The sequence below is a fragment of the Solanum lycopersicum genome, chromosome 10, assembly GCF_036512215.1.
Source record: "Solanum lycopersicum chromosome 10, SLM_r2.1".
Lineage (NCBI taxonomy): Eukaryota > Viridiplantae > Streptophyta > Magnoliopsida > Solanales > Solanaceae > Solanum > Solanum lycopersicum.
This window is the reverse complement of record NC_090809.1, coordinates 5,739,897-5,884,075: the sequence shown is the minus strand read 5'-3', so window position 1 is coordinate 5,884,075 and position 144,179 is coordinate 5,739,897. Positions and strand designations below refer to the sequence as shown.

The following is a 144,179-nucleotide window of genomic DNA, read 5'->3' as shown; positions in this document are numbered from 1 at the left end:
CAAATATGGCAGAAGGTGTGAAGAAAGGTAAAATTTATGGACTTGGAGAACAACCTTTTTCAATTCATTCATTGCCATTGTTGTTTGGTGCTTCAACTTCTCACTCTTCGGAAGAAATTTATTTAGTATTTTTGAACATTTTCTATGAAATTTAGACTTGTTTTACACTATTTACTTCTGTTTTGAATAACAATTTAATACTTATTAGACTTTCTTCGGGTAATGCTTGAACTTTTAAATTTAGTTATATTGAATAAAAATTTGAATGATTAGGAATGTATTTGATGATTGATTTTATTGTTAAACTTTTATCAATGGATGGTAGTATAATTTAACAGGTGGTATATCAAGTAGAAAAACAATTCTATATAAAAATGCAATTATTTTTACCACAATAATCAGCAAAATGACCTGACTTCTTCAAAAAACATTAATATTGCCTACTACAGCAATCGGAGAGTACACAGTTATTTATTTAATAAATTACTTATTCTGACTACACTACTCAGAAAAATACTTAAATGATTATACTATAGTGGGAAAATATATTAATTAAATAATTAATTACTTAAATTCTATGGCAACTGTAGTTGGGATTTTTTTAATTAATAAACTATTATATTAATATTCTTTCGACTACTGTAGTCGTCCATTTAGATAGTTTAATGGTCAGGACTAGTTTATATTTTCCGACTACTGTAATCGTCAAAGTCTGACTACAGTATCCGCTAAATATTTTACGACGTTAAATATGTTGACTACAAAAAAATAGTCAGAAAGTCATCGAAAAAATCCATTTTCCTACTACATTCAAACTATTTTTGCGATCGGCAAACGACGAATTTCTAGTAGTTCGATAAAGCATCACTGTTATTCGAACATAATAGGTCTTTTGATACATTACTAATATCTTGTCTTTTTTCACTGTCATGAAAATTTTCATGCACACCCTATTCAGTTACATGGAGAATTACATTGACTAGTCAGGGAAATGCTTCAATTACTAGTTGAATTTTTGTGTGCAGTCTGCGTCCAATTTTTAGTTACATCTTGGTTTCAACTATCAAAACGTGTGTCACGACCCAAATCCGGGCCGCGACTGTCACCCACACTTACCCTCCTATGTGAGCGAACCAACCAATCTAAACCTTAACATTTCAATGTAATAACAACAGAAAGTAATGCGGAAGACTTAAACTCATTAATAAAAACCAATTCAATAACTATCAATATTCAACATCTATTATTCCCAAGACCTGGAAGTCATCATCACAAGAACATCTACTTTAAACTACTAATTCTAAGAGTTTCTAAAAGCTAAAAATACATAAGAAGCTAGTCCATGCCGGAGGTTCAAGGCATCAATACATGAAGAAGAAGATCCAGTCCAAGCTAGAAGCGTTAGCTCACCCTGAAGATCCGGTGTGACGAAGACTGGCTTGAGTTACTGTTGAGTCGAAGATGACGGCACGTTTGCTGCACTCCACAAATAACAAGAAGAAAAACATAAAAGTAGGGTTCAGTACAAAACACGGGTACTGAGTAGATATCATCGGCCAACTCAAAATAGGGAACAGTATATATCAATATTATCGTAAATCAACTAGAAAACTCAACATGTAGCAACAAAAAGTATTATATCATTAACAATTACCATCAAGTTCACACATGAGGACTTAAGCCTCAATACCATACTCTTTTGGGAATCATGTTCATTAGATTGAGTATATTAACATCTTTCAAGATTCATTATCTTTATTTCTCTTGTGTCGGTACGTGACACTCCGCTCCCTCAATATTCATTAATCCTCTTGTGTCGGTACGTGACACTCCGATCCCCTAAATCTATGTGTCGGTTCGTGACACCCGATCCCCTAAATCTATGTGTCGGTTCGTGACACCCGATCCCCTAAATCTACGTATCGGTTCGTGACACCCGATCCCCTAATACTACGTGTCGGTTCGTGACACCCGATCCCCTAATACTACGTGTCGGTTCGTGACACCCGATCCCCTAATTCTACGTGTCGGTTCGTGACACCCGATCCCCTAATACTACGTGTCGGTTCGTCACACCCGATCCCCTAATTCTACGTGTCGGTTCATGACACCCGATCCCCTAATACTACGTGTCGGTTCGTGACACCCGATCCCCTAATTCTACGTGTCGGTTCGTGACACCCGATCCCCTAATCTCTTTCTATCAGTTCATCAAGCCTTCTTTCTCACCAAGGCATCATCAATCTCCTTACTTTAGTTCATCAAGCCTTCTTTCTCACCAAGGCATCATCAATCTCATTACTTTAGTTCATCAAGCCTTCTTTCTATATCAAGGCATCATCATTAACAAGAGATTAGGTTTTTATCAAGATTTGGGATTCAATAGCTTCATCATGCTTAATATAATCACAATTATATAATCACGTTCATGCATGCATACAATTAAGCACATAGTAGGGTTTACAATACTACCAATACATATCATTCTCTATTAAGAGTTTACTATGAAAGCATGAAAACCATAACCTACCTCCACCGAAGAATTGAAATCAAGCAAGTTAATCCTCAAAGCTTGGTGTTTTCCTCTTCTTCTCGATCGCTTCTCTCTACTCGTTCTCTTTCTTTTTCTGTCTCTCTTCGTTCTTTCTATTTTTCTTATTCAAACCCTCTTTCTTTTACCCTAATTAGTATATAATTAAGAATAAAAGATGGCAATAATACCCCACTAATTAACTTAGGGTTACCTCTTCTAACCCCCAAGAATTTGAGTTATTAATATAAACCCACGAAATCTATAATTAAGGAAAGAATAGTCCAAAAACGTCCCTTAAAACTTCACCAGAAATCCGACTCTGCCTGGGATTTGCGCAACCTGTGACGGGCCGTCGTGCCTGCGACGGTCCGTCCTGCAGGTCGTCGCAAGGTTTAGAGACCCAATATTTCCACCAAGGGTCTGTGACGGTCCGTCCTGCCATTCCGTCATGAAGTTCAGAGAGTCGTTCCCTGTACCAAATTCTCAAGAGTTGAAGTGTTTTGAAACGGTGGATCACGACGGTCCGTCGTGCCTATGACGGTCCGTCCTGCGTGTCCGTCACAGAGTTCAGAGAGTCGTTCCCTGTACCAAATTCTCAAGAGTTGAAGTGTTTTGAAACGGTGGATCACGACGGTCCGTCGTGCCTATGATGGTCCGTCCTGCGTGTCTGTCACAGAGTTCAGAGAGTCGATTTCAGCACCCAAATTTTAGAATTTCTAAGTGTTTAGAAACGAGACCCTGCGACGGTCCGTCGTGCCATGACGTTCCGTCGTGGGGTCCGTCGCTTCTGCCTATTTTTCCAGAATTGAAGTCTGTTGCTCAAAACGACTAAACGGGTCGTTACAACGTGCTTCCCAGAATTTTCAGTATCTTCAATATCGTCAGGTATATCCAGTTTTTTGTGTCCTGACTTCATTAATTTTTGGCCTGAACTAACTCGCAGCGCAAATCAACCCCAACTCTTGACGTTTTCCCTATATATTCAGTTATTGTTTGGACAGCAATATTACTTCTAACAACATCAATTGAGTGTGTGTACGATTTTGTTCAAAATTGGCAACAACCAATTGTTGATCAACCATTCTTTTATCATTTAATATTTCTCTCGACTCACCTTGATACTTTTCACTATTGATAGTACCTTTCGAAGAAAAATTAATTGTATCATCAATTTGTTTGTTATTTTAATTTCTTTTCGAGATCAAACGATAATTACCCGATCTCGGTGCTTACAATCTTATACGATTTTGTATTTTTTCCATTAGATCAAGTATAACCTTAAACCTAGTTGTGCTTGGTCTTGTCTTATTTGAGTAGCTTTATCTATAACTATTGGCTTTCAAACTGTCGAGCTATAGACAACAAAGACTTCTTTGAAAACAAATCTGGAGAGATAAGTTCAATAAAAAGCATCAAAACCACAACTAACATCGTTGTCTCCTTAGGATTATATCCAATGGACTCTGGAAAAACCCTAATTGGTTCTCTTGTCCATGGAAAAATTCTCTACAATGCACACCTTCGATTTTAGTATTCACTATCAATCTCTCTCGATACATATAACACAAACCCAAACATATTGACTTTTCTTCTCAAATCTAGCTTACGAGATTATATTAGAAATACAATTATTCTTGGATTAACTAAGAATATAAATATGAAAAATCAAAGGAAAAGGTATGAAAATTTCAACCAGTAATTATTTTATAATATTATAACCTTTGCATTATTCTTCAAATGTGATGACATATTAGTAGTTTATATAGTTAATTCACAAATCACTGATTCGTAATTTTTATTTTTGAAATGGCACAAGTAATATCATTATATAACTATCCATTAAATGTTGATAAAGAAGAAGAGTGATCAGTCAAATGAATTAAATCTTAACGGTTTAATAAAATAACATAAAAATATACTCCACCTCATCTAACTCTCTACTCATAACTTAATTTTATTTTTATTCTTTTCTTATTTTGTTTTAAAAATTTAAATATCTTTTTAGAATTTTTTTCCTATTTATAGATCATAGAAAAGAAATAAAAATGTTATTTAAAAAAGTTTTGCCGCAAGCAAAAAATACTTTTCTAAAAACGCACAACATGTGTACACTATTTCTTGTTTTTTAGTAAATGACCTGCGCTCGACTAAATGACTTGTCCCCTTGACTACTTTTTTTTCATTGTACTCTCTTGTAGGTCTTTATGTATACACTATTTCTTGTTTTAAACAAATCACATGTTCTCGACTAAATTACTTGTCTTTGACTACTTTTTTTCTTTCTACTCTCTTCTAGGTCTTTCCATTTCTCCATTCTCATTCTTCCATGTACAAGTAATTTTCACTCTGTTGGAATTCTAACCCCGAAATTTGTCTAAGGAACAACTATATTCTTCTTGATACTTTGCATATTATAACATTTACGTTTTGTAAACAAATAAAATAATGACACAAAATATTATTGCGAAAACCCCAAATCATAGAGGGCAAAAACAATGACCTACACCTCTTTAGTATCTAACTCCACTTGATTAAACACTGAGCCTTAATGAAAGATTACAAACATATGTAACCTAAGTAATTATAAACTCTAATTCCTAGTTAAGAAATTAAAAACTGTAATTCCTAGTTACCAAAGATACAACTCCCTAGGTATAAGTCTTCTACCATCCGTAAAGTTTCTCAAACTTTTTAGAAGAATCCTATACACATACTTGATTGTAATCAAAATTAATAATTACAATCTTATAACTTTTTCCTCACAAACTCGCGACACTCCCCTATAAATCTATAAACTATCTCAAAATCTTGATCATGTTTTAATCTTCTCTCTATGTAAGAGAACAAAGTTCTTCAATGAACTATTGCGATATTTATAGACTTTCAAAATCTCCTAAGTCTTGTTAAACACAACTTAGTCAACTATTGTGATATTTATAGAAACCAAAGACTTCTTTACAAACAAATCTAGAGAGATAAGTTCGATAAAAAGAATCAAAACCACAACTAACGTCGTTTTGTCCTAAGGATTATATCCAATGGACCATGGAAAAACTCTACATGATATCCATGGAAAAACTCCGTACAATGGACACCTTCGAGTTTTTAGTATTCACCATCCAACTCTCTTGATACATAGAACACAAATCCAAACATATCGACTTTTCTTCTCAAATCTAGCTTACGAGATTATATTAGATATGCAATTTTTCTAGGACTAACTTAACATATAAATGTGAGAAATCAAAGGAAAGGTATGTCAATTTAAACCAATCATTATTTTATAATATGAGAATCTTCGCTTTATTCTTCAAACGTGATGATATATCAATACTTTATATAGTTTATACACAAATCACACGAGTCATAAATTGTTATTTTGAAATGGCATGAGTAACACTATTATATAATTATCTATTACATGTTGATAAAGAAGAAGAGTGATCCAAGCATTTGAGGGTGTAATCTAGTGATCCCTCATTCAACTTACCAGACTTTCAATCCTCAAACTGCAATCTTATATGATTTGGAAGCTTTTCCGCTAGATCAAGAATAACCTTGACCCTAGTTGTTACGGATCTTGGCTTCATTTGAGTAACTTTATCTATCGCTATTGTCATTCCATCTACCGATGCTATAGACAACAAATACTTCTTTGCAAACAAATCTGGAGCAATAGGTTTTCTTCAATAAAAAGAATCAAAACAACAACTATAGTCGTTTTCTCCTTAGGATTATATCCAATGGACCATGGAAAAACCCTACATTGGTTATCCTGTCCATGGAAAAACTCTCTAAAATGGACACCTTCGAGTTTTTACTGTTCAGCATCCACCTCTCTTGATACATATAACACAAACCCAAACATATCGACTTTTCTTCTCAAATCTAGCTTACGAGATTATATTAGATTTACAGTTATTGTTGGATTAACTTCACATACATCAAAGTTATTAACTCACGAAATTATATAGAGAAAAATAAAGAAAAGAGTGCTTAGAGATGCACTTATTCATCAATAAATACATAGAGATTTGATTCATTTGAATCATCATTTTGATGCTAAACAGTCTCAAAGGAACAAAAAAAATACCAAGATGTGAAAAGTGAAAAATAAGAGAACACTTTACTTGTATACGTTCATAGAAGAAGAAAAAAGAATGAAAAATCAAGCCATTATTAAATGAGCTAATAAGCGATAGATGAACAATTCGTGGAAAATTCATATGACTAACACTCATAGAGACAATCTTGTTCCAACAGATATTATGAACAAAAAATGACGACTATGTGATAAAAAAAAGTTTGTTTATTTTTTACATTTTGATTTACCTGTCTACTAATGGAATAAAAATACATCAATAAAGATATAGTTATAAATTACAATAGTTGATATTGAGAAAGGATACACAAATTTGTGTAAATATGAGATACATTAATGGAGATGCAATAAAAATTAATATCGCCATCATCTTGACTTCTCTTTCCAAGGAAATCACCAAAATCTCTCTTTTATAACCGAAGAAATGTGTTAAATTAAAAAGGAAGAAGACGACTAATTAAACTGAAGAATTGTATCTAAAGAGAAATTAAATGGATTCAGAAAAGAAAAATATGTCAATTATATTGAATGTGGCGAGAAGTCAAGGGTGCATTTTTTTCTAAGGAAATGAAATGGCGGGTAATACCACTTAAGGACGGATAGATCGTCCAATGCTGCAATCCATTTCTATTAAGACTGAGCTTAATAGGAGCAAGAGACCTGGAGGGAAAACAATCAAAATAAAATATTATTTAATCGTGAAAATGTCATGTCAGGCGGACCAAAATATAAAAAATAATGCTTTTTAGATTATTTTTAGGAAAAACTACAAAATATAGCAAACATTAATATACATTTAACAACAATGCATTCATTTTTTTAAATTATCGTCTTCGTGTGCTAAATGGTTATACTTTATCTTGTTTGATATATTAATATATTAAGTTTTTATAAATACTTATATCCTTGACTTATCAATACTTTATATTTTATAAATAAAGATATTATTTTGATACAATTAATACATTTTCCTTATTTAGTGCATTGTAATTAAAACTGTATAAATGTATAAATATAAAAAAAACATATACAATAATATAACTAGAAAAAGAGTTAAAATGTAGTCATTTTTTATAAATACCATACTTACATATATTGAACTTTAATAACCCTATAAATATAGTCATTTTTGTAAGTTGCTCGTTATATATATATATATATATATTACCTATTTACACACCTTTTTTTTCATAATTCCTATTTTCCATGTCAATTCTAAAAGAATTTAAAATCCTTTATTTTACTTCCAAACCCCGTTTAACTTCCAAAATCAACATTTATCTTTTCCTTATTTTACTCCACAAATCTCTCCCTTGTTAAAAAGAAAGCGAGGACTACCAATCCACACAAAAGAGATTAACAAAAAATGAAGCCCATTTTTTTTTAAATCAGACTATAATATTGCTAATAAAAATAATAAAAATCCTATTTTTAATCACACAATCTTAACAGTTAATTTCTCATTCACGTTTGAAATTCAAAATCATCATCTTATTCATTGATGACAATCTTTTTCGTACAAATTTCAAAGTCAAACAAAATCACTTTGAATCTCTTTTACTTGTTAGGTCCAAGCTAGGGTTTTTATTTTTATTTTAAATAGGGATAATGCATAAGTACCTCCCTAGTCTATGACCAACGTTCCAATGACACACCTAAACTTAATAAAGATCCTATTACCCCTAACTCATTTTATTCGTATTTTTGTGCGCCTTTTGTGCTGATGTGACACCTTCAACCATCAAAGTTGGTTGTGTTTGTACACACTCGCCGGCCATGTGTGTAAGTATATATTTTTTATTTTTTGAATTAAAAATAATTTTGTTAAAAAAATTAAAATATTTTGCAATTTTTAGAAAAATATTCTGATTTTTTTATTTTGCATTTAAATTAAGTTAATACATATTTTTTTTACCTTGTATCAAAACTATCTTTTTTTACTTGCATTTATTTTTTTCCTCTTTTATTTTTCTATTGAGTTTATTTTCTGTCTTTCATTTTGATTTGATTTCATATGTCTTGTAAAATAAGTTAAATTTGAATGGATATAAAAAAAATTGAAAAAGATCAAATAAAACATTAACATAGTAAAACATTAAAAGTAAAGGACACTTTCAAATTATTATTTTTAAATATACAAAATTTATTAAAAATAACTAAAAGTGAAAAGATAATAAATTAATTGGAAAAAAATTTAAAGTGAAAAGAAACTAAATGTCACGTCCCGAACCTACACCCTGGGCGAGACCGGCACTCGAAGACCATTGTTGGCCCTCAAGCGAATCCCTGGCCTGGTCTTAAATCATCGGCTGACAAAACCTCAACTTTGACACGAGTAACACATAGTTAAAGGGAAATACATCATGTCATAACTTTGGTCAAAATGCACTTGAGTCCTAATAACTGAAAACAACACCAAATTGAAATACTTTGTCTACGAAGCCTCTAAATTGTCTAGAGGCATGTAATATGTGAATGAAAATGATGTCCTTCAGAATGCAAGGAGGCTCACCACAAACTCTGAAGCTCAAGAATCAACGAAGTGTTGCGTGCTGATCCTGGGTACTTGCATCTGTATCATGAAACAATGCAGGCCAACTAACATCAGTACATAGAATGTACGAGTATGCAAGTTGGAGAGATAAATAACGATTTAACCTTGAGGGGATTAGATGAACTTACCTTGGCTCTACTCAACTCAAGAGTATACTTAGCTCAAGTGATATACATATAAAGCAGTTTCACATGCAAAACACTTACATGTGTGTGTGTGTGTGAGTGTGTGTGTATATATATATATATATATATCATAAAACAGTGAAAACAACTTAGTTCGTAAAATATGCAATAACAAACTCAACTTTACATATATAAGAAAGTAATATCGCCTCTGTGGGAGCTTCTCTAACCGACAACCATCACTATGAGCCTAAGTGATGGTACAACGACTTACCTCACTTTGCAAGAAGACCATCCTACACCTTGCCATCGATATAGAACCTTACTCAACTTAGTGGATCCACTAGCTCTTCTTCCCTGATCATCTAAAAATTATGACCCAATAATTCCAATGTTTGCTACATGGTTTACATGGAGACTTGAGTTAATATGAACTTGCATCCCCACATCGGTTCTCAATACTACTCCCAAAATATACTTTAGCTCATACTTTTAATAAAACTTCTTTCCTTTGGGTTGAGATAATTTACTGAACTCATTAGCTTTAAAAAGCTCCTTTTTGAATCAATGTTCCCCTTTTAGTTCAAAGCTCTTTTGAAACTTCTAGTTCCTCTCTTTACTTAAATGTGAAACATTTGTAAACTCTAGGGAATACTTAGTTCCCTTATATGTTTTTGAGAAATGAATTCAACCTTGCTTTTACTTAACTTGAAACTTTAAATCTTAAGGAATACTTATTTTTCTTATAGCCTTTGAGATATGAACTCAACTGTTATTATTTCTTGACTTGAACTTTAAGTCTTTTAAAAATAAATTGAAAATATTTGTGGAACACTTTAAAGAACTTATAACTTTATTTTGACTTGCTTCTTAACTTCTAGACTTGGCTCTTAACTTCTTGGAGTTTGATCTTAACTTTCCTTGAATTGAATTATTCATGATCTCATGTTTATGGATGATTTCATGATATTTATATGTACCTTAGGGTGTTGGAAAGAACTAAGAATGAGGTGTACAACACTTAGCAACTAGTATGAAAAGATAGGGAAAGAATGGGGTCTCCAGGGGGTCCTGGCACTCTGAGAGGCGCGAAGCGCCATAGCTTGCAACGGAGGTTGTCCTTGGGTGCTCTGAGAGGCACGACGTTCCAGAGATTGACGGACAGACTCTATCCTGAGGGGCTTTGGAGGTGCGGCGCCCCAGCATTCCCCCAATGGGTTTTTCGACTTTCTTCTTCGTTTTTCATCTCTAAAACTTCCCGAATTCCCATGGATCCCACCCCAAACACTTAGGATCCCTAATTAACTTATTTCCTAGTGATTTAGACCCGAAAATAGTCCTAAAATATGGAATACAACTAACAGTGATCAACAACAATCCAATCAACAAGAACGTCAAACTTTATTTCAAGATTCCAACCTCTAACATGAGTTAATTCACGACCTTGACTTATTTGAATGAAATTGGTGTTTGGACGAAGCAACCGAACACAAAAGGGCCCACATACCTTGTTAGGGATCACCCCGACGAAAATCCATGAAGCTAAACTTGGTGTTCTTGCGTCTTCTTCTTCCTTCTCCTCTTTTCTTCTTGCTTTCAAAACCCTAGTCTATTTTCATAGTGCATAAACTGAAAGGGATCAGTTTAGACCCCAACATATTATTCCAAACCGAAATAATTAATTGACTTAAGGAAAAGACCGACCCTTGCCATGACATGTCAGCATTTGTGGTGTATTTATTGCATTGTAAATTAGTTTGGGGGGTAATAGGACTCTAGTTAAATTTACGTGTGTCTCATGGATTTTGGTCATAATCTAAGAGGATACTTATTCATTTTCCCTTTTAAATACTATAAGACTGAGAATCCATACACAACTAAGAAGAGCCGATGTCATTTTTTTGTTTGTTTGTGAAAGACAAACTCTTCAATATTTTTAGATATGAAATAAAAAATAATGAACATAGTTTAGATGTGTTTATGATACTTCACCCTAAAGAACATTAAAGACTTTCACATATTAAAAATAGCTAATTAATAGGTTGACGTATTAATTTCACAAGTTCATTATTATAACGTTTGAAACAACTAATATTATAATTATCGAGTTAAATAATTAACTCAAGATAAAACCGCTGGATAATCATGTAATACGTTTAAATTTAATCTAAACTAATGTTTGATCATAAATTTTCATATGCTTTTGTGGAGTCTTTTTTGGGTAAGATTTTACCTTAAGTTGCTTTAGTTTAGCTTCAAGATTTGTTGTATGAGTTTTCTCCCATCTTATTATTATTTTTATTGGAAAATTGCACAAGTACCCCCCTAGATTATGACCGGAATTTCAGAGACACACCTTGACTAAACTAAGGTCCTATTACCCCCGCCACCCGAACTTATTTTTTGCAATAATATAAACCTTTTGTCTTACGTGGCACACTCCGTGATCTCACGCAATTAAGGTGCATGAGATATATTTGAATGTCACATAAGCCAAAAAAGTGCACAAAATTACCAAAAGGGATAATGCAGAAGTACCCCCTCAACCTATGCCTGCAATCCCAGAGACACACTTATACTATACAAAATAATTTTATAAATAATTTTTAACGCTTTTCGTCCTATGTGACACTATCTTGTGGGCCCAATGTGTGTTGACATTTTTTTTAAACTAGTGCCCGTAGGTCGAAAAGGGGTAGAAAATTATTTATAAAATAAGTTCAAGAGGGTAATAGGACCAATCTATAGTATAAGTGTGTCTTTGAGATTTCAGGCATAGGTTGAGGGGGTACATATGCATTTTCCCTTACCAAAAAAAAAGTTCAGCGGGGTAATAGGACCTTAGTTGTGTTGTTGTGTATTTTCCCTTTTTTATTTTAAAATAGTTTAATAATTGTTTGTATTTTTACAAGATTTAATAAAAATATGACTATTTATATTGATTGAGTTACATTCTAAGTGAAATATCAAAAGTTTTTAAGTGAAACACCGATAGTTGAATGACTTTTGAGTTATAAAATAAAGTTAAGTAACTTTTCAAGTGAACAACTGAAAGTTGAGTGACTTTCTATATGAACTATTTAAAGTTGACTGACTTTGGATAGTAACTCCTAAATTAACTCAGAGGAAGATATCTAACAAACTAAGGTTTGTAGTGATCACAAAAGAACTTGCAAGTTGATCAAAGATCAAAAGGAAAATAGAGAAGAGCGATTCCAGACTGTTATTACAAAATAACTAATTAAAAGAAAATAACACAACTCATAGCGTAACATGTTTAGGAGCGCCTCAAGCATATTAGTGGCCAAAAGCTAAAATCAAACGGGCCTTAAATTTGAATTGTCAATAACTTTTATATAATTTATTTCTTCTAGTTCTCAATTTAAATTATTGTGACTAGATTCATAAAAGGATACATGATATTATGTCATGATTCATGCAATAGAGAAACTATTTTCGATAAACTTTTAAAAATACCTTAGTTATTTGTTGAAGCAATTAAGCGCGGAAGAATAACAACCCAAAGGACCAAAGCTATAAATATTTCATCTTCTTCTTCCTCACTAAACCAATCCCAATTTTCTCCAACAAAAAATAAAGAATCCCACAAAGCCATTCCATCTTCCCAATGACGACGACTTTGCTTCAATGATTCTGAATCCAAGAATGAAAATCACTTCTTATTCTTCTTCTTCTTCTTCTTCTAGGATTGTGAATTCGAGAAGGCAAATTTCCTTTCTTCTCAAAAATGAAATTGGTTCTTCTTCTAATGGAGCTTTCCATGTCTACAAGGCTCTGTTTTCCAAATACTCAACAAAAAACAACGAGCTTCAACTTTGTATCAATGTATCCAAAGGTTATAGTACTACAATCAACATAATTTGAATCAAGAATAATTTCAATACTGAAGAATTCAAATGCGTTTCGTTGCCTTATATGTCACATGGATCACTCTGTTACATTCTCTCTACTCGTCTCGATAAAAAATTGCCAGAGGAATTCATTGCTATAGCTCTTAAAGAAGTACTTATTGGTTTACAAAACGAGCTTCACCTTAAAATTGATTCAAGGGTTCATAAAACTTTAAATGCTGGTGGTGTTTTTGTTGATATAACCGATGGTAATGGCAAAATGTCGAATCAAATTAGCATTTGAAGCATCGGTTTATGAATGTAGAGGAAAATTCAAATGAAGAATAGGATATTTCGCGTTCCCCTCCATTTTTGGATCCGAAGAGAATTGTTGTATGGGGAAATTGGACCAAAATCTGATATTTATGAATCGTGAAGATTTGATTTGTATAAATAAAAAGATAAGAAAGAAGAAGAGATTTCCAGTATCACTCGAAAAGTTTTTGATCGTCGAGAATCTAAAGGAATGGAGATTCAATAAACAAAAGGTGTTTTCCAAGAAGTTTGAGAAGATGGTTGTGAAATGTCTTTCGAAGAATCCAAAGAAGAGTCCAACTGCTAAACAGCTTCTGAAAAGTTCATTCTTTAAAAAACAAAGGAATGTCAAAAAGTTTAAGCAATTCATGTTGAATGCTATGGAGAAAACTTCAACAATTTCTCGATCATATCAACGTCTGAATTTGCAATTGTATAAGTATGAAGAGAAATTTAGCGAACTTTTGGATTGACATTGATGTTACTACATTGTAAATATTTCATAAACATATATTTCAAAGCATTTCCATTACTACTAATTAAACATTAGTCCTACGGTAAATATCATCGTCATCATTGATATGACTATTTTTTGTCAATATAAAAAGATCGCCACAATTTTCAGATATTGTTTGAAGTGTTTCTCCTTCTCCAACTATGTATATTTCATCACATTGATTCTTATCAGATTCTTCTTTATTGTAGTTCAGCTACTCATTAAGTCCATAAACCTCTCATTCCTCCCAAGAACCCACCCGGAATGACATTGTTCCTTTTGAGCAAAAAAAAGTGACTCCATGTAATTCTGGACATAAAAAGACCAAGTGTATCCTTCAATACCAAGACTCGTACTTCGTCCACTATTTGGATCATAAGAAATCAGATCATTCTCCCTAGTTGAAATTAAAACTTCACCGTTTTTCGTAAATCCAACAACTTTCTTGAAACATGCAAGCAGATTTATATGACATAACGTACTCCAAGATTTTAAAACTCCGTATTGCTTGATCACCCATACTTCACAGAAATAACCATACATCCCTATCCTCATCCCATACCTAACAATAGCAAGTGATTCCTCAAACAATGTAACCGATAAACATGTTGTAATTCAACAAATTATAGCATTCGGTAACGTAATCTCCCCAAACACCTCAGCCGCTATATTAAAAGTCGTGATTAAAATTCGATGTCTGCCACCATTCGCAACATAAAACATAAACAATCCATTGACAAAAACTGGAGACAACATAATCTTCACAATACAATGCTTAATCTCAAACCCCACCACTCTCCTCCAAACCCCACTATTGATCGAATAAATTTCAATCTCAAGAAAACCACTATACTTATAATACCCGACCACATCATTCTTATGATACACAAGTCTAACCAACTTACACTCATTAGTCTGGGGCAGATCAGCACCAAATCAAAAACAGACATATGAGGCGACTTTGGCTTAATCAAAGGGTAAGGTAAGGTTATAAACTTCTGAACAAGACTCCACAACTTACCAAACAATTTGCCAGACAAACACATGATGCCATTGCAACTGCCAAGAATTTCGTAATACTCTCATTGGCATTTGAAAGGGAAATTTAATTCGATATAGGATCCAAGGAAAATGGTTGATTCTTAGAGTCTTGAAACAACCAATGTTCTCTTTTTTGCAAGTATCGATGTAACGCCTTACAAGAAGGGTGTTGGAATGTGGGGTTTGGGGGAGGTGAGCAGATATAAGAGGAGAACTAGTGATAAGGGAAAGCCATAATTTGCAAACAACAATGAATCGGATTAAGGATTTATTAGGAAGTTTCAATAGGATTTCTCTCGAAAGTTTCAGGAGGAATGTAGGCGGAGTCAGAATAAGTCATTGCACAACTTTGAGAGACAGGGAGAGAGAGAGAGAGAGGGACAAGATAAACCCTAGTTGTTGAAGACAATTTTGGTAAAATTTACTTTACATATAGGGATTATAATGGGCCAGGGTGGGAGACGAGGCAGGATAAGTTTAGATAATTTTTAATAAAAATCGTGACAGTGTGGGTTGTGGATTTGGGATAAACCCAATGCCAAAATCACTAAGCTATTTCTTTCACTTATCTTCTGTTTAAGACCTTTAGGCACGAAAATTCAGCAATCATATACTTACTAGCTTTAACCTTTTATTTGCATTTAATCAGCCTTAATGCTACTTGCCAGAGCAAGGAGGTAGATAATAGGAAAAGAATTATCAACATAGATTTAGTGTATACTATTTAATAGGCTAGTATTGATTGGTACGAGGTAATAACTTAGTCAAATATCGAATACGATGCTTAATATGAGGTAAAGATAAGGGTTAGTATAGCAACACACGTAGCCGGACCAAGGTGCGGAGTGAAATTTTCTAGATGCCGGACCAAGGATTTAGAAATACATAACTTATCACTTCGCATGCAAGATACTAGGAAAGAATTGTTATAGTTAGAATTATCAAGTTATGAACCTGTGAGGAACACGTAAACCCTAGTTACTTTTATTAATTGATTAAACTCCAACATTTGAAGCTGTTAGTTGTCTCCTTCAATTTCGCTAGTTATTTTTATTTATTTAGAAATAGAAAACCCCCCTTTTTATCATTTTTGATTTCCAAGGAAGTAATTGACTTAACAATAGTAATAGTAGATTGAAGTTAAGTTTAAACTATTTTCATCGTGGGAACGATCCCAACCTCATTAGTTGGATTATTTACTTGACACGACCGCTTTACTTCTTATTTGAGAAGTAAGTTTGAGCGTATCAATTACCTCTCTAAACTAATCTACCACATTTGATAAAACGACATTGTTCCCTTTAAGCAAAATAAGTGCTTCCATGTAATTCCGAACATAAAACGAGTGATAGCTCCCTTGAATACAAAGACCCATATTGTGTCCGCTATTTGGATCATAAGAAATCAAATCATTCCTCCTAGTTGAAAACAAAACTTCCCCGTTGTTCCTAAATCCAACTACTCTCTCCATACCTGCAACCAATTATACGATACAACCTACTCCAAGATTTCAAGACTCCATATTGTTTCATCATCACATGAAGTATCATCTATCTATCTATCTCTGATACCTAACAATAGCAAGTGATTCTCAAACAACATAATCGATGAATTCGTTGGAATTACACCAACTAAAGCATCCGGCAACATGATCTCCCCAAATACCTCATCCGCTATACTAAAAGTCATAACTAACTCCGAAGGCCACAAACACATGATGCCATTGCAGCTGCCAACGGTTCTGAATTACTCACGTTTCAATGGAGATTTTATATTGTACGCCTTCAATTAAATATAACATAAATTTTAACCATAAACTTAATTAGGTGATATCTCTATCTAGTTTTTAATATCTTATAACTTATTCATGGATATCTCACCTTAATCCCTAAAATGTATTGCGTGAATTATTACATTCTCGTTTAATTTATGTGACTGATCTGTTTTACTAACACAATATCTAAAATATAAAGGAAGATTTTTTAAAATTTATCACAATCTAAAAATATCATACATTTATGTGAGTATAAATTACTTTATTAAAATCATTTTTTTTAGAAATCTAACTTTTGCAAGTTGCAACAATTCAATTGGTAAGTTATACACAAAAGGGAGGGAAATCAATAGACTGCACCCAACTCAAGTTGGATGAAAGAATCACTATTATTTTTTAGTAAGAAAGGCGCCACCAAATTTGATGACTAACCAATGAAAAGACGAAGTAAGAACATGTTCTTTTAGACGTGGGATAACATGTTAATGACTTCCAAGAGCTCTTATGGACAGTATAGGCACTTTGATGTTGAATCATCACACGAGTCAAATAAAATCCTAATCTCAATTATACAAACAATGAAAAGCTCATCTAAAACGTCTTAAGCAAAATATCATCATCACCTTGTGAGCATATATTAGTTCCCTAGATAGTCACTAATCTTTGGAAAATTACCTAGGAATATCACTTATGTTTGTTTTAGGACTACAATATCACCCAACTTTGCCTATTTTCCTCAAAATATACTTGACACAAAAAAAATACATTATTTCTCTCGTACTAAGGTGCCATGTCACATTTTTATTTTTTTATTATTAAAAGAAATATTCTTTAAACCTAGTTAAACTTTAGGTTGCAATATGTTTTTTTTTTAAATATTGTTTTCTATTTATGTTTTTTGAAATTTTTTTCTTTTTTAGATATACAAAGATAAATTTTAAAAATGACTGAAACAAAAATACCCCATTTACACAACTAACTAGTAATGGACTATTTTTTAAAAAAAATCTATCTATATATAATAGGAGAAGTAATTAGTGTCACATGTCAGCACCACTATTCAAGAAATTTAATTTTTCAAAAATAGTAAATACACTCTAAAAAATACAATTAAAAAAAAGGAATTTTAATATAGCTATTTTAAATAGAAAATAGAATTTCTTTTGTTAAAGAACTGTAATGACAAAAATGGATGATTTTCAAATGTCTCTAATTTAAATTTTTAAGAAAAAATGAAATTGAACTATTTTTTTTATGAAAAAGTAATGGGTCTTACGGGAAAAAAAATAAAAGATCTTTAAATGCTTCAAATTTCAATTTTTAAAGTTAAAAAATGAAACCTGGAAATTGAATTATTTTATAAAAAAAATTGTAATGTCTATTTATATTTATCACACTTTCAGTGATTTTAGGTAATGCTCCAACAAAATGGAGTGTAGAAATATATATCTACATAGGAGAAGAAAAAAATGCACCATAAAAAAAACTATAATTATTATTTTAAAAATTAATTTAAAAAACTTATAGTAAAAAATAATAATTATCATCAAAAAGTTAAAAAACTTATTTTAAAAAATAGTTAAAACAATCCATTACTAGTTACTTGTAGAAATAGGGTACTTTTTTTCATTCATTTTTAAAATTTATCTTTGTATATCTAAAAAAATAAAACATTTTCAAAAAAACATAAATAGAAAATAATATTTTTTTAAAAAAACATATTGCAACCTAATGTTTAAATAGGTTTAAAGCATATTTTTTTAATAATAAAAAAATAAAAATGTGCATGACACCTTAGTAGGAGAAAAATAATGTATTTCTTTGTGTCAAGTATATTTTGAGGAAAATAGGCAAAGTTAGGTGATATTGTAGTCCTAAAACAAACATAAATAATATTCTTAGATAATTTCCCAAACACGAGTGACTATCTAGGAAAATTACTCATAAAAGTATGAACATAACTAAAGTCTTGCATAATAGACATTTAATATTTCCCTATATAAGAAGTAATAATGTGGCAGCCAAGCGTATTTTAGATATTGTATAGTTATATGCACTTCTATATTGAATTACTGATGATAGTTTTTTTATTATTTTTCAATGTTTATATTTGTTTTACCCAAATATCAAAGGATAAAGAACATTTACATTAGCAATTTTTCAAATTTTTAGCATGCTCATTTATTTTTTTTCTATCCTTGCTAGTTTCAGGACACGTATTTTGTACATGTATCCTATATTAATTGATACAATACTCAATTTAAAATGAAATACATCAAAGAAGAAAAAATACGGAAACTTGTGCAAATATGAGAGACAGTGAGCGAGATGCAATGAAGATTAATATCGTCATCGTCTTGACTTCTCTTTCCAAGGAAAGATTTGTAACTGAAGAAATAATGTTAACTTAAAAGGGAAGAAGACAACTAATTAAATCGGAGAATTATATATAAAGGAAAATTAAATGGATTTATAAAAGAAAAAATATGAATTATGTTGAAGGTGGCAAGAAATCATGAGTGAATTTTTTTCGAGGAAATGAAATTTATGCTCTCCTACAAATTATATAGAAAAAAAGTTCTTTAGATTATTTTTTTTTGTATAAATATAATGATCTTTTATAAAAAGAATTGGGCAGGTATGTCACATCTTTCGTAATAAAATAGGTAGAAGCACCGAGTTATTAAAACAAAGAACTGTCTTTTTATCAAAATGAACACCGTAGAAATTAAATTTTGTAAGACTCTACAAGACGTATTCGATTCTGCTTAAGATTTTCGGAGGCTACTCTATTCTAAAGCTTAGTTTATATATATATAAATGGTAATATATTCCCCAAAAGGTATCTTGTGTTGCCAATCTGTGTTATAAAACCAGAAATTACTTATTCTAATAAATTGTTCAGAAACACAAAGTAACTAAAATTTATAGAACCAGTAAGAGAGATGAACAGAAATTTAATTCAGAAAAACTAAAATTTGTAAAAACGTACCAGAATGTGAAAACCTTTTAAATCGAAAAAAAGTCAAGTTCACTGAACTCACACCTTAAGGAAATTATTTCCCTCTAGTATACGATGTTTGATTTGGAATAAAACCTCCTAGGGTAAAATGATTTTAATCAGCAGAGTGTAGATACCAAAAACTCTATTGTCAGTGAACCAATCCACAACAAGAAAGTTCACAAAGAAAAATGTGGCAGAAGAAGAAGAAGAAGATCAGAAAATTCGTAAGAAAATACTCTGAAGAATGAATGATATTTATAGGCAAGAAGAACAAGTTCTGAAAGGTTGCAACCCTTTCAGAATTCACACGACCATTAATGAAAGCTTGCAACCTTTTAAATGGTACTGACTGTTTCTTAAAGTTGCAACCTTTCAAAACAGGCATGACGGGAAATTTAAATAAAACGAGAAAGTTCAAATAAAATGGGTCGCGTGTGGATCCGAGTCGGATCAGGTTAGTCAACTAAAAAGTTAAACATTTCGGTTAATTTTTAACTTCTGTTGTCAACTAATTAATTGAAAACATCTTTGGCCATTTAAATAATTAAATAAATAAATAAAACAAACTTTGTCCAAAAAATAATTTCTCGATCGATCATTTGCCAAAGCCAAAGCCAAAGCAGAAGCCGTAGCCGAAGCCGAGACGAGCGACGACAGCGCGAGGGGATCCCTCTTTCCAATCCTTTTAACAACTAATATGAGTATTTCTGTATTTAAATTATCCTATTTTTCTTTTCACCACCGATGAGGGACAAATGCCTTTTTATCAAAGCATAAAAGGACTTTTCAAGTTCCCAACTCTTCAAAATTCTAAACATTTCAAATTCCGCTCTTTCCCTCTATTTCCTATCAATTCTTGCTACATGTCCAACAATCCCCCATATTGATGGGGAATGATTATAAGATACAAATGCACGGACAATTGTGTACTTTACAGGCAAGGATGAATTTCATCCGGATAAGTGGGTTTCTCCTTGGACTTTTCATAGTGAACATATATCGGATATACTCGATCAATCGGTAGATGTGATATCTTTGAACCGTCGAGCTTTGGTGTATACCTAGACAACCATATGTCACACAATTAACCCTTTACCGTTTATGGTTCTTACGGTTATGTTCGTTTCAGTCATGAACACCTCCTGGTTTCATGAGTGTATAGAGAATAGGGTTTTGACATTAAATTCTTGTCACGACCCAAATTGGGTCGCGACTGGCACCCACACTTATCCTATTATGTGAGTGAACCAACCAATCTAAACCCCACCATTTCAACCATAACAAACAAAATAAAATGCGAAAGACTTAAAACTCATTAACGAAATCAACAATTAACTTTTAAAACTCAAACTTATTATGCCCAAAATCTGGAAGTCATCATCACAAGAACATCTATCCTCTAATTTCTAAAGCTAAGAGTATCTAGAAAGCTTAGAATAAATAAAAGCTAGTCCATGCCGGAAGTTCAAGGCATCAAGACATGAAGAGGAAGATCCAGTCCAAGCTAGAAGCATTAGCTCACCCTGAAATCCGGTGTAATGAAGACTGGCTAGAGTTGCGGTTGAGTTGAAGATGACGGTACGTTTGCTGCACTCCACAATGAACAGAAGAAAACATATACAAGTAGGGGTCAGTACAAACACAAGTACTGAGTAGGTATCATCGGCCAACTCAAAATAGAAAACAATATATATCAGATAACATCATAAAATCAACTAATATCCTTAGCATGCAGCATTTACAATTACCATAACCCTTGGTTACAACACCAAAAACATCAATGAGGACTCACGCCTCCTCATCATACTCATTTGGGAATTAGGTTCATTAGATTGAATATATTAACATCTTTTAAGATTCATTATCTTTATTCCTCCCATGTCGGTACGTGACACTCCGCTCCTCATGTACTATCCTGGTGTCGGAACGTGACACTCCGATCCTCATTCTATCCTGGTACCGGAACGTGGCACCCGATCCATATACTATCCTGGTGTCGGAACGTGACACTCCGATCCTCATATACTATCCTGGTACCGGAACGTGGCACCCGATCCATATACTATCCTGGTGTTGGAACGTGACACTCCGATCCTCATATACTATCCTGGTACCGAAACGTGGCACCCGATCCATATACTATCCTGGTGTCGGAATGTGACACTCTGATCCTCATATACTATCCTGGTACCGGAACGTGGCACTCGATACATATACTATCCTGGTGTCGGAACGTGACACTCCGATCCTCATATACTATCTTGGTACCGGAACGTGGCACCCGATCCATATACTATCCTGGTGTCGGAACGTGACACTCCGATCCTCATATACTATCCTGGTACCGGAACGTGGCACCCGATCCCCTAATCTCACTACTTTCGTTCATCAAGCCTTCTTTTATACCAAGGCATCATCATTAACAAAGTAGATTAGGGTTTCTTTTTCAAGATTTAGGATTCAATAGCTTCATCACGCTTATTTTATCACAATTATATAATCACATTCATGCAAACATACAATTAAGCATATAGAAGGGTTTACAACACTACCCAATACATATTATTCGCTATTAAGAGTTTACTACGAGTAGCATAAAAATCATAACCTACCTCCACCGAAGATTAGTGATCAAGCAAGCAAATTTCCCAAAGCTTTGTGTTTTCCTCTTCTCGTTCGATCCTCTCTCTCTCTCTTTGTTCTTTCTATTTTCTTTATTCAAACCCTCTTTCTTTTACCCTAATTAGCATATAATTAAGAATAAAAGATGGCAATAATAACCCACTAATTTACTCAAGGTTACCTCTTTTAACCCCCAAGTAATTAGACTTATTAACATTAACCCACTAATTTTATAATTAAAGCAGGAATAGTCAAAAACGTCCCTTAAAACATTAAAGAAATCCGACTCAGCCTGGGATTACGCAGCCTATGACGGCCCGTCGTGCCTGTGACGGTCCGTCCTGCTGCTCCGTCATAGAGTTCAGAGACTCAATTCCCTTAAAGAGTCTGTGACGGTCCATCCCGCCTGTGATGGTCCATCCTGCCATTCCGTTACAAAGTTCAGAGAGTCGATTTTAGTATCCATTTTTCAGAATTTCTAAGTGTTTTGAAACGAGACCCCCTCGACGGTCCGTCGTGCCATGACGGTCCATCGTGGGATCCGTCGTCTCAGCCAGTTTTCCAGAAATAACATCTGTTGCTCAAAACAACTAAACAGGTCGTTACAATAGAAACCAATTTACCCATCGTTCGTCCTCGAACGATCATAAGAAAACAAACAAGGGTGAAACGAAGTACCTGAATCTGTAAACAGATGTGGGTATCTTTCTTGCATATCAGCCTCTTTCTCCCAAGTGGCTTCTTCAACGGGTCAATTCTTCCATTGAACTTTGATGGATGCAATCTCCCTTGACCTCAGCTTGCGAACTTCCCTGTCTAAAATGGCAACAGTCTCCTCCTCATAAGAAAAATTTTCATCTAGCAGAACTGAATCCCAACGAATGATGTAGTTTTCATCCCCATGGTATCTTTTCAACATAGACACGTGAAATACCGGATGCACTCCGGACAGCCCTGGAGGCAAGGCTAACTCATAAACCACCTCCCCTACTCGCTTAAGTACTTCAAAGGGACCAATATACCTTGGGCTTAATTTACCCCTTTTACCAAAACGCATTACCCCTTTCATGGGTGAAACCTTCAGCAAGACTTGCTCACCCTCCATGAACTCCAAGTCTCTAACCTTTCAATCTGCATATTCCTTTTGCCTGCTTTGAGCCGCTAAAAGCTTTTCTTGAATAAATTTCACCTTCTCTAATGAATCCCTCAAAATATTAGTACCCCAAGGTCTAACCTCAAATGCATCAAACCAACCAATTGGAGACCTACATCTTCTCCCATACAATGCCTCGAATGGAGCCATATCAATACTTGAGTGATAGCTATTGTTGTATGAGAACTCTGCTAAGGGTAAGAAGTTGTCCCAATAACCTACAAATTCTATCACACATGCACGAAGCATATCCTCCAACACTTGAATTGTTCGCTCAGACTGACCATCGGTCTGAGGGTGAAATGCAGTACTAAGGTCCAACCTAGTACCTAATTCAGCATGCAATGTTCTCCAAAACTTAGAAGTAAATTGCGTACCTTTATCTCATATGATGGAGAGTGGAACTCCATGCAATCGAACGATTTCTGAGATATAGAGTTTGGCTAACTTCTCTGCATTGTAAGTCACCTTGACCGGAATGAAATGAGTAGACTTAGTTAACCTATCGACAATCACCCAAATGGAGTCATACTTACCCATTGTCTTTGGAAGACCAACCACGAAGTCCATTGCAATTCTCTCCCACTTCCATTCAGGAATGGGCATTCTTTGAAGTGTCCTTCTAGGCCTCTGGTGTTCATACTTTACTTGCTGACAATTTGGACATTTGGCAACAAAATCAACAATGTTGCACTTTATTCTACTCCACCAAAAGTGATGCTTTAGGTCACGATACATCTTGGTTGAACCAGGATGTATAGAATACCTTGAACTATGAGCCTCTGTCAGAATAGTGTTGATCAAATCATCGACGCGGGGTATACATACCCTTCCCTTGATTCTCAAAACACCTTCCTCATCGATTTGTGCTTCCTTAGCCTCTCCTCGCAATACTTTATCTTGGATTCTGCTTAGTTTCTCATCCTCAAACTGTTTTCCCTTAATCTTGTCAAGAAAAGAAGATCTTGCCTCTACACAAGCCAACAATCCTCCCTTCTCATTTACTTCTAACCTCATCAAGTCGTTAGCCAGAGTCTGAACCTCTCTAGCCAATGGACGTCTAGAAACTTGCAAGTGAGCTAGACTTCTCATGCTCCCTGCCTTTCTACTTAAGGCGTCTGCCACAATATTAGCCTTTCCCGAATGATACAAGATAGTGATGTCGTAGTCCTTCAGTAGTTCCATCCATCTCCTCTGTCTCAAGTTCAAATTTTTCTGAGTAAAGATGTACTGTAGGCTACGATGATCCGTGTAGACTTCACACTCGTCTGACCATACAAATGGAACATTCTGCTTAGTCAAGTTCGTCAATTGGGAAGCAATGGAAGAGAATCCCTTGACAAATCGACGGTAATATCTAGCTAAACCAACAAAGCTCCTTATTTCTGACACATTAGTAGGTCTTATCGAATTCTTCACCGTTTCAATCTTAGAAGGATCCACCATCACCCCATCCTTAGAAACCACATGCCCTAAGAAGGACACTGCATCTATCCAAAACTCACACTTGGAGAATTTGGCATAAAGCTTTTTCTCCCTCAACATTTTCAATACAATTCTCAAGTGCTCCTCATGTTCCTTCTTGCTCTTTGAGTATACCAATATATCATCAATAAATACGATCACAAAGAGATCCAGATATGGCTTAAAAATCCCGTTCATCAAGCTCATGAAAGCAGCAGGGGCATTCGTAAGACCAAAAGACATCACTACAAATTCGTAATGCCCATACCTGGTCCAAAAAGCAGTCTTTGGCACATCCGCTGCCCGTTTTTTCAATTGATGATAACCGGATCTCAAGTCAATCTTAGAGAAGACACAAGCACCTTGTAACTGATCGAACAAGTCATCAATACGAGGAATGGGATATTTGTTCTTAATAGTTACCTTGTTCAACTGCCGGTAGTCTATGCACATCCGAAAACTCCCATCCTTCTTCTTCACAAATAACACCGGAGCACCCCAAGGTGATGCACTTGGTCTAATGAAGCCTTTGCTCAACAACTCTTAAAGTTGGGCCTTTAACTCTCTTAACTCCACGGGAGCCATTCTATAAGGGGGTATAGAAATGAGGCGAGTACCCGGTTCAACATCAATGCAGAAGTCAATATCTCTATCCGGTGGCATACCAGGAAGGTCTGCAGGAAACACATCTAAAAATTTGCGGACTATCAAAACCGACTCAATTGAAGGTACTTGAGTAGTGTCATCCCTGAGATGTGCCAAGAAAGCTAGACAACCCTTACTAACCATTTTCTTAGCACGAAGAAAGGAGACAATACGAACTGGATTGGAAGTGTAGTCGGCCTCCCACACTAACGGATCTGTCCCAGGCTTGGCTAACGTCACTGTTTTAGCATTACAATCCAAGATCGCAAAATTCGGAGAAAGCCAAGTCATACCCAGAATTACATCAAAATCAACCATGTCTAAGATAACCAAGTCTACATAAGTATTGTTCCCCACAAAATTCACCAAACAAGACCTATATATCCTTTCAACTTCAAATACTCTAGTAGTACCCATATTTGAAATAGAGTGAAGAAGTTCAGATACCAATTTGTATCACCTAGATACCAATTGGATCCAAGTAATAGCACGAAAGAAAGAAAGAATGGAATTTTCCTAAAGTCTTGTAGCCTCTCAAAGAAAAGTAAAGGCGTCCCCCTACCGTTCCTCAAGACTCTACTAGACTCGTTCTTGTGTGACGAGACCAACGAACCTAATGCTCTGATACCAAGTTTGTCACGACCCAAATCGGGCCGCGACTGGCACCCACACTTATCCTATTATGTGAGCGAACCAACCAATCTAAACCCCACCATTTCAACCATAATAAACAAAATAAAATGCAGAAGACTTAAAACTCATTAACGAAATCAACAATTAACTTTTAAAACTCAAACTTATTATTCCCAAAATCTGGAAGTCATCATCACAAGAACATCTATCCTCTAATTTCTAAAGCTAAGAGTATCTAGACAGCTTAGAATAAATAAAAGCTAGTCCATGCCGGAATTTCAAGGCATCAAGACATGAAGAGGAAGATCCAGTCCAAGCTAGAAGCATTAGCTCACCCTGAAATCCGGTGTAATGAAGACTGGCTAGAGTTGCGGTTGAGTTGAAGATGACGGTACGTTTGCTGCACTCCACAATGAACAGAAGAAAACATATACAAGTAGGGGTCAGTACAAACACAAGTACTGAGTAGGTATCATCGACCAACTCAAAATAGAAAACAATATATATCAGATAACATCATAAAATCAACTAATATCCTTAGCATGCAGCATTTACAATTACCATAACCTTTGGTTACAACACCAAGCACATCAATGAGGACTCACGCCTTCTCATCATACTCATTTAGGAATTAGGTTCATTAGATTGAATATATTAACATCTTTCAAGATTCATTATCTTTATTCCTCTCGTGTCGGTACGTGACACTCCGCTCCTCATGTACTATCCTGGTGTCGGAACGTGACACTCTGATCCTCATTCTATCCTGGTACCAGAACGTGGCACCCGATCCATATACTATCCTGGTGTAGGAACGTGACACTCCGATCCTCATATACTATCCTGGTACCGGAACGTGGCACCCGATCCATATACTATCCTGGTGTCGGAACGTGACACTCCGATCCTCATATACTATCCTGGTACCGGAACGTGGCACCCGATCCACATACTATCCTGGTGTCGGAACGTGACACTCTGATCCTCATATACTATCCTTGTACTGGAACGTGGCACCCGATCCATATACTATCCTGGTGTCGGAACGTGACACTCTGATCCTCATATATTATCTTGGTACCGGAACGTGGCACCCGATCCATATACTATCCTGTTGTCGGAACGTGACACTCTGATTCTCATATACTATCCTGGTACCAGAACGTGGCACCCGATCCCCTAATTTCACTACTTTCGTTCATCAAGCCTTCTTTTATACCAAGGCACCATCATTAACAAAGTCGATTAGGGTTTCTTTTTCAAGATTTAGGATTCAATAGCTTTATCATGCTTATTTTTTCACAATTATATAATCACATTCATGCAAGCATACAATTAAGCATATAGAAGGGTTTACAACACTACCCAATACATATCATTCGCTATTAAGATTTTACTACGAGTAGCATAAAAACCATAACCTACCTCCACCGAAGATTAGTGATCAAGCAAGCAAATTTCCCAAAGCTTTGTGTTTTCCTCTTCTCGTTCGATCCTCTCTCTCTCTCTCTTTGTTCTTTCTATTTTCTTTATTCAATCCCTCTTTCTTTTACCCTAATTAGCATATAATTAAGAATAAAAGATGGCAATTTTAACCCACTAATTTACTCAAGGTTACCTCTTTTAACCCCCAAGTAATTAGACTTATTAACATTAACCCACTAACTTTATAATTAAAGCAGGAATAGTCAAAAACGTCCCTTAAGACATTAAAGAAATCCGACTCGGCCTGGGATTACGCAGCCTGTGACGGCCCGTCGTGCCTGTGACGGTCCGTCCTCCTGCTCCGTCACAGAGTTCAGAGACTCAATTCCCTTAAAGAGTCTGTGACGATCCGTAACGCCTGTGACGGTCCGTCCTGCCATTCCGTTATGAAGTTCAGAGAGTCGATTTCAGTACCCATTTTTCAGAATTTCTAAGTGTTTTGAAACGAGACCCCCTCGACGATCCGTCGTGCCCATGACGGTCCGTCGTGGGATCCGTCGTCTCAACCAGTTTTCCAGAAATAACATCTGTTGCTCAAAACGACTAAACAGGTCGTTACAATTCTCTTTGAAGCGGCTTCCACTTCACACTCACATAGGTGATTTCTAACTGTGTCATCTTGTAGATATACTATTTGGTCAAATCTACCAAACTTAGCAAATTATTAAAAACTTTAAGCTTTATTACCTCATTAACAAGCCTTAAAGTCTTAACGTTGTTCATGAACATTGTCTTCATCATGAGAATTGATTGAGTTAATTGACAATGTTAAACCGTCAGCGATAACTTTGTCTTTCTCCTTGAATCTAGATCTTGGGATCTCCTGTCTTCTAGATAGAGTTACCGTCATGCTTGCTTGTCTTAAGCCGTAAACCCATTCCCTTAGATGATCTTTCAACTTACTCTCTCACTAGGCCTTTCGATAGTGGATCTGACACATTATCGCTTGACTTTACATAGTCAATTGTGATAATTCCACTAGAGAGCAGTTGTCTTATGGTGTTATGTCTCCGTCGTATATGACGAGACTTCCCGTTGTACATAACACTCCCTGCCCTACCCATTGTTGCTTGACTATAGCAATCTATGCAAATAGGTCCAACAGGTTTGGGCCAGAATGGAATATCGTCTAGGAAATTTCGGAGCCATTCAGCTTCTTCACCAGCCTTATCCAAAGCAATGAATTCAGATTCCATTGTGGAGCGAACAATACATGTCTTTTGGACAATTTCCAAGAGACTGCTCCTCCACCAAGTATGAACACATAACCACTCGTGGATTTTACATTATTTGATCCAGTGATCTAATTTGCATCACTATATCCTTCAACCACAGCAGGATATTTATTATAATGCAAAGCATAATATTATGTATATTTTAGATAACCCAACACACGTTTCATTTCCGTCCAGTGAGTTTGATTCGGATTACAAGTGAACCGAGTCAGTTTACTAATAGCACATTCTATATCTGGTCGTGTACAATTCATAATATACATCAAACATCGCCAACACTCTGGCATATTCCAATTGAGAGTCACTTTGACCTTCATTCTTTTTAAATGTACAGTTTAAATCAATTAGAGTTTTGACAACATATAAATTCAAGTACTTGAACTTATCTAATACTTTTTCAATATAATGAGATTGAGATAATGCTAGTCCCTGGGGAGTTTTGATAATCCTGACTCCTAAGATCAAATCAGCAACTCCTAAGTCCTTCATATCAAACTTGCTGGACATCATGCGCTTAGTAACATTTATATCGTCAATGTTTTTACTCATTATTAACATGTCATCAACAAAAAAAACAATGACTTCATGATTTATAACATTTTTAATGTAAACACATTTATCACATTCGTTAATCTTGAATCCATTTGCCAACATTGTTTGGCCAAATTTAACATGTCATTGTTTGGGTGCTTGCTTGAGTCCATAAAGTGACTTCACAAGTTTGTATACTTTCTTTTCTTTACAAGGAAGTATAAACCCTTCAGGTTGTGCCATGTAAATTTTTTCCTCCAACTCTCCATTTAAGAAGGTTGTTTTTACATCAATTTGGTGGATTTTAAGATCATGCACTGCTGCTAGTGCTATTAATATCCTAATTGATGTTATCCTTGTTACTGGAGAGTATGTGTCAAAGTAGTCCAGACCTTCCTTTTGTCTGTACCCTTTGACTACCAGTCTAGCCTTATATTTTTCAATAGTCCCATCAGGTTTCATTTTCCTTTTAAAGATCCACTTTGATCCTAAAGGTTTATTTCCTAAAGGAAGATCAGTCAATTTCCAAGTGTGATTGCTTAAAATTGATTCAATCTCACTATTGACTGCTTCTTTCCAATAAGTTGATCAGACGAAGACATAACTGCTTTAAATATTTGAGGCTCATTTTCAAGCAATAGCGCTACAAAATCTGGTCCGAAAGAAGCAGATTTTCGTTGGTGAGTACTAGGCCTAGGTTCCTCACTAGTTAGAATATTTTCCACTGATTCTTCTTGTGGCCGTTTAGGTCTTTCACTTGTTGACTCACTTTCAGTTTTATATGGATAAATATTTTCAAAAAACTCTGCATTATCTGATTCAATTATCGTATTAACATGAATCTCAGGATTATCAGATTTGTAAATCAAAAACCGATAGGTTTTACTATTCACATCATACCCAATAAGGACACAATCTACTGTTTTAAGTCCAATTTTAATCATTTTCGGTAAAAAAAACCTCTACCTTGGCTAAATACCCCCACACTTTGAAATATTTCAAGTTGGGTTTCCTTCCTTTTCACAACTCATATGAAATTGATTGTGTTTTTCGATAGAGTACTCTATTTAGTATTTTATTAGCTGTAAGGATGGCTTCCCCCCAAAGGTTTCACGATGAACCAGAATTGATCATTAATGCATTCATCATTTCCTTTAATGTTTTGTTCTTCCGTTCTGCCAAACATTTGACTGTGGTGTATAAGGTGCAGTATGCAAAAGGAGATTCATATTCTCCACCCATATCACTCTGAATCATTTTTATCTTTAGATTCAATTTGTTCTCCACTTCATTTTTGTATTGCTTAAATGCATCAATTGCTTCATCCTTACTATTAAGCAAACGAGTGCAGTCATCAATAAAAGTTATAAAATACTTTTTCCCACCACGAGATGGTGTTGACTTCATATCGCATATATCTGTATGAATTAAGTCTAAAGTTCACAAATTTTGCATTTCGATTTATCGCATTTAAAATCAGGCAATACTTCTATATTAACCAATTTTTGCAAGGCTTTGTAATTTACATGTTATAAATGGACATGCCATAAATCATTTAACTCTACAAAGTAAACAGAACCAAAAATTTTATTAATATTGTCAACAACCATTACGTTCAGTTTGAAAAGACCCTTATTGAGGTAGCCCTTTCCTATGAACATTTCATTCTTACTTATTAAAACTTTACCACTAACTAGGATACACTTAAACCCGTTCTTAACGAGTAGTGCAGCACAAACTAAATTCTTTCTAATAGTTGGGACATGCAGAACATCATTGAAAGTCAACACCTTCTCGGATGTCATTTTAAACATCACTTTCCCAGTTCCTGCAATTCTTGATGTTGCTGTGTTTCCCATGAACAAATCTTCATCGTACTCAGCAGGAGTGTACATTGCAAAAGCTTCTTTGGCAGAGCAAATATGTCTAGTGGCACCTGAGTCGAGAAACCACTACATGGGATTTCCAACTAAATTACACTCCGAGATCATTGCACACAAGTCATCTGCATCTTCCATCTTCTCCATGATGTTTGCTTAATTTTTTCCTTTGCCTTTGTCTTTGTCCTTTCTTGGAGCACGACAATCAGAAGACCTATGACCAGTCTTGCCACAATTGTAACAGTTGCCTTTGAATTTCTTCTTGGCCTGTTCTGACTTCTGCCCATTGGACTTCTTTCTCTTTTTGTCTTTGGTAGGAGCTTTTTCAACAATATTAACTCCAATGATTGTTGAACTCTTACGTGACTTCTTTTCGGCGTTTTTGTTATCTTCCTCAATCTTGAACCGAATGACAAGATTTTCAAGCTTCATTTCTTTACGCTTGTGCTTTAGATAATTCTTGAAATCGTTACACGGAGGAGGCAACTTCTCGATCATTGCATCCACTTGAAAATCTTCATTTACTACCATATCTTCAGCAATCAGATTATGGGGAATAAGTTGAAGTTCCTGCACTTGTGATCCAACAGTTTTACTATCTACCATTATATACTCTAAAAACATTGCAACCACAAACTTTTTCAAACATGCATCTTCTATCTTATTTTTCTTCTCAAGTTCATCCCACAACTCTATTGAAGTTGTTATTGCACTATAGAAATTACATAAGTCATCCTTCAAAGCACTCAAAATGTAGCCTTTACATAGGAAGTCTGTCTGTTTCCATTCTTCAATAATTATGATTTTTTCTCTATCTGCATATCATCAGCAAGCACTGGAGTAACTTCACTTGTAAATTTTTGCATATCAAGAGTGATAAGCAAGAAAAATACTCGTTACTGCTATCCTTTGAAATTTACACCTATAAGTTTACCTGGTTTCTCTGTTTGTGGTACAAAAGTTCGGGTTGATGCAGCAACAGCCACTGTAACACCATTGTTTTCCATTTCTGATAAACGAAATTTGATACAGTCTTAGTAAGCAATAAATTATAATTGTAGACTTAAAAGAGTATAAAATCACAACGATTTTTGTCTCCACCAGAAACACAATTTTTTTTAAAAAAAATATTTTCCTTAAGATTGTTGTCAATCTGTGTTATAAAACAAGAAAAAACTAATTCTAATAAATTTTTCAAAAACACAAAGTAGACTGAAATTTATAGAACCAGTAATAGAGATGAATAGAAATTTAATTCACAAAAGCTAAAATTTGTAAAAACGTACAAGAATCTGAAAACCTTTTAAATAAAAAAATCAAGTCCACTGAACTCATAGTGTCCCCTTAAGGAAATCATTCCCTTCTAATATCCGAGATTTGATTTGGAATATAACCTCCCAGGGTAAAATGATCTTAATCAGCAGAGTGTAGATACCAAAAGCTCTACTGTCAGCGAACCAATCCACAACAGGAAAGTACACGAAGAAAAATGTGTGCAGAAGAAGAAGAAGAAGATCAGAAGATTCCTAAGAAAATATTCTGAACAATGAGCTGTAATTATAGGAAAGAAGAACAAGTTTCGAAAGGTTGCAACCCTTCAGAATTCACAGGACCATTAATGAAAGTTTGCAACCTTTCAAATGGTACTAACTATTCCTGAAAGTTGCAACCTTTCAGAACAATCATGGTGGGAAATTTAAATAAAATGGGAAAGTTCAAATAAAATGGGTCGCAACGCGGATCTGAGTCGGGTTGGGTTAGTCAACTAAAAAGTTGAAACATTTTGGTAAATTTTCAACTTCGGTTATCAACTAATTAATTGAAAATATTTTTGGCCATTTAATTAATTAAATAAATAAATAATTAAAACAAATTTTAACCAAAAAATAATCTCTCGATCGATCCAAAGACGAAGACGAAGCCGAGACGACGACGACGGCGCGAGGAGGGTCCCTCTTTCCAATCCTTTTTAACAATTAATAGGAGTGTTTCTGTATTTAAACACTCCTATTTTTCTTTCCACCGCCGATGAGGGACAAATGCCTTTTCATTAAAGCATAAGAGGACTTTTCAAGTTCTAAACTCTTCATGTTCTCAACTTTTCAAATTCCTTTCTTTCCCTCTATTTTCCATCAATTTTTTCTACATACCCAACATCTTGAAAATTCTATAAATATCTTGGATGTCCATAAGGAGATCAAGATGTGGGATCCTATGTTCAAGAGATATGCCTCTAACCCCCTCAAATCATGGAGAAATCCTAAGTGACAGAATCAAGGGAGGGAGAAATCTTGCAATGATCGAGAAGCTCATTTTTAATTTTTTTGGGTAAAATTACCCTTTTACCCATCTTGATCGTTGCCCTGAGTCATTTCTGATCGATTTTTGGGGTTGATTTTGAAAATCTTATGAATATCATATTTTTTGAAAGTTTTGAGTTTTGGAGGTTCAAAGTGGTTTTTGGTCTCAATCGGTGTTTCGGGTCTCGAAAATAAAACTTCATCTATTTGCGAAAAGTGTAAATTGATCTAGAAGAGTTGTCGGTTTAAGATTCTGAGTAGTTTAGTGGATTTGAGGTCCCATGTTGAAACTTTATGAAAATTTGGCTTTTGAGTTGACTTTAGTCGAAATTTGGAGTTCGAATACTTGAAAGTTCCATTGGATTTGGGGCATGATTTTAGGCGTAGGAAAGTCTTTGTTGAATTTTCAGAGGTTTCGAGCTCGATTTGGTCTTTTTAATTGTTATGTTAGTATATTCAACTTTCACGCATTTGGGTCAAGAAGAACTTGGATTCGTATTTCGATGATTCCATTGAGTTTGGAAAGTAGAGTAGCTTGGTAACATATTTGGTTTGTGTATACAGGTCCCGAATGGATCCCGAAGATCCATTTTGAGACTTAGGTGTTGGCGAATTTTGTGATATGTGTATCTAGTGTGAATCCTACGTGTTCACTAAGATTGGGACCGCGTTCATGGCGGTAGAATTTTGGGACCCCCGTGTTCGTGAAGGCTCGACCACATTCATGGGAGGTCAAAGTGTTGACCTCAATGTGCACGTGGAGTCTTGCCACGTTCTCGGAGAGTTGGAGCAGCTCCTCTTCGCAATGGAGGGAAGGGACATGTTTGCGGGCTTAAATGAGTTGTCGATCTGCGTTCATAGATGAGCCCCGACACTAAGACTTTCCATAATTGGGGTTTCAAACCCATTTTTCAATTCTTAAACTTTGAGAACTCGGCTTTGGCCATTTTAAAGGGGATTTTTGAGTTTTATCGATTGAGCATGGTTGTTTTAACCGCTAGACCTCTAAAGCCATTACTGTGTCCTCATAGTTTTGGGGGCCTCGAATTTTTATTTTATTTTTGAAAAAAAGTACCTATACGTATTGTTATTGACCTTGTACTTATCTTTTTAAGTTTATAATTTATTATTTTTATTTCAATTTGAACTCTCTCTCCTACAAAATCTTTTGATTTATTGTTGCTTACAAGTTAAAAAAGACCAAAATTTATGTTTGAGTGCATTCTTCAAAATCTCAAAAAGTACAACAAGCAATCATTATATTGAAGAAACGCAACACTATTTCAATAATGTTACATCAACTTATCGAATTCGTGAGCCAGATTTTATTATTCTAACTTTATTTTATATGTTTTTCTTGAAAAACTTATTATTGTGGATATTAATAGTTCATAAGTATATATATTCTTGTTTTGAACATTTTGAAGCATATGAAAATATTTTTAATTTCTTATTTAGTTGTAAAAATTTGAGATCACTAGATGATGACGATTTTAAAAAATATTGTCTTAATCTTGAGCATTCATTAACCATAATAATTATTCTGATATTAATGGTTTAGATTTATTTTTTGTGTTAAAATATTGAAAGAAATAATACAAGTAGAAGATAATGACCTAATGGAAATACTCAATCAAATAAAAATACTTGATTTTTTTCCTAATGGATATATTGCTTATTGAATGATGTCAACAATTTTTGTAACTGTTGTTTGTTGAATGATGTTTTTTTAATCTAAAAGTGATAAAATCTTATCTAAAATCAACAATGTCTCAAGAGAGAAGTAATGGATTAACTATATTATCAATTGAAAGAATTTACTGAAACATATTGATTATAAACAGTATTTAATGACTTCAATCTAAAAAAACTAGAAAAATATTTTTTTATATTAAAAGTGTTTTTGATGATTTTTCTTCTTTTTTAAAAAATAATCAAAAAATATTAGGGCCCTTTTAAAGTTTGTCTTTAGGCCTCTAATCTTGTTGAGTCGGCCATGCGATTGGCTAAGAAATTTCAACTCCCTCTTTATTGTTCTTTAATTATTGCAAGATTTTGTCACCAGAATTGTTGTTTTAGATTCAAACCTAAGGAGATTTTCATGAACTCAAGTTTTGACAAAATAGTGATTATGGATGGAATACAACTCCACTTTCAAAATGATTTTTACCGGTAGTTTTCATGTTTTGGTAACACATATTTATACTAAATTCCGTATTTGACCTTCATTTTTGGATCAAGTGTTTGGGCCAATAATATTCTACACGACCCAGTAATTTACTAATTTTATATTTTTGCCTAAGTGTGAAACAATTTGTCTAATGTGTTCCAACAAAGCAGTTAGGACAGTACGTAAAAACATAATATTTTTATGTGGAAACACCCTGCTCAAAAGGTGTAAAAACCACGACCTGTACCCTATAAGATTTAACTCCAACTTCATTAAATCAACTACGAGCATCCACAAAATATAGATTACAAACTTTGCAACCTACCTTAACTTCAAGTTATGGATTTGAACTACAACTCTTGTAATCCTAGGAACTAACTCTAATTCCTAACCTTCAACACAAACCTCCCAAGGTATGTGTTCCCAACTCTTCGAGTTATCACAACTTGAAGACAACACTCATAATTCAGTTTATAACTCACTGAACTAAGATTACATCAAGACTCATTCATAAAGAAAAACTCCTAACACATAAACTCTGTAAGGAATGAGTTCTTCGATGTGATCCTTCTATGTGTTCCTTCAGTTCGTCGGTAGCACTTGTGAAGTCAATTCTCAATTGCTCTTTTTGCTCTTTAAGTGCATAAGTATTCTAAAAGACTTCACTTCTATTTAAGCACAATTTTTCATAGAGTTATTGTTTACTTTATTGACTTGAACTCTTTTGACTTAAAGTTTTACTTCAAGTAAGGCTCCCTCTTCAATTCAAACTCCTAGCTTCTTTGGACTTCTTCTTCAAATTACATTCATTGATTTTTTCGTATTGTATTTGAACTCCAACACTTCAATTCAACAGTAACATGAAGAGTTTTTCTTTAAGTGAGACTCCTTCTTCAATTAAAACTACTTGCCTCTTTAGACTCCTTCTTCAAATCAAACTCATTGATTCTTTCTCTTCAATTCATCAGATGTTTATTTTCGTGGGGTTTCTCACGAAGTTAACATTATTCATTCCTTTATTTCTGCACTCTTGTCTTTATTCATTTTAGAAGCTTTTTAGAATTCAACAGCTCGTGACAGTGCACCTTTGGACCATGTTGACTGACGTGATTCTTCTTTCTTTGTCAATCATCAAAACTGCATAAATCCCAACAGCCAACTTGTCCCTGTTCTCCAAAATAATGATATGGGTGTCGATAGTTATGTTATCATACTGTGATTACTTGCTTGAATAGATAGTGTGATTTGAATATCATTCGAAAAGGGAGAGCTCAAGTGTCAGAGTGTTTGAGGCAAATGAACTTTTAGACCTTTGTTAAGACATGTAGAATCTTTTACTTTCTTATTGTAAGTGTTGGAAATTAATGAGAAATGGTAAAAGGGATTTATGTATGAACTCTGTATGGTAAATTGATGATGTGAACTTTCTAAACAAATTGGATTAAAATGAGAATTTTGTTGATTTGTCTGACTTGATTATGTTGTGGGCAATTGACTGAATGAGATAAATCACATGATGATATGTTTGAATTGACTGTTGTTCGATATTTGTGTTGAGTTGTTATCCTCATGTTTGATTATTGTACTTGTTGTGATGATATTGATGAGGATGGAAGGAAATAGGGATCACGTCACACGGATGTTGCGGAAACATCGAGGGGAATGAGGGATCAGGTCAATGTCTCTGGTGGATTCATTGGGATGAAATTGGGATCGGGTCACACGCTCATGACAAATGCATGGACAAGAAAGTCCCCCATGGGTTCCAGATTGAGATTTAACGGATGTATATTGTAGGACAGAAATGCATCATTTTACTTGACAAATCATTGCATTGTGAAGTTGTGTGATTGTGTTTATGAGACTTTTGATTGGTGTACTTGCTACTTGATTGTGATTGATCTGTACTAGTTGAGATGTTACTAAGTTGGGTTGACTTTGTGTAGGTTGTAGTTTGTGGAGGTTCAATTGGGATGAAAGGAGTGTTTGTATTCAGCTTTGCTTTACTTACTGATTAGTGATTTGCTTGTTGAGTATCGAGTTGTTTGGTACTCACTCCTTGCTTCTACATTTGTGTAGATTACGAGTCCTGATATGTATGATTATCCTTCTTCTCTACTTCGTTCGAGGCTTTTCTGTGGTGATTTGAGAGGTAACTGCTTGTCATGATCTCAACGGACCCTCTTGTTCCTTTTTACGTTCTTGTTCAACTCTAGAAACGAAGGCATTTGTGAATTGTAATTTCTTTCAGCTAAGTTGTAATACATTAGTGGATTGTACACGTGACAATCAAGTTTTGAGGTATTTATGAGTTTACTAAGTTGTCCGCATTTATGTTGTTGATATTTTTATTTCCACATTTCTATTGCTATGATTTTGGGTTTTAGGTTGTCTCATCTTGGTGAAATAAGACAAATGTTACCATACCTATTTTTGGGTCGTGAAAAATTTTAAGTGAGATAAGAATCAAGGCAAGAATAAAATTGTACACATATCATTTATCAATAATATTCTTGTTTCTTCACATTTTATTTATGATTAATTTATTTTCCACCTAATTAAAATTTGTTGCAAACAAACATTTTGGCATCCTCTCTCCACCTCTTTCTATATGTTAATCTTTAGCAATGAATAGAACACACATTTCTATTACTGAGACCTAATATAAAATTGTACAAGTAGTCTCTAAATAAAAGGGAGCATTGGCACAACGGCATCATTGTTGTCATGTGACTATGAAGTTACTAATTCAAGCCGTGAATATAGACTCTGCTCCACCAATGTGTCTTATTAGTAAACTCAAAAATACAAGTTGGGAAAGAAATGGGCAAAATTCAAATAGTAAGATTTTCTTGAATAGCTAAGAATGATCCAATTATATTTCCACCAACATCTGGAAATTCTTCAAATCCAGGAAGATTCTTCACCTTGCCTCTCCTATCAACTTCAACAGGGTACTTTAAGAGGTGACCTCTCATTTCAGTTACTTCATCAGCTGAAAACTGTCTCCAGTTTGCTTCACCCATTGATCTAACGCGTCTTACGCATTCTAGAGACTCAGGTCGGATGAAGTAGTCATCGACAACTCCGAGATGCTCAGCCCACAGAGACATTCTATACCTATATATCTACACAAAAGCAAAGGATTAGATAGTAGCATTGGTACTCATACCCTAACTTTTTACAAACTTAGGGGAATCAATCTTAACCACTTGTTACAGGTAGAGCGGAAGTACAAAAAACAACAGATAGTAACAGAACACATAACAATACTATGATCGAGGTACAAGGTATAATGATCACCTGTCCACTGGGACTAGACTGATTTCTTGCCCATGTATGATGAGGTTGATATGCTCCCATCGCTATCTCCGTGTCTCTGGTACCCTCAAGTGAGCGTTGATTGATGTTTGCAGATCCCAATATGACATATTCATCATCCACAATCATGCCTTTAGAATGAACATATATCATAAATCTTCTGTATTTTCGACACAATGCCTGCAACGTCATAAATGATAAATAATATGAACCTTGCTGGCTAGAGTCTAGGTAGAGAATTTTACAACAAATATAAAAACAAAGATTATAATAGTCGGTGCATTACGAAATCTTATCAGCATAAGCAAAAGTTTCATCTTACGATGACACGATATTAAGGCAACAAAAGATGAGCAAAGTAAAGAGAAAATTGTAAAAGTCCATTGGAATTAGTAATTCTTTTGGTTCTTTTGTTGGAGAATGGAGGCTGTAGGGAAGTACCTGAGGAGTGTTGGCAGCACCAGAATTCTCAGTTTCCTGTACATGGACCTCACGGTTACCAAGACAGAAAAAGTTCAAATAATCTTGTGGAGAGAAAGCATCCTCAAGGCCAACCTCTACTAAAGTCTTGTAAATAGTCTCATACATCATTTGTATCGTCTTATGCTGCCAACCAACATACAGTCTTAAGTTTCACTTGCACAAACCACTACAATTAGCAGAAAAGTTAATAATTTGCTAAGACGGAAACTTTATATCCACGATATTTTGATCACACTAATATAAGAAGATGTATCATGGCGATCACTACAGCTAGATTCTTCATTATCAACTCTGAAGTTTAGATTGTCCTCTACCTGCCAAAAAAGAATTCTTTGTGTAGCAGCTCCAGTTGGATTACCCTCTGGCCACATTGGGATGACAATATATGCTGCAAACCTTTGATGTGCTCTAATCTTTTCACAAATTTTAAGTGCAATTTCCATAGGAATCAGATTATTGGCTCCTGCATAAAACAGAATGCTCAGGTATTTGAGTCTAAGCCAACAATCAGGTAAGTGTCTGGCCTAGTTGCAGATATTGCTCGATTCATGAAATCTTAAAACTATAAGATTAACATGTATCTTAGGTTTACTTATTCATCCTAGAGTGACATAGAGAAGAATAATTTCTTACCTACGTCGTTATATTGACTCCAATTGTATGAGGAACCAATGAAGTACTGATTCTCAATGTAAACAAAATGTTGCGCAGCACGAATGGCTTTCACATATGCTGTGTGAATACTCATGTCGATAAGTACATTTTTTCCGCAAACCAAGTTCTGCAAGAAAAAAGAAATTAGATTGGAACACATTTCCCTCCATGACATCCCTTTTAAACATCTTTCTCACCTTCATTGTAGCTTCTTTCGGATCCTTTGGAAAGCCTTTGACTGAATTCGAGTCAATAGAGCGGAAAATCTGTATATGAATGGAAAGAAAATGTATCTGTAACACCAATGCTTATCCTCCAATACTAGTAGTATTAAGCTAATTACTTACCTGCACATGCCAATTATCAGGATCGGTGCTGCTCGTAGATGAAGTTTCAGCAATACTAAGAATTTCAGGCATTCTTTCTATACGGAGCAAAGAATCATCATATGTCTTCTTCAACTTTCTGATGCCTTGGGGCTTCGATGCCTTCAACCAGCGTTCCTCAAAGTTTTTCAGAATATCATATGCTGCTGGACCATCAATTTTACAGTGCAAGTCATGCCATGGTTCTCTTGGACAACCAGTAGTACTTCCCTGTTCAGTACATTAGATGGATTAATATACAAGAAACACTAAGAACCATGTTTATACAAATGCAAGCAAACTTGGATATTGATTTACTGCATAAGTTGGATTATGATAGTCATCCGCGTGCACGGTCTGCAGTGTTCTAAATATAGGATGCTCTGGAGTATCGTAACGCCCATCACACAAGTCAAGTCCTCCAACAAAAGATATGATCTTTCGTCGATTGTTTCCTGCATCAGCATCCACTATCACAGTTTTCTGATGATGTGTATAAATTACTCCAACTTCCTGAATAGCAGATTTAGGAATGACATGCAATTTTAAACTGACAATCAAGAGAAACAAAAGAAGTCATTTATAACTAATATACCCTTTGCTTGGCCCAGCTGTGACGCTTTCCAGCCACACGAGGACAAAGCAACACTTGCACAGAAGAATTCTTGAAAAAACGACGAGTCTCTTCATCGTGAGTTGCCATGAGGCCATCCTGCATGTTTTTTTTTCTTTCAAATTTGATCTTTAATAACTAAAATGACATCACTTTCTCTTGAAGAGCATTAACTAAATTCCGAAAAGCTAATATGAAAAGAACAGAAGGTTAAAGAGTCATAACATATAATATTACCATAGTTAAGGAAATCCTAAAATAGATGTACTTCAGACATTAATCTGATTAGAACTGATGATATGAACAAATGCATGGGGCAAATCTTATCAAATAGACATATAACTTTTACCATATAACTTTTACCGTCTAGTTGTATAAACTCACGCATGGTGTAGCTTGATGTTAATCGTCAAATTTGTTACAACTGAAGTATCAATAGTGTGTGTCCCTCAAGATTCTTAAGTAAGCAATTGTGCACATATAATTAAGGCATAATACATAAACAGACACTCAAACTTGGCATCAGCTTACAAGTAAATACTTCAACTTTGAGTATACACATCTAGTGTCTGTCGAACACTCCAACTCACGAAGTGATCAGCTAAACACCTTCAATATTTATGTGTCACGTCAGCGTCAAGTGTCCAGTAGACACAATGAGAATTAGTTGGGGCCAAGTTTTAGTGTTTGTTTTATGTATTATGCCTAAAATAAATAAGCAGTTTTTCATAAATGCATTGAACTTACCGTTTTATAGCCAAGGATGCTTCTTGAAGTGGGATCATCCCACACAAGAAGCAGCACTCGGACTCCTTCTTGTGATTTTGACTTCAAAAGATCCCCAAGACAGCTATCTTCTACAGAAGCATCATCTCGAACGAGTCTCACTTTATGCCACACTGACCATCCAGTAATGTATATCAACCGTCGGGCTTGACATATTGCATCAAAGATGTCGCGCCAGCATTTCCCATGCCCATGCTGCGTCATCCCATAGTCAAGCTTTAAATTTGGAAGACATCCATCAGGCACATGAGCATCTTGATAAAGAGTGACTGGTCCACCCATCCTCAGTGGAAAATAAGTCCCGGGAACACCATAATACTCAGGACCTGCTCCAACTCCATGGTGGTAAAAGCTTAATTGATCCATCGGGTAATACTGAACGGATATCCTTAAAACAGCTCCAGCTTTGCAAGGTTTTCCATTGTTCAAGATTGGAAAGAATCCTTCGACTTTTCCTCCTCCGTATATATGTTCCACGGGGACTGCTACTGTCCCTATAAGCTGAGAACCTACCATATCATTATCCTTCACAAGGAATTGCACATCAGAAGCATAATGTGCAACGGGTACATTAAAATGTTGCATCCACACAGGATTTTCATTATTGTTTATGACATAAGTACGCCCAATAACTGCGCCTGCTAGTATAATAGTCACATATGGATCACTTGTCATATTACCGAGTTGCCCATTGTTTCCCATTTTATTAAACATATCCCCTATGGTCTTGTGGAACACGTCCATGTTCGGTAGGTTTCTTGCTTCAAATGCCCAAATATCAAGATTTCCATGTAATAGCAGAACATTTTTAGAAGCGATAAATGGCATAACTTGCATACCCCAATTATTTTGTAATTCACCACTTGATGTTCTTGAATGAGTTGGTCTATGACACGGCTCGGATTGGACCACAGAAGATGCCTCCCCCTTAGAAAACGAGGCGTTGGGATGTCCGTATATTGTTCCTCGCGCATTATAATTATTCGCTACGTGAGGTCTCGGTCCTGAGTGACATGATGCAGGGGCAGTAGCAGGGGCAGGATTTTCATACAAATGCACATTTGCTAGGTGATCATCTATAGGTCCATTTTTACCATGATCAGAGCTTGCCAATGAACTACTTACACCTGATAAACTACTTGCAGCGGAACTAGTAACAGACGACAAACTATTTTGGTGTTGGAGACTAGGAGATTGATCATGACCTTTGGATGTTTGCCTCTCTAAAAGACCTTGAGATGAACCATATTGAAAACTCCCTTGTTGTTGAAGTACAGGTCTAGAAGACGATATTGTAGGCGGAGGAGGAGGAGGGTAATACGCGTGATATGAATAAGGAGAATGCACGATATGTGATGGTGGAGGATAATTACTATACTCTAAAGGGGGATTAGTCTGTTGAGGTCTAGTACGTGTTGTTTCTGATGGAGATGCTGGTGGAACTTGTGGATAATTATTGTAGTTAACGTGACCGGATTGTTGAACAGCATAAGGAGGCGGATGATAATGAAGGTATGGAGGATATGGATATGGAACAGAACCAGGAGGAGGATACGGACTAGAATTGTTAGAGGGATAATTATATGATGCTTGATTTGTAGGAGGAGGAGGAGCTGTGTTATATGGATATGTTGGCGATGATGACGACTTATTATTATTATTATTATCCATTATTCACGTCACTAGATAGAGACTTTCACCTTCCTATTTGAGCAAAGAATGAATATCGGACCTTACTACTAATGTCCAACCGATGACCAGGCCTAGTGGTGCTTGTCGCTTTTCCTATTTCAACTTTAAAACTATTCACAAAATCTCAATGAGGATCTAAACATATTAACATTTTTTCGTTTCAGAGTCAGACTACGCCTTACGACAAAAGGAGAGAAAGGATTATTGACATGCAAAACGATCAAAGAAATAACATATTGATCATGCAAAAAGAAGAAAAAATATATATATACAGATGATGTTAAAGGGGATCCTTCAATCCTGAATCATAAACGAAACCGGAAAATCATTATTACCAAGAGAAATGCTGGAAAAAATTCGGATCTGTATCTATATGCATCAAGATCCCAATTCATGGATCTCTTGGTTCAAGAAATCAAAATAAGAGACTCCAACCATTTCTTCTGACTCGTTAAAAAATTCGATACAAATCAGATAGTTGTGAAAATTGTATGTGGTATGTAAGGAAGATGTTAGATTGTCTTGAATTTTCTGAGAGGTTGGAGAGATTGGTAAGACAAAAGGAGAAGAAGAGTTACTAATATTCATAGTTATATTATTAAAAAATAATCAAATAATTAAGATTTAGACAATTTATGGAATGAAAAAAAAATAGTTTCTTCAAAGTTTGTACAAAATGTAAAGGCAAAATAGATTGGTAGACACTCAAATTTGGCTCTAACTGTCCGTTTGAAATTTCAACTTACCAAATGATCATTTAGGCACCATGAAATATTTGTAAATATTTAACCGATATTTTAATCCATATATAAGTTCGCATGAACTATGTAGTACTTTAGATCAGTCCCTATCGATCACTCAAATTATTTTAAGCAACATGTTAATCAATTTCTCCCTCAACCTATGAAAACCACTTCATTTCTTCAAATTTCAACAAGAAATCTCCTAAACAAATTAAAGGTATATACCTTGATAAATAGATACCCATCTAGAAAGACATATAAGCATAGGCGTATCTAGAGGGGGTTCCGTGGATTCACGGAAACTCATGCTTTCGTCTCTAGATCAAATATAGTAGTGTTATATTTTTCAAAAAATATTTAAATATAAATGTGTGAACCCATGTAAAAAATGACATAAATAACATGATGGTGATTGGGTGCACCTCTCTAAGCAAAGATAGAAATTTAAATCTAATATCTATCTTTTTAATAGTAACACTCCTCCAAGTGGTTATCGGTAACACTTTTGGCGTTTCAATCATTTTGTCTTTTGTTTTTTTGCTTTAATTTTTCAAAATTTTCAAGTGCGTTGATGTGGAAGTTCCTAAAAGAAAATAGCACAGTAAAATTTTGTATAATTAAATCAAATGTGTATATTAAAATTTAAAACTAGTAGTATTATATATGTTGGACTGTAATTTTTAAAATATGACGGTTCAGTGTTAAGAACGTAAAGGTTAAATAGTTCAAATTTATATCTTAGATGAATTTTTTCATAATAGTGCACCCATCCTTCTGAAATCCTGGATACACCTCTGCATATAAGTGAATTGAAACTACTTTTTTTTTTAGACGTGATATTCGATATTTCTATTTAAAATCGAATAATATAGGCTCCTTATAAAAGAATGTCTCCACATCTCAGAATAATTAGGCTTTCAAAATTAACAACACAAGCACATACATGAATTTCTCCCGATTTTGAATTAAGCTTGTGCCACACAAAAAAAGGAGAAAATAGTCAAATGCCCTCTTAACCTATATACGGATTCATCACTATACACTTGAACTTTACGGGGTCCTATTTTTGAATATAGTGTTTTAGACACGGCCAAAATCGACTTCTAACAACTTGAATTTTATTATATCAAAGTAAGAACCCGCTTCGTACTTACAATCTTGATCACACGTGTTGTTTGCTTCAACAACACTCTTTTCTTGAGCACACACTTGTTTGCTCTCTTGCTTTCTTACTTACTTACTAGGTTTGTTACTTACTTGGTACTTAGTTACATGAACTACTTCTATTTATAGGAGGTGATGGAAGAATCTAGAGAGATATATTATCTTCTTCTAAAATACACCATCTTTTTCTAGACCTACCTTTTCTATAATATTTTCTAGACTATTCTCTCTAGAATATTCATTATATATATCTTTCTTCAATTATCTACAACTCCAAATTATTCTAGATTTTTTCTTGACTTATCTTAAGTAACAATTAAGTTCGTGATGAATTCTTAACACTCCCCCTCAACACCAACTTAATTTTTTTCTTTGTGTCTATTGTGACAGATTCCTTAAACTTTGCAAGCATCATGACGTCCATACGCTTTGAGGATCTCAACCTTTGTCGGGTTGTTCCGATTTCTACTCATTGAAGCTTCTTCAAAGGTAGTAGACTCTTTGATATTAACCATCTCAGCTAATGTTGCATTTATATACTTGGTGTTTGGACGCTTTAGTCGTGTAGACCTCGATAGTTGTGATTGTGACGCTTCTTGGAATCCTTCTTGCAACTCATTTGGTATTACCTAAGCTCTAGATTGCCATAAGCTTTTCTTTTCTTTTTGTGGAGATACCTCCCAGTTAGATTTTATCTTGTTCCCTTGTTGTACTTCACTGAGCTTTTCTTGCAAATTTTCCTCAAAAACTATTGAATCTGGCAGGGAGACTTCCTTGGACCACCAAGATGATGCTTCGTCAAATACCACATTTCTTGACACATGCGTCTGATTTTTGGTAGAGTCACAACAATTTCGTCCTTTTCTTTGTTCGTCGTATCCAACAAATATGCAACAAACAACTTTCTTATCAAATATGATGCAGAGATGATCTGGAATAAACACATATCACACACAACAAAATCCTTGAAAGTGACTTACGATTGAAGTCATTTTTTAAATTTTCTCAAAATGGTGAGATAAATCTCAATCTTAATTGCGGCAGCCGCTGGTAATGTGGAACCAATCTGCATACATTCTACCCAATGGAGCATATTCATTCCGGGAATGAATGCTAGCTACTTTCCTGGAAAGTAAATGTTGAATGTCTTGAATCGGACCCGTTACAAACAGAAAGGACGGGGGTCTCGCTGCCCGGTCAGCGAGTCGGGGGATCCAGAGGGGCGACGCGCCCCCTGGCCTGGGGGTCCGGGGGGCGGAGACGCCTCCGGCCCGACGGTATACAATGTTGTTGTATTGGGCCCTTAATTTTCTGTCAATTCTGTATGTTGGGCCCAAGCCTGTTAGGGCGTAGCTTAGCACTATATATATATATATAGACGCTATGGCAAACCCTATTTTGTAATTCTGTTTTTGCCTCTCCATAATAAAACTGCTCCCTCTCTTCCCGTGGACGTAGCCAATTTATTGGTGAACCACGTAAATCTGTTGTCTTGTTTTTCGCATTTATATATTTTCTCGTATTATCTCAAATTCCGCACAACAGTAAAAGCGTAAAGCTCTTGATGTTACATATTCTTATCATTTGCGTGTTAAAATATTTTATGTTGTTATTGATTTGCCTCTTCAAGATCTTAATAATCATTTTGATGCTGTGATTACTGACTTACTTCTTGGTATGGCTAATTTGAATCCAGTTAATTCATTCGGTAGTTTTGATAAGGGCAAGATAATGAGATTGGCTGAATATTATATGGATGAGTTTGACAACAACAAGCTTGGGGATGTTAGCTTTATAGCTTTATAGTTTATGCTCGTGGTTCTGACAAGGAATTAAAAATTTATTAAGAATTAAGGTTAGTTCTCTAGATTTAGCACCAAGAGTTCTAAAAAGAATTAAATTGGAAATAGCAAAATCTAAAATTTTGAGAGTTAAGCTAAGTATGAGTTTTGGATCAACTTAAAACGACCAAAACTCCCATTACAGGATGATTTAGGTGTTACACAAAATACCATTGTAAAGATCTTTGAATTATCTTTCCATAGCCGCCGAGTTTGCTAAGTTTCGAGTTTGGAGGAGTGAGGTATGACCTTTTGAAGTTAGGTTGTCCAGATAAGGAAAGTTTGCCGAAAATAGTGAAGGATATTTTGGTCCTTTCCTTACTAAATCAGATTTAACTCATTTTTAGTCATATTTTAGGGGTCTAATCCTTTTAGGTTCAGTTTTATAATCCTATTAAACACCTATGATTTTAGTTGAGAGTTCAAGAAGAGGCAAGAAAAGAAAAGAGAAGTAAAGAGGAAAGGATAAACGCGTTCGTCGACATTCTTGGGTCTAGTTGCGGATTTTCGCCATGGGTCTAATACCTAAGAGGTATGTAAGCTTCCATAGTTTTAGGTTAGTTCACTCAAACACCAATCATGTATTTTTTTTTGTCAGCGAAATTTCATGCTTAAAGTTTAAAGATTGGAGTTCTTGATGAGTTTTGAAAGGTATTTTTGAAGTTCATTCTAAATCTTGTTGTGTTGGAGTTTTTAAGATCTCTTGAGATCAAATTGAGTAATTTTTGTGTTGTTTCCAGTAGATTAGAGTATAATTAAGTTAAGTAATCAAATCTAAATGATTGAGAAAGAAACCGTTCAAATTTAGGCAATTTAGGGTGAGAAAACGAGCAAAAGTGCTCGGTAGAAATTCTGGGTTAGGGCGTGGCGCGGAGCTCCTACCAGAGTGCCCCAAACCCATCTCTATCCGTCAAGGATTGTAGATCCGCGCCATCCATATCCCCAGGGTCGTCCGCCCAATCTAGTTTGCCTCCGGTAGCTCCGTTTGAGTTCATTTAAAGTGCACCTTCGCTCCTTTTTTATTCTAAGTGATCTAAGCTACTTCTAACCACCTAAAGTCAATCCTAACATGATCATAACCTTGAATTCATAATTCATAATTCAAATTCAAGGTATAGTTCAAAGTTAAGTTTTGATAATTCTTTCAAATGTTCTAAGAAAGTCCTTTTGAGAAGTCTTCCACGACTTCTAGTAATTTGTTTCAGAAGTCATGCAAGTGAGTATAGAGTTTGTATTCATGAGTCTACAATATCACATAGATCATTCTTATCATGAATCATAACTCTTGAATTCACAATTCACATTCAAGAGAGAGTTAAGAGTAGAGTTCAAGAAAAGCTTTAAGTTAAATCGTGAATCTGTTGAGGTCACCTATTATGATTGAGTTAATATTTGAGGAAGAAAGTGACAGAATAAGAAGAGTTGTACACATGAGTTTCATCTAGTTACGTAGACCTTTGAGTCATGTCGTTCATGCTCGTAACTTCTGCATGAGTTTAATAAATTGAGTATAATTAAGAGGAGTAGTATCTCTAAGTTCTAATTCGTGACTATAGAGTTCCTTATTCCTATCTTGAGTTAAAAAGTACCTTCTTGTTCTTGAGTTTAGTAGTTCATGCTCATAGTTTCGCATGAACTCTCCAAGTTAAAAATCATGAAATCATCCATAAACATGAGATCATGATCCTTGAATCCATACTTTAATTCAAGCAAAGTTAAGATCAAACTCTAAGAAAGCTAACAGTCAAGTCTAGAAGTTAAGAAGCAAGTCAAAGTAAAGTTATAAAGTTTTGTAGAATCTTTCACAAACGTTTTCACTTCGTTTTAAAAGAGTTAAAGTTCGAATCAAGCAAGAGTAAAGATTTGAGTTTATTTCTCAAAAGATATAGGGGAACTAAGTATTCCCTAAGAGTTATGTTTTCAAGTAAGCAAAGAGTATCAAGTTGAGTTCAATTTTCAAGAGTTATAAGGGAACTAAGTAATATCTAAGAGTTTAAACAAAATGTTTTCAAACTTTTGAGAAAGAAAGAAAGCTAGACTTCCACAGAACCTATGGCTAATTTCAGTAAAAGAAAGAGGAAACTATAATTTCCAAGAGGGATTTTTTAAAAGCTAAGTTTTGAGCACTAATCTCAAATCACAGAATCAATATGTTTTTAAACATAAGAGTCAGTATATTTTTGAAAGTAGTATTGAGCACCAATATGGGGAGAGTTCATATAACTCACAGCCCTCATAAACCATGTTAGCCACCATGGGTAGAAAGAGGTCATACTTTTTAGATGATTTTTTTCAGAGTTTACTAGTGGATCCATTAGGTAGTTCAGGTCTTATACCTTTGGCCGAGTATAAGATGCCTGGCAGTGTGCGGTAGACCGTTGTATCATCACTGTAGCTCTTAAGTAATGGTTGTCGGTTAAAGAAACTCCCACGGTATTAATTACATGGTTCTTCAAGGGGTTCTGTTTGGTATGAATGGGGGTATGTGACTTCATTCATGCATTGCATAAGTTGACTTTGAGAGGAAGTATGTGTTGGGAAAGACAAGGCACTAACAAAGAATGTCTGACAGGATAACAGCGGAAGAATACCCAAATCTATACTTTCCCTTCTTGATTTGAACCAAGATAAGACAAACAACCACAAGCAATATGATAGTAAGGCAGCAAGTAATTCAACCAAACAAATATAACAAGGCAATAATAAACCAAATCACACAAGACACCAAGATTTACGTGGAAAACCCTTCGATGTGAAGAGTAAAAAACCACGGGACCAAAAGTTCCACTATAATCACCAAGAGTTACAATATTATTCTCCAAAATTTGCCACAAAAAAAGTGCCAAACAACGAGCAACAACAAAATAAGATTGCACCAAATCTAGAGAATTAAAGGAGCAAAATCACCAATTTCGCAGCTACTGTTCACGACAGCAAAATTGAAGTTGTAGGCCACCAAATCCAACTCTTTCAGTTCCTAATCAAAGATTGAGATGAATATAATATGATGTCCAAAAATCAGCTCAATCGGACAAAAAATGAAGCGGGAATCGCAATTTGAATTTGGCTGTTACGGCTGAATTTTTGACTGCGAAAAACTGCTCTTTTTTTTTCTTTTTGGCTGCTGAAAAACTCTTTTTATATCTGAAAATAAGACCTAAATAGGCTTATATTTTCCTCATAAGAATGGGCTTATGGGAAAAAATGGGTTGGTCCAAATTGGACTTTTATTTATCCACATAGGAAGGGAAAAAGGTCCATAACCCAACAATTCTCCCCCTCACGACTATGTGGAGGAGACCGCCATCCGGGCGACCATGCAACAATCTTCAAAGTTCCCTCTTGGAAAAGTTTTAGTCATCATATCGGAACCATTGTCATTTGTATGAATCTTTTCAAGCTCAAGCAACTTAGAATCCAACACATCTCGAATCCAATGGTATCTCACATCAATGTGTTTAGACCGACCATGGAACATAGAATTCTTGCCAAGATGTATAGCACTTTGACTGTCACAATAAAGCACATACCTCTCTTGAGCACAACCAAGTTCCCCCAAGAATCTCTTCATCCAAAGCAATTCTTTACAAGCTTCAACGACAGCAATAAGCTCAGCTTCTGTAGTAGATAGAGCAACACATTTTTGCAACCTACATTGCCAAGACACAGCTCCCCCTGCAAAAGTAACCAAGTACCCTGAAGTAGACTTGCGAGTATCAACATCACCAGCCATGTCTGAATCAGTATAACCACAAAGAATAGGCTTCCCTGTACCAAAACACAAACTCAGACTAGAAGTGCCATAGAGATATCTCATAACCCACTTCACAGCATTCCAATGTTCTCTTCCCGGATTAGAAAGAAAAAGGCTAACAACTCCAACAGCGTGAGCAATATCCGGTCTTGTACAAACCATCGCATACATCAAACTGCCAATAGCTGAAGCATAAGGAACTTTCTTCATATTTTCCTTCTCATCATCACTAGAAGGGCACTGTTTTGTGCTTAATTTGAAGTGCATAGCTAAAGGTGTACTGACAACCTTAGCTTTGTCCATGCTGAATCTGCGAAGTACTTTCTGAATGTACTTCTCTTGTGATAATACCAATTTCTTGGCCTTTCTATCACGGACAATCTGCATGCCAAGAATCTGCCTTGCTGGTCCTAAGTCTTTCATAGCAAAAGACTTACTCAACTGTTGCTTCAACTTCTGAATCCTGCAAGTATTATGACCAACAACAAGCATGTCATCAACATAAAGCAACACAATAATAAAGTCACCATCAGAGAACTTTTCCACAAAAACACAATGGTCTGAAGAAGTCTTCTTGAAGCTCTGCTGACTCATAAAAGAACCAAACTTCCTGTACCACTGCCTGGGAGCTTGTATCAAACCATATAAGCTCTTCTTCAATTTGCAAACATAATTCTCTTTATCCTTGACTTCAAAACCTTCCGGTTGCTCCATATAAATTTCTTCATCTAAGTCACCATGGAGGAAAGCAGTTTTAACATCCATTTGCTCAATCTCTAAATCTAGACTTGCAGCCAAGCCTAGAACCACACGAATAGATGACATCTTCACAACTGGAGAGAATATCTCATCAAAATCAACTCCCCTTTTCTGATTAAATCCCTTGACAACTAATCTAGTTTTGTACCGTGGAACTGGATTACCATCTTCATGTTTCACCCGAAAAACCCACCTGTTTTTCAAAGCTTTTCTGTCTTTAGGTAACTTAACCAAATCAAAGGTATGATTATCATGCAAGGATTTAATCTCATCTTCCATAGCATCAAACCACCTTTCTTTTTCTTCACTTTCCATGGCCTCATCAAGACTCTCAGGTTCTCCCCCGTCAGTCAAGAGTACATACTCATTGGGAGAATAACGAGATGAAGGAATTTTCTCTCTACTAGATCGTCTGAGAGAACTCTCTGGATCATCTATAATTGGTTGTTGGACAACCATATCATCTTGCACTGGAGCATCAACAACATCATGCCGGTCATTCTGAACATGATCACCATCTTCATTATCAACTTGATTTTCATCATTATGAAGATTTTCTTCCGGTGCAATAGTCAAAGGAACTGGATCAACATCAACTAAGCTCTCACTACTCTGAAAATCAGCCTTGTCAGCTTTGTCAAAATCTTCAATTGTTTGGTCTTCAAAGAACACAACATCACGGCTTCTAACAAGTTTATTCTCAACAGGATCATAGAAACGATAGCCAAATTCATCTTGACCATAACCAATGAAGATACATTGCCTAGTTTTAACATCCAACTTTGACCTTTCATCCTTAGGAACATGTACAAAGGCTTTACACCCAAAAACTCTAAGATGATCATAAGAAGCATTCTTACCAGTCCAAACTCTGTCAGGGACATCACCATCTAAAGCAACAGCAGGAGATAAATTGATAGCATAAGCAGCAGTATTAAGTGCTTCTGCCCAAAAAAAATCTGATAGCTTAGCATCTGAAAGCATACATCTAACCCTCTCAACTAGAGTTCTGTTCATCCTCTCTGCTAAACCATTTAACCGAGGAGTCTTTGGAAGAGTTTTCTGATGCCTAATACCCTGCTCTCTGCAATATCTATCAATTGGACCAATATACTCACCACCATTATCTAAGCGGATGCATTTCAATGTCTTCCCTGTTTGTCTTTCAACCAAGGCCTGAAAACTCTTGAACACATCAAGTACTTGATCCTTGGACATCAAAGGAAATACCCAGAGTTTGCGAGAATGATCATCAATAAAAGTCACAAAGTAAAGTGCACCACCATGAGATCTTACCTTAAAAGGACCACACAAATCAGAATGTACCAACTCTAGCAGATCAAGCTTTCTTGAAGGCGGATGACTCTGAAAAGAAACTCTTTTCTGTTTACCGGCTAAGCAATGAACACATTTCTTCAACTTTGCTTGTTTCACTCCAGAAAGTAAATTTTTCTTAGCCAAACTATCAATCCCCTTCTCGCTCATATGACTCAGCCTTCTATGTCATAACTCTGATGAAGTATCATTCTCCACAAAATTTACCGAGTCTCTGGAGATGGAGCCCTGAAATACATACAAGTTAGACAACTTGTCACCACGGGCCACAACCATCAAACCTCTAGTAAGCTTCCACTGGCCAACACCAAGTGTATTAACATAACCCTCATCATCAAGATATCCCACAGAAATCAAATTCAAGCGAACATTTGGAGCATGCTTGACATTATTGAGAACTAGTTTGGAACCATTGTTACTTTCCAAACAAACTGTCCCAATGCCAATAACTTCAACTTCATGATTATTGCCCATTTTCAACGTTCCAAAATTACCTGGAGTATAAGAAGAAAATAATTCCTTCTTTGGTGTGACATGAGAAGTAGCACCAGAATCCACAAACCAGCTAGACTCATCACGAACAAGATTAATGGCATTTGCATCACAAGAAACAAGAAGATCATCATTAGCAATAATAGCAAAACGATTTTCATTATCGCCTTCTCTCTTTTGTTGTCTCATATCTCTCTTATGCTTGTAACAATATTTCATGATATGCCCATCTTGTGGCAATAGTCACAGGTAATATTCTTGTATTTAGACTTTGACTTGCTTCTACTTTTACCTCTATCATTCTGACCTCTGGACTTGTTTCTCCCCCTATCTTCAGTAACAAAAACATCGGAGTGTGAAGCTGAAGAAGATGAGGCTTGAGATCTTCTTCTCATTTCTTCATTCAAGACACCACTCTTAGTATATTTCATGGTTACAACACCACTGGGAGCAGAATTAGTCAAAGAAACTCGAAGAGTCTCCCAAGAGTCTGGCAGAGTATTAAGAAGTCAAAGTCTCTGTATCTCATCATCAAACTTTACACCCATTCCGGACAGCTGGTCAAGAACACCCTGAAAATCATTAATATGATCAGAAATAGGAGTGCCCTCTTTATACCTGATATTCATTAATTGTTTCAATAGGAACAACTTGTTGTTGCCAGTCTTCGAAGCATAAAGTGTCTCAAGCTTGTCCCACAAACTTTTGGCATGTGTCTCATTCACAATATGATTTCTAACATTATCTTCAATCCATTGTCTAATATAGCCACAAACCTGCAGATGCTCAAATTCCCATTCTTCATCATTCAAAGACTGAGGCTTATTAGAAGCAAACACAGGTAAATGCATCTTCTTGACAAATAGAAGATCTTTCATCTTGTCTTTCCAAATATGATAGTTACTACCGGTTAAATACACCATTTTACTCATATTTTCCTCCATCATTCAAAACGACAATCAACAATAACCAATGCTCTGATACCACTTTGTTGGGAAAGACAAGGCACTAACAAAGAATGTCTGACAGAATAACAGCGGAAGAATACCCAAGTCTATACTTTCCCTTCTCCATTTGAACCAAGAGAAGACAAAAAACCACAAGCAATATGATAGTAAGGCAGCAAGTAATTCAACCAAACAAATATAACAAGGCAATAATAAACCAATCACACAAGACACCAAGATTTACGTGGAAAACCCTTCGATGTGAAGAGTAAAAAACTACGGGACCAAAAGCTCCACTATAATCACCAAGAGTTACAATATTGTTCTCCAAAATTGTCCACAAAACAAGTGCCAAACAACGAGCAACAACAAAATAAGATTGCACCAAATCTAGAGAATTAAAGGAGCAAAATTACCGATTTTGCAGCTACTGTTCACGATAGTAAAACTGAAGCTGCAGGCCACCAAATCCAACTATGTTAGTTCCTAATCAAAGATTGAGATGAATATAATATGCTGTCCAAAAATCAGCTCAATCGGACAAGAAACGAAGCGGAAATCGCAATTTGAAGTTGGCTGTTAGGGCTGAAATTTTTACTGCAAAAAACTGCTCTCTTTTTTTTCTTTTTGGCTGCTGAAAAACTCTTTTTATATCTGAAAATAAGACCTAAATAGGCTTATATTTGCCTCATAAGAATGGGCTTATGGAAAAAAATGGGTTGGTCCAAATTGGACTTTTATTTATCCACATAGGAAGGGGAAAAGGTCCATAACCCAACAGTATGATATTCTTATGATATTATTATCTTGAGTTAACATCTTAATTTTAAAGAACTTTTCTTTATATTGCACTTGTTTTAAACTGCTTTATATTGATATGAGTTCAGTTGATTATCTTAAGTTAAGTATTTTGAGTTAGTTTGTATTTCATTGAGTCATGTATCATACCATTGAAGTTGAGTATCTAATCTTTGAGTTGAATGTCTAATCTCTGAATTCAGTATTTAATCTTTGAGTGGAGTTGAAAAGAGGTAAGTATGTTTCCATCTTTTTATTCAATATGAAGCTTATGTTATGCTTTAGAATTCTCCTTACATACTCCTAAATTTCACGTACTGAGCCATTTGGTCTGCATCTTTTGATGATGCAGACACAGGTATTCAGGATCATCAACAGGAGCTTCGTTGATACATCCCAGAGTTCGAGTTAGTCATGGTGAGCCTCCTTATTTTCAAAGGATTCCATTTACTTTTTAGTTTAGTCATAATGTCGTGGGTCTTGTCCCGACCTTCATCTTTATCAGTTAGAGGCTTCATAGATAGATAGTATATATAGTTGAGGAGTCTGTATTATCATTTATTTCATTAAATATTTGGACGACTAAAGTTGCCTATTTTATTGCTAGTTGAATATATTACTTTATTCGCATTTATTTATTTGAGTTAAAAGTTTCGAAAGTTGAGTTTAAAATTTTATTTCACTTTTCAAGCTTTGTATGCTTAAGTAAGTCTTCTACTTGTAGTCAGCCAGGATGATGGTTCGTTTGGAGACCAGCAATGGTCTTTGAGTCCCCCCACGTTCAGGGAGTAGGCTCGGGTCGTGACATCTAAAGCCGCTCTTTGTAAAAGCAGCATCAACCACATCTCCACGACTTTCACATTCAATTTTTAACAAGTAGCAACACAAACAAAATGCAGCATCTTTTGTTATGCTATACTTCAACCACTTACAATCATTAAACCAATTAGGAAAAAGCTGTCGCATTTCCTTTCCAAACTTAGATTTTGGAAATTTATGATCTTAGATTGGCAAGGCTTTTTAAAAATATAATATCTCCTAATATCATCACGTATATTAGGATTATATTATGCAATGGGCTTTCTTATTTTTGAATCAGCTTCAAGAGATTCTAAATCAACATCTTAAATAAATATTTTTCTTTGAATTTTCAGAGCTATGCTTGAAGTGGTAGATGGATGTGTAGAAAAAGAACTTGGATGCCCAATTTTTGATCTTGTGACATACTTATCCATCTCAATTTATAAAAATAAATTCCTGCAAAAAAAAACCAATTTTATCACAGAATCAATTCACATAATTCATTTAATTCTTATTGAAATCTATAACTTTCTATCACTAACCCAAAGAACATTCAACAATTAATATATCTATTTGATTTTTCAACACTACAAGCAATAATTAGCAATATATGAGTCAATGAGTACAAAATATTCAATATAAGTGCACAATTTGTATACATTCTAAAATTTAATTTTTGAATCAAGTAAGTTGGTTAGAAAAATATTTATTTCATACGTATTTAAAAAATATATTTTTAATCACAAAACACTAAATATATGAGATTCTAAAGTCTAAATCTATTTACCAAGTAAAAAAAATATCATGTGGAATCTATTTTAAGAATTAAGACTTAAGAGTACAATCTCAAAACCTAATTTCCCAAACCTTTTTTTTACATTATCTAACTTTAATCAAACATCAAATCTTATTACCTTACTTTTGTATTTTGATTTTGAAAAGAAAATAGGTTGAAGTTTGTTGTTGGGTTGTTGGGCTGACGGCTTTCTCTTTGAAACAAGAAGAAGAAGAATGAATGATTTCGTGTTTTGTTAAAAGAAATAATCTCATAAAAGTGGGCAGTGGAAAGATTTTAAAGCATAAGAAAAGTTAAAAATAAAAATAAAAGTTAGGCTACATAAACTAATCAAGAATAGAAAAGGTCAAAACAAGCGGAGTTAAAGAAGCCTTAATTAGAAAAAGGAAAAACTTTATTAAAAAAGAAGTAAAGAAGGATGCAAAATTCGCTGAAAAAAATTTAAAACAAAGGAATGCAGCTAGCGGGATTCGAACCCTCACCAGTGGCTTCATGCGCCTCTTGTTTCAAGGTATAAAGCAGCGCAACCGCAACTGCTTACATTCTATGGGTGCTCATTTGAATTCTAATAACGTATATATCATATTTTCTATATCTATATATATATATATATATATTTGGAGTAAATGGCTGCTCGAGTACCCGCGACTGACTTATTGGGTCCGCTCGTGCTCATTTATATCTTGACAACTAACATGTCTCACATTATTATTCTATATTTATTTTCCTACTTCCATTTCACTATTTTATCCTTTTATTATTGAATATTTTGAGGTCTTCCAGTTACACGTTGTACAAAATATATCATTGCCTCTTTACAAAAAGATAAAATTTACTTTTTGATATCATCTTCAAATTTCAAGCACGGCAACAAGTGTCGGTGTATATGCATTTATTATCAAAATGAAATATTAAGTGCATGTGTTAGTGGGTATAAATTGTTGCAGAATGTGACTGTTACTTTTTGTAACTTATATGACCATTAGTTCTTGTAACTCTCATGATCATTAGTTTCATATTACTTATGTAACATCTATCACATTCATTTACCCTCATTCTGCCCATTGATTACATGGAAGACTTCTTCACGTATAAATAATGATGCATTTTCCTTGTGTAGGAGATGAAATATGTTAAGTATGAAAAAATACTTCAGTAAGAAAAGAAAGAGTTGAAACAAAGAAAATATTATAAGTCTTCAACTACATTCGCTATATAAAAGAGGGTATATATATTGAAGGCAAATGTTCTTTTTGTGGATGTTTGAACTCTTCAACTAACCTGGAATTGTTTGAGTTGTACGACGTTGGGTTGTATCTTGGAGGGAACAAGTGATCAAGAGAGAGATATTGAATCGGTGTAAATTATACCACAATGATTTGAATCTCCTTAAATAGAGTGAGATATATGTGCCCCAGCCTGAATATATGTTTAATTCATTTTTGTCATTTTATTTTTAACTGTAATTTATTGTAATTATCGTATATTACACCAACAACAAGTGCATAGGATTTCAATATTAGGGATAATACCCAAATACCCCCTCAACATATGCCCGAAATCTCAGAGACACACTTATACTATACTAAGGTCCTATTACCACCCTGAACTTATTTTATTAATAATTTTTTACCCCTTTTTAGCTTACGTGGCACTATCTTGTGGGCCCAACGATGGTTGACTTTTTTTTTCGAACTAGTGCCACGTAGGCTAAAAAGGGGTAGAAAATTACATATAAAATAAGTTCAGGGGGTAATAGGACCTTAGTATAGTATAAGTGTGTCTCTGGGATTTCAGGCATAGGTTGAAGGGGTACTTGGATATTTTCCCTCAATATTATTATATCAACTTATTGAATTCAGCATTATATTGACATTAGTATATAAAGTTCTCAAATTCTTCTGAAAATATTTCAATTTATTTTTAACTGTAATTTATTGTAATTGTGGATATTACACCAACAACAAGTACATAGGATTTTAATATTATTATATCAACTTATTGTATTCAGCACTATATTGACATTAGTATATAAAGTTCTCAAATTCTTCTGAAAATATTTCAATTTTTATCGAAATTATATTTTAAGTTATATTTTTACATTGTTTATATTTTTACTTTATAAGATTTACATGCATCCTATCATTTTCAAATCTCACTTGTTAAATTACATTAAGTGCTTTATACATGCCACTAGAAAAAAAAAGTCAAATTTTTTCTAAAAAAATATAATTTTAAACCCTTAATCTTGTTGAAACGGACCCAATAGAAGACATAATTTTTCTTCTAAATATTAATACGAACCGTTGTTTCCACGACCAACACATATGGTTAAGCTTAAATAAAGGAAAAGATGTCAGAAATTTTAAATTGTTATAAACAATTTGTATTATAATGAATGTCTAATTATGTGGAGTTCTTGTAGGATATGGTTAGGAATCCTACTTGGGGACCAAGTAAAGTTTTTCCTATAAATAAAGGGTTTTCTTTCATTGTAAATAAGATTTATGAAAGATCTATGAATCCTGAACATTCATCAAGAGAAATAACAAGTATTTTCTTCTTTTCTCTCTAGTTTCTTCTTCTTATTCTATAGTTTTATAACACGTTATCAGCATAATTGTTCTATTCTTAAAGAATTGTGATAGAAGACGAGAAAAGTGCAAAAGAGATCTTGTATTATGCAAAAAGGTTGCAATAAGGTTCTTATATCTTTATGGTATGATTTATCTTTATGTTATAATTATGTATGTAACAGATCTGGAGGTACCATCTAAAATAAGTATTTAAAGAGACTTGTCGACTTTATATACATTTAATTTTAACCGACTGGGAAGAGAATTCCTTTATTTATTTTAATAATTAATAAGAACAATTTAGTGAAAGATATGTTTTCAATCTCTACATGAGGTACGTGATCTATTCAACTATATTTATTAACTGCTAGTGTTGATAATAAGAAATTATTAGTCTCAGTTTTGTGTGTAATTATAATATATAATCATATTAATGATCATCAAAAGTGATAAAATTGTGATTATTTTCAAAAGCTTACGGTTGAGCCTCATTGTGGGTAAGACAATGAATTTAAGTTTTATCGCACCAAAAGAATAAGACGATGGATTTATGTTCAATCACAAAAAGAGGGTAAGACATTGGGTTAAAGTCCTGATACACCATGATGATACGATATTGGGTTCAAGATCCATCAATTTATGACCTAAAACACTTTTATATGGATAAGACATTGAAAGTGAGTCTAAATGCACCATATTGATAATATAATAATGACTAAAGAAAAAATAATGTGTTTTTTATGACAAGTCATGAAATTTACTGAATTTGCTCCATTATATAAAGTAAATGTGGTTGTAGTGCATAATATGTCTGAAAGAAGACGAGTGATTGAATAATGCACATAAATATGGAATAAGGTACTAAAGCTATCATAATTTGATAAGCTCACATGTTTGTGTTCCATTCATGAAGAATGAGAACTTGTGATGAATGCTAAAATATGAATCCATTCTCTAAAGGGAATGAGGTGTAAGTCACCATGCTAGTCATGAAAAAGATTGCGACCTTGGTCAATGATGTGGTATCACCAAAAATGTCTTTAAGAAGACATGTATTATACAAAAGTTTCATGTTTTATCTTCGGGTTTGTATTGGACAAGAATTAATGCAATTAAGGCACATTCTATGGTAAATAAGAAATTTACTAATTCCTATACTTTCTTAGTTTGACACGATTGTCTGGGACATCGATAGTCTATAATGTTTAGACGAATTATGGAAAATTAAAATGGACTTTCATGGAAAAAACTAAAAATTCTTTTAAATGGTGAATTTTCTTGTACTACTTGTTAGCAAGGCAAGCTAATTGTGAGACCACCATAAGCGAAAGTTGAGATTGAATTTTCTGCGTTCTAGGAACGTATACTGATATTTGTGGACCTAGTCATCCACCAAGTGGATTGTTTAGATATTTAATGATCCTAACAAATGTTTCTTCTATATGGTCTAATGTGTGTCTATTATTATCTCGCAACTTGATGTTAGCAAAAATGTTGGCACAAATAATATGTTTACATGCACAATTTTCTTCAGATTAGTTCATTCAATGATGAAATCACGACTCACCTAAAGGGTAAAGTAATTGAGAAGAAATAAATATGAAAATTACTCTTTGATTAATAAAATTGAAATTTACTCATATAATAGTAAATCAGAAATTTACTAAAGCAAAAGGCACATGACGTAGTAAACTTGGAGTTTACGAGTACTAATAATTTTATTAGTTGACATGAATAATTTGATCATCTCAAAGATGTGCATATTGAGTAATGGATATACATTGAAAAACTAGAAGATTCTTCAAGAATTCTTTACGTTGCTTGTTCTCGTGATAAAGTTGATTGGATCAACTAAAGTTGGGACTAAATCATAAATTCTGAAAAGTATAAAATGTGAATATGGGTCCGTTCACCTATCTTGTGATATGGTAAAAAGATGCATCTATAATATAATCACATGTATTTTTGTTGTCAACATGTAGTTTGACATTCAAAAAAATTATTTGTGCAAAAATAATTGAGTTAAGAGCATAATTTATCTTGATAATATTGATAAATACTCAAGATGAGAATATGTAATCAAGACAATTTATCTTGATAATATTGATAAATACTCAAGATGATGTGACACTAAATGTCTCAAATAGTAAAATCATTGTTTATGAAAATAAATCTTCATATGCTGATATGAAATACGATATTGCATACAAAATTAATTGTACGCATCAGACCAATAAATTATGATCAAATTTTCTTTCAATTGATTTATGGTCGGGGACCAAATATTTTTCATCTGATTATTTTGACATGTGGTATATCATCAATGAATATACAATGACAATGATAGATTCTCTAAAAGATTGAGATATATGTTCGTTTGTCTAACATAAGGGGGAGATTAGAAACAACACAGAAATTGTAAATAATCCGATTGAATGTCCCTTAAGGATAAAGCCTATGACATACATGAAGAATGATAGACTAATCAATTCTAAATAAAATAATCCTTGAAAAAAGGGGAGGATCAAAGAAACAAAATGATCATAATAAGGAGACAATTTGCTCTTGGAGAGCCTACGACATAACACTTTATAAAACCTCATGAGAGGGGTAGCTACCTAAAAATAATGAAGTGATGAGATCTCAATAAGTTTTGTCGTATTGTGAATCGATACAAAATGGTATATCGTTGACGATATCTTTGATACAATAGCGAGCAATATTGTAAAAGATTATGAGAATATGAATTCTACATCTATTAAAGCATGCTTGTGTAGAAATAATTATCAAGTGAAAGTGGAATGATGCATCTTGGTAAGCGTAAAGCTTATTTAACTTGCAATCTATGCACTAGAAGATGTCATACATCTAATATTGAATGGTGTTACTTGACAAAATTGATATTAAAATATCCAATGGATTCAAAATATAAAGCATATACAAGTTTTTGAAAAACTTGTTTATCATCCTCATAAGGATTAAATCGATTCAAAATGCATGAAGCATATACAAATATTGTTATGCAAGTTGATAACTAGAATTGAAACTCTTGAAGAGTTTTCAAAAGGCAATAGATTATTTGCTTAAAGAAGTTGAAGTAAGGAACTTGCAGAAATATTTGATCTTGAAGGGAAGATTCATAAAAGCAGATAGAAGAAATCATATTTCGTCAAGGTTTTTCTACACTAATGAGCTCCCAAGAATGGTGATATCAACATGTAAGAGGTCTGTTCAAGTAATACTATAGTTGATTTATTCACCATGTCTCTACCAACTACAACTTTCAAGAAGATGGTGCACAAACTTGGAAAACGAAGATTCTAGTCTTTGAATTGATGATGTCATTAGGGGGAGTTAATACGCGATGTACTCTTTTTTCCTCACAAAGTTTTGTCCCACTGGGTTTTCCTTGTAAGGTTTTTAATGAGGCATCTATAATGCGTATTATTAGATATGGGTACTCTTTTTCCTTCACTAGATTTTTCCAACTGGGTTTTATCTAGTAAGGTTTTAACGAAGCACATAATCTACCGACATTCAAGGGGGAGTGTTATAAACAATTTGTATTATAGTGAATGTCTAATTATGTGGAGTCCTTGTAGGATATGGTTAGGAATCCTACAAGGGGACCAAGTAAAGTTTTTCCTATAAATAAAGAGTTTTCTTTCGTTGTAAATAAGATTTGTGAAAGATCTATGAATCATGAACATTCATCAAGAGAAATAACAAGTCTTCTCTTCTTTTCTCTCTAGTTTCTTCTTCTTATTCTATAGTTTTATAACATAAATCACAAAAACAACTAATTTAACCAAAAAGAAAAGATGGTCCCAAAAATGACCAAAATGGTACTGAATATATGAAGTAGGACCTATGTTTTATTCTGGTATTTAATAGATTTTATTTGATTGAAATTGCTTCAATGAATAGTAAATATATTCATTTTAATCCTAAATATATTTTGTATGATTGAAATGATCTTTAATATATATTAAAGGGAAAATAATTTGAAAAATATTCTAATTTTAGATGAAATTGTTATTACGATATCAAACTTTTTGAATGACCTTTTATCACCTGCACTATTTAATAGTTATTTTAAAAGTATACATGTGTCCACGTGGATATCATAAATATTGCATCATTATAAATAGTAATGTAGACACATATATATCTTTAAAATACATTATTAAATAGTGTAGGTGATAAAAGATCTTTCATAAAATTTAATATCATAACAATAATTTTCAAAGTTTGAAATATTTTTTAGATCTTGTTTCCCCATAGAAAAATATATATATTTGGGTTTTTTTTTATCCTTAACTTATCATTGGAAGAACTCATTGACGTGTTCCAAACATTTTACGGACATTTTATTATAATTATAATTATTAAGTAATTTTATTCTTGGTGGATTGATTATTAGCATTCCTCTTTCATTTATATTATTGGTTCTTCGTTTCAATTCATGTGATATAATCAGATGCAATAAAAAATTTAGAAAAACTTTATAAGATTCATATTTATTTTAAAATAAATAAATAAATAGAAAAACACTTTTTTATAAATTTTTTGCCAAATAAATTAAATTTATCATGTCAAAAAAATTGATAATCATGAAATATTTGTCAAATAAATAATTTTTTAAAATTAATTGAAAAGTTAAGTGTATCACATAAAGAGGAAACAAAAGAGTTGACCGATCATATCTCTTAAGAAAGCTTTGAATTAGAATTGTATTTTACTAAACTAATTTTATTAATAATGTCATGAAGCTCTAAAATTAACTATTACTACTAGTGTACTATATATAGTTATTTGCTATTGATTAAGGATGTTATTAAAAAAAAGTTCAATTGAACTCTTCCGATTTACCAAAATATAGTGGACAAGTAAATTCGAAATCAAAAAATGGGTTTTAGCTAACAGCAATTATTTTGCATATTGGAAATAAGTGTCAGGATCTTTAGTGACATTAGTTGATTGTCATTATAGGTTAAGTGTAATTTATAAAGAATATTTTTTAAAATATAATTGTTACCAATAATTACTTTTAAAAACAACATATTTAATGATAATTAATTTATTATCGTCAAAGATTATTTTTGATGTAATGAAAATGAAATATTCACTTTTTATATATATATAATAAAAGAGTCAAATAAAATAAAACAGAATTGATTAATATTTTACAGTTACTATTTCAATATTTCCCAGATTTTATACCTGCTTTGTTTTCTATTTATATCTAATTTTCTATTTTAAGTAGCTTTCTAGGTTTGCCAAAACTAGCAGTATTAGTCTTTTTATTTCTTTCTATCTTTTGTATTTTTTATGGTGTATTGTGGAGTATGGAGCTAGAACATGAAATGTGTAAGAAAAAAAAGTGAAGTATTTGTTTTGATTTTCTCATTTGATATTTGAAAATAACATTGAAATTCGATTGATTGAATTTAAATTTGAATTCCTTTAATAAGAAGGTAAAATCCCTCATCATATTTAGTTTAAATTTGAAATTTCTAGTTAAATATTAAAAAAGATATCATTACTCTATCATAATCACTTACCGATAAAAAAGTAAAGAACTTGAAATTGGCATTTTTGAAGAACTTGGTATAACCCTTTTTTCTAATTAAAGAATTTATAAATATTAACGACCAATCACTTAATCTCTTTAATCTATTTTTATTTGTTAAAATTTGACTCGGCATTTCAATAAAAAATAAGTAATTATAAAATGATAAATTTACTTATTACTTTTTGAATATAATTAGAATAACTTAATTTTAAAATTCTCAATTTTTTCTTAATAAATGACTTGTAAGCATATAATGTCCGAGATTTATTTTAGTCTATAAATATCAAAGTAATCTTTATTTCTTAAAATGTGTGCCCAATCAATCGAGTCACACAAACTAGGACACAAGATATAATAGATTACTTATTTAATTTCCAAGTTATCATATCAAAGTTTTCTCATGGTTAACTTCCTCAAAGAAACAACTTCAGGAAATAAATTTCTAACAAAAGTAAAAAAAAAAAAAAGTTTTACTAGTGACATTTCATATCGAGTATGTCTTTCCCACCTCAAACCCACCTTATCTTCACTCTCACCCCTCATAACTCTCATCCCCACCATTCAACACTCCTCTCTCCATCTCGACTTCCCATAATATTTATTTAATTTACATATAACTATATTAAAAATAACAATTTTTACTTATCTTCCAAACACACACAAAAAAGTAAACAACCAACTTATTTTATAGAAAACATTTTTAAAAAATATTTTTCTTCGTACAGAATATACCGGATGAATGATGTGTTATTGTAAGTTTAACCTAATGTAATGGTGTAATATTTTGCTGGAAATTTATAAAATAAATCAAAATTAGCACCTAACCTTTTGTTGAGGGATTTTTATGACTTGTCCCCCCCCCCCACCACCACCACCATCACCATCACTCCCACAACATTCAACACTCCTCTTTTCATCTCGACTTTCCATAATATTTATCTAATTTACATATAAATATATATTTAAAATAACAATTTTTATTTATCTTTCAAACAAACACAAAAAGTAAACAATTAACTTATTTTATAAAAAACATTTTTTAAAAATATTTTTCTTCGTACAGAATATACTGGATGAGTGTTATTGTAAGTTTAACCTTAATGTAATGGTGTAAAATGTGCTGGAAATTTATAAAATAAATCAAAATTGGCACCTAACCTTTTTGAGGGATTTTTATGACTTGTCACCCCCCCCCCCCCTCCCTTTTAAAATACACATTTGTATTCATTAGATTTGTGACTGTCATCTTTTTAGGCAATTTTCCACTCACTTACAAGCAAAAGATTCTCTAGGTTTTTTTTGCCAATTTTGTAAGTACTTATTATTCCTCCACCATCAACACTAACTATACCTTTTTTTTCCCAATAAAATTCTAACAAACCTTTTATTATATTTCTTCTTGCCAAAAACAAGAAATTAACTCTCTAGCTTGTTCATCATTGTGATTTTTTCAGATATATAATGGTGAGAGGGAAAACTGAAATGAGGCGTATCGAAAACGCGACAAGCAGGCAAGTCACTTTCTCAAAGAGAAGAAATGGATTGTTAAAAAAAGCCTTTGAGCTTTCTGTTCTTTGTGATGCTCAAGTTGGATTAGTTATTCTTTCTCCTAGAGACAAACTTTATGAATTTTCAACCTCAAGGTAATTAATTTTACATCTTTTTTCCTTGTTTTTATTTTATTTTATGTTTTTATTGTTTTAGATTATATCAGATCTAACATATATTAACTAGTTATTTTGGTAGTTAAAAAACACCTAGAAATTGTTGAAAAAAATATCTTATGACTTGATGAAATAAAACATATATTTTATGACTTGACCAACATTCTATATTATGTCTTCACTTAATAATGAAGATATATATAGTACTAGTATTATTTATGAATAGTTTAAGTTTTGTTCATTTTGACAGTGTATCATAAAGGTGGATTTTGGTGTTTCTATTTGAATGTGAAGCAATCCTAGTTACGGTGTCTTAATTTGACTGAATACGAAGTTTAAAAGATAAAAAAAAACTTTTATATTTTAATATGTGTGAGTATAAATCTTATGATCTTAAACTTTATTATTGAGGCCGATTAAAACAACAAGACACATAAACTAATGCCGGTAAAGATTTTTAGCGGTAATTAGCACTCTTTGTATATGTCTCTAAAGCCTTCAGCGATATTGATTTTAATGGCACTTAACTAATGTCAGTATAAATTTTAGTCTTCTTTATTAATATCAATATTTAATGCCGTTAAAAGTCATTTTTATTGTAGCTAGCAGATCTACTAGCTAAGGAAGTCACAAAACATATGTAGCTAATAATTTTATAATATCTGGTATGAGTGAGATAGAGAAGAATCGATTGAAATTATGTATTTTATCTTTAAAAATAAATTTGAATATTTATTATTTACAAATTTTTAAATCAAAAATTCAAAGAGCTTCAAAACTCATTAGTCGAATCTTGAACAAGTCTCTGGCTCTCAGTGAATGATTCTTTCTGTCCTATTTATGTGACACTCTTTCTTTTTCAATTAATCTAAAAAAGAGGGACATTTTACAATATATAATTATAGTTTAACTTTTAACTTCTCTTTCTTTTTCTTTTTTATCCTTAATGTGATTATTTATAACCACGTAAAATATTTTTTTATTAATTGTTTTAGATCACAGATTTTTAAAAATCTTTCTTTGCCTCTTGTATTCTGTTGCGGGTCAAAGACCTTCACATAAATTGAGAGATAAACTATAGAAAAATACTACTCTCTTCTTCTCAATCTCTGTAATGTAATATGATTAAACATTGAGCTTAAGAAAGAAAGGGAGATTCTTAAAATTTGTAGTCTAAAATAAATCATAAATATTTATATAACTATAAATTATTTTATCAATGATAAAATGAATGTTTTAAGGTAAAACTAGAATAGTAAATATAAAAATGTATCATTATTTTGTGAATAACTAAAAAAGAATGAGTCATATAAATTAGAACGGTTAGTAGGAGTAGATCCTTGTAAAAAGGAGGAGGATACACAATGGAAATATGTCTCATGATAAGACCTACATCTTATGTGTTGTTTAAAGTTTAAACATTTCTCATTTAGGGTTAACAAGTGTGATAACCAATGTCTTTCTTTAATTACCTAATTAAAACTTGATTAAAAAAAAAAAGAAACTGACAAAAGTAAAAAGAATATTACTGTGTCAAATTATAAGAGCCAGTTGGCAAATTAGTAGTTGAATTTTATGTGTTTCCTCTGAGAAAGGCCACACTCTTATGTTGTTTCCTTTATAGCACACCTTAAGAATCTTTGTACGGTTTGCTGATCCCTAATCACTATGTGACTCATCAATATATTTATTACTCTTTCACTTCTGGTCAAAATTTAAAGTTTACGAGTTTTTTATACATATTTAATAAATTTAATAACACAGTATAGCATTTGACACGCCTCTTCATGTTCAACCTAATCAGAACGTGGGGCGAAAGTTCAAACGGAAATAAATCTAATTTTAATATTATATAAAGATATGAGACTTGAATCAAATTTCTAACTTGAAAAGTTTATTCACGAAGGCGACTATAACCCATTCTAACAAGAGGTAAAATTACATTGATAGTGTATCTATAAGCTTTAGATTATATTTTCGACAAAATCAATTTTTTTTACTAGACCATATATGTATATCTGAAAATTTATCATACGTATAAATTTATCTTGTCTAAAGTTAGAACTCGTTGTCTTACCATTCAGAACTAATAAAATTCAAAGCGTAAATTTATTTATGATAGATGTTAGCGTGTATAAATTAAATTCATGTTTCACTTCTACTCAATAGTAAAAGAGTCCAAATCTCAAAAATAATATTCTCTTTGTCCCTAGTTATTATGCACACGCTTTCTTTTTCACCTTTAATAATAAGATTTATGATTTATTTTAGATCACAAATTTAAAGAATCTATCTTTAATTTCTCAAATAAACTTCGTATCAAATCAAATAACATCATATAAATTGAGACATAAAAAATATATATTATTTTATATTATAGTACAATTAATGTTCTTAGGGGTGAGTATACCATGTTCACCCCACTTAGTGTAGTAACTATAAACAATGTTAAAGAATCCACTTTGACAATGTAAAGATATCCCTCAAAAGGCATGGCTACAAACACGGGAACAAATGAGGATACCAAAAGTATTTCACACTTCCATATATATATTTTCTCTTCTTTGATATGTCATCAAAAAATAGATTCATTTAATAAGAAATATCCAGAAATGTCAAATATTAGCAAGGAACAATAAGACTCCTCACTACGAATTGTGGTTTAATGGTGAGACTGCTTCACTTTTATTAAGAGATTTTCGAATTGATCGAGCCCTGGTATGAAAAAGTTTTTGTTTGATACAATACTTTTGAATGGGCGCTGATATGGGCAATCTAAACTTAATCGAGGCTCTTTTGTGAGCTTCGAACTCCGGATAAAAAAAAACTCGACAAGACTCATTTTCAAAAAAATCCTTTCCAACAAGCTTATCATCATAATCATCATCCAAGAAGTGTCCATCATTGGGAAAGGTGTCAGCAAATTCATAGTGGGTTATCAAACAATTTGTAGTCCACCAAAAGAGTTACATCACAATCACAATCACACCACTAAACACTACTAGAGTGATCTCATCATCATCAAACAAGACATAATACTTAAAAGAGATTAATCAATCAATATATAATATATATCTTTTTGTACCAAAAAGAATAATCAAAGATGAAGAATTACATGTAATGTCATTCTCAAAAAGAAAATGTCATTGTTCAAGGAAGTTTCAATCACATGACATATATGAGCAAAACAAGTATAGAACTAATTGGCAACAATAGCTATATCAAAGCTAAAACCTCCAATTGAGAATCTCATGAAGCACCTAATGTATAAGATCCACACAAGAGAAATAAATTGTCAAGCACAAACCTATCACTAGATAACCCTCGAGAGGAATGATCCTCAAACAAACAATCTCTTCAACATTTCCTAACAACTATGACCCTAGCCTAAAACTCTCTCAAGAGTTTAAACTCAGTTCATGAGAATTTATCATATCAAAATAATCTAAGTCTAAAAAAGCTATTATCTATTACATAAATACTCTTAATGAACAAAGGGTCTTCTTAGGCTTGCATTTCAAGAATAGCCATTTTCATCAACAGCCTCTTTAATTTCTCCCTACTTTGAGTAGTCTTCCACATGGATCATTGTGTTTTCACTTTAGCACATTCTCAAGCTTCATGCCTTTGTTTCAAGAACCCTTCCTCTAAGGCAGCGATTCAATGACAAGTCTACAAAAGTTAGTATGCTCGTAGACAAATACTCCATATGCTCATATGACATAGTCATACACTCATGATTGATCATGGTCACAGATTTCAAACATGATTGAAAAATTAGCCAATAATGTTGAGTGTTGTTGTGGAGAAATGCAGCATGCAGGAGATTATCGAGCGTTATCAGAGGCATACTAAAGATATTCAGTGTGAAAATCCAGCCATGGAACAGAATAATATGCAAAATTTGAAGCATGATACATCAAGTTTGATGAAGAAGATTGAACTTCTTGAAAAATCTAAAAGGTTCAACATTTAATCCTATTTTACAACCTTATATTGTAATTTCTTTGATATAAAATGTAAGTAATTAATTATGTAAATTATATTCCATTTGCATTAGGAAGCTCTTGGGAGAAAGTTTAGAATCTTGTAGTCTTGAAGGACTTCAACAAATGGAACATCAGTTGGAATGGAGTATCAACATCATCCGCGCAAGAAAGGTTAAATTTCTTTTAAAAGAAACATCGCGCAATATCTATATCTATATCTATACGAAGATTAGCATAAATTGACAACATCATTCCTTGTTTGTATTGATCAGATGGAAGTCTTTAGTGAACAAATTGAGAGATTGAAAGAAAATGTAAGGCCACACTCATGACTCATTTAATTATTTTAAGCTGTAATTCTTATGAACATGCATGGACAATTTCTTGTATAAAAAATGGAGCATTATGCATATATCATAATTGGAGAATGAGTAATATCATGTAAACTAAGAATTATTACGAGTCTGACTCTGATATCATGATAAGAAATGAATCGTGACCTAGTTAACTCAACTTTAATTTAAAAACTAGCACATGAGATAAAGGATTGTCGTATACAATTACAATTAGTCACAGTGTAATTATTATTTACATATTATTAATACAATTTAACCATTTATAATCTATATTTTAGATTACCACATGTTGAGTATGATCAAAATCTCAAAGACAATATACCTTAACTTAACTAATTAGGTCATATATTATCTTCAAACTCATTTTTGTTTTGGTAATTTTACACACCTCTTGGCTTACTTGACACGCTCCGTGACTCCATATAGTTGAGGTGCGTGGGAGATGTTTTAGATGTACAAAATTAAAAAAAAAACGGGTTCATGGTAAAAGACCTTAGTTTGATTAAGGTGTGTCTCTAAGATTTTTGTCATAGTCTAGAGGATACTTGTGGCTTATTCGTGTAAAAATTATTATCAAGTTTACATCTCCTGGTTTTGCTCAACACATCTTATTGTTATTTCCAGGTGAAAGACCTTGCATCTGAAAATGTTATGTTGTTAGAGAAGGTAATTTTTCTTTCTCCATCTCAACCTTTAATGTTGTAGTACTATTTCTTAAAAAAAAAATAGGCTAGGGGATCCAAATGGTGGCCTGAGGATTATGAGACGAAGAATCAAACCCTCATCACTAAGTGAAAGTTCACATCGCCAACTAGAATTGTTTCCGCCTTCCAAGTTGAACTAATTTGCTTGTCCTTTTTGCTTTTAGTGTGGTGGTTTTGAAATGCAACAAACATCAGGTGGTGAAGACGTTTCTATGGTGATCAGTAGCGAAAAATCGGATGTAGAGACGGAATTACTTATTGGATTACCAATGTCCCTAAATTGATTTCCTCAAATTAACCAATGCCTAATTTTGATTATGTCGTGAAGCTGACTAAAAACAATGCCTCACTTTGGTTATGTCGTGAAGCTGACTGAATCCTATTCATAAACCCGGAAATAAAACGTTGTTTGTTTCCCCTTTGGCCGATCCGAACCACTTTTGTCCTTATACATAATGTAATTATGTATACATATATAATGAGTTGTGAAATAACATTACACTTAAATTGTTTTGCACTTGAGCTAGCTACAACTTAGTGTTTTTTCCCTTTGTGGACAAATGATGGTTGGTCAATACGAGGTATAAGTTAAAAAGCATAATACATGAATATATATTTTAATATTGATGTTCTACAACTTTTTGTTTATATAAGTAGACACGGTTTATATGACATAATACAAATCAACTGCCACTTATGCACTTGTAGGATGTGTGTCTACCAGTAACATAGCCACCCTTCGTTGGATATTCGAAATGATTAAATAAGATATTTTAGACACTCTTAACATAACAAACTACTATTTCTGGACAGCCTTTATGAATTTTCTGACTCCAACACTGGACTGTCTACTTGTGCAAATTTAAGTATTTGAGAACATAAAATATAAGTTGAAATTAAGTTAAATGACATATTTATATGCTACTACATCATTAAAAGTAACAAGCCAAAAATGGACAACTGTTTTGAAATTGGTAGATGCACCTTGTATATTATATATTATATATAATATAATGTTTAAAAAGGAATTATATCCACATGATTTTGTTACAGGGATAGCAATAATATTATAGACTAAAATATTCCACAAAATTTATTTTACATAAGTGGTGCAATGTATCATATTTTTATGAGGGCATGTATAATTTGATCAATTAGCTGTGGCACCATCCAATATTTTAAGTACTGCTTCTTTTGTAGGCAATGCAGGTATTGCTCCTTTTTCTGTTACAGTTATTGCTCCACATCCATTAGCAAATAGGAGTGCATCCCTTAATTTCTTCTCATCCTGTGCACCGCAATCCAAAAAAAATTAATAATTGAGATTATTTAACTTATATACACTGACTGACGATGTAAATGACGATATGATATATAGTACCATGTAAATGTCTGGATCTGAGGCCATACTGTTGAGAAGTCCACCAACAAATGCATCACCTGCTCCTGTGGTGTCAACTGCTGCAACTTTAACGCCACTCACTCTTCCATGAAAATTCTGAAATAATTAAGTAATTATTAGTATTTTTTTTATGCGCGATAAAAAGATGTTTATAGAATTAAATCAGTAAACGTAACGACTAACATTAGTATAGTATCTGCAACCGTCTCCGCCTTCAGTTACGAGCAAAAGTTTAAGGTTGGAGTGGAAAAGCTTAGTCATGACGACATTGTCATCATAAGCATCTTCACCATTTGTCAAAAATGTGATTTCATCTTCACTTACCTGAAATTAATAACTCTTTCATGTCAAACCCGATATGCTAATTTAAGAATTGTAATGAGAGCTGTCAAAATGGACTGACTCAACCCAATGCAATTCTAATGGGTTAGAAAGTTAAATGGGTTAGGATGGGCTGACTCTTTTAATTAAAGAGCCTGTAAAATAGCACCTCAACTCAATCCTAAGTAGGCCACGGGTTGGGACGGACTGGCCTTTCAATAAAATATGAATAATATTACTCTCTTAGAAAGAGTATCTAAGAGTATCGAACGTTGACGTTTATGAACACGTCATCAATACATACATATTTTCATTTATAAATTACACACTTTGGTAAATACTTATAAAAATACATTTATGAATCACACACTTCAGTGAATATTTACAAAAATACATAATAGTCAACGTAAGATTTAACGGGAAAATGTTGATCATTCCATCATTCCTCTCACAAAAAAATCAATTAGTTTAAAATACTTGATTTTTTTATTTTTTTATTTTTTAAATATATATATATATATATATATAATATTTTAAAATATTCATAGCCCACTGGCTGGCCTCTAAGGCTTGAGGGTTCGGTCTACGAAGCTAGCAGACCAAATGAGGCTGGTATAAAAAGTTTCGTTCTTAAATGTGCCCAAAAAAATTAAGCTCAATCCTATTTAAATCAAGGGTTCGGTTGAATTGACTTAGCCGATCAAACCCATTTTGACAGCTCTAATTGTAATAAAGTAAGTAACCGTTCATATCGTAATATATAGAGAGTTTACTTGCCTTAATAATGTCAGCTTGGTCCCAAATGCTTAAAATTCCTTCACGAGCAGCCTCTTCGGATGGCCATAAAGGCAACCTTAGATTTGGGTCATAAGAAAGAATGCAGCCTGCATTTTTAGCAGTTTCCATGGCAGCAAGATGAGCTGACCTACATGGTTCAGCAATCAAAGAGATTGAACCATAGTGAAAGATTCTTGCCTGTAAAAATGAAACGAAAAATTATACATATAAAACTGTGAAATTAGGTCTTAGGCCTAATTCACACCCCAAAAACTAGCTCAAAGGGAGAAGGATTGTTCAAGCCTCTACCCATCTCATTAACCACCGATGTGGGACTTTTGTCATTCTTTAACAAAAACATTATCTATGCATGCATATCGTGTAAATTAAAATTTACCTTTTGAATGAGATTCTTGTCGAGCTCTGCCTCAGTTAGAAGCATATCAGCACTTGGATTGCGGAAAAACATGAATTCTCTCTCACCGTCTGATTTCAATGTAACAAACGCCAACGCTGTTCTAGCATGAGTATCAAAACGCATACCAGAATTGTCGACATTGTTCTGTTTTAATATATCAGCTAACATGTAACCAAATTCATCTGCACCCACCTACAGAAAGATATATAGTTCAGGACTCGATCAGATCTGTTTTTGATCGTTAATTGTGAATAATTAAATTAAATTAAACGATACCTTGCCAATAAAAGCGGAAGATCCACCTAATCTTGCAATACCAACTGCAACATTAGCTGGAGCCCCACCAGGAGCCTTTTTAAAACCAGGTGCTTCTGCAAGTGAAACTCCAGATACTGTAGGCACAAAATCTATCAACAGCTCCCCAAAACATACAACCAGGTTATCATTTTCCTGGATCGACTTCTTCTTCGTCGATAAGGATGTTGGTGAACCTATAGGCACGGCACAATTTCGTCACATAAGGATTCATCATAACATCCACAATATTCACTTCATAATTCGTAAACAAAAATATTGAATTCAAATGAACTCAATTACATGTAAATTCTCAATTGTGGCATTTGATCATTTGTTTATTTTTGTTAGAATTTCTGGCTCTGTCATCGCGATCATGCATGGGAATTAGTGCAAAAATACATTTCATTATAGGGAAAAAGTAAAAATATATCCCCGAACTGATGTAAATGGTATGCAGATACCTTCTGTCATACTTCTAGGATATTGTTGTGCATGCCGTTAAAAAACTAGAGCATATATGTTTTTCACTCTAACAGAAGACTAAATAGGGACACGTGACATAAACTTATCCATCGATCCGATATTTGATAAATGTCGGGTCGGTGGATAAGATTATGACATGTGTATGTCCGTTAGTATGAAGGGTATATATGCTCTAGTTTTTGGACTAACATGTGCACCAATATCCCAAAAGTATGACAGAGGATATCTGCACACCATTTATAATAGTTCGGGATATATTTGTTATTTTTCCCTTTATTATATGGGTTCAAGAATTAAAAGAAAATGAGATTTTCATATCTCCTAAAAAACTGAGGAATTAGTGACAGACAAAATTTTATAGCTAAACAATGAAAATTTCATGTAAATTCGATGTAGCTACGAATTAGCAACGAATTATAAGAAAATTCAATCAGCTAGGAATTGTCGATAAATTCGAAAGAAATAAAGGAGTCCTTACATATAGAGCTCTTGCTTTTATCGAGTTTACTAGAAGAGGAGCTCTTAGATAGCTTGAAGCTGCTTCTCATGGATCGGTCAAGAATAACAGGGAAACAACAGGCCATTTTCCACTCTTTTTTACTTGACCGATCCATTTTTATTTTTTACATATAAAAATATAAGAAAAGCAAGCAATGAAAATTTGATTTTTATGTTATTCATTCTATATATAATCAAAATTTAACCCTACTACTTAGGATATCTAGTGGTTTTTCAAATTTTTACCACAAATATTTATTCTACAAAGCAAAATGACCGGTTCGATTGGACGGATTATATTTTTATGAGCCTAACACTTGCCATTACTGTCCTAATTTTTCTATTATTTTTTTTATATCCATATATATTTGGATGTTATAAGTTGGACAAAATTGGCCTCCCAAAACATATAGCTATAATTCCTAATCAAGCGTAATCAAGCAATAACTATAGATCTCTAGTTAAGTTTGTCAAACTATAAAAGATTACTAGTGAATATATTCCTAAACTTTTAAAGGATCAAACATACTTTTTAGTAAAAAGTAAATTTAAGGTTATTTTTTTTACTCTATTCGTCAACTGAAAAAGGTATAACATTAGGGGCATACTCGTATATGCAATCTTTTATATATATATATATATATATATATAAAGATGCATATCAACTCTAAATCACGAAGTAGAGAAATTATATCATCCCTTTTTTGAAAAAAATATTTCAGTACCAATTATATCCTCTATAATCTTTCATTCCCAAGTGTATACATGGTGTATATGTTGTAATTATACAATCATTACACTAATTACACAATGTATAAGTGGAGAAGTACTAAAAACAGAATATCATATTCAACGGTGATCATTGCTTTCACCATCTTTCATCTTCTCGTAAAATTCTTCCAAGAAAATATATGCAAAATCATATCTGAGAAATGAACAATCGAAATAAATATTAACCACCATCGTATTTTAATCGAAAACTATCCTGAGAGGATAAATATTTTTGCATCTAAGTGAACGAAGTGAAAATCGCGAAAAGAAACGGTAAGGAAAAAAAGAGATAGCGAGTTAGTGTTTGCTATCGTTGAAGAGAGAAAAAAGGATAATATAAAGCAACTGAAAGGAAGTATAGCCATAATGTGTTAATATTTTAGACCTAATACACGTTTTTAACTATATAACGTATTAATATTTATTAACCATAACATGTTAATGTTTCTCTTTCCAAATATCGCTAGCCTCTTTCCTTCATGTTCAATCTCGCTTGCCTCTTTGCTCCTTCTAACATATAGATATCAATCGTACTTAAGAAAACAATAACTAAAGAATCTGATTATATTTCTAGTCTTATGTGACGTCCCGCCACAATTCCAGCCAGATTTTACGTTCGAATGGGGGAGGAGGAGCTAGAGTCTTGAAGAGGTTTCCGGAGAGCTCTAGAACCTTCTAGTTTTGTGAAGAAGACTAGAGAATTCCCTAGAATTCTCTAGAATACTTTAGAGCTTTGTAGAAGACTTTAGCATATTCTAGACAATGTAGAATTCTCTAGAATATGGACTAAAGCGTAGTAAGTAGAAGAACTTGTATAGTAAATTTTATTTACACTAAGGCCCTTAGGATGTAGTATAAATAGGAGGGACATTCATTTGTAACTCATCCAATCCAAGAATCCAACCAAATCCAACCAAGTAAAGTAGTAATACAAGGTTCCTTCTTCTAAAGTTCTCTTTGCCCTTTCTAAGTCTTTCTTTGCATTCTCTTAGTGTTCCGAGTCATAAAGGTTTACTTGAGCTTACAAGATCGTGAAAGAATCGTGAGTAAGTTGTCAAGTGTCACACGGAGTCTTAATAGATTCTCTAGGTCCGTGACACTTAGCTGTTTTGAAATTTCATCACCAAAAAATAGGAGTGTTAATGATTTAAACTTTTAAAGCAAATTCTATTTACATTTTAAAATCTAGTAATTTTATGCCGAGAGAATATTATTAGCTATATAATTAACTAAATAAGAAATTAGGAGAAGATGTTGTTAAGGTAAATCTTACATTTTATGCCGAGAGAATAATATTAGCTATAATTGTAATTAAGTAAGAAACTAAAGGAAGATAAATCTTATATTTTATATGGAGAGAATTTTATTAGTTATAATTAATCAAATAAGAAATTAAAGGAAGACTTTGTTAAGATAAATCTTACATTTTATGCTGAGAGAATATTATTAGCTATAACTAATTAAATAAGAAACTAGAGGAAGATACAGTTAAGATAAATCTTACAGAAAATGTCAAGAAAATATTATTAGCTATAATTAAATAAATAAGAAACTAGAGGAATATGCTATTCCTCTCTTAAGATAAACTTTACATTTTATGTCGAAAGTGTTAGTGAATCAATTGTATAGTATATGTAGATTATCCATTAGATTTATCCACTATTAAATGGATTCATGTTTAGGTGCTTCCAAAGTGATAAGAACTTCCAATATAACTATGTATCTATTAATTAGATGACTTTTGGAGTGTGTTAACATCCAATTTTGCCCTTCCTCGATAGTAATTAATTAGCGAGCTTCTCGAGTTTAAACAATTTAAAATAATTAACTTCATAAATTAAGATATATAAATAAAATAAAATAATAGTAATAAATAAATCTTTACATTACGAGTTATTTAAAATAACGTTTTGATGCTTATTCTATCGTTTTGGCTAATGTAGAAGTCATGTCTTGCAAGAGAAAATGCATGCATAAGTCATGCATTCCGAAAGAGAATTTTTGCACTGCTAGAGAAGGAAATCGTGCACCTGAAGAGAAATATTTATCCATCAACATCAACTGCATCTTTTATTCGGCAAGAATGGACGCCAAGGGAAATCATTAAAGACGACATCAAAATAAATATCAGCACACTACAACTTTTATTTATTTTAACATCAAATGAAGAGTACATTGAAGATTATATTGCAATCATAATACATAAGCTTTATTTGTTTTACATCAAACTGAGTTGACGTCAAATGTTGAAGGATTACAGCTTTATTTTTTTACATCAAACTGATCGAGTTGACGTCAAATGTTGAAAGAGAGCGACTAAGTGTCAATGCGGTAAAAGACACTGTCTCCCATTTGAATTGCATTTTTATGCGGATGATTTTTATCTCAGTCTTTGTCGATAGCATCCGAAAGGATGAATTCTTCAAAAAACCACAGGTGCGGAATTGCATTTTTATGCGGATGATTTTTATCTCAGTCTTTGTCGATAGCATCCGAAAGGATGAATTCTTCAAAAAACAACAGGTGCGGACAACATTAAAAAGGATGCAGCACAACGTGAAACTTTTTCTTAGCAGCGAAATGAAACATAGTCCAAAGAGGAGTGTCAAACTCTTAAGACGCGAGCAGAGGAGCGACTTCCACCACAATCAAACTACACCCCTATCAGAAGGCATGATGGTTTTTCTTCGGGTTTCGTCAATTTTGGTCTCGCGTCCGGAATTTTTTGGTATTTTTTGAAAGCAAGTTTCCAATCCGAGTGACAACGCTCCAAGAGTCTTGGAAACTATGTATGTGTAAATTCTTACCTATGGATGTGAAGAGTTCCACCTTCATGGCTAAGAGGTTACAAGCCTTCTTTTCATACTTGACTTTGTTTGTAACTTGTCCAAAACCAAAGGTTATCTAGCGTAATAGATTTCCTGTTCAACTGATCGAGTCGAACTACAAACAGCCTGATTCCTAAGTTTAAGGATATGTAGGCGGACTCAATGTCCAAAACTCGGTTGTACTCTAACATTCTCTCTTGAATCTTATTCTCGGGCATTCTGATCCCCTCATAATTTGGTATCGATATGGCTTTTAAATTCTTTCAAAATTATGCGTTAAGTCAAGCTTATCGAACTACAAATGGTCTGACTTCTCATATAGCCTGAGATATGTGGGAAATCCACTTTCCGAGGCTTGGCCACAATTCCTAGAATCTGTACCAAATCCTTTTCCCAAAGAGGAATATGTGGTTGGTCAAAATTGGATTAGTCAATTTTATTTTCCTCGCATTCATGCATCAGCCCAAGTAAAATGAGGGACAATTGTTGACACCCAATTTTGACCCCCCTCCCTCGACCCCGATGGAAATTAATTATTGAGCTTCTTGATTTCCAAACGAGTTAAAATAATTAATGTTATAAAATTCAAAACCTTTTAGTCATTTTAAAATTACTTTAGTCGATTTTCTTAGTTGTATAAGAAATATATATGTATGTATATTACTTATAAAATATACATCTATGTGTATATGTGTTTTATATGTTTTGCAAACCCTGTTTATCATTAGTTTATTTTATAAAATATTTTAAAACCGTGTAAAGGAGATTTTTAGTTTTTAATCTTACTTCACGTTTGGTTAAAAAAAAATCGGCGAAATTAATAATTTATATTTTTGAGTCTTTTTAGTTTTACTTGAGTTAACTATTTTATCTTGTTTAAATTAAGAATCTCGTCAATTAATTTACTTCAATTCAATTTATTTAAATTTTAGACGAATTATATCAATTTGGTTACTTTTTAAATTCGTTTAGCCAAAATTGCGTTTAATTGGCTGAACCCCCATTTCAAATCTAATCATTTGTTAAGAGCCAAGTTTGGGCCTATTGATCCATTCAAGATTAATTTCCCGTTCACCAAATCAATTCCAATTCACTACAACGTCCTTAGCTCTTAATTACCCTCATCCCAATTCCTTTAGCCTCAAAATTTTCTCTTCACAAAGGGATCGAAACGACAAAAAGCTAAAAGAGGGGAAGGGAAAAATTTGGCGCGTCGTATGATGATAATCCAAAAACCCTCCTTCACAATGTGAGCAACATCTCCAAGCGACGCCAGCAATTGTTTCTCCTTTTGCTCGTGCAGCAGGACAGAACCGCCTGCACCTCTATCAATGTCAAGCGTCCTTGATTCGCGTAATTTGGGTGAATTTCTCGTCCTAAAGCAACTGTCAGAAAATTTTCAAATATTGGAATTGAAGTGAATGTTCAATTTTTACCCCAATCTTAGCTAACAATTCTCCCGCTTGATAACCCAAAAACAGTCGGATTTTATGGGAATGATCGTTGCAGTGCAAAGTCCCAGACACTTTTGTTTGATTTGAAATCAGAAAAGTTGCTTTCTTCCTAGTTTGGTTAGATACGAAACCAAAACTCAGCTCGCTATTTCTTCGCTCGTCTGTCCCGAAATTGCAGCTAAATTTCTCTTTCATGACTGCTTATTCTTTTCATTTGGCGTTGTGTGTTGGTCTGCGCCTTTTTCTTTGGTTTTGAGTCTTGACAGTAAATAGAAGTCAAGAGTCATTGCTTGGTGGTTATGTTTTGGCTTTTGAAGCTGGCTGAGTTTTGTTTCCTTCGCCAAAATTAGCTTGATGTATTTTGAGTAAACTGGTTGCTTTGTTTCATTCTCCCTGATGTCCATGTTAATCCCTTTTCAATTTAGTTAAATATGGACATTTATATTCCTGTTCTGTTGGTTTGGTTTAATTTGGACATTTATAAGCGTTTTGAACCGTCTTGCTTAAAATAGAAATTGATTTGGGATCATGTAAATATCTATTAATCGCTTCATACTTTAAAGTTATCGAGGTAGTGTAAGAGGGTATAAGTAAAATAGAAAAGAAAAAAAAACGATATCTGAAGTTTGCAAGTAATTTTAATGTTAATGTGATGATATTGCGAACAATCACGTCCGTTGATTAGTACTAAATAAAAGCATAATATTGTTTAAAACTAATTAAAATGATTCTTGTTAACACCAAAAAAAATTATATATATTTTAGACACTTATATTGGACCTTGTTAATTATTACAAATTGTGATTGTTTTTTTTTTCTTCTTATACAAGAGCATGGAAATAAAAAAAAATGATAGTGAATCTCTTTGTTATATTATAGTGGAGTAATGTGACGCCTTTTGTTTGCTACTGCCTTTCATTAAAAAATGGGAAAAGGGTCTGATATACCCCTCAATATTGTCACTTAAAGCTGATATACTTCTCGTTATAAAAGTGGCTCATAAATACCCTTACTTGTAAACAAATGGCCCACATATACCCTTTTCTTCTAACGAAAATGAAAAAGATAATAATTTTAATCTAAATTTTTATTATTTTTTTCTAAAAAATATAATCTCATATGAGTAAATTTGATCCTTGTCAAATATATTTTTTTTTGACTTTTTTTTTATTTTAATGACTAATTTATAATTATTATTTTGATAATCAAATTTATTTATGTTTCACTAATATTCTTGTAAAACTTATTATAGATGACCACATTTTTTCTTCGAAAAGGAAATTAAATTACAATACACAAAAAAAAAATAGTTTAATTTTTTTTCTTTAAACTAAGGAATGAAAGAAAAAACAAAATAAGAATAAAAAACTCAAATAATTATAATAAAAGAAGTCAAAAAATAATTTATGTATGAAAAAAATTAAAATATACCTTGAACTTTGATAAAAGAATCATATATACCCCTAAATAATTTTTTTTTTTAAAAATTAGAAGTAACAAATATAAATTTAAAAGGTATATGTGAGCCATTTGTAATGGCAAGGGTATATGTGAGCCGTTTGTATAACGGTAAGGGCATATATGAGTCACTTTTATGACGAGGGGTATATCAGCTCTAAATGACAAAGTTGAGGGGTATATCAGCTCTAAATGACAAAGTTGAGGGGTATATCAGACCCTTTTCCCTTAAAAAAATAATAGAAAAAAGGGAAAAGGGTCTGATACACCCCTCAACTTTGTCATTTAGAGCTGATATACCCCTTGTTATGAAAGTGGCTCATATATATCCCTACTTGTAAACAAATGGCTCACATATACCCTTTTCCTCTAACGGAAATGGAAAAAACAATAATTTTAATCTAATTTTTTATTATTTTTAGTCTAAAAAATATAATTCCATATGAGTAAATTTAATCCCCGTCAAACATATTTTTTTTGACCTTTTTTTGTTTCAATGACTAATTTATAATTATTATTTTGATAATCAAATTTATTTATGTTTCACTAATATTCTTGTAAAACTTATTGTAGATGACCAAATTTTTTCTTCGAATACGAAATTAAATTACAATACACACAAAAAAAATAGTTTAAATTTTTTCTCTTTAAACTAAGGAATGAAAGAAAAAACATAAGAATAAGAAACTCAAATAATTATAATAAAAAAAGTCAAAAAATAATTTATATATGAAAAAAAATTAAAATATACCTTGAACTTTGATAGAAGAATCATATATATCCCTAAATATTTTTTTTAAAAAAAATTTACAAGTAATAAATATCAATTTAAAACTAATTTTTTAACTTCCGTTAAATGAAGGGTATATATGAGCCATTTTGTAACGGGAGGGGTATATGTGAGCCGTTTGTATAACGGTAAGAGCATATATGAGCCACTTTTATAACGAGGGGTATATTAGCTCCAAATGACAAAGTTGAGGGGTATATCAGACCCCTTTCCCTAGAAAAAAAATAAAAAATGCGAATGTCTAGTTTCTGTGAAATTAATCAGTTCAAAAAATTGCACCCTTTGTTCATTCAATGTTAAGTCATAGGTTTAAAGAGTCTTAGTTAGATGTGTTCAGATGATGATTTCCCTTCTTCGTCTTTTTACCTTTATATGCTTCATTGATATCATTTTTGTCTAGTTAAGAGTTCTTTTTATTTTTTTTACGAATGATATATCCTAATCGTGATGACTGTCTACGATTGTCTTCTCCTTGGGATATAATTCTTTACATGTTGTGTTTGGAAGTGTGTCGATTTTAAACTCATGCATATCCCTTTGAATGATCCATATAAATTACCTTCATTTTCCTTACTTATTTGTTTAATCATGTGGTCATTGGACATTTATTTCCTCCGTAATTTCTTTCTTTATTTTTGCATGTGAAAACTCTCGGGGTTCTCCACGAAGTTTTGACTTTCCTTTTGCATTTCGAGAAAGCCGTAAAGACTTAATTTCTTCCTTTCGAATCAGTCCATAGAAGAGGCGAACAGATCTTGGAGTCAAAATTCGAAGCGAGTGGATGAATTGAAGAAGTTGGGACAAAAATCTGCGTTTATATTTGTTTTTTTCCTTTCAAAATGTTGTATTTTGTTGTTTTGGGCCTAAGACCTTGCCGTTTTGTATTGTTATTATTTTTTTTAGTCTAGGACAGGTACAATTGACATGGGTCAAAAATTCAAGACAAATGAATCCAAATACCGATTCAGGCGGACAGAAAATTCGAATTTGAAACCAACTCTCTCTCTCTCTCTCTGCCTCTCTTGTTTTTGTTTACTTATCTGCTCTTATTTGCCGTTTAGTTTTAAAGTTAAAGAAATCCAAGTCCCCTGCAAAACACCGTAATGTTTTATCGATTAAAAATTGAAATCCAAATCTAGATGAATTCTAAAAGGAACAAGTTTGTCAACCAATTCTTTCTTAGATAGTGAAAATGAAACTTTTTTTCCAAACGAACTCTACGTGATTTTTAAGTTTAAATCAGACGTTTTAGCCAAATAAGCTAGTTGTCGAATAACCTCAAGTAAGCGGACATTTTAGCTGCTTTCAAACCTTCCTAAGACGTCAATAAGAATCCCCGAACCCTTTAAAAATCTTTCAAATTGATTTTTTAAAGTATAGTTTTCTTGATTTTTCTCAAAAAATTAAGTGGTGACTCTAAAAAGTCAAAAAACCTATAAAATAATATTTTCCCAAAAAAACGTGTATAAAACATATGTAATGGATTATTTTAAATTCACGTTAGTTTAATTTAAATTTTTGTAATGTAGTTAATTTTTGTGTATTAATAAATATATATTTACATTTATATTATCCTATTTTTAGAAGTGTTTTAAGATTATTTCTATTTAATTAACAACTATTTTACAATCATTTTTAAAATAAAATAATATATACTTATATATTCCTATTATATAGGAATTCAAAAACAAAATGTGGTTACATATTTGAAACAAATTGTATTTTGACATATTTATTTTTTTCAGATTTAAATTAAATCGTATTTGATTACCTATTAAGTAAATAAAGATTTAAATGGAAAGTTAGATAAACATGGAATTTGTTAGATTTTTTCATTTTGCTATAGAAGATTTAGTTAATTTAATTGTAAATTTAATTTAATTCTTTAAAATTTTATGAAAGACAATACTAATTATTATAATATTATTTTATTTCTCATAATTTTTTTATTCAAAATCAAAAAATATGTTTTGAAAATTGAAAAATACTAAAAAGTTAAGGTAACTTTAAATTTTTGATTTTTTTTAAAAAGCTGTAAAAACTGCTTGTTGAATTTTTAAGTTTTTTTGTACTATTTGAAATTTTTATTTTTTATTTTTATATTTTAAATTAATTTAATAATTACTTTATTTTTATATTTTGAATTAATTTTGTAATTCTTAATTATTCTTTTTTTGTTAATAACACGTAGATATAAATAGAAGATATGATTTTATCAAAATATAGTGCACTTTGTAAAATTAAAAAATAAAGATTTATCACATTGGCAGTAATTTTTTGTAAGTGTCCACATTAGCTCTACGTTTGATCATATAAATATTTTACCATAGTTTTTAATTACTTTTGTCTTTTTTAAGGTGATATTAATATTTATATTATTATATTTAATTTAAATTTATATCGAAAAATTAATAAATTTGGTATAGGAATCTATCTACAAGGTCGAAACGGCGTCGTTCCGCTTTTGCAGTACTCCATACATAACCAGAAAAACAAATATGCAGAGATGAAGAAAATTGAAAAGGATCTCTATCTTTTATCGCTCAAATTCTCAGATTCACTTTCATCTTCTCCGTTTTTCTCCATAATCAAAATTGTATAATTACATTATCGTTTTCACCCACACAATTTCGATTATCAATTCAGATTCCCAATTTTTTTGAATTTTTTTCGATTTTTTTTGGGTTATGAACTTCTTGTAGCAGGAGAACTCTCTGGAATATATTCCTATGTATAATCTCTCTATATTTCACTTTATTTGTGTATAATTTAATCTAGTTCATGTTTCATTAGCGAGATTTTTAATTTTTTGTTGTTGATTATTTTTTTTTTGGTTGAACAGGAAATGGCATTGAAGAGGGGATTATCTATTAGGAACAGTGGAAATGTATCTTGTTACTCAATATTGGTTCTTGTTTTCTGTTCATTCCTTGCTCCATTGATTTTCTTCGTGGGCCGTGGTGTGAACACCTCTACTTCAATTGGTTAGTATAAATTTTCTCGCATTGCTGAATTGTGGTTTGAAGAGTTAAATTTAATCTTGTGGAGTTGTTTATCTTCAGTTTTTGTACTGTTGGATTGTCTTAATTTAGGTGATTTTAAGCTAAAATAGTTTTAAATCACTTTAGTATTGTTTGGGTAAAAAAAAAATAGAAGTGCTTTTAGGCGAACGTAAGCTAAAATCTATAAGTTTATGCTTATAAGCCCATCAAAACAGGCTCTTAGTACTCAACATTGGTTTGATTCAAATTTGTGATTTTCTTTGAGGCTTAAATTTGTTTTAGAATTCATTTCGTGGAATGTATTGATTTAAATTTGGTGTGGCTAACTAAATTTCTTTACTTTTCGGATAATGTATGGAGTAGAGCTAAATGTGGAAAACGAGTCTATGTAATTCTTCAGACTGACACACTCCTTGATTTATTAATTGAAGAATGTTATATATACTAAAAGAGCACTGTTGCTTAAGTATGGAAATTATCTGTACATTTTCCTATATTTTATGTAAGATGTTAAAAATGTGGAAGTAACTATGTAACAATACTATTTTCTCTTAGCACCTTCTCCTTTACGGCTGATGGATGCACCGGAGAATTTGATTTTGCTAATTATATTGCCTGTCTGATCTCTTGACATCAGTCTGATAGTATTACTACCGGATACTAGCTTATGCAAAGGCTTAGGAAAAAACAAAATTGAAGAAAACTTGCATGTGTGTATCAAAAAATTTCTTAACTTCTCCATATGGATTTAGTTGATGTATTTTTTTTGGGTGGTGGGTGGTGGTGGGGGGATAATTGAATATTTATTGAAATACAAAGATTGTACCGTTAGAGGTTGTTTGGTAGAGTGTATAAGAATAATGCAAAATAGGGTGCATTTAGTAGCGCTTGCGTTAGTAGTTCTTGCATTAGTTATTAGTTATGCAAATATTATTTCTTATACATTATTTGGTTTGATGCATTAAAAATAACAAATCTTGCATAATTTCTATTTAAAAATATGTGGTTACAAAAATACCCTTCAAACTTTATTTATTTTTGCACTTCCTTGCAACAAAGCTATTTGGTAAAACATCATTAACCCCTCCTCTTCTTCTTCTTCTTTTTTTTTAAAAAATAATATTAAATAGTTATACTATTTGAGTCAAAATATTTTTGTGAAAAGCTGGAAAAGAATTTTGTTATCAAATTTATCCCCACAATAGTAATTTCTTTATTAAATTATGTTGAAATTAGATTATTATTTTCTTACAAAAATATATTTAAGAGGCCATAAAGTCTATTAGAACACCAACAAATTAAAAGACATAGAAAAGTAAATGAAAATAAAAACATATGACAACAAAGAAAATTAAAAGAAAAAAGAAAATGTTAGGAAATGTTTCAAAAAAGTTTTGAGGTTAGTTTCGTAATTATGTAATCTAATGCAAGTGTTAAATATAATGCATTGCATAATATTCTTAGAAAAAATATTTGTTTACAAAATTTCCTCCACAAATATAGTGGAAAGGATATAAAAAAAGTTTTTAAGGGCAATGTTTCTTTAATAATGTTAATGCATGCATCAGAACCCATTGCATTACTAATGCATAGAAATAGATGGTATTAGTAATACACTCTTTAATACACAATATAATGTATTACTAATACAAGCATTAGTTATGCATAGGTTAGAAAAGTGTACCAAACGAGGTACTACTAATACATCAAGCTAATGCATGCATTATTTTCTCTGATACACTCTACCAAACGACCCCTTACAGAAGTTACAGTTTAGCTGATATGCAATCTTTAGCAGTTCTTATTTAGAGTTTTCAGTTTAGATTTAAATTCATAGGAAAAGACTGTATAATTCATTTAGTTTCTGGATAAGTTGAACTAGAAATAATGTTTGCATTACAAGTTTAACCCCTATATGAAGAGTGATACTGAAGTAAGATTACATGGGATTGTGATATTTAAATATAGACAAATTTAATCTCTTAGAAGAATAGGATAATAGATGAAACCATAAGATGTAGAATTAAAACAGAATAGTGTGAATGTAAGCAATACCAGAGTTGTAGGTGATAGGAAGATAGTTAGCCAAAGAAAGATAAGTTCTATAGAACGATGATGAGATCAAGAAATATCATACAAGAGTAAATGTTGGGACAAAGTCCCTTTGTACAAGACAAGTGTCGTAGAAATAAGAACGTAAGATGGATGTGCAATCATATAAGATTAGAATAGATGAGGGATTTTCACATCTGTTAGAAAGTGCAAGTAACACACAGTTGATCTCTCTATTGAGTCTTAATTCCAAACTAGTTGGAGTCGGTTATTGAATTATATAGTATTATATTGGAAAAATATTGAACTTTGTTGGGAAATGCTATCCTTTTTAGAAAGGCTGAAATAACTTATGCACAAATCCAAAATTGAAAATCATAAAAAGAGAAAGAATAAATTACTTTAGGACACAGGGAATTGTATGCTATAGTTTGATAATAAGGGGAACTGACTAGAGACTGCCCCTTAAAGGATCACAATAATGTTGTGAAATATCGGATAGGATTTCTTTTTAAGGGTTTTTCCTTTTGTTCTCTTTATGATTAGAGGTATCTCCATGGCTCCAAATCTAAATACAAATCCAAATGGTTTGAACAATGGAGAAAGATGCAAAATGCGCTTTTAACTATCTGCCACTTTGCTTAAAAATGTCAAATAAAAGGCCTATTTTTTGCGTTCTCAATACATTGAATTGGCAGCATACACATCTCTTCTTCTACATACCTTCAACCCCAAGAACAACCAAAATAATAAATTGTCGTAATCTCAAATTGGTTGGGATATCTTTGAAATAATCTATATATCTATTTAGTTTATTTAAATCCCATATCAGTAGTCCCTCACACCTAGGTTGTGAAATTAAGTAACTCATTGCTCATTTAACAAGGCACCTGTGTGTTGACGTAGTGTGTCTACATAGGCACATCCCCCCAATCAATATTTGGTAGATTCCTCAAGTTAGACAATGGCCATCACCTTACCACAACACTATGTAATTGTAGTTTTAGACTGGCTACAACTTGTTCGATTAATTTATGTCAAGAAAATGATTTCCAAGATAAACTATTTTCAAGAAAGATTCTATTTTTGGAGCAACATACAGAAGATCAAGACAAACTACTTAGCACTTTACTATTTTGGTGTAAACAAGTAGCTATAGACAACACATAAGATTTATCTTAATGCAATTAATCAGCTGTAATTAGATATATTGGATTTTTTAAAGAGACAATTTTTGTAATGGGTAATTCTATTTTTTGAGGAATAACATTTTCAACTATATCATATGCACTCAAAATACTAAGAATATATAAAATTAGTTCATTAGGTTCTTCAGTAGAGACTAGATAACCTGTAGTTTTGGAATGGAACCAGTGACTAGGTTGGATGCTTGATCAGTATTATTAAAAGTCATGCTTCACCGCTTGAAGCGATGTATCTTGGAGAAATATGGGCTTCAAAGTTCATAGAATGACACGCAAAGTGATTCCAACAAGAAGCGGTTGGTTCTCTGGATCTTTACTTTGAGCGGTTTTTGGTTTGAGGATCAGTTATTTAGGGACTATAATGAAGAGATAGTAATGTAGGAATAAATTATGTATGTATTAATTCTTGTTGAGTATTTGGTTCGTTGCACTAAAATTGGACATACAAGATACCATGTATTTGCTCTATGTATTGAACTTAAGAGCGATTTACAATTCTCTCCTTGGATGCTCGACTCTTGTATATTTCTTGGAAGACAAGGGTAGTTTTGTACTTTTGGTGTTTTATCCATGTAAAAGGAATACATGGATAAGTTATTCCCATGGTGGAGCCAAGATTTGAAGATTATGGGTTTGGTTTCTAGTCTTTTTAAGTTATTGAGTTCTAAATTAATACTTGTTCATGCATCCATTTTGTCAATGAATGATGAGCTCTGATGTTCAATTCTCAGCAGAGGCGAAAAATACTAGGTGGTTCTTCTCATCTATCCTAACTTTGGTGGATAGATTACCAGGCACCTGTGTTGGTGGGAGGTAGCAAAAATTCCTTAGAATTAAATTAGTTGAGGTGATGCTAGTTGGTCCAAATACCACGATTAAAAAAAAAACAATAATAATACTTGTACATATTTAATAAATCTTTTACGACAAATAGAGTGTTTGGACCAAAGTTACTGTGTTCGACATAATTTGCAGCTATGCTTTAGGTCCGTCCTTGGTTATTCCATGTTGGTAATGGCGTAAAATAGTTCTCCAATTGGTGTATTAAGTTATACGAGAATTAGTTATACATGATTCAAAATACAAATCTAAACTTTTAAAAAAATTTATACCACGATTATTTTATTAGTCCTTCAAACCATTCAAACCAAACTACCTTTGAGAAGTTGGATTAATATTCTGCATTATTGTATATAGGGTGCTGAGATTAGTTATTTTAATCATAGTTTGATTATTATAGTGCTAAACTTGTACATGTTTCGGCATTTTCAATTTTTTAATAAATTGTGCACTTCACTTCAAAAAAGTGTGTGCTTCATTTAGCACTTTTCAATTTTAGCCCTAGGACCTAGTCAATGGTTTGCGCTTTTAGTTTTTAGAATACATTGCCAAATACAATGTTTGGACCAAAGCTACTAGTTCGGGCAAACTCGTACGTATCCATCCTTGGTTATTCCATGTTGGTGGTGTAAAATATTTCACCAATTGGTGTATCAAGTTATTCCAGGATTAGTTATACATGATTGAAAATACAAATCAAACATGGAAAAAACTTAATACCATCAGTCTTTCAAATCAAATGACCCCTAAGGAGTTGGATTCATATTCGGCGTTATTGTATTTAGGATACTGGAGTTAATTATTTTAATCAAAATTTGATGATTGTAGATTTATAATACTAAATTCATATACATTTGAGCCCTTTTATTTTTTTTCGCAAATTGTGCACTTCACTTCAAAAAGCATATGCTTCATTTAGAGCTTTTCACTTTAAGACTTAGGGACCTTGTCAATGTTTTTTGCTTTTAGCTTTAACATTGTTTTTGAGGTAATTGGCACCATTTTGATTGATGTTGGAGCTCCTTATAGTGAGAAAAATAGTGAGTACTTTAGTGGTGGTTCAAGGTGGGTATTGAATAGAATCTTTGTATGCCTAGACACTTGATGATGTATTTGTTAATTCACAAAAATATATGCATAAATTGTATTTAATTGTCTCGCTTATACTATCCTCCCTAAGCTTGCATAGCTTGTTATAACCCAAGTGTTCCTTTTACAGATAATAATGATTTTTCAACTACTACAAGTAAACAGGAGTCCAGCTTTGTTAAGGAAAAAATATTGGCCAAGAGCAATACTAATAATGCAGAGGTTAAGAATGAGAGTCAGACACAAGCTTGGATATTGTTTGTATTCATTAGCTATTGCTGAAATAGATGCTGACTGATTGTTAGCATGTTGGATGTATCACAGGGAAACAAGTGGACTCAGATAGCTGCATTTGTCAGAACTGAAATCTCCAGAGTTAAACAAGATGATCTTGTAGATGGTAAATAGTTTGTTTGCATCATGGTATTTTTTGAGTGCCTCACAGATGTATGAATAACTAGATATATTTTTTTCCAAGCAGATGATCGTTCCAAGTTTCATACACCTGCTATTTTGGCCAGAAGGGTACTCTAATTATTAGCCACTTTATACTTGCATTTACTTTTGTTGCACTTCTGCTATCAGCAAAGAGAGAGATTGATTGATTTGAAGTGCTTAGATTCACTCACTCTCTCTCTCCCTCCTACCTTCTCCCTACCTTTGTCTACCTCAGCTATTTGTGTTATTATAGTTTTTCAAGTGCTGTGCAGCAATTGAGAGAGAGGAGACGTGAAAAGCGTGCTGCTGCTTTAGTGAAACAGGACGATGAAGTAACTGTGAAGCTTGAAAATGCTGCCCTTGAACGCTCTAAATCAGTTGACTCTGCTGTGCTGGGGAAGTATAGCATATGGAGGAAAGAGAATGAAAATGAGAATACTGATTCAAAGGTACACTTGATGCGAGACCAAATTATTATGGCAAGGGTCTATATAAGCATTGCAACGATGAAGAAGAAGCCTGGCTTGGCTCAAGAGTTACAGAAGCAGCTTAAAGAAAGTCGACATGCGTTAGGTGAAGCAATGTATGATGCTGATCTAACTCGCAGGTACCAAATTCTTTTTGACTTTTGGATACTTGACATTGTCCATATGTCCTTGTTTCGTATAGGAAAGATTAAATCATTTCATTCCCCTATGTTCAAATAGTGCGCATGAGAAGATTAAATCAATGGACCAAGTGCTTTCCAAAGCTAAAGAGCAACTCTATGACTGTAAGCTTGTCACAGGGAAGCTGAGAGCAATACTGCAGTCTGCGGATGAGCAAGTTAGAAGTTTAAAGAGGCAGAGCACATTTTTGAGCCAATTAGCTGCAAAGACCATTCCGAATGGTATCCACTGCTTATCCATGCGTCTGGCTATTGATTATTACCTCCTCCCTCCTGAAAAAAGAAAGTTCCCTAGAAGTGAGAATCTGGAAAATCCCAGTCTTTTCCATTATGCCCTGTTCTCTGACAATGTTTTGGCTGCTTCAGTAGTTGTCAACTCAACTATCAAGAATGCTAAGGTGAGGAATTCTTTCTGACATTATTCAGGCCATCATCCTACTATGCATGTGTGAGAGACTTTCTATATTCTTCTGTATCACTTGACGATGTCCCTAATCCTTGATAACAATCACAAACCTTATATTTATGCGTGGTAAAAATAACATACACTTTGAACTTTGATATATCTAAATGTCTTGAATGGTGCTGATAGTTACTTCACCAGAAAGCATGTTGGCTACATATTAGAAGCTAATTTTGGATGGGCTATTGAAAAAAAAATTCCACTGATCTACTTGCAGGACCCAGCGAAACATGTATTTCATCTTGTCACTGATAAGTTGAACTTTGGAGCTATGAATATGTGGTTCTTGTTGAACCCTCCTGGAAAAGCTACAATCCATGTTGAAAATGTTGACGAGTTCAAGTGGCTTAATTCGTCATACTGCCCTGTCCTGCGGCAGCTAGAGTCTGCTGCTATGAAGGAATATTATTTCAAGGGTTCACATTCCACCACACTTTCAGCTGGTTCTTCTAATTTGAAGTATCGGAACCCCAAATACCTTTCAATGCTCAATCACCTCAGATTTTATCTCCCTCAGATTTATCCCAAATTGGATAAAATTCTTTTTCTTGATGACGATATTGTTGTTCAGAAAGACTTGACAGGACTGTGGTCGGTGAATCTTCATGAAAAAGTGAATGGTGCTGTTGAAACATGTGGTGAGAGTTTTCACCGTTTTGACAAGTATCTAAATTTCTCAAATCCTCATATTGCCAAAAACTTTGACCCAAATGCTTGTGGGTGGGCATATGGGATGAACATTTTTGATCTTAAGGAGTGGAAGAAGAGAGACATAACTGGTATATATCACAAGTGGCAAAACATGGTAAGGAATTTACTGCCTTTCCATCTCTGATATATAGCTTTTCTTTACTGTTTTGGTCCCTCTACGCTTATTTTCATAAGTGAAGTTAACTTTTAGTCTTTTACTTCGACTCAGAATACTTGGATTATATCATTTGTTACTTTATACCAATATAGTGATTGAATACATGTACTGAAATTTGGAAGTCTGCTTTTCTCCCAGTACCATGCCAAATACATAGAGAAAACCTTAATTTCCATGGGATCTTACTGACTAATTTTCATTCCTTTTTGCCTTGATCATTAGAATGAAGACAGGGTCCTTTGGAAACTAGGGACACTACCTCCAGGGCTAATGACATTTTATGGTCTTACACATCCACTGGATAAGTCGTGGCATGTTCTAGGTTTGGGTTACAGCCCAAGCATTGATGGGTCAGAAATTGAGAAGGCTGCTGTGATACACTACAACGGGAACATGAAACCATGGCTAGAGTTGGCTATGACAAAGTACAAGTCATACTGGACCAAATACATTAAGTTTGATCATCCATACATTCGCACCTGCAAACTTGGTGAATGAAGGTTTCTGCTCTACACACGCATAGTCACGTTTCCATGATCTTCTAATGACAGAAGAGCTCCCATATACAGCTATTCTCTTGTCTCCAGTATGCAACATCCCCTGAATCGCTTATTCTTTGCTGTGTTCACTCTTATATTCATTGTTCGATTCTGATATCTGCTGCCTTTTTCACTAGTAACCGACCTTTTTCAGCATGGAAATGTATAACTAGGGTGAAGGGAAGCTTGTAATGTCCTGAATCACAGTATATTCTTTGAACAATAACTAGCATCTATTGTTTGAATTCTGCAGTTGAAGAAATACAATTTCTCTTATGTTGCGATGCTTGTCGCCAGTCTAACTGCCACCAATTTGTTTAATTTCATTTTTTAACATCTATGATAATGATTGATCATTTTGAATTTGATAGTTTCATGTTACAAGTGCATTTTAATGTTCATGTTTCTAAAGTTACTTTTGCATGTCGTTTATATTACTAATAATATTGTTGTTCATGTTCAATCCTCTTTGTACCCCGACGTTCTGAATTCATTTATGGCTTATAGGATGACATGTTAAAGTAATAATATGATTGAGAAGTTAAAATAAGAAAGTGATTTATCAAAGTCCAAAATGAGATTGTACTAACATAAAATAGAAGACAAATATTTGACTCTATCAAGTTGTAATATTGTTACCAACATAAAATGAGACGATCTCCTATGATCATTTACAAATACATATATGTGCTAACATAAGACAGAAATATGTATCGAAGTAAGGAGCCTAGTTGAGATTGAGAAGTTGTAGTTTGCATCAACAGATTAATTTCCATCTTTAGAAATAAGCATCATTGAATCAATCAACATATGGTATCCAAACACTAAGATCTAACTCATAAAAAAAAACAACTAATCATTATTGAAAATCTATATAGGGACTGCTGTATATACAGGATATTATTAATCTTGATTAACAACACTTGGAGGAGAGTGAGAGTCACTTTTCTTGTGATTGGTTGACTGTCCTGTGAAGGTTCTTCCCATAAACTTTTTGGTTTTGCTTAGTCCACTTCTTACTACCCTTACACCAGCACCTAATCCTGCACCAATGCCACTTCCTGCCGCGCCAACACCTGAAGCAGCTAAAGCTGCTGCACCATCAAGGGCTTCCATTGAGCTTCCAATAACCCCTTCTGCTTTTAGTTTCTTCCTTTCTTCTATGATCCTCTTCTCTTCCTCCAGAGCTGCTAATTGATCTTTCTTGTTGAATTCATGATACAGTATCTGCATTTTTGACAACGTAACCATCATCTTGCCTTGAAGTTTAATCAGTTCAATCTATGACTCATCTCGAAAATACTAGGTTCAATTGAACACAATCATTTGCGTCTGTGCTTTGGGGTGGAAACCAAGTATAGATGGAGCTATACACATTTCAAAACTACTTTCGCAACTCAGATTCATAATGTTTACATTGTAGATCAGTGACTGCCTTAAAAGGGGAGAATACCAAAGTAAAAAAAAAAAAAAGTTTCATAACAAAAATGGGACTTCATGACAAAAACTATGATTTTTGGCGTGTACCTTGATGGTAATAGTTCCTCTATCCTTTTTATCTTTGATTTTGAGCATATCATATTTTGGCAGCAACCTTAATTCAATTTCTTTTGGAGTGTCGGATTCAAGCTCATTCAGAGACAACTTTGTGACACCCATTCGATCATCTTCTCCAATGTCTTCATCAAAAACCTGTTCACAGTCATGGTTGTGACAAGAAAATAAGAATGCAATCAAAGAGGCTGGATTGTCAAAACTAATTTTCTCAAGAGAATGTATAACCATGGAGAAAATATGTTCTAGATAGAGTAGATTCAATATAAAATAAAAAATAAAAAATGAGAGATGGATGTAGCAATTAAACCTCTAGGAGAAGAGACTGAGTCTCCTTGTCTTCTGCAATCAACTCAAATGTCTCATCCCAAACAGGATTTAGGTTGTTGTCAATGGTTTTTGTCTTAAACTTAAACAGCGGACGAATATACACGACCACATATGGGTCAGATTTTCCAATCATTTCTTGGTTCTTTAAGTTTGTAGCCCTCATTACAGTTACAGTTAGTTTCCCCTGTGGCTTAAGCTCCAAATCGCTGCATGACACCATAAACAACGGTTAAGTATTCCGTTAGAAGACCTAGATTTTACATTCAGAAGGATATGACAGATTTGGAAAGGCCTTGAGGCCATTCAATTGGTACCTTGTATCCACAGGTACGCCTCCAATTGGTACAACGATTCTGTGAGGCCATTCTAGCATATCTGTTACAATTGAATTTACAGTGTCCTTTCAATGAGAAACACACCAGTGTTAGATTGAGGTGGGGAAGTTTGAAATATAAAATATACTGCTAAAGGCACATTGTTAGTAGTACTTACTTCTATCATGTCAGAAAGTCCAGGAAGAGCTGTTAAGCTTCCACCAACAGCTTTTAAAGTATAATCAATTCTTGGCTTTGGCTGGTTGGATAAACAAGGTACCAGTCATTCAAATGTCCAATTGAACATATAAAACAGAGTCGTAAACCAATTGAGAGTTGAGATGTTTGAGTAAGATTAAGCATCCAGAGTAATATAACTAAGTGCAAGTTCACACTTCTATTCTTGTTCTTGGAAACAATTTGAGTACACCTGTCAGACCAATTCATGCAGTGTATATCCTTGTTCTCATACTGTAGTCACGTTCTGTGTTAGTAGAATATTTCATGTTCACTTAAACCAAGAGAATGTCTTAGACCTACTTTAAGGTGGTCTTTTACTCCCTGGCAATCATAGCATATCCTAGTTACAAGTCAAGTTACACGATTTTCCATCTAAAACCAAGACATTATGGCATTCAAATCTATGGTCTAACATCTCATTGAAGATACTATTTTATCAAAACACAGTTCAAAGGAACTCTAAATGCTGAATTACGACAGATCATGCGAAATAGCAGCCACAATTAAAAATAAAAGGAGAGCAAAAGGAAGAGTTAGAAACAACAGAAACTGAAGAATGTAACAAACATATGTTTCTCATAGAATCTATGTATACCTCAGAAAGTAAAGCAACAACAACAGCAGAAATGCAGGGAATTTCCTCAGCTAGTTGGAATATAACACGTATAACAGTGAAGACTTGTAAATCTTTCAACTGCAACCAATTTGGCAAAGGTCAGTGCAGCTGCTTCCTAGATAACTCACTAATCAGAGTAAAATTGTCCTCAGCAAATTAGACAGGTGAAGAGTTGAGGCACCCAACCTGAATGGGTATAGAGGCAACCACTGCATCAACTTCTATAACAATATTAGGATCACCGCCCCATCTGAGGTCAATATCCATAATAATTTGACCCTTTTTAAGATTTTGAACTCGAATACCTGCATAATTAGGTATTATACATGCTTCCAATGAGAGAATCACACATGATTAAAGTTTAATGTTTGAGGTAACCTTAAACAACAAGACTTCATCGTTACCAAAGAAATGTTCCATCTAGAGAAACTAATTTAATTGCTCAGGAGTATGAATTAATTAGCATCGGAGAAATCACTAAGGAATTGCTTATAGATTCTCCGGTAGAAGGTCTAATAAAAAAGAACATAACAATTTATTCGATAGTTTTATGTTGCTACCTTCAATCTTAGGAGCTACAGTTCCCAAGGACAGTTTGCTGAACTTCATTGACGAAATTCCAGGAGGTCGATAATCTTCTAATATAGGTTCAACAGAGTCTTTTATGATAGCTTCTCCTGCCTGCACAATGACATACATCAGAGATCAGATTTATGGTGTCACAACATGGAGATTGAATAATACGAACACTCGCTACCACAACAAGGAGACTACATATTTTGCTGGTCAAACAGACTACATATGTTAAAGATCAGTGTCATAAATTTCTTGTGCACGCTATCAGTTCTTATAGGAACAAGTTCTCTAATACTCAAGAATCAATAGAATACAAATTGAAAGATCTCTAAAGTGGAGAAAATATTACGGATCATTACTTATTAGAAGAGACATTTTTACTCAATATGCTGATAATCAAAGTGAACTTCCAATATAATTAAGTACTTCATACCTATAAAGTTACAAAGAAAAATAAATGCATAGAATACCAAAGTTAGGTGTAAAAGCTTACATCAGCAACAAATGGCCACAGTTTGCTTAATTGTTTGTTCAACCATTTGACCTGTCACAGTGAGACAAATATGAGAAAGATCCACTGCTGACAGTGTAAGATCAGGAGACAACATCTGCAATGTCTTTCTTGGGTTCTAACATTATGTTCATGAACTAAAGTTATCTTACTTCCCTCTGAAAACATTTTTAGTGTCTACAGAATAGAGATGAAACATTTATGCAACTGAGAAAAGGATTAACCAAATCTTTCTATTCATGACAACGATGATAAGACTCTCTTAATCAAGTGTGGTAGGAGAAAAGACATCCCTACAAGTTGCATTGGAATAATTAACAGGAGTGTGCATGTTGATCTCTTATATCTGTTAAATTTAAGATATAGGAAGATTTCACTGATCTGGTTTTGAAATATGATTGGGTTAATGACACAATAGGCTCTTCTGTCAAGGTGTTAAAAACATCCATTCACAATGAAACAGATTTCTTGTCTTAAATATTGCCTCAAAATGTTCAATGAGACATTCTAGAGTTAAATTAGTCAGTATTGTTGGTAAAAGTCATAACAAAAGATGACAGACTAGAAGATTTTCAGAGCTATGAAATTCAAAGATCATATGCAGGAGAAACAGGAAAAAGTAAGGCTAATATCCAACCTGTTCAAAGACTGGGAATGATATCCATTCAGGGAACTTATCTCCACATATTTTCTTTAGATCATCCCTGTTCAGGGAGGCCATTAGTTTTACATCCACTGCCTGTTAAAAGGATTAAAATACAATGAAGAGATAAATACCAATCTTTCAGAAAGGAAAGCAACATGCATATCTGCAATTTAAATTTTCTGTTCAACAAGCATGATGAGGATCATCTTATGAATTTCAACATCTACTTTCAAAGTAACCACAGTCGCCAGTTCTTGTAGCAAAACCACATAGGGAGTTAGAAGCTGGACTATCAATACAATGGAGTAAACAAGAGAATCAAGCAGAAAAATAGTCACCAAGTCCAACCAGCAACAGAAGTGAATAGCTGTTCAATTAAGAAAATTTTCACTGGAGTCTACCCACATCACAATAATTTGAGATAAGATCGATATACATGTGCTGAGTCTGAGAAATCTATCCTGGTTATATTTAATTTTTACTAGCAACTTTAGATTGTACATGGATTCCCAAAGATCCTCAATATACTAATTGACAATCCAAACTTCAAAACTGAAATTGTTTCACAGCTGTCCTCGTCAATTTATGTTCTACTAGACTCCTGACTACAGGGGCGGAGCCAAGTAGGATCGAGGGGTTTATACATGGTTAAAATCATTTTATAATATATATATAGAGATGTTGTACCCCTTTCAGCTTCTTTATGTGTATACTTTTGTTCATATTTTGAGTTGCTTTGTGAAAATCCTGCTCCGCTACTACACGTGAGACTTCATATTTGTGTGTTTGTATTTTCTTTTAGCAATGCACTAGTCCATCAGAAGTACCAACTTGAATTTAATTCCAAAAACAGTCTCAAAATCAAAAAATTATTTGGAGCCATGTTTTCGCTTAAGCAATGCACTATCCCGTCATAATTACCAAACTTGAACTCCAAATTCAAAAACACACCCCCGAAAATCATTTCAAATTGAGCCTTGACAACACTAAACTATTTACGAACAAAGTTGAGATTACGATAATCCAATGGAAACCAACAGAAATTGATGAAATTCTTACCTTGGCGACTCGTTTGCGGCTTCGATACCTCATCATATGTTGCCAACCTGCCATTATACCGATCCCGAACATCATCCCCAACATAATCCCCGAAATCAAACCCATTTTATATATATAAAAAAAATAACAAATTAAATTTTTCCGTAAATACAAAAGATCAGAGAATGCAAAAATCAAAGAAAAATCAACAAGAAAAAAAAAGTAATTCAACTGTTGTGATTCTAAATCAATTTTTTTTTTTTTTTGGATTGGGAGCTGAAAATGGAAGACACGAGCCAAAAATTCGAAAGGTGGTTGAGGGAGTTAGTTAGTTAGGGGGGTAAAATTGTCAGTTACGTTTTAAAATTGGATGAGCTGGAAATTCTGTTAAAAATAAAAGTCTTGTATCATTTTTTCTTTTATCAACTCGAGACAGAGACGGAATTTTTAATGCATAAGTTTTGGATTTATAATTTTTTTGGCAAAGGCTCAAATATATCATCAAAGACTCATCTATGTTATTTCTATTTGAAAAAAAAAGTTATTCATGTCATTGTTTGTTAACTAAAATGATTTTCTTTTTACATGTGATCAATTATGATTTGTCTACGTTAGTAATTAAATCATTTTTTTTAAGAAAAAAAGTTCAAATGTGTCATTGAATTTTTAAAGAAATAAACTTATCTATGTCATTCATTTAAAGATTGACTCATTTCTGTTATTTCAATTAACAAAATATGTTTAATGTACAAAAATATCATATAATCAATCTTGCATCCACATCCTAAACATATCATGTGAAAATATTGAAATTAAATAATCATCAAATTAAAAAAAAAAACATTCTTTTTTAAACAGATGAAACAGTTTTCTCTCCGGGCATCCCAAGAAAATTAAAATAAAACAAAAGGTAACATCCACTTCCCTTACATTTTGGTTTTAAAAAACTAGACAAAAGAAGAAGAAAAAAAACACCCTCTTTCCTTTCTTGACAAATGTATACAAAGAGTTTGTCCTTTACCCAAAAACAAAACCAATCAGGGTAGCCAATGAGTTTGTGCAACAGTTAGTAACAGAACAACAAATCGTATGATTGTTTGATTCTAAGTAGTACATGCCCTTCACTCTAACAGAAATGACTACATTGTGACCTCTCAACAATACACGATATTTCCATAAGTGAGGTTCAGAGAGGGTGACATGTATGCAAGGGTACCCCCTACCTTGTGAAGACAGACAGGTGATTTCCGAAAAATAAGAGATATTAACAATAATTTGCACCATGCTAATCAAGATGATCAAGCATCATATCCATCTTCCAGAAGAAAATCCTATTTTCTTTGAAGGAATGGCTAATCCCAGCTCTTTACATTGCTCTTCATCCGGTTGTGAACCCAGAAATCCAGTCCCCATGAAATGTACCGATGCTGATGCATCCTCAAGTTTTCTATTCAAACTAAAAGATGTGGAGAGAAATGATTTTGAACTAGTCTTTGATGTTTTCTTTACTGGCACGACGTCCAGCTGTGCTGATTTCAGAAATCGCTCAGTTGCTGCTTCCCAAGAAAGTTCATGCCTCTGTTTATCGGCCAGTGGAGAAGGCTCGTCAGACAATGCCTCGAGTGTAGCTTTAACAAAACCTTTACCATCATCATATGTTCTGCAATTTTGGAACTGCATGAAAAACTCATTTGATGGATGGTTGGAGCATACAACTATTTTGCCCATAGCTAGTGCTTCAGCTGTGGTCGTACAAACTACATCCGTGGTGCTTGGATTCAGAAGCACTTTATAACTGAAACCAAACAAAAAAGAACAATAAACACAAAACGTCATATTTGTTAATGATATGAGAATGAAAAACAACACCTACAATCCAAGTACTTTAACTCAGCGTCTCTAATGCTTCAGTCAGCAAAACAGATTTGTGTTAAAACATGAAACTAACACAAATCAAGGTACTTGGCACATGTAAAGAAAGAACAAGATAAACAATCTGTTATCACTGCATTAATTGTCCCATGAACATATTTGTTTTAAAAGAGAATGCCTTAGGAGTTCCTAAATATGCCACTTTCCTCAAAAAGAAAATATCCAGGATTTCTTTCATTTAAACTTTGAAATATCCAGTGAGACATGAAGCCATTTAAGATCAATTATATTCTTCATCATGATAAAGAGTAAACATGGCCTTCTCAGTCTGTTTCAAACTGTCACAAAAATTGGGAGTCACTAAATCTCTTGGCATATATTCATTTCAATATGTGCATATACCAACGACGCATCTCTCTCTCTCTCTCTCTCAATAAAAATGGACTTTGCACATTTAATCAAAATATAGAGTGCTAATAATAACAACAAAAACCAAATCAAGAAGAAATTCAAAACCCGTTATGTTCATGAAAGGACCTCTTGAAACCCATCAAATCTCTTAATATATGTTCGTTCAAATTCAAATGTGCATAGACAAGAAACGTGTCTCTCTCTCCATAAAGTGGGTAAAAAACCTAAAATAGAATCAATACCAATAGCAGCAAAATCCAAATCAAGAACAGTAAAAGTTCAGAACCCGCTTAGGTTCATGAAAGAACTTCTTGGATCCATAACATATGCACATCGACTACTTTGTTAGGTTCCTATTTGCACTTCAATATTCCTCTGAATCCTGAAAAGTGGAAGTGATTCAAATTGGGAGCCTTCATGTGTCTACTCGTGTTAGTTATTCTGCAGCTTCCAGCTTTTATACCTTGTATAGCTTAAATGGGTTCTAGAAGTGATTACCAGTTCCCCACAAGTTCTCTCCTTTGGTTAATTACTAGGTTTTCAAGTCAATAAATGTTGCGTCTTCTGTTATGCTTTTGTCAATATAAGAATGCAACCTTAGTTCTTCCATCAACCCTACAGCACCAAAGAAGACAAAAAAGGAGGAAAAAACATCATAGTTCCTCTACTTCGTATCAACCCTCCAACCACTCCCTGATCTTCTTCCTTCTTTATTATTTCTTAAGTGGCAACCTATTAGCTCATAAGCAAGAAACATGACGAAGAGGCTGTTGCATCATACAACATTTGGTCGTACGAGGTCACCATTCATCCAATGCAGTTATCTGCAGTGACAAGCATCGGGGATCAGATGCGGGTGAATTTTGCTAATAGCTGAGATGTCCAGTCACCTTCAGACTTTTGAGCCTCCAGCTTTCTGAATTGAGATCTTATCATTTCAACAATGGACAAGGAGCATCTCACTGTACAACCACAAGTAGCAACCAAGAGTACCTGCGATTAACTAGTTCTGATCCGCTTATACAAGACAACTGACAACTGGAATCCCAGCAGTCAAACCAAAGAGGTCGCTCCTCTACCTCGTTCCAATCAAATCTAGCTAAGGTGTCCCAGGCAAGGGTAGAAATGAGGGATTGATCAACTAACTAGAATAGATCTATATAATATTTCCAAATGTCCTAAATTATTTTGACTTATTTTTCAAAAGCCCAAATTCATTCTCACTCGACTATAGTATCGGTGTCTTGGCATCTTTGGTTACTAAGATGTTTCAATTTTCTAAGTTTCACCAGTCCAAGGAGAAACTAGTCTAGGAGCTTGGATACAGTTACAATCCGATTTATGCACAACCTTTGAGCTTTGTTTTTCTTCACCAATTCTCCATTTTTCCTTTCTTTCTTTTGGTGTGCAGGGTGGGGTTAGTGCCAGATGCTGGGTACTTAGGAACATCACATTTTGTATGCGGATAACACAGACTCCAGGGAAGAAGTAAATTTCCTATTCTATCAATGCGAGTTTCTCATTACTTAACTGGCATTGAGCTGAGAACACAGTTACTTCTTTCAATGATTTCAAACCCATCCCAAAGTTGGTTTATTCAGAAAGAGAAGTAAGCAGATCCTACCTATCTATATCCCACACTAATACACTACCTTTAGAAGACAATTCAGACCTGAAATTGATTATACCAGTCAAATTGTGTTCCTCACAAACTGTACAACCAGCTGCTGCATTTTTCCAATCATACACTATTTTCATCCCATAGTTGAATGTCCATCTCAGTCTGGAGTTGACACCATTATTAAGATGAGAATCCAAAAGGTGTTCCTTCTAGTTAACTGATGAGACACGGAGGCTGACAAGTTGAAATCTTTTTTTTTTGAGAATTTTGAAGGGGAACCTGCTACCTCCCACCAGCACAGATACGGGGCACCGTAAACAAGTAGAGTTTTAACATAGAAAAAGAAATTTGTTCTATTAAAAAGTAAAAAAGAGATGCACCAATTGTGCAACAAAGGAAGTGTGTCTAATCGAACACAAGGAGAATAGCTTTAAAGAAAGAAAAAGGTTTTGAAAACTTGTTCTACTTCACTGGTATTCTGAAGTTGAGTTGTTTTTACCTATTCCTGAGTGTTAACACTGTCTGATACCACAACTAAGAGTTGAATGGGACGGGGCAAGATTGGACCACAGTACTGCCAATTCTACAATTGCTATAGTGAAGACGTAGCCAAAGAATAAAAAGTACTAAGATAAATATACATTTCATATAATCTTAAATATCATGTATAGATAAATTGTATTATTTTCTTAAGTGTGGAAAACGTAAGGAAGAGACATTTAGGATGGTCGGATAATGGGAAAGTACAACCACACCAAGCCTAAAGCTCTTAAATTGTGTACATAACTCCAGATAGAAAGATACTCATGGCATTCTGTTGTTATCTCCTTATATATGTATACATATACATATATATACACATATATATATATACATATATATATATATATACACACATATATATATATACATATATATATATATACATATACATATACATACATACATACATATATATATATATATATATATATATATATATAAAATTGACATTATAAGTATTTACTAGGTGAATGAGTGGCTCAACATTTTTTAATCAAGTCGTCCCATCTCCATACATAATGGTATCCTCCCTTTACACCAAAAAGGCGTTTGAATAGATACAGTAGATGCATACTCATCACCCACAATGGAAAAAATACACCAGTAACCCCTCAGATATATAACATGAGTGAAGGAGAAGTTTGACACTTGACAGTAGTAGTTAGCTTCCGAAGGAACTTACTTGTGAAATAAAGGATCAGCATGATCACGCGCAGGATGAACCCTAACCGTCAATTCCAACTTCTTAAAAGCCACCTCAATTTGAGCAGAATCCTCACCACTACCGTATAAATCTATCTCCAATCCAGCAAGTTCTTTTTGATGATCACGTAAGAGTCTAAGTAGCTCCTTGTAGCCTTTACTCCACAACATCTTACCAATGTAGTAGACACCTTTGCTGAAAGTTTGGTTATCATTTTGCTGTTTCTCTATTGCTTTCATCCCAATCTGAAGAAACTTTGGATTGACTCCGTGCACATTACAGACCAGGGATCTTGGGAGATCCTGGGTGGCAGCAGATAACCTGATGACCTGCCAGAGCAAGAAAATGCAACTATTTGAGACATTTCATATCAAGTAGGAGAAAATCACGACCGAAGTTGTAAGCACAAGTAAGGCAATTGAGTCTCACGAATTAATTTCAGATTCATAGAGGAGTCTAAATTTATCAAGGTAAAACCAATGTCTTTGCCACTATTCTATAACATTTACTGGTGGAAGAGCATCGTTTCTCAAGTCCATCAGATCTAGGCTGCATAACAAGAAAAAATCTATGATGGAAGAGCATTCATTTCTCATGTCCATCAGATCTAGGCTGCATAACGATAAAAAATCTATGATGCATCTAATAGATGATGATGGTCAACCTTATATATTAGTAATATTAAGAACCACGTAATTGAACTTCTCGTTTGTTCTCGTAGCCTTTTTGAGGAACTTTTAAAGCATGACAGGTACTGATAGACTTTGGTGGCATTCAGCTTAACCAGCACTTCTAACAGTCAAGTGGCCTATTCCTGGATGAGACCATATTTCAAGTGTAACCAAGGCATAAGAGTGTTGCATGTGCAAACGACAAATAAAGGAAGGACCTTTGAATCATGTCTAGCTTCTTCCAACATTTAGTTGGATAACCATATTCCACTCTTTCTTAGCTTCTTCCAACATCTTAGTTGAATAACCAAATTCCACTCTTTCTTAGCTTCTTCAAACATCTTAATTGAATAGCCAAATTCCACTCTTTCTTTAGCTTATACACTGCAGCTGTCTACGTGGAACACTTAAGTCATGGAAGTCTGGCCATTGTCTGGTACAAGAAACCTTAGGAGGACTAGATTGATCCCTTAAATGTTAAAAGCTCTACCTCCAGAAAGAAATACACAGCTTAACCTTTAGAACTCTATTTCTAGATAATGGAAGTTTTCTCAGAGCTCCACTGTAGTATTTGAACTCAAGATCGTTACAAGAGAAAGAAAATAAACAGTCCCACATTAAACTGATCTCAAAGACCTATATTTCACCTAAATAATCTAAAATCATGTACGAGTACCTTCCCTCCTCCTTCCCCGCACAAAATCTAGATCATCATACCCAACAAATTATTAGATAACTAAAATGAACTTTCATCATACCTTGTGGCAATAAAGATCGACAACCCAACTATTTATCTGTTTTAAGAAAAACGCCTCCACAGCATTCCTTTCTCTCTTAACATATTCCAAATAATTGGTGTGAACAATTCCTACAACCAGACGAAATTTCTTTTTCCATCTCTTTCCGTGATGAAACCATGTAAGATGCTCAGGCTCCTCAAGGACTGCAACATCTGCTTCATCATCTGGGATGATTACTGTGATATCCCCTAACGCAAGAATGCTCCTTTTATCCAGAGAGAACTGCAATTCAGAAATCCCAATTTTACCTCAATGAGTTTGCCAGATGATTTCATTGCAAAATTACAAACACTGATAAACAAAAACAAATAGAATAAGATAATTTGTATATCTACCTGAACTTCATATCAAAATGTTATCATTGATTAAATAGCACTAGTTCTAGAAGAAATTGAAATAGGAGGTTGCAAGAAGATAACAAAATTGTTAGTCACTGTCAAGAACCAAATGATTTGAAAGCTAAAAAATCTCTCTTGACCTATTCCAGATGTAAGCACATGTGGGAAATTACTATAGATGTCCCTAAGTTTTCTTGCAGCAGTTTAAATTTGTAGTTTTATACTATGATGTCATTAAATCACGAAAATTGACAGAAGATAAAAAGATGAAATAAATACAAAACAACATTAAAAAAGAAAAGACTTCATTAAGTTACAAATTTCAATTTCTCTATTCCCCAAAGTACAGGAAAGAAAAACAATCGAAGATCTGAGAGCTTGTGTGCAACTTTAAAGGGAAAGGAAGTACTAGGATATTTTCTAAAAACTAACTTGGGGCACATTTTAATTCTGAGAGACTTAAAATTTCTGAAGGGGAAGATATAACATTTTGAACGCTTTTAGAGCAGCTTCCCTCCCTCCCTCCCAATTTAAATCTTCTGCATGAGGGGAAGAAAAAGAGCAGCCCATAAACAAAAGAAAGAAAAAGTGGCATGTTTAACAATTTGGTTTACTTGTAAAAATATGCCTAATCAAACATCAATGCAGTCGTCATTGTATAGATTGAAGCAGTAACTCCTAGTGCTACATGGTAAGATATACACACAAATTTATCACTATATGTCACAAGCTGAAGTATGCAAATGACAATCAGCCTTCAAATTCTAAGAGCTCAGTGTTTTTGGTATTATAAGCTACATTCATACTCAATCATATATCAGATTTTAGAAAAGAGACGAGATGAATCTTGCATTTCTTCCGATAAGTTGAAATAAATCTGGATTTACCTTTCCAGGGTAAAAACGTATGCTAAAATTTGATGCAAATCCAGTTCTCTCTTCCAACCACTGGCGGACACACTTTTCCTGCTCCAAATGTGAATTAAATTTGACACCACTGGGAAAAACATGTTCTTGATCTTTCAATGGAAGCCAAGGAATCACCAAGGTGACCTTTTGTTCACCATCTTTTGCAAGATAGGCAGCACGAAAGAGAGGATTAATGGAAGTTCCAGTTAGCCAAGGAATGCTTGCAGTAGTATATATAGCGATATGATGTTTTTTGTCCATTTATGGAGGTAGAGTCAGATTATTTCTGGCTTCTTCACATGCCACTTTGAGTCAGGAGAGGGAAATTTCACAAACTTTCCTGCACAGCTGAATTTGAAGCTATTGATCAGTACTTTGCCAAATATATAAATACTAAAAATAGGTTTTCAATAAAGGAGAAGTGGAAAAATATGAACAAAAACAGGGAAGTTCAAGAAAAGTTTGATATATAAATGAAGAAACACTAAAAAACTTACATCAAATACCAAAGGGTCAAATATGTTAGGTACCAAGGAGAGTTGTTCTATCACCACTGACTTGCAAACAGAAATTGTGGTTTAGATTCACGAAAACATTTTGTCTCGTCTATGTTTTTCAAACTACTGCATGCTTTAGGTGAAAAGAAGAGCAAAGGTAAAACCATGATTTAAATTTGATGTGTTCAATCTTCATATTCTGAACATTGAACTCATTGTAATTTTAAATTTTCATAATCGAGAAATCCTTGAGGAACAGTCACATGGTCTCGAAGCTCAGTAGAGAACAGGTTCGCCCCTTACCCTGCTCCATTGATATACCAGGCTCTGTTTGCAGCAAGGCCTGAACTTGTGATTTGCTACTAACCCCATGTCATGTTTTGCACCTTATCACTAGACCAAATCCCTAGTTGCCATTTAACTTTTGAAATAATGGGTCAAAACTAATATTTGTTGAAGCTACAGTCATTTTTCACATGTATGTGATAAAACTAATGAGTCAGTTGAACCCATTGCATAAGCACTCCATACGCCTCTGACTAAGAGAGTGAAAACTACAAGCTCTAAACTACCAAGTCCATTTATTCCTTCCTTCTAAGTATAGTTTCCTTATTATATACTACAAAATGGCTGTAAAGATGTTCACCGCACGTCTAGAGAGCTTTCATACGCTTCCAGAAGAAACATCTCGAATCCTAACACTGATTGCTTGTACTTTCTATATCAAAGAAAAGTAAGATTCATACTCATTCCATCAACTACACAATTTCAAAAACTAGAATCAACAAGCTAAAAAATAAAGTAAACATAGAGAGATTAGCACAATAGAATTAAAGAAAGTTTAGAACTTTTCAAATAGAAATGTGTCTATACACTAACACCCATACAAAGAAACTAAAGACTCTTTCTTTTTCCCATTTACAAGAAAAAACAGAATTCATACCACAAAACAATTGATGAAACCTCAAAACTTCAATAAAAAAATATGTCACAATACCCAAAAATAAAAAAGAAAACCCCATTACATAAAGAAAACAAAAACCCAGTAAAATTCAAACTTGAACAAACATAAAAATAAAGGGCACATGAAATAGAACATTTGAAAACAAAAACGCAGCCGACAAACAGGATTATTAATGCAACAACATCAACAAGGTTTCCAAAGAAGAATCTAGAAGCGTGTTTTACCTAATTTTCTCCAACAACAAGGTTGAAGAAGTCGCTGGTTAGGGAATTTTCTTAGAGGAAAACAAATTAATTGTGATGCAATAGAGACATTATTGATTTGATTTAAGAGCTTAGGATCAAAGGGAAGATGCGAATAATTAGGAGGAATATAGAAAAGTGCTAATACTTTCTACCAATAAAAATATTCCATCTGTCAATTTACTAAAAATATTTGTCTGGTATTATTTAATTATTTATTAGATTGTAATAGAATTAATTTTTTTTTCGCAAAAGTTAATTAATATAAATAAAAAGCAAAATAGTAAAATTAATTAATCTATTAATAATTTTTAAATTATCATACAAAATAGAAAATGCCCATTTAATATAGAGTGAAGATAATAAAATTTCAAATAGAAACATACGCTTGATACATGAAATGAAAAGTTACATTAATTTTACAAGCGTTTCAAGAGAAAGACATGAATATATATATGAAAAACAATTGCTTATACGATAAGCATTTCTTATTATTAATTCTAAAAAATTATAAATTTAATTTTAAAAAAATAAAAAGACAAAAATTCCTTATGAATTCAATTACCAATAAAGCAAAAAAGAAGAAGAAGAAGAATGAGAGATTCTGAAAAAAAAAATATTCGTGAAATAGAAAATGTGTTTTTAATGTATTTGAAGCAAAGAAATAATATAATTTAAAGCAATTGAGAAAAAATAAAAGGCAAAGAGGTCATGATGACAAAAATAGACTAATGATTGATTTATTTTTATTTTTATTTCATTAATTATTATTTTTATTTCATTAATTATTATTTTTAATGATAATAATTTATTAAATTGGCATATACATCATGTAGAAATGATTATGGAGGGTATTGGTTAGTTGGTTTGATGAGGAAGGGCCATACGTCCAGGCTATAACAACGAACAACACAAAGGTTGTTCCATGACCCATAATGTCTTTAATTTGCTTCGTTTTTTATGAAATTTGCGCATGATATCTTTAAGGGGTTTCGTTCTCTCAAAATGTTTATATGTGATTTAATTACACAATTATTTTAAGGAATAGTTTTTTTTAGATACTTTATTTTGTGTGTAGAACCAAATTAGCAATTTTCTATGATAGATTGTGGGACGACTTTCTTAAGAAAAAATGTTAAGTTTAGTTTTAGTTTGAGTCTTTGTCACACTTCTCACAAGCGGGATCATCAAAAAAATTGTTTGAAGAAAAAAGGTTGAAGAAATCCTTAAAATAAGGGAAAAAGTGAATTTAAATCAATTTTTTTATATAGCTCGTACAATTTTTTTGGCTTAAGTCATCAATAGACCCTTAAACACCTTAACTGGGTTTTGTACCTATTGAACACCATAATTCAATTAAACACCTTAACTGGGTTTTGTACCTATTGAACACCATATTTTTTTTTTTAAAAAAAACAATCTTTTCTTTCTTCTTTCTTCTTTCTCTTTCAAAATTGTAGACCTGCTGCCACCAATTATTCATAACAATAAATTTACTATCTTACATTTTTTTTAATATTTACTTCTTCTGAACTTATGCTTAAATTTAATAAGAAATGTAGTTAACTACCCTCATTTCCTTTGTTTGAAAAAATGAAGAGCATAATCTGAGTTTTTTTGCCAGAAAAAATGGAGATCACCATTCTTTATTTTTACCGAAAAATATGGAGGCACACACACACCCCAAGGGTGGACTCATGTTGGGTCCAGGGTGTTCACCCAAACACCCTCGACAAAAAAATACACGATATATATGGAGTAAATTTTCAGTATTTCTGTAGATAGATATATTTTGAACCCTCTCAATAATATATAAAAATAGATGATTTAATGGTAAGACCCTTGAATATTAAGTTGCATGCCACAAGTTCAAATCCCTACAATAATATTTATTATTTTCCTTTAAAGTTTCAGTTTATTTTTGTTTTAAAAAATCAGTTCTGTTTTTCAAGCATTTTTTTATTTTAAAAACGTGCCAAAAATTTGATTTTAAACCCAAAAAAATTCAAAAAGGCCTATTTCGAAAGACTTATTTACACGTTTATATTTATATTTTTCGAACCTCATGAACGAAAAATCCTGAATCCGTCACTGCACACAACCTCTGGTTCACACCCCTTCTTTCTTTGTTACTAAACAAAAATAGAAAGTAAATTTTAAATCAAATCAAAAAGACAATGTAGAGATTCTTTTTTATAAGAAAAATATGCTATCAATTTTGAAAGAGGAACAAAAACAAAAACAAAAACATATTGTCCCTTTTTACTTATTTTTGACAAGTCAAAAAATACTATTTTTTTAATTATATCCTCAATTTGTTAAGAGATATAATATTTTTAAAAAAGTAAAACCTCCTTAACAAATAAATTAATTTTAAAATTCTATCAATTAATAAACTAAAATGATAAACTCACATTATTAATTTTTATTTTCTTAATAAACATACCAAACAAAACAATGAATAAATAAACAGAGACACCAGAAATCATTATACATAACAATCTAAAAATTATTAAAATTTTTTGAATCTAACAAAAATTTAATCTAAGGTATCACATAAATTAAAACAGACAGTGACACAGACTCCAATATAACTAGTAGGAGTACTATATATACATACCTTGCTGCTCTACATAGAGAACAAAAAATTGTAGAGAACAAGAGAGAGAGAGAAAAATGGCAGAAGATGGAATAAGAAAGTAAGTCTTCTTTAATTTTTCTCCAAATAATTAAATATGTCTCTTGTTTTGAGTAATTAATTGATATTTAATTTTTTTTAGCAATGTAATTGCAGTAGTTACTGGTGGTAACAAAGGCATAGGATATGAGATTTGTAAACAACTAATGGAAAAAGGAGTTATGGTTGTTTTAACAGCTAGAGATGAGAAAAGAGGAGTAGAAGCTGTTGAAAAATTGCAATCATCTCTTGTTGTGTTTCATCAAGTTGATGTTGTGGATCCACAAAGTGTTTCTTCTTTGGTCAACTTCATCAAATCTAATTATGGAAAGCTTGATATTCTGGTAAATTATCTATTACTCCTATGTATTTTTTAACCTAATATAGAAACCAAACATATATAGATTTATGTTCTAAAAAATGATTGTTTTTAGGTCCTTTTTGTCCAATTTTTTTTTTTTTAAAAAACAAATATGTGTTTGATATTGCGGTATAAGATGAAATATTTTATAAATAGTGGATATTCTTAAATAATAGTTTAGGGATGAAACTAATAATTCACGTCAAATTTGAAGTGTTTTAAATATTTTTTTCTTATTAATAAGGCGAAATGATCTGATGGGCCTTTATATTTATATGTGTTTGTTTTCTGAACTCTTCTACTTAATATTTTGTCAGCTAAACTCTTAAACTCGTAAAAATACAATAGTTTAAACCCTTTTCTCATTATATCACTGTGTGTAATCCAGCCTTCATGTCATTTTCCAATGACACATAAGAAATTAAATATTAGGATGATAAAAAAAAACAATTAAATTAACTTTGGGTTCTTCAATTTCCATATATGCTCACAATTTGAGTACTAATGAAAATTTTCTTTAGTTGATTTGAAATTTCACCTAGTTCATAAGCACAAATCCTACTAGCCACAATCACAAATGAATTAATTTTTGCAAATTCACAAGACTCATTTGTTGCTCTTCAAGTTTTCTCAAACTTATCACTAGAGTATTCAACTTTTCAATACACACCATCACTCTTTACATTTAATCCATTATCTATACCTTTTTTTAAAATCCAATATAAACAATGATTTCAACTTTTAGAATCGAAAACACTAAAAATTTAGATAAAGGGGCTGAAAAAAGAAACAAGGTGTGGTGTTTGATTTGTTGCAAAGAAAAGAGTAGATTGAAGAAGAAGAAAAAAAATATGACTTATGATTTTATTGAAGAATTGAAGAAAATTTAGGGTCATGAGTGAATAGAGCGGTGGAAAAGAAGAGAAATTGAGATAGAGATGGGGTGGGTTGAATTGGGAGAAGGTTAATGAAAGAAATATAATTTTTAATTAAAAAAATGTATTTTTATAATAATAAAATATTATTTTTATAATAATAAAATAGGTCAAATTTTCGTAGCTTGTCAAGTTGGACTATCCTACCTTTTGGAACTCATTGTCTCACACTTTTCTTATACCACACGCACGAAAACAAACTACCCCTCCCTTTATATAGTAAAAGAACGATATATTTTATTTTAAAATATTTATTTTATTTGTTATGAAATGATATATAATTATATAAATTTTTGTTATTTATTTTAGATTACAAATTTTAAAAATGTTATGAAATAATATATAATTATAAATTTTAAAAGTTTTTTTTTTAAGTTCTGAGCCATGGTGTCTCATATACAATGAGACTGAGAAAGTACCTAAATTTTCTATTTTGAGTTACAAAATTGTAAATCCATTTTAAAAAATTAATAATAACATAGAGAAAGAATAATATGTAAACAAATGTTCTCTATCTGTTGAATTCACTTTTTTGTGATGAAAAAAAACCCATATAACCAATGTCAAATGTATTGTATGGGGCATTCAACATGTTTTATCATGAAAATTTTAAAGAATAAGTTATTTTTAGTTGAAAATTAGCAAGCTGTGTTTGACCATAAGAAAAATTAAAGTTATTTTCGAGTAATTTAAAGTGAAAATAACGTTGTGCTGCTATTAAAACTTTTGAAAAATTCAAAATTTTATGACCACATATATTTTTAAAAGTTCATCTCTAAAAAAAAACAATTCAGGGCCATTGGCTACCTAAAGTTTGGCTAGAAAGTAACATAGGTGATGGAGTAATTGATACCTAAGACATGAGATTTTTTTTTTTTTGTTATTTCGTTCGATTTTTGATATTTATATTAGAGTTTGACTAATTTAAATTTATGTTGTATAGGATTCTATTGAGGAAAATACTTCTTAGTAAAAATTTTATTATACTTGAGAGTTGAATACAAATTTCTAACTAAGAAAAAAACAAATAGGTTAAGAAACTAGTAGTGACCACTAAATCTCTAAAAAGAAAAATATAGAATAGTGGTTTGCTATTTTTTACACACAAGACAAGTTCAATTTAACTCTCATATTAGATAACATTAGGGTAGTCTGTAATTGATTTGAAGATAAGTTATTCGAAGTCGTTTGATATATATGATAAGATGAGATACCTAATGATTATATTTGAGAATAAATTTATATATTATATTTATTTAACGGTATAAATTTATCTCTAATACAATAGAAATTTAATCTTAAATTTAATTTTGAATTTCTCACCCTATCGATCCCCTCCAATTTAAAATTATTTTATCCACCTCCTTCATGCAAGAATATGTTCTCGAGATAATTTATTCTGCAAACTAAGCGATTTCCTAATGTATTGTATTAAACCTGCATAATTAATTTAAAATCATGAGAAAATTTATGTTTTTTAATGTAAATAAAAAGGGTGACATAACTAATATATGTTTAACTAAATATCGTATAAAAAGCATTTCACAATTAATTTTTGTACTACTAATATATACGCAACACTAACCAACTATCAAATGACCCCTAAGTAATTGAAAGGGTTACTCCTATTTGTTGGTTAATTATTATAGGAACTAAAAACAAAATTATTTGTATTCATATTGATTTGCATATTTATTACTTAATACTCAGTTTATTTTTATTTTTCCATAATGAAAAATTGTTAAAATGGATAATTTGCAGGTAAATAATGCAGGAGTTAATGGATTAATGGTAGAGGGAGATGTTTCAATCCTTCCTGAGATGATAGAACGAGAAGCTTTTCGAGGTGTCAGTGACACAACTGAGGTTACTATTTTTTTTTTAAATTATATATTTTAGAGAAAAAAAAGATATATATACCTCTGAACTATGCATAAATAATATCATATGTTATACTTTTGGAATGTTGATATTTTTGCGTTCAAAAATTAGTGTATGTACGCCCTTTATACTGGTGAACATACACATATCATAGTCTTATCTACCGACTCGACATTTATTAAATATCGAATCGATAAATAAAATTATGTCACGTTTTAAGATTGGCCAATAATGTTATATAGTCCTTAGATAAATATTTACCAGCAAAGAGATAAAAAAAATGTAAAGTTTCGAGACCTTGAAGGTTAATTATGCATAATCAATAATCTTAAGGATTAAAACTAAAATTTATCCATAAATTGAGGAATCAAAAAGTGTTATTTACATCCCCATAAAAAAAGTAATAAATGATCTATTTGTATTAAAATTATACAATCCCAAAAACAATACAATTGTGAGAAAAAATATACTCATGATATTTTATATTAACATACATATTGTTTTTGATTAATTGTGAAATATACCATTATATTGCAGGAGAATGAACTTCCACCAATAAAGTCAAATGGAAAATTGATTGAGAATTTTGAAAGGGCAGAAGAATGTATAAGAACTAATTATTATGGAGCAAAAACAATGGTTGATGCCTTTGTTCCACTACTACTCTTGTCTCCTTTACCAAGGATTGTTAATGTTTCTTCTTTGCTTGGAAAGATAAAGGTACATTTTAATTTTTTGTCTCATTTACTTATAACCGCTTGCTAATATTGATAGTTTGTTTAAAAGTTCTCTAGTCTTTCTTTAATTTTCTTTCTAAGAAATTCTCATATAGCTTCAATTTTATAAGGAACAAAATTATAATATTAAAAGATACATGAGAGTTTATAAATTAAAGATATATGATACTTCTTAGTTCTTAGTAATAAAATTATAAAAATGAAAAATATATGAGATTTACATCCTGTAAATTCATAGGACTTACGCCCTATGTTTCATTCTTATCCTTGCTTCTTAATTTATAAAACATCTCCCATCGCCTTGCTTCACCTTGTCTTGCCTCTTTTCGTGCCCCCCCCCCCCCACCACCATCGATTTAAATCACCGCAGTAATCAAAATTGTCTCTATAAAAGTCAGGGTCAGAGCTATGTAGTAAAGCTGAGGGAGTTCATTTGAATCCTCTTCGATGGAAAATCATGTGTTGTACATGGTTAAACTTATTTATTTTATATAACTAGATGTTGAACGATGAAAAAAATAATACTTGGAGTGCAAGTTGAGTGATGTAATTTATGTAGTTAGCCTTGAAGTGAGGTTTGATACACAAGTCATTCAAAAGAGAAGAAGTTTCAGTTATCTTGGATCTATTATATAATGAAATGGGGAGATTGACAATGATCTGACACATCATATTGTTGGAAAACTATATGCACAACGGAAGCATATCACATGATCTTTATTACTTATATGAATAATAGATAACCAAATCGCTTATGCTAAAATATATATTATGCTGAGATTAAATTCAAGAATTACTTCTTGAAGCGTGAGCGACTTTCAAGCGAATCTCCAAGATAGACTGACCTTTAAGCGAATCTACAAGTAGCTATGGTTTTCAATAGTGATCCCAAGTCACATCCGAACTCTCTCAATACTTGGATGGGCAAGTATCGAATAGAATACTAATCTTTTTTTTTTTAGGTTAGGAGAATCCCTATTTGTTGAGATTTATTCCTAATCCAAAAAAGACTATAAAACCTAGTTTTTCTAGAAGAATAGAAAAACTCATTATTTTTCCTTTTTTCATAAAAATAGAATTCTAAGTTCTAGTTAAATATGAGTACCATAGGGACCACAAAATTAATTACCGAAGCTTCCTATTATGGAAATAATTTCAAATAATTAATTTGAATTATTCTTTCCATAATAAATTACAAATCATTCCACTAGAGATTCATAATTGCCCTCCTCTATTTCGTAATTTCCATTAAACGCTTATGTAATTTTCCATGTTAAGATTTCATATACTAATCAATAAATTAAATTATTGACGAATTTAACTTAATGATTAATTTCCTTTAGAGCACTACTTAACTTATTTCATGTGTCGGATTCATAAATCCACTTGCAAGATTTGACACGATGAAAACTTATAAGTTTCTCAATGGCATACCAATCAATCTCTATTATAATCATGGATTCCATCAACTAACTTATTATTTCACCAACATATATTATTATCATCCAACTTACCATGCATATTGATCCATCTCAGAATCTCACCTTTTGATAAATCAAAACGATATTTAATATATACAGATCATAATAGTTATAGCAAGATTTAGAATATAAGTACATTTAATAGTTTAGAGAATATGTTTTTGTTAGTCAGCCTAAAACAACTATCTCTACTCAGTCTCGTTCAATACATTCAAAATGTACTAGCACAAGAAGTTGGAACTATACCGTTTTCATAATCAAGATAAATTACATATAATCTTGTACTACAATCGTACTCGATGGCATAACCAATTTCCACCTAGATTGTGAACCAAAAACTTTATACTTATAAGAACTAATGATTTAATCCTCTCTATATAAGCTAAAACTCTACACACTAAATCATCTACTATATAAGTAAATAGATATCATAAACGAATATCTGATATATTGAATTTGAGCAAGATTTAATCTCTAATAAATATTATTTCTTAACACATGATTAATAGTATATATCCCAACACATATAAGTACAGGGTAGATAAAATAGAGGCTCGCATCTAGATTACCGTGTGATAATAAGGTGTCTATCGAACTTAAAAGTTAGTAATATAGAGCGGTGGTTAGACCGACTCTTTTACATGGAGTACAGTGTTGGTTAGTTAAAAGTTTTCATATCTAGAAAATGAAAGACGTGGAGTTGAGAATGATGAGATGTCACACACGCTAGGAGAGACAATATTAGGAATGAACATATCCGGGATAAGATAGGCCTCAACAGAAAACAACACGTGAGAAACAAGATTCAGATGGATTGAGCATGTGTAAAATATATGCATGAACGTCAGTGAGGAAGAGCAAGAGGTTGGTAATAAATGTTTTTACTAGAGGTAGATGTAGGTTGAACAACTTTATCAAGGATATGACCTTAGATATGAGGTTGTTGATGTCCATCTTATTCTTTCATACTATTGGTCATAATATTACTCTTGTAGTTGTTTATCATTTGAGCTCGTTTATTATCTATGATTTTTCTTTTACAATTTGATTATCATATTATATGTAATAACTACTGTTTAGTATGGGCTGTCATGTTGTCTATAGTATAATGTCAATATTTTCTCTATTTAAGTTATTTCTTTATTAATATTGCTTTGTATTGTTTTTTTAAAAAAAAGAAACTGAGGTTCTATCGAAAACAATCTCTTTACCTCTATGGTAGTGGTAAGGTCAGTTACGCTCTCTATACCTCACTTTGTAGGATAACACTCGCTATGTTATTGTTGTTGTATAATAGATGTTAACCCTTCTTTAACTTCTTCATATTTTGGACACCTTAATGATAATCTTGGCTCCGTCATACGATTTCAGCTCACAATACTATTTTCTTGTCTTTGTCTCTTCATCAACCTTTTGTTTTCTCACTTTTTTTTATTTGAAATATACATTTTCAGCTAGTATCAAATGAATGGGCCATAAAGGCTTTAAGTGATGAGAAAAGTCTTACAACAGAAAAAGTGGATGAAATAGTGAATGAGTTTCTTTGGGCCTTCAAAGAGGGTGTATTAGAAGAAAAAGGTTGGCCCATTGATCTTGCAGCTTATAAAGTGTCAAAAGTGGCCATGAATGCACACACAAGAATTGTGGCCCAAAAATATTCTTCTATATGTGTCAACTGCATTTGTCCAGGCTTTGCTAAAACAGATATTACTTGCAATACTGGGCTTACGACTCCAGAAGAAGCTGCTAAAGGCCCAATAGGCCTGGCCCTTTTGCGTGATGGTGGGCCTTCTGGTCAGTTCTTTTACAGGAAGAACATTCCCATATCATTCTGAAAAGCAAAAAAAAAAAACCAATTTGATCGGATTCAGAATCCTCAATGTCTTGGTCTTTACTTCCGCTTCGACAGACAAGCATTGTATCTAGATAAGCGACATCTAATTGAATTGATTCACCGGATCTTCCATTTAAGAAAATGGAAGAGATGTGTTGTCAAAGTTACATGGCATGGACTTCTAATATTCTATTTTAAAATTTCAAAATGGATTTTACCACTATCTCACATTAATAATAATTCTCTCTTGTATTTCTTAGAATTTGAAAATATGTGTTGAGTATGAAATTCATAATATGAATATATTGCTTGGATGTCTTTTGCTGATATGTAACCATAGATGGGTTCGTTTGGATTGACTTTTGGCTTATGACTTATAAGACAAAAAACTATAATTTAGGATTTCTAACTTATGACTTTTGATTTAAATATGTCCTTATAAACGCTTTTTAACTTTATCAAAATACTTCAAAACTGTTTAGAAGTTATTTTGGCTTAAAACCCCCTAAAATAAGTCAATCCAAACGGGCACCAAATCATTTAAATATACCAACCATTAATTTTAGATCAACATGTACAATGAAATATTTGTCTACTTGTAATTGTCATGATTTCTCTACTCTTTTTTAGAGTAAAATGATAAGAACTTTGACTAACATTTTATGATGTATTTTTTCATCATATTGATATGGAAAAAATTATAATTTATAGTACTTTTCATACAATTTTTGAATATCTATTTTTTTTAAAAAAAATCAAATTAAAAAATCTAACCTAACTTTAAAAATTAGTCAAATTGAATTTCAAAAAGCGCAACATGACAACTAAAAATACACAAAGAGAGTAATTTATAGAAAAAAATGTCTTTATAAATGCAACAAAGTTTGTTTTTTATAAAAAAAATCATTTGACTATATCGCCCAACAACATTAAAAAAAAAAACAACATATGCAATGATTCTGCTCAAAAACATTTTGCTTCATCACATTGACAATATCATTTTATGGGTCAAAATGCTCATTTTGAAGGGAAAAATATTTTTGCTGATCTAAAAATAAAATAGACTAAAAAAAAACATTCTCCATTAGTAGTTACTAAGAAATGTTAATATGTTATTCTAATAAGGCCTAATGACAGAAAAAGTGAACTACACACTACTAGTTAGAGAGAAGAAAAAAGACCCAAAAAAAAAATAATTTTGTAAACATTTTCCCAAAAAGAAATTCTCCTTTATTATATATTTGTACATTTTTATTTTCTCTATTTTATTGATTTTTTTTCTTTTGTGCCCATTGAATCTAGTCACTAAAAAATAAGTCTAACTCGTGATTTTTTTTTATTAATTGTATTTTTCTTTTAGTTTTGCTGTTGTGGTTGTTACTTTTTTCCTCCTTTTTTTTTCATTGTTCCTTGCAATAATAAAAATAAAGTTGTCAACATTGTCTCAAATTGCCGTGTGGTTTTCATTTTAAAAATTACAAAAGTTTATTATTAATAATTTGAGATAAAATAATAAAATAAAGTTGTTTTCTTATAGCGACATAACATAAAATTCTTAATGTTTTTTTTTCTATTTTCTAAGGTAAACTTATTTCCTAAACATATTTTTAACTCTTAGAATCATATCGAATTATGAATGAGGAAGGTTATTCTTAATTATAATGATAAATTTTTTTATTATAATTTATAATCTTACTGTTACTTCTGTTAATTAGATGATTGGGTGATTGACGAGATAGTAATAAGTACTCTTTCTACTACATACTCAATTTAGATATTTATAAAATACTTTTCATTTTATGAAAATTTATCTGAATGAGATATTTATTTTCGAGATTTTAAGATGAAAAGTTTTCCTGAAATTGAAGAGGTTGACTTATCATTTTATTATTACTAGTCTTGAAAACGTGTGTTGCACGTTTGACCCTACTATTGTATAAAATTTATATAAGTCTAACTTTCATATAAAATATAATCGTAGTTATAATTAAGTTGTGAACATCCCAACTCCATCGTCAAAAGATCGATTTCAGCTTCCTTGAAGATCCCACAAAGCCTTCTGTGCGAGCTCCTTATAAGTACTAAGAATTTGTACATATTACATTTTGTTTCCATAAGCAAAAAAAATTATAGGAGTAAATAAGTGATTATCATGTTAAAGTGAAAGCTAAAACTAATAATACTAAAAGATAAAATCAATAGAAATATAGACGATTAGAGATAAATGTTTTTTTCCCTAACTCGTCGGTGATCTTTTAAAATTGGCACCAAATTTCACACGGATAATTTAACTGTGCGATTATCATTTTAGACACCTTATGTAGGGGCCCGCTATATTTTCTTGACACTTTTTTTACAATAAGAAAAAAAAGTTGAATGAGTGTTTAATACACTGATTGATGACATGTAGCAGTTGTCTTCTCTACTATACCCAACATTTTTCTTAATTTGCTCTTTAAAATTGTTTTAGATTCTTTTTTTCTTTCTATCTTAGTGTTGTTTTCAAAGAAAGGAGTGGAGGAGCAGGGAGACAAGGAAAGGAAGAAAGAAAAATTATAAGAGAATGAGTGTTCATATTCATTTTTTTCGGCGAAAAAGGTGAAATCGAAAATAGTCTTTTTCATACACTTTATCTTTTTGTGCTTTTTTCTTTTCTTTTAGTATTTTTCTTTCTTTTTAGTGTTGTTTTGTGGGAAGAGAAGAAGGAGAGATCAAATATGATTTATGGGTATTGGTATCCATTTGATCCGACAAAAAAGGTAGAGAGAGGTAAATTTAGAAAAGTAATACAATTAAGAATAAAAAAATGACTTAAAGCGGATTTGAATAAAAAGATTGACCTTCATTGAAGGAGTTTAAGCTTGAAAAAATGGTGGGAGTTGGTGACTTGAAAATTGGAGAAGAAGAAGAGAAAATAAAATAAAATATTGGCTAAATTAAGCCTTTCACGCGCTATTATTGCGTGTATCACACTCGCTTTGACATATACGCAAAAAATATTTAAATGGCATAACGAAACCCGACATGAGGTGTCAAAATGAATATCACTCAGTTAAGGTGCCTAAGTGAAATTTGATGCCAATTTTAAGGGGTCATCGATGGATTTGACCTTTTCCTTTTTTTGTTTCTTCTAAGCGGGCCAAAGTCTCTTCGTGATGCATATAACGCTACCATTTATAAGATATTACTAAGTAAAATCAAAGGGTATTTTAAATGACATTAATTTCTTGAGAATGTGAAAAAGATTATACAAGTGTGGAAGATTAATGAGGAGATAGTGAAGGTGTAGCATTAATATACATAATGAATTAAAATTAGATCAGAAAATTATTGACTTTTACTTTTAAATAATATATTTAAAAGAATTCTGTAGTATTTTATTTTATAATATTTTGCATATGATAGAGAAGTCAAAAGTTTTCTATAGCTTCTACTAATATTATAATTAATTATACTTACAACACTTCATTTTTCATATTTTTATTATGTCAAAATAAGTGAATTGTAAGTATGATCAGATTTCTCTAATGAAGGAGATGTAATGGGATAATAAATTGTTATGTTAAATATATATTTACTGAAGCTTTATTAGGAAGCCGAACATGTCAATATTAATCTGTAAATTAGATTCTATTTGGATTTTGAAGTGCATATCAATGACAAACAGTTAAAGTGATTTATCATTATTACATTCTTTTTCTTTTAAATATGTTATAGTATATTGAGTTTTGAATTGCATATCAATGACAAACAATTAAAGTGATTGATCATTATCACATATTTTTTCCTTTTAAATATGTTATAGTGTAGCCAATACTTAGTATTTAATAAGACTACTTAAATAAATCAAACACATTCTGAATTATTCTGCTAATGCATTATTTAGCCATTATTGTATTTTAAGTGAATGGTGCATAATTAACTTGAAAACCTACCATCTACAAATGCAATTGTTGAGATATTGCTAGAAATTAAAATAAAATATTAATCATATTTAAATTATTTTTCTTATATACAAGAAATAATTATAAGAATTATAGTGCTTTGATGGGCTCCAATGATATTTGGCCATTCCTTGTCGACCTTCTATACAAATATATGAATTAAGTGCATTCTCTATTTCTATACAAATAGTTTACTACGTACTTCTTGTCCTTTTTTCTTTTACATCCTTACTTCAAGCTTTCTACATGATCAACACATTAATCAATACAATCAAACTAAAACAAATTACATGGTAAAAGGTTGTGAAAATATAGAGAAACTGATAACTAACTTACCATCTCCCTCGCCATTCTGACAAGTCATGAAGAGCTTCAAAATTCAACCACATAGGTAGAATCGTAAATATGTGAAAGGAAGAAAATAAAATAGATTGTTAGAATGCGTCGATAGGTAAAAGAAGAGAAAACACCTAAAACCAAAAGAAATAATCAACAATGATTAGTGATATTGACAACTAAAAAGTACAATAAAAATATGATCTGATTAACGATTAGTCGTAACAAAAAAATTTCTTACAAACCAATAGTCTATAGAGAAGACATACAAACTCGTCAAACAATGAGATAGCTTGCCTCGGAAGGGTGAAAGATCGAGATGTAACGACCCGTTTAGTCGTTTTGAGCAACAGACTTCAATTCTGAGAAAACTGGCAGAAGCGACGGACCCCACGACGGAACGTCATGGGCACGACGGACCGTCGCAGGGTCTCGTTTCAAAACACTTAGAAAATCTGAAATTGGGTACTGAAAATCGACTCTCTGAACTTTGTGACGGAATGGCAGGACGGACCGTGGTGTGACGGACCGTCACAGACTCTTCAGAGAAATTGAGTCTCTAAACTATGCGACGGACAGCAGGACGGACCGTTGCAGGCGCGACGGCCCGTCACAGTTTGCGTAATCCCAGTTGGATTCGGATTTCTGGTTAAGTTTTAAGGGACGTTTTGGGACTATTCTTTCCTTAATTATAGATTTCGTAGATTTATATTAATAACTCAAATTCTTGGGGGTTAAAAGAGGTAACCCTAAGTTAATTAGTGGGGTATTATTGCCCTCTTTTATTCTTAATTATATACTAATTAGGGTAAAAGAAAGAGGGTTTGAATAAGAAAATAGAAAGAACAAGAAGGGAGAGAGAGAGAAACGATCGAGAAGAAGAGGAAAAACACCAAGCTTTGAGGATTAACTTGCTTGATTTCAATTCTTCGGTGGAGGTAGGTTATGGTTTTCATGCTATTCGTAGTAAACTCTTAATAGCGAATGATATATGTTAGTAGTATTGTAAACCTTCTATATGCTTAATTGTATGCTTGCATGAATGATGTGATTATGTAATTATGAATAAATAAGCATGATGAAGCTATTGAATCCCAAATCTTGAAAAGAAACCCTAATCTACTTTGTTAATGATGATGCCTTGGTATAAAAGAAGGCTTGATGAATGAAAGTAGTGAGATTAGGGAATCGGGTGCCACGTTCCGGTACCAGGATAGTATATGAGGATCGGAGTGTCACGTTCCGACACCAGGATAGTATATGGATCGGGTGCCACGTTCCGGTACCAGGATAGTATATGAGGATCGGAGTGTCACGTTCCGACACCAGGATAGAATATGGATCGGGTGCCACGTTCCGGTACCAGGATAGAATATGGATCGGGTGTCACGTTCCGACACCAGGATAGAATATGGATCGGGTGCCACGTTCCGGTACCAGGATAGTATATGAGGATCGGAGTGTCACGTTCCGACACCAGGATAGAATATGGATCGGGTGCCACGTTCCGGTACCAGGATAGAATATGGATCGGGTGTCACGTTCCGACACCAGGATAGAATATGGATCGGGTGCCACGTTCCGGTACCAGGATAGTATATGAGGATCGGAGTGTCACGTTCCGACACCAGGATAGAATATGGATCGGGTGCCACGTTCCGGTACCAGGATAGTATATGAGGATCGGAGTGTCACGTTCCAACACCAGGATAGTATATTGAGGAGCGGAGTGTCACGTACTGACACGAGGGGAATAAAGATAATGAATTTTGAAATATGTTAATATATCCAATCTAATGAACTTAATTTCCAAATGAGTATGGTGTTGAGGCTTGAGCCCTCATGGATGAACTTGATGGTACTTATTGATGATTATAATACTTGTTGTTGCTACATGTTGAGTTTTATAGTTGATTTACGATAATATTGATACATACTGTTCCCTATTTTGAGTTGGCCGATGATATCTACTCAGTACCCGTGTTTTGTACTGACCCCTACTTTTATGTTTTTCTTCTTGTTATTTGTGGAGTGCAGCAAACGTGCCGTCATCTTCGACTCAACAGTAACTCAAGCCAGTCTTCGTCACACCGGATCTTCAGGGTGAGCTAACGCTTCTAGCTTGGACTGGATCTTCTCCTTCATGTCTTGATGCCTTGAACTTCCGGCATGGACTAGCTTCTTATGTATTTTTAGCTTCTTAGAAACTCTTAGAATTAGTAGTTTAAAGTAGATGTTCTTGTGATGATGACTTCCAGGTTTTGGGAATAATAGATGTTGAATATTGATAGTTATTGAATTGGTTTTTATTAATGAGTTTAAGTCTTCCGCATTACTTTATGTTTATATTATATTGAAATGTTAAGGTTAGATTGGTTGGTTCGCTCACATAGGAGGGTAAGTGTGGGTGCCAGTCGCAACCCGGTTTGGGTCGTGACACGAGAAGCTTATAAAGAAAAAAAAAGCTCTTGAACCTGTGGAGCAAGAAAAAAATGATAAGAAATTAAAGATTTTATTGATTAATCTTTAATGAAATTCATTAAATAAGATAGAATATGATTAGTCTTTTAAACGTATAAAAATTTGAAAAGTAATCTTGAAAATGTTCATTTCTTTAAAGCAAACTTTACTAATTTTAATGTCAGATTGAAAGAAAATGTGGAAACGAATTAAAGATACAGGAATTTGGAAAGTATTACTTTAGAAGTTATAAAGACTTCACATAAATGACATTAAATTAATGATTAAGTAATAGTATAGGGGCAAAACGGTAAATCAACTTTGAGATTAAGCTCTTTCCACTTATAATAATATATGATTATTGATATTTTAGAATGAAAGTTTATCGTAATTATAACTTGATATTAAAGTTGTGAAAGATATAAAAATAAAGATAACTTGATTAAATTAATGACTTAACTTGATTAAATTAATGACTTAAGTCAACCTTTAATAACGAATGTAACTTTTTAAATAGAAATTATATAATCCAAAATATTAATCATATCTTTCTTATACTTATTATTTATAATGAAATATTTTTACAACATAAAATATCTTTAAGTTTACAGTAAACACTTGATAGTAATTTATTATGTATATTGGTTAGGGTCTATTCAAGTTAATAAGATGTTAGTGTTTGCAATACGTTTCTTGGATCTTGTTATAAGAAATATTATTTTTTAATATGAATATTTAAAGGGAAAAAAGGGTCAAAAATATCCTTAAACTATTCGAAATTGTTCATATATACCTTTAAACTTTATTTCGGTTCAATACTATCTTTCTCATCATACTATTGGGTCAAAATACCATTCTTATTAACGGAAGTTATTAAATGCCACGTGGATGCCATATTGCATGCCAATAGGATTCCACTGCCACGTAGACTAAATAGAAAGGGTCAAAAATACCCTTAAACTATCTGAAATAGCTCATATTTACCCTTAAACTATATTTCGGCTCAAAACTACCCTTCCCGTCAAACTATTGGATCAAAAGTACCATTCTTATCAATAGAAGTTGTTAAATGCCATGTGGATGTCACATTGCACGCAAAGAAGGTTCCACTGCCACATAGACTAAATCCCTAAATCTTAATTACTTTCACCCTCATTTCATTATTTCAGAAATGATATATTCATCTGTTCTCCCTCATTTTGCGGCTAGGGTTTCATACTTTTCTTCGTGGCTGGGTTTCAAAGTGCATATTCATGCTTGTAGGTTAGAAAATATATTCACCGTAGGTCTGACTGTAGGTGGGAATTTGCAGACAGTTAAGGGAGAAATATAGTAGGGTCAACTTCAAATGGTAATAACTCTTACCACAAAATTAATTAGGTGTCTCATGACCTACCTACAGATAGATAATTGAATTATCTTTCCATAGCCACCAACCTTGCTAAATTCTAATATCTGAGTAAAAAGTTATGCCCATTTTAGTAAAGGCCTGTTGAACAGGCCCAACCTACGGACCCAAACGACGGACCGTTGATTGAACGACGGACAGTCTGTCCAGGCCGTCGTTTGATCTGACAACAACTTATCTCGAGGTCTTTTGGTCCTTTTCTACTTCGTTTAAACCTTAAGATATGTCGTTTTGATCCTAAATCATCAGATTTTAGTCAGTTTAAGCCTAGAAACATAACGAATACTTACCTAAGTCAAAATCATTAATCAAAAGTTTGAAAATTAAGAAAGCATCAAGTTTTCAGCAGTTCCAGCCACGAAATCTAAGTAGTTTTCCGTAAAGTTCATCACCAGGTATGTAGGATTTCACTAGTGGATTCCTTTCACCCATTGGGTCCCTAGTTTTCAGTCAGTTCTTGATTCTCTTATCATGATTAAACCTAGGGTTTTTAGAACTTTGATAGAACTTCATGAATTTAGTAAATATATGTTCCAAATGAGATTATAAAGTTATTATTCGAATTATCCCATGAATTTCAGAACCCTAGCTTTGTATTTCTTTAGTTCTTGAATTATACATGCTAGGTCAGATATTTCAGTTATTTCAGATATACATGCCTCAGTTATTAATACATCATTATCAGATTAAATGTTGCATTCTCAGTTTGCATGTTCAGTTTTGAGCTGCCCAGTATTTTATAGAAATTCAGACATAATTAGTTAACTACATAAATCAATGGGGGTAGCATAATACCGAGTTGAACTAGGGTTCAGCTTACCCAAATTAGTCCCAGAACTACTAGCCAAGTTGGTTGTAAGTCCCCTCTATGGGCAATCAGTTTAGTGATCACGCCAGCATGCCTTTATACCTTTTGGCAGGGTATATTGGGTCCTCTCAATGGGGCTTATACATCGGACTCCACATTTAGCTCATGTCGTTTTATTATCAGTTATTAGTAACTCCCACAGTTCAGTCAAACTCTCTACATTGACCATTTATCAGTATATTCAGTATTCAATTTCAGCATGTTATAAATTGGTCATTGCATCCAGTTAGCTCAGAATTCAGTTTATCATGTCAGATTATTATACTTGCTTTTGTGCTTGTTTAGTTATGTTTTATTTTAGTTTTAATCTATCCTAAATGCTCAGTACCTTTCAAGTACTGACACATACGTGCACTACATCTTCTTGTGATGTATGTTCAGGTTCTCAGCATCCAGATCACGCATAGATCGATTTTTGATCTCCAGTTCATCATATTTAGTGGTGAGTCCTCATTCTCCGAGGAAAACAATCATGAGTTTAATTTTAGTCTTCGGTCATTTAGTTTTAGTTTTTTCTAGATTTAGGTGGGGCTTGTCCCGGTATTTCTAGTCCAGTTTAGAGGATTATTTCAGACATAGTTAGTTTCAGTTTAGCGTTGAGTTGATATTTTCTTTGTATTAAACTCATTATTTTTCATATATCTCAGATTCAGCATATGGGTATTCCCCATCTTTTCATTTTATGAATGATTTAGCTTCGGCAACAGTTTATTATTCTTTAGTATGCTCATGATCATGCCAGCATGATTAGCTTGGAATCACTTGTGGTCCTAGGTTCGTGTCCGTGTCTCGGCGATAGCTAGGGGCGTGACATAAGTATTCAACAATCACTTTCCAGAAATGACAATACATGCATCAGTTACTTTGGAAAATGGGTCAATCAACTCAAAATATAATTACATAAATAAGGTTTGAATATGAAAGTTAATTTACTCAAGACTTTTGGAACTCAATTGAGAAAAATCATTTCGAAAAAGGATTCAAAATCGATTCATAATCACCATTTTAGTTAAGAAGTTGAGTTCTTTAAAAACCTTCTCATTTACCAATCAAAATTTTGATTTTTAATGTTAGAATTCTCAAATGACCAAATAAAAATGAATGCTTAGGATCATGAAAGCTTATACAAATGACTTAGCACAAGAAATCCTTTTGAAAATCGCCACCAATGATCTCCCAAAATCATATATGTAAAATATGGCTTATACCCCAAAAATGGCGGGTCAAAGCCTCCCTCTGATGTCGCAAAAGGTTTCCTTCTCCAAAGTGAAATCCCCTCACTTTTGTGGATCTTGCTTAAGCAAAAAGGCTTTCGCTTATGCGAAGATTGCTTAAAACTTTTTTTAAAACTTGAGTACTTAAGTATGAGGACGAAGAGATCTGAACTTCATTTTCAAAAATGAATATGTGGGAACTAAGCATTCCCAATAGTTAATATTTTCACATTTAAAATGAGAGGAAACACTGATTTTCGAGTGAGTTTATGTACGAGTTTTTCAGATAATCTCTTTTAAGAGAATCTTTTGAGTAATAATCTCAAAACTTGAGGATGAGAAAATGTTTTTAAACATACGAGTTGAGTTATATTTTGAGAGTAGTATTCAACATCGATATGGGAACAATTTTATATAACTCAGAGTTATCATAAGCCGTGTAGCCAACGTGGGTAGAAAGGATCATACTTTTTAGATGATTCCTTATTGCTTTTCAATCATACTTAGTGATCTACTTAATTGAGGATGTCTTATACACTAGCAAGGTATAGGACAGTTCTGACAGCATAGGCAAGACGTTGTATCATCACATAGCTTATAGTGATTGGTTATCGATTCGAGAATCTCTAAAATTGAGTTATTTTGTATCTTCACATACAAAGTGAGTATTTATTGTATTTTTAAATACATTGAGTTGTTATCTATTGTTTTAAATGTTCTATATAAACTGTATTTTTGTTGTTGTTTTTATACTGCATTGAGTTGAGTATCCATGAGTTGAGTAGAGTTGTGGTGAGTATGTTTCTTTACTTCCACGTTCAAGCTTTTATGTTATGTTCAGTGTTCTACTTACATGCTCGTACATTCAATGTACTGATGTCATTTGGCATGCATTGTCTTATGATGCAAATATAGAAAATCAAGGTCATCAACAGGCTTCGTTGATACCATAACAATTCGAGTTAGCTTTGATGAGTCTCCTTGCTTTCGGAGGATCCCTCATTTATTTCAGTTTTGTTAGGATGATTTTGGGTTTGGTTACAATATCCCCCATAGTATTAGAGGCTTCCTAGATAGTAGAGTTTATTTTATTTTCTATTATTAGTGTTCTAGATTTGAGTTTCCCTTGTGGCTAGTTTGAATACTTTTATGGATTAATTATAGAAATCCCACCTTTTAGTTTACTTATTACCATTAATCCCCTATAAGTTCTACAAATTTTCAAAATTCCTCATTTTCGCGTATCATATTAATGTATTTCGCGCATCAAATTAATGCATCTCACACATCACATAGTGTATCTCGCGCATCAGATTAGTGTATCATGTATAAAATATACCTCGAACATTAGATTAATGTATCTCGTGCATGAGATTAGAGTATCTCACGCATCAAATTAGTTTATTATGTATAAAATGTACATCAAATTAATGTATTATGTATAAAATGTAAAGTATCTTACTTAACGATCAATGTATCTCACACATTAGATTAATGTATCATCGCTTATATTATTATATCTGTTTTGAGAGATTTTTCTAATTATAAACTTTTAGGGGGGAAATTGTAGTTTTACTTCTGTAATTTGCCCTATTTTAAAATGTTCTAAGTTAAGCATTTGAGACATTTGAATTAAAACTTTATATTTGAATTTATTTTTGTTGAGTCAGGCTAATGGTTAGCTTGGGGACAATAATGATTCTCAAGTGCCGGCCATGTAAAAAATATAGGCTCAAGGCGTGACGCAACATTACGCATAAGAAAACTAAATTTTAAAAAATAAAGTATTCTATCATTAATGTGAATTCTAAATGAAGATATGAAATATTATATATTCTAAATTAAGTTATGTAATATTCATATTTCTAAGTAGATACTACCTTATTTTGTTTTCTAGGTGGTGCAGTATAATTGTGAGACTCCAAATATAATATGCTACCATTTTTAAACGATTCGTAATATTATAGCCAATATTTTGTACATTATTTATCTCTAAATATATGTTATCCTTATTTAAGAATATTTAAATAACCAAAATAAAATTTACCAAAACTAAAGCACCAAAAGTGCTATGATAATTTAATTGATACTAACATATTACAAGAGGGTGTAAGGAAAAAGTCACGAAATAAATAAAGAACTAACATAATTTTCCATAAATATTTTCAATTTTTCTCTTATAAATTAAGTAAAACCTTTGTTAATTAGATTCATATTTTATAGCTTCAAAATATTAAACATGGCATTTAGCATCTCAAAATTTCTTTGTAGGGTTCTTTTCATTACGTTTCTTATTTCAGGTATTTAACTTTTTATTTGTGCTTATTTATTTATTATTGATTACCTAAAAATCAAATCAAATTAGAATCTATTTCATGTTATAAGTAACTTGTGGAGTTCTATATTTATTTACTATTATTTAATTTAACTCATGGCCAAGATTCTTAATATGTCGTAGTTAGATTCTTAATTTTCTATTCATTGTAATTTTTGTAAAGAATATTCCTTGAAAATGGTTAAATTCTTATATATTGACTGTATATTATTATATATTTCAAAAAATAATTGGCAAAATAAACAAATAAAATTGACAAAATCAAAGACAACGAAAAATCAATTTAAATAGTTTAATTTCAACATTTGGAAACCATCTTCATTGGTTTTGGCTGTCCTTTAGGAAAAAAAAAATAGACCAAAATTGAATCATTGATTTCTTTAATCTGATAACATTTTTTTTTATCATTAAACATTTATATATTCTACTGAAAATTGAAATACCGAAGTTATTATTTAAAGTTATAAAATAATTCCAATAAATATTTCTTAATTGTAGGATAAAACCAAACAATTTACTGATATATTTTTTTTCTTTTTATTTTATTATGTGACCCTATGTGACTCACATTTGTAGATTGATACTAAAAAATTTATAATAAATTTAATTTTCAGGTTTGGTCCAAGTTGATGGATTGAAATGTTGTGGTGATACTCATATTGGAAGTTGTGATCCAGGCTCTAATGATGATACAAGATGTGATAATTTGTGTAAGCAAAATTGTATGGGTATGGGAGGCCACTGTAAAATTATAGGCTCAAAATCTCCCAATCATTTTTGTCATTGTTTTTGTTAATTCTCGTTGATGAACGAGAGACTATATATTAAGCTTTAGTATTCATATATTGCAAAGTCTAGAAGACTTAATTTTATTTTTTTTGGATGAATAAAACAGGAAAGACATAATTTTTTTTTTATTTTAAATATGTCATCCTATTTATGTATAGCAAACTTTTTAAAATTTCTAATTTTAAATATTCATAGTATTTCTGTAATTATAAAAATTTCTCGATGAGAAAATATAAAATAGCGTTGTATATTTTTTTTGGGATGTATACTAATAATGAAAAAATATCAAATAATGTGGGTCAAAAAAGTAATTGATAGTGCAAATGTGTTTCTCATTCACCAAGGTATAAGAAAAAGTCTTACTATTTATAAACGATTTTTTACTTTTAAGGAAATGAACTATATGGTAGTGTTGTAGACTTGATCTCATTCGTTTTCACCTAATGAATGTCTAAACTTGTCATTAAAAAGATCATAAAGTGTATTTGTTTTGTTTAGTATTTTAATCACTTAATAGGTCTTAATAATTAAGATCTAAAACAAAGTCTTATTTTCATTAAGAGATATTATTGGGTGAAATATTCAGCATCACTCTATCTATAATTATCATGACCATCACCATTGTCAATCATTATTATCATTGTTTACCATCAATCACACTTGTCATCAAAACCACCATCATTGCTAACTTCAACTATCAAATGCTACCAGACTTACCTCTTTCATCATTATGATTATATTCATTGCCACTACAACTATTATCTCTGTAGTTGTTGTGGCAGCTACCGCCACCACACCACCACCGCCTATGTAGTCATCGCCACCTTCACCATCACTCTCACCACTATAGTCAATTCCTACTACTGACAAAATCTACCATCACAACTAACATCGACGTCAACCACCACCATATTTCTTCAGTTACCACCACCTTCACCACCTCCTCCATCACTACGTCACTAGTCATTATCTTAACTATCCGTCGAGTTTAGACCTATCTTCCTTCCTTCTGATCTTTTGCTATTATTATTGACCATAGAGTCAATCTTTACCACCAGTCACCTCAATCATCATAACTAGCTCCACCGCCACCTATCACAAATACATCACCAACTATCACACATTCTTCCACAACCACCAACTATAGATTAACATCAACTAACCTTATCATTACGACCACCAACACCACTATCAACTGCCTCAACACTAAAGTTCTCCATCGTCTCAACTATCACCACCATCATTACTTGTCACTAACAAAAACAATTATCATCACCACTATCAATACAAACTATCTCCACCATCACTAGCAATTAGAAATATAATTATTTCATATTTTAATGACTTAAGTCATCGATAGCCCCTTAAAGTTGTCCGCATAATTCATTCAGACACCTCAACTGAGATTCTTACCTAAAAGACACTTTAATATTAACGAATATTTATCTATTGAACATAAAATGATAACTAGCTTTACAAATATAGTGCGTGTAATGCACACGCATTATCTTGACAAAATTACTAATACAATTACGACACGTGGCACATGGGCCCATAATTTTAATTTTGAAAATAAAATATATCTTTTAGCCTTTAATAATATAGAAAAAAAATTAAATTGATAAAAATAATCTTTCCCCCACCCCCACCTAACCCCCAGCCCATCTAATGTATTGCCCCTTTCTTCTTCATCTTCTTCTCTGTTGTTCCCCAATCGCCATTCACCATTGATTCCTCAACGATAACAAAAAAGAAAATGTCTAACCCCATCACATCCCGAATTCACCCACCAAATCTTTTCCTCTTTATTTTTCTTTGTTATATTCTATTCATCCGACAACTATTCCGATTTTGTAAATATAATTGATCTTGATAAATTGTTTCAAAATCTACAACGAAGAGAAATTAAAATTATATCAAATTTTAATAGCATTTATAATAAGTTTATGAATGGTGATAGTTTCTCAATCGGAGTTATTGAAAATAAAAATGCACAAATATTGATCAATCAATTTTTTAACTCCAAATGGTCCATTTTTTCCTTCTTCTTGAAAATTCAACAGGTACTTTGTTTACAGAAAATGAAAAAAAAAAAAGAATCATAACAAAAGGCAGAGAAATTTGAAGTTTTCAAAATGGTGAGTTGAAGAAGAAGATGAGTGTGTGGGTGTTTTTTTTAATGATTTAAAAGATTAATGTTTGATTAAATTAATTTTTTTTCTATTTAGTCGATGTATCCCAAGTGTCAACAAAGTAAGTATAAATATTTTTTTAAAAAATGCATTCACGCGCTCAACAACGGTGAGATACACTTATTTTGCCACATCAACATTTTGTGTTTAATAGGCACGTGTCTTAAACAATTTAGGTGTTCAATAGGTATAAGTCCTAGTTCAAGTGTCTGTGTGAATTATGTGGACAATTTTAAGGGGCCGCAAATGACTTAAGCCTATTTTGGTCAAATAATGATTTCATTTTATTAATTATTTTTAGATATTTAATTTTAAAAAATTGAATTGTATATTTATTGTGTACATATAAATAGACTATGTATATTCAGATGTTGAAAAGATTATTATAATCATCTAGATGTGCATTCAGATTCAAACGTCTTAATCTTGATGAAAACAAATGAGGCGTCAGACTAATTCTAAATTATTTATTAGATTTTAATAGGCTAATAGAAGTCTATCTTCTATTTTATTTGTAACAAAGATAGGACAAATATTTATTTGTTCAATCTTATATGTGCCTATGTATCTTTTGTGTACAATCAAAGTCGAAGAGAATAGATGTCATTATTAGCAGAAGTCAAGTAAAGCAACACATTCATGTATTGTACCTTAATCAAAAGGGAAAATTATATATGATGACAAACTATTAATTCAAATTAAATGCTATAATCACACTTTGATTTAATTGTGCCCCGTAACAAACTGTTTGTCAGTCGCCTCTCTTCCTCAAACACTCGCTCGCCACTCTCCCTCTGTTGCTCGCTCCCATTATCGCTCACCTCTCTTGCTTTATACTTGCGTTTCTATTTGTTCTATTTGTATAAAGCGAGAGAAAATTGTATATATGCAAATGCATATATCTTCGTCCTATACACTTATAATTATACAATACAAATATTCTCTTGTCCATTCTTTTTTGCCTTTCTCTCATTCTCGCTTTATACAAACATAGATTATACAAAATATTTATGTTTGTATAAAGTGAGAGAGAGAGAGACCGATATTTGATATACAAATGTTTTATTTCGATTCAATTATATACAAATTCAAATTTAATACATATATACAAACACATAAAATTGAATTGAGAAGCTGTCAACGATTTATATTTATAGTGAAATAGTCATAACATGTTTATTATGGAGCGCAATTATGCAAACTATAGTTACAGCATACAAATATGAAGTTTCTGTTTGCTATATGTGACAGTTATTTCAATAAAAATAACATAAAATTGGATAAAAATATACCCACACCCTATTTACACCAAGCTTATCGATTCATGACATATTCTTACACATAAATCCTTAGCAGTTACTCACAGTTAATTAATATGCATTCTCCCCTAATTAAACCACTTAAGTATTTCTCAAGAGTTGTACAAATAAGTTGAATTTTCATAAATGTAAAGTTATGAGAATTGTCCAAAAATGTTGTGTTTTCATGTCTACTAGCTATAACTATGTTGAATAATTTATAAATTTAAAGGGTATTAAAAATATCTCGATGATTTACAAATTACATTTAAGAATCATGTCAAAAAATCTCATCGATACCACTAAACTGAATGTTTAATGTATTTTCCATTACATTGATTGGCCTTAATTCTCCCAAAAACTAATCCACAATAATAGGAGAAATAATGAATAACCATAATATGTGGGTGACAATATTGATATAACAAAATGGTCATTAGTCGTTACATAATAATTATGAAATTATGGACCATGTTAATTTTGTCCTAAAAAAGTCCTAAACAACCTCTATATTGAACATTTGTTCTGTTCTTTTACCCAAAATTAAGGATCTTTTTCTTTCTACTCTTTCCTTTTCTTTCTTTTTTGCCAAAAGAAAAAACTTTCTATTTCATTTCTTTCAGAAAAACACCAAAATTGTATTGCTAGATACTCAAATGGTATGTTTTATGTACTTTTTTCCTTTCACTTTCATAAATCATATTATGTTTTAACATAGCTAGATCTTGAGTGTTTTTCTTTACTATATGGTACATAAGTTGTAATGTATTGGTGTATTCTATTACGTGATATGTCTAAGTATGATAATATTATTGAAAAATGAATAATATATCATCAAAAACTATCAAAGGGGAGTGAAAATGTAGTAGAATTCCTAAAAAGAGACAATGATTTCAAGGAGTTTATGTTCAAATATTCAATTGCCCTAACTTTAAGGGCCAAGCTATATGGTTCGAAGGAAATTCAGTTGAATCCTATTCATTGGTAAATTTTGACTATGCAAATAAGTTTAAAAACAACGTTTATCATATATTGTTAAATTCCCTTGATGGAGTCTTGAAGTAATGGTAAAACGATCTCCATGTGACTTATAGATCACGAATATTATATCCCTTTGGAATGTGGACCTTCCCTGAGTCCTACGTAAACGCGAGATGCTTCGTGCTCCTAGCTATCCTTTTTTTTGTTAAATCCCTTTTGACACGAGGGAATCTTTTAGTGTAGTAGCAAAGGTGGCTCAAAATTTGTTTTAAGTGGTAGGTTCAAATAGAAAATGTGATATTCTTACATTTTCTTGAATTCCCTTACGGAAATTTCTGGCACCACTTTCTAATGTTAGGTGACCTGTAGATCACAACATTACTTTTGGGTCATTGGATCCTACATAAACACGAGATGCTTCATGCTCCTAGATACCTATTTTTGGTTAAATCCTTTTTGACACAAGGGTATCTATTAGTGTAGTAGCAATGACAATTTGTTTTAGGTGGTAGATTCAAATAGAAAGTGTGACATTCTTACATTTCTTGAATTCCCTTATCAGAATTTCTAGCTCTGTCTAATGTCATGTGACCTATAGATCACAACATTACTTTTAGGTGTGGCCCTTCCTTGGGATCCTATATAAACATGAGATGCTTCATGCTCCTGGCTAAATTTTTTTTTTGAATAAATCCCTTTTGACACAAGGGGATCTTTTAGTTTAGTAGAAAAAGTGGCTCAAAGTTTGTTTTAGGTGGTAGGTTCAAATAGAAAGTGTGACATTCTTACATTTTCTTGAATTCCTTTATGAGAATTTCTTGATCCGTCACTGTCTAATATTGTGTGACCTATAGATCACAATATTACTTTTGAGTGTGGCCCTTCCCTGGATTCCTATATAAATCTGAGATGTTTCATGCTCCTGCATACCTTTTTCTTGGTTAAATCCCTTTTGACACAAGAGAATCTTTTAGTGTAGTAGAAAAGGTAGCTCAAATTTGTTTAGGTGGTAAGTTCAAATCAAAAGTGTGACATTCTTACATTCCTTTATGAGAATTTCTGGCTCCGCCACTGTCAGGAAATAACACAGTCCGTGACATGGTTTGTTTATTATCTATGTATGTCTTCTATCTTTCTTTGTTTTTTGTTGGATAGGCGAATTCGGCATCAGGAATAGCAGTGAGTGATGAATGCAAGCTGAGGTTCTTGGAGTTGAAAGCAAAGAGGAACCATAGGTACCTAGTTTTCAAGATTGATGAATCTGTTCAGCAAGTTGTGGTTGAGAAAGTTGGTGGACAGACGGAAACACATGATGATTTTGCTAATAGCATGCCTCCAAGTGAATGTCGTTATGCTGTTTTTGACTATGATTGGACTACTGATGAAAATGTCCAGAAAAGCAGGATCTTCTTTGTTGCTTGGTAAATCATTTTTATCACAACCTATTTAACTTCGCTGCTCGAATCCTTCAAAATTGTTGTTAGTTATACGTCACATCTTTCAAAAGTTTTTCATTTTTAAAAGATCTAACACGGGTGCACTGACATTTTTGAAGTATCTGAACAACATAACTACCAATTATCTATCATTTAATATGTTTTACTTCTTGAATTGTGAGTCTCTAAACCTTGTCAAAGAACATATAGTCTTGATATTTAGAACATATAGTCTTGATATTTAATAGAGTCAAATCTTGATGAGATATTATGTCTATATACCATTTTCTCCGTTTCAAAAAGAATGATTTTCTGTTTTTGATAGCTACGTTCCACGTGGCATGGTTAAGGCCACAAGAGTAAGGGGTAATTTGTAGATTTGACATAAATTTAATTTAGAATCACATGATAAAAATCTTCTTTATTTTCTTAAACTTCGTATCAAGTCAAACTAGACAAGTGTTTGTGAAACGGAGATAGTATTATTCAAATCTTGTCTCAAACTTTGTGGCTCACACTCTTCAAAAATGTTTGCATGTCCGATTCTTCAAAAGTAGTGTATTTTTGAAGAATCTGATACAAATGCAACATTGAAAGCGGATTCCTATGTTGCTCAGACTCTTCAAAAATATTTACATGTCCGTTTCTTCAAAAGCAATATATTTTTGAAGAATCTGACACAAATACGATATTGAAAATGAAGATTCTGCACAATTTAGGTCACACATTTAAGGCCGCCACATGTACAAAATTGTAATGCAATACTAAATATAGTCATGTCAACAACTCATCTTACCATATCACAACTTCATTTTGATATGTAACAAGACATGTCTTAAAAAGCTCACAATTTTTTTTATGTGTGATTTGACAATGTTGGATTGTGTGTGTGTGTGTATAGGTCACCAGAGACAGCAAGGGTGAGAAGTAAGATGTTGTATGCAAGTTCGAAAGACAGATTCAGGAGAGAATTAGATGGTGTCCAAGTTGAACTTCAAGCTACTGATCCAAGTGAGATGAGTTTGGATACCTTTGTTGGAAGAATCCATTAATCTCTCTCAATTTCACATACTTTTTGGGCCTCTATTCATTACTATATTAAGGGCAATTTCACATACTTTTTGGGCCTCTATTCATTACTATATTAAGGGCTTTTTTAACATGTTTAGTCGCTGGCCCAGAAATAATTAGACTCCCTCACCAATATACAAAAAATATATACATAAAACTAATGTATAAAATATGTATATTTTTTGTATATTATAGGTAATATGCAGAAAATATACATTTTACTGTCTATTATTTTGGTGGGCAACTATTAAAAAAAAATCTTATTTAATTTGCCTTTTGGACCTTTCTTTGTTACTACTAGTTTTTAAGGAATTGTGTTGTGATTTCTTTAACTAAAATTTTTTTCAGTTGTCTTTTGAAATTTTTGATTTGTAAACTATTATTAACATGGTCATGTGACATTGTGATGAAATCCTTTTATATTATTATATTATTTAGTTGAGTTTTATTCCTTCTTTCCTCGAACTTTTGATTTTTGACTCTCCATTTTTTCATTAAAAGATCATTTCACATCCTTAGCTTGTTGTACGGAAACAATAAAACCAATATATATATATATATATATACACACACGAACGAACTGAGCTTTATCTTCAACTAAATCTAAATTGATATCAAATATTTTTAGTTCCTTCCGTGTGATCTTAAGTTTGTTCCATTTATTTTTAGGGATTGTTTGATAGTGTATAAAAATAATATAAAATATAGTGTATTAGTAATGCCAATATTAATTATGTATTACATAATTTTTTTAGAAAAATACTTTTTCACAAAAATACACTCCCCAAGTATAGTGTAAAGGATGTAAAAAAAGTTTTTGAGGGTAATTATGTCTTTAATATTGTTAATGCATGTATTAGAATCCATTACATAACTAATGCATAGAAATCGATGGCATTAGTAATAAACTCTTCAATACACAATGAAGTGTATTACTAATACAAATATTAGATATACATAGATTAGAAAAATATATCAAATATAATATGAATAATACATTAAACGAATATAAATATTATTTTCTTTAATACACTCTACGAAATAACCCCTTAATATCATATAATATCGATTTTATGATTAGTCCATAAATATAATACCTTTCGCCTTCTTGGCCAGAGGTGGTTCTACAATTTCTAAAAAAAGGGTGTATCATTAAATATAAGGAAAAAATACTAATAGTGAATTTTTTTTTTCGGTCAAATACATTACTTGAACCTTCTTAAAGCATGAGTTTTTTCAAATAATATATTATAAAATGGTAAAAATTAAAGGCATAAAATATCTAATTTTATAAAAGCATCATAAATTCACATATATCATATTCACAAATTATTGTTTTCTTACTTTTACGGAAAGATCATTAATATTTCTTCATTTGGATTATAGCATATTTCATTATTATAATTTCTTTTTCTTTTGTTTAAATAATATGAGTAATTTTGTTCTTAATTCTCATATCTTTCTTTTTCGTTTTTTTTAGCAGCTTTAAAATATTTTTCATATTAGAAACAGTTTTTGATAGATAAAAAGTATAATTAGCATATATCAATCTTGTTATATTTTATTTATAAAATTATATTAAATATGTTATTACGAGTGTTTCTGTAATATACTTTATATAGTTGATAGATGATATCCATGTTTACATGAAGGTGGCATAATATACAAAAGCCACGTTTTCCACCCTCGAAAAAAAATTTAATTAATCCAAATATCAAAAAGCAGCCACAACTTTTTGTTGTTTTGCTGAGTTTAGATATTAAATAAATACTCCCTTGCTCAGGATATTTATGAATTTGGATAAATTAATAATATTTAAATTAGTTATAATTTTACCCAAAAAAAAAAAAGTTAAAAATTGACAAATTGTATACATATATTTTACTATGATACATGCATGATATATTATTTTTATAAATAATTTTAAATATTTTATATGTATTTTTTATCAAAATTTAATATAATTTACTGATGAAAGCAAAAATGAGCAAGGTGAGAATATCTATCTTATTGCATCATGTATATGAATGTTTATGACGATTCTTTATGTGATTAAAGATATTATTATCTCTTCCTTTTAGATCAAATAATGAATTTCGAAGCATTATGCATAGTAAACAATAATTGAAAGTTATGTAATGTTAGTCAATTTAACTATTTTTGTTTTAAATGAATTTATTTTTATCTATAGTTAATAATCGTATAATCGAATCAACCAAAAGAAAATTAATAACAATCAAATCAATATATATATATATATACATTATATTTGATTTTATTTAATTTTAATAATTTTAAAACCAATTAAATTGGTTATACTTCGATTTAACCAACAATCAAATTAAACTACCGTATATGAACGCACCTAGTTCGAAAAGGTATATTGACTTTAACAGTAAAATCAAATATTAAAAAATTAAAAATTATATATTTAAAAATTAAATAATAAAATATTATAAATTATAGATTTAAAATAAAATGAAATATTTTTTTTTTTAAAAAAAAGGTCTTTTTTAAAAAAATATTTTCATAATCAAAATGATACCCTATAAATAGATGGTGATGAAATAATAAGCGGTGGGAATTTTGGAACTATCCTTAAAAAAAAAAATTGTTAAAATATTATCAATTTGCTAATAAATATTACTTATATACTATTTATTTATTTATTTAATAAAAACATTAAACATGGTTGTTAGAAATTGAGTAATAGAGAGTTTGATGAAAAAGTAAATAGGAAGAAATGGAAGCAGAAGTGGCAACGCAAATAAAGCAAGAACCACCACTTGCATCCATAACTACTCCAAACGACGTCGTTACTCCCACACCACCACCACCACCTCATCATACTACTACTACTACTCTACCTCATCAACCTCTCACACCTCAAGGTATAATAATTAACGCATAATATATAAATGTGTTTAATTTAGATTTATTTATTTTGATTTTATGTGTATATACTACAAAGCTGAATAACTAGATACGTGAGTTTTATGAGACATAATACACGTAAGAAATTACTTAGGATAAATATACTTCGGTAGGATATGTATATCTACTTAGTTAACTTTATGTATATTTAAGTGTTTATTTCTCTGAACCAAAAGTTAAAAGGTATGAATGTGAGACGATACCAAATTAATTTGTTTGGAACTGAGCCATAGTAATTGTTTGTATGAGTACTAATTTGAGGGTGTACACCGAATCCATTCAATTTCTTTGAAATGATAGAAGTACTAATTTGTTTGGAACTGAGCCGTAGTAATTGTTTGTATGAGTACTAATTTGAGGGTGTACACAGAATCCATTCAATTTCTTTGAAATGATAGAAGTACTAATTTGTTTGGAACTGAGCCGTAATAGTTGTTTGTACTGAGTACTAATTTCTTGGCTCATCGTTTTCTCTAATTACTGCATAGTTTTCCTCAGAATCCAAAATGAACTTTGCCCTAATTCATTGCCTGATAAATAACTTCACAGCTAGTAAACTCAACCTCTCTGTATAGTTGTCGTTTTTTTCTGAAAAGCAACGCGATTTTTGAATTACTAAGTAAGTCACCACATTATTGCATATATGATATATCTCGAGGAGACTATCCGCTCTCTGGATGCTCGTTGTGATTCTCTGATATCGTGATGTATGATGTTATTGTTTTCCTGATTTTAACAGATACCGATGTTTCATCAAAGAAAAGTTCAAAAGGATCTCTTGACAGAGGTACGTTTTACGTACAACGCGTATAATGATAGTAATCTCAGACG

At 32.5% G+C, this 144,179-nt stretch overlaps 9 protein-coding genes and 1 long non-coding RNA gene across 14 annotated transcripts in view; 6 read left to right on the top strand and 4 right to left on the bottom strand.

Annotated features, from left to right (window-relative positions):
• Nucleotides 1-38,533: 38,533 nt before the first annotated feature.
• LOC101249590 (phospholipase D gamma 1-like) lies at nucleotides 38,534-44,456 on the bottom strand. The gene is made up of 10 exons (XM_004248525.4): nucleotides 42,097-44,456; nucleotides 41,332-41,448; nucleotides 41,055-41,249; nucleotides 40,719-40,967; nucleotides 40,569-40,637; nucleotides 40,351-40,498; nucleotides 40,032-40,180; nucleotides 39,676-39,840; nucleotides 39,217-39,414; nucleotides 38,534-39,041 (listed from the first exon to the last, which is right to left on the bottom strand). Exons 1-10 carry the CDS (start codon nucleotides 43,804-43,806, stop codon nucleotides 38,748-38,750), a joined length of 3,294 nt encoding a protein of 1,097 aa, XP_004248573.2. The 5' UTR covers nucleotides 43,807-44,456; the 3' UTR covers nucleotides 38,534-38,747.
• Nucleotides 44,457-66,611: 22,155 nt separating this feature from the next.
• On the top strand, nucleotides 66,612-72,638 carry LOC101249868 (MADS-box protein SOC1-like). Of its 2 annotated transcripts, XM_026027886.2 has the most exons (7): nucleotides 66,612-66,718; nucleotides 66,863-67,051; nucleotides 70,889-71,035; nucleotides 71,133-71,232; nucleotides 71,334-71,375; nucleotides 72,042-72,083; nucleotides 72,286-72,638. In XM_026027886.2, the coding sequence occupies exons 2-7, from the start codon at nucleotides 66,870-66,872 to the stop codon at nucleotides 72,403-72,405; spliced, it is 633 nt and encodes a 210-aa protein (XP_025883671.1). In that variant the 5' UTR covers nucleotides 66,612-66,718; nucleotides 66,863-66,869; the 3' UTR covers nucleotides 72,406-72,638. The 2 variants fall into 2 exon arrangements, with proteins under 2 accessions (XP_025883671.1, XP_004248574.1); XM_004248526.5 differs by lacking the exon at nucleotides 66,612-66,718 and having other exon boundaries at nucleotides 66,762-67,051.
• A 472-nt stretch (nucleotides 72,639-73,110) lies between these two features.
• Nucleotides 73,111-76,418, bottom strand: FRK4 (fructokinase). Its single transcript, NM_001247277.2, has 7 exons — nucleotides 76,298-76,418; nucleotides 75,316-75,530; nucleotides 75,019-75,231; nucleotides 74,622-74,819; nucleotides 73,707-73,847; nucleotides 73,503-73,619; nucleotides 73,111-73,409 (listed from the first exon to the last, which is right to left on the bottom strand). Exons 1-7 carry the CDS (start codon nucleotides 76,401-76,403, stop codon nucleotides 73,272-73,274), a joined length of 1,128 nt encoding a protein of 375 aa, NP_001234206.1. The 5' UTR covers nucleotides 76,404-76,418; the 3' UTR covers nucleotides 73,111-73,271.
• Nucleotides 76,419-77,972: 1,554 nt separating this feature from the next.
• On the top strand, nucleotides 77,973-79,309 carry LOC138339030 (uncharacterized). The gene is made up of 2 exons (XR_011212042.1): nucleotides 77,973-78,177; nucleotides 79,032-79,309. It is a non-coding gene; the product is annotated as an uncharacterized lncRNA (long non-coding RNA).
• Nucleotides 79,310-86,062: 6,753 nt separating this feature from the next.
• Nucleotides 86,063-95,062, top strand: LOC101250168 (polygalacturonate 4-alpha-galacturonosyltransferase). The gene is made up of 9 exons (XM_004248527.5): nucleotides 86,063-86,349; nucleotides 86,461-86,602; nucleotides 91,937-92,028; nucleotides 92,131-92,206; nucleotides 92,288-92,331; nucleotides 92,517-92,851; nucleotides 92,952-93,309; nucleotides 93,592-94,179; nucleotides 94,465-95,062. Exons 2-9 carry the CDS (start codon nucleotides 86,464-86,466, stop codon nucleotides 94,738-94,740), a joined length of 1,908 nt encoding a protein of 635 aa, XP_004248575.1. The 5' UTR covers nucleotides 86,063-86,349; nucleotides 86,461-86,463; the 3' UTR covers nucleotides 94,741-95,062.
• Nucleotides 95,063-95,532: 470 nt separating this feature from the next.
• LOC101250456 (calcium-dependent lipid-binding protein-like) lies at nucleotides 95,533-101,044 on the bottom strand. Of its 2 annotated transcripts, XM_004248528.5 has the most exons (11): nucleotides 100,628-101,044; nucleotides 99,560-99,661; nucleotides 98,905-98,955; nucleotides 98,396-98,516; nucleotides 98,022-98,140; nucleotides 97,815-97,913; nucleotides 97,158-97,238; nucleotides 96,980-97,065; nucleotides 96,646-96,871; nucleotides 96,309-96,473; nucleotides 95,533-96,008 (listed from the first exon to the last, which is right to left on the bottom strand). In XM_004248528.5, exons 1-11 carry the CDS (start codon nucleotides 100,730-100,732, stop codon nucleotides 95,685-95,687), a joined length of 1,479 nt encoding a protein of 492 aa, XP_004248576.1. In that variant the 5' UTR covers nucleotides 100,733-101,044; the 3' UTR covers nucleotides 95,533-95,684. The 2 variants fall into 2 exon arrangements, with proteins under 2 accessions (XP_004248576.1, XP_069146433.1); XM_069290332.1 differs by lacking the exon at nucleotides 97,815-97,913.
• A 523-nt stretch (nucleotides 101,045-101,567) lies between these two features.
• Nucleotides 101,568-110,800, bottom strand: LOC101250748 (digalactosyldiacylglycerol synthase 2, chloroplastic). Of its 2 annotated transcripts, none has more exons than XM_004248529.5 (5): nucleotides 110,159-110,800; nucleotides 108,453-108,821; nucleotides 107,186-107,449; nucleotides 105,736-106,085; nucleotides 101,568-102,401 (listed from the first exon to the last, which is right to left on the bottom strand). In XM_004248529.5, exons 2-5 carry the CDS (start codon nucleotides 108,732-108,734, stop codon nucleotides 101,912-101,914), a joined length of 1,386 nt encoding a protein of 461 aa, XP_004248577.1. In that variant the 5' UTR covers nucleotides 108,735-108,821; nucleotides 110,159-110,800; the 3' UTR covers nucleotides 101,568-101,911. The 2 variants fall into 2 exon arrangements, with proteins under 2 accessions (XP_004248577.1, XP_069146434.1); XM_069290333.1 differs by lacking the exon at nucleotides 110,159-110,800 and adding an exon at nucleotides 108,971-110,124.
• Nucleotides 110,801-112,666: 1,866 nt separating this feature from the next.
• LOC101251042 ((+)-neomenthol dehydrogenase) lies at nucleotides 112,667-120,396 on the top strand. Of its 2 annotated transcripts, none has more exons than XM_004248530.5 (5): nucleotides 112,667-112,875; nucleotides 112,957-113,197; nucleotides 115,911-116,015; nucleotides 116,568-116,750; nucleotides 119,703-120,396. In XM_004248530.5, exons 1-5 carry the CDS (start codon nucleotides 112,853-112,855, stop codon nucleotides 120,081-120,083), a joined length of 933 nt encoding a protein of 310 aa, XP_004248578.1. In that variant the 5' UTR covers nucleotides 112,667-112,852; the 3' UTR covers nucleotides 120,084-120,396. The 2 variants fall into 2 exon arrangements, with proteins under 2 accessions (XP_004248578.1, XP_010327320.1); XM_010329018.4 differs by having other exon boundaries at nucleotides 112,800-112,875; nucleotides 112,971-113,197.
• Nucleotides 120,397-137,452: 17,056 nt separating this feature from the next.
• On the top strand, nucleotides 137,453-140,473 carry LOC101251338 (actin-depolymerizing factor 10-like). The gene is made up of 3 exons (XM_019215883.3): nucleotides 137,453-137,585; nucleotides 139,063-139,328; nucleotides 140,245-140,473. Exons 1-3 carry the CDS (start codon nucleotides 137,583-137,585, stop codon nucleotides 140,393-140,395), a joined length of 420 nt encoding a protein of 139 aa, XP_019071428.1. The 5' UTR covers nucleotides 137,453-137,582; the 3' UTR covers nucleotides 140,396-140,473.
• A 2,615-nt stretch (nucleotides 140,474-143,088) lies between these two features.
• Nucleotides 143,089-144,179, top strand: part of LOC101260087 (remorin-like) — a 1,821-nt gene continuing 730 nt past the window's right edge. Inside the window, exons 1-2 of the mRNA XM_004248585.5 lie at nucleotides 143,089-143,305; nucleotides 144,088-144,135. Coding sequence (XP_004248633.1) covers nucleotides 143,158-143,305; nucleotides 144,088-144,135 — 196 coding nt within the window. The 5' untranslated portion in view covers nucleotides 143,089-143,157. The remainder of the gene's footprint in view (nucleotides 143,306-144,087; nucleotides 144,136-144,179) is intronic.

Bases quoted from the DNA above. Each gene is read 5' to 3' on its own strand.
- LOC101249590 (XM_004248525.4), bottom strand. From the start codon at position 43,806: ATGGATAATAATAATAATAATAAGTCGTCATCATCGCCAACATATCCA. The intron at 40,968-41,054 runs GTAAATCAATAT...TGTACTGAACAG, and splicing joins ATCATAATCCAACTTATGCA to GGAAGTACTACTGGTTGTCC. The intron at 39,042-39,216 runs GTGATCATTATA...GCTTTTGTGTAG, and splicing joins AGTCTAGTCCCAGTGGACAG to ATATATAGGTATAGAATGTC.
- LOC101249868 (XM_026027886.2), top strand. From the start codon at position 66,870: ATGGTGAGAGGGAAAACTGAAATGAGGCGTATCGAAAACGCGACAAGC. The intron at 71,233-71,333 runs GTTAAATTTCTT...TGTATTGATCAG, and splicing joins ACATCATCCGCGCAAGAAAG to ATGGAAGTCTTTAGTGAACA. The intron at 71,376-72,041 runs GTAAGGCCACAC...TGTTATTTCCAG, and splicing joins TTGAGAGATTGAAAGAAAAT to GTGAAAGACCTTGCATCTGA.
- FRK4 (NM_001247277.2), bottom strand. From the start codon at position 76,403: ATGGCCTGTTGTTTCCCTGTTATTCTTGACCGATCCATGAGAAGCAGC. The intron at 75,232-75,315 runs GTATCGTTTAAT...ATCTTTCTGTAG, and splicing joins CTTCCGCTTTTATTGGCAAG to GTGGGTGCAGATGAATTTGG. The intron at 74,820-75,018 runs GTAAATTTTAAT...TCATTTTTACAG, and splicing joins ACAAGAATCTCATTCAAAAG to GCAAGAATCTTTCACTATGG.
- LOC101250168 (XM_004248527.5), top strand. From the start codon at position 86,464: ATGGCATTGAAGAGGGGATTATCTATTAGGAACAGTGGAAATGTATCT. The intron at 86,603-91,936 runs GTTAGTATAAAT...TTCCTTTTACAG, and splicing joins GAACACCTCTACTTCAATTG to ATAATAATGATTTTTCAACT. The intron at 92,332-92,516 runs GTACTCTAATTA...AGTGCTGTGCAG, and splicing joins CTGCTATTTTGGCCAGAAGG to CAATTGAGAGAGAGGAGACG.
- LOC101250456 (XM_004248528.5), bottom strand. From the start codon at position 100,732: ATGGGTTTGATTTCGGGGATTATGTTGGGGATGATGTTCGGGATCGGT. The intron at 98,956-99,559 runs GTTGGATATTAG...TCACTGTGACAG, and splicing joins CATTCCCAGTCTTTGAACAG to GTCAAATGGTTGAACAAACA. The intron at 98,141-98,395 runs GTAGCAACATAA...CTAATTATGCAG, and splicing joins TGTAGCTCCTAAGATTGAAG to GTATTCGAGTTCAAAATCTT.
- LOC101250748 (XM_004248529.5), bottom strand. From the start codon at position 108,734: ATGGACAAAAAACATCATATCGCTATATATACTACTGCAAGCATTCCT. The intron at 106,086-107,185 runs GTATGATGAAAG...TTGCTCTGGCAG, and splicing joins TCGATCTTTATTGCCACAAG to GTCATCAGGTTATCTGCTGC. The intron at 102,402-105,735 runs GTAAGTTCCTTC...GTTTGGTTTCAG, and splicing joins GCTGATCCTTTATTTCACAA to TTATAAAGTGCTTCTGAATC.
- LOC101251042 (XM_004248530.5), top strand. From the start codon at position 112,853: ATGGCAGAAGATGGAATAAGAAA. The intron at 112,876-112,956 runs GTAAGTCTTCTT...AATTTTTTTTAG, and splicing joins GCAGAAGATGGAATAAGAAA to CAATGTAATTGCAGTAGTTA. The intron at 116,016-116,567 runs GTTACTATTTTT...ATTATATTGCAG, and splicing joins GTGTCAGTGACACAACTGAG to GAGAATGAACTTCCACCAAT.
- LOC101251338 (XM_019215883.3), top strand. The intron at 139,329-140,244 runs GTAAATCATTTT...GTGTGTGTATAG, and splicing joins AGGATCTTCTTTGTTGCTTG to GTCACCAGAGACAGCAAGGG.